The sequence below is a fragment of the Dryobates pubescens genome, chromosome 1 (genome assembly GCF_014839835.1).
Source record: "Dryobates pubescens isolate bDryPub1 chromosome 1, bDryPub1.pri, whole genome shotgun sequence".
In the NCBI taxonomy this organism is placed as follows: Eukaryota; Metazoa; Chordata; class Aves; order Piciformes; family Picidae; genus Dryobates; species Dryobates pubescens.
Genome location: NC_071612.1, coordinates 43,034,294 through 43,178,472, shown reverse-complemented (window position 1 = coordinate 43,178,472; position 144,179 = coordinate 43,034,294). Strand labels below are relative to the sequence as shown.

The 144,179-nt window shown below is 44.8% G+C and overlaps 1 protein-coding gene across 1 annotated transcript; it reads right to left on the bottom strand.

The window, feature by feature from the left end:
* Positions 1-51,973: 51,973 nt before the first annotated feature.
* Positions 51,974-133,577, bottom strand: TECRL (trans-2,3-enoyl-CoA reductase like). Its single transcript, XM_009901443.2, has 12 exons — positions 133,344-133,577; positions 111,053-111,104; positions 84,391-84,435; positions 81,229-81,332; positions 69,143-69,258; positions 66,350-66,455; positions 63,802-63,874; positions 62,761-62,804; positions 56,825-56,882; positions 55,451-55,536; positions 54,295-54,340; positions 51,974-52,188 (listed from the first exon to the last, which is right to left on the bottom strand). Exons 1-12 carry the CDS (start codon positions 133,575-133,577, stop codon positions 52,061-52,063), a joined length of 1,092 nt encoding a protein of 363 aa, XP_009899745.1. The 3' UTR covers positions 51,974-52,060.
* Positions 133,578-144,179: the final 10,602 nt, after the last annotated feature.

Here is a 144,179-nt window from a genome sequence, read left to right as displayed (position 1 = left end):
GTGAGCAAAGATTCCATAAGTCATGAGATTGCCTTGAATCCTGAGACTCCAGGATGTGTGCCTGCATATTTCTCTGGAGTATTTCTCCAGGGTTTACATTTCCAAGCTTTCCTCTGCCAGTTGAAAGGCAAGTCACTTATGAATAAAAGAAAAGCCGAGAATTTCCTTCGCTTTGGAGGGCTTCAGGAGCCACAACTTGAGCGTGAAATGTCACTGTATTTGTAATGAAATCATAGGAGCTGGCAGGACTGCCAACTTAGTGTCCTTTGCTTCCTCCTTAAAAACCAAACCCTTTAAAATTGTGCCAGTGTTCCTGGAAAACTAGATACTGCTGTCCTTGTATCCATGCCTTCTGTTCTGTGGACTCTGGTTTAATTATTTGGTATTGAACACAGAGTTAGAGGCAGAGCAGAGGTGTTTAGCAACAACAAACAGCTGACTGTTTAGTGCGTTTCATAGCCCTGATGACACGAGTTCACATCTTTTTTTGTTGTTATTGTCTTTTAACTGTGATAAAACTTTCACATTATTCCTTTCCCACAAGTTTTGGTTGTTGTTTTGTTTGGGTTTTTTCCCGCATTCCAAATTTGGGTAATTTCAACCCAAACATATGCGCTGTCCGCACATTTATAGAGGCAGCACAATTAAAACCTTTTGGATGAGGTTTTAATGATTGCCTGTGTTCTCTCACTGACTCAGTTCAGGGAGTAAATTTTTAATGAATCATTAACAAAGTTAATAGTTTTGAAAATCATTACAGTACAATTCCATTATTTTGTTTCTTTTTGCCGTGCAGCTAATGCTCCATGCATCATAGTAATGTTTTTCTTTTGGCATTCCAGTAGAAGTTGTTTTGACTCAGAGCTTCCTCCTGGAAATGTGTTATGAAAATGACAATTTAGGAATGCTCTATGATGCTGAGGAGTCCATAATGGATTTAGAAGCACTACAGAGCTACTCAAGAGCCAGACACCACAGCCCATATGAATCCCTTGAGAAGCAGGTATATACTTCGTATAGATATCAAAAGTGTTTTAGTAGCCTAACATCTTTATTTCATTAGGAATTAGGGCCCAAGACTCCATAGGAACTCTGTACTGGTTTCAGTTTTGGGGCTCTCCCTACAAGACATTGAGGTACTGGATTGTGTCCAGAGAAGGGCAGCAAAGCCGATGAAGGGTTTGGAGAACAGGTCTGGTGAGGAGCAGCTGAGGGAACTGGGGGTCTTTATTCTGGAGAAAAGGAGGCTGAGGGGAGACCTTAGTGCTCTCTTCAACTCCCTGAAAGGAGCTTGAATGAGGTGTGGGGCACTGTCTTCTCCAAGTAACTAGCAATCGGACAAGAGAAGTCATAGAATTGGCTTAATTTGAAAGGGATCTTAAAGAATATCTAGTTCCAGCCCCGCTGCCATGAGCAGGGACACCTCCCACCACACCAGACTGCTCACAGCCTCATCCAACCTAGTCTTAAACACTTCCAGAGATGGGATGTTCGCAACTGTTCTGGGCAACCTGTTCAAGTGCCTCACCATTCTCAGAGTAAAGAAACTCTTTCTAATGTCACCAACAAAGACGTTAAACAGCACTGAGGGCCTCCACTTGTCACAGGAAAAAATTCTTTGCTGCAAGAGTGGTCAGGCATATGAACAGGCTGCCCAGGGAGGGAGTGGCGTCACCATCCCTGAAGGTGCTCAACAAACCTGTGGATATGGCACTTGGGGGGACATGGTTTAGTGGCCGTGGTGATGTTAGGCTAATGATTGGGCTCGATGATTAGAGCCAATTTTCCAGCTGAAACCATTCCAAGGCTCTATGATTCTCTAGATAGCTTAATTTCCTTCTTCACAGAATCAGAGAATCACAGAAATATTCAGGTTGGGAAAGACCCTCTTTCACTGCTTGAAATTTTTTGAATGGTCCTAGATCTTCATTCATACAGAGGCTAACCAGCAGTCATTTTCCTGATCCAGACAGAGCTTTATACAATACCATGCACTCCTTTCTGTCTACAGGCAGCACTTTCTATTAACTACTTTTTATTATGTACAGACATATCTTTTATAGGAGCCTTTTTGGCCACAGCTGTCTCCACGAAGATCATTCTGTTGCATTCGATTCAGATCGACTGCTTCTAGTGGCAAAGAAAAAAAAAACACACCAAAAAACAACCCCAGACCTAAAATTATTTGCTGCAATTTATCATCTAGTCAAATATCTGTAATCATCCATTGCCTGCTGAGTGAAGAGTATTTATAATAAATGTTAGCTAACAAGCCTCTTCCTTGCTAACTAGAGCATTAAATTCATTGACAAATGTTGTTGTGAGTTGGTTGGCGAGCAAATAAATGGAGTTCAGAGGTAAGGAGAAGAAATATGAGGCCATGGAAAGGGGCCTGGAGAAATCTGAAAGCTTAGCAGTTGTAAGTCCTAGAGAAGACTTTCACCCTGACAAGAGCATACAGGACAAGATTTTATAAAGTGAGGAGCAACTGCGTTTCCCTCTTCCCTATCTGCTCCCTGCCAAGTATTGTGTCATTCTGTCTCTTTAGATTACAAGATCTTTGGTGTTGCAGAACCTCCCTACCTGTAGTGCATACCTCTGCTGAGGCCCTGAGATGCTGCTGTCATGGCCTTGTATTTCTGTCAGAAGTATAATTATCATTTCACAGTATCACAGAATGCTAGGGGCTAGAAAGGACCTTGAATGATCATCCAGTCCAACCCCCCCAGCCACAGCAGGATCATATAGGGCTGGTCACACAGGAAGGTGTCTAGAGAAGGAGACTCCATAACCTCTCTGGGCAGCCCATTTCTGTGTTTTGTCACCCTCATAGTGAAAAAGTTTCTCCTTCTCTTCCCGTGGAACCTCCTTTGCTCCAGCTTGCACCCATTGTCCCTTGTCCTATCATTGGGCATCACTGAGCAGAGCCTGGCTCCATCCTCGTGATGCTGCCCTTCACATCTGTATAAATGTGAATGAGGTCACCCCTCAGGCTCTTCTTTTCCAAGCTAAAGAGCCCCAGCTCTCTCAGACTTTCCTCAGCAGGGAGTTATTCCTATCCCTTCATCATCTTCATGGCTCCACGTCACAGCATCTTGTCTCTCATTTCCTGATGTTTCTAACAGTCTTACTGCAGTGTTCCTCTCTGACCTGCATCATCATCTTTCTGTGCATCTGTCACAATGCTCACTGTCATCTACCAGATCTTTGTGGATGAGATTTTCCTTTGTCTGCAGGAGAAAGACCCACAATGTCTTGCTGTTTGCAGGAACTAAAGCCTGCTGTCATCACAGTGAATAGGGTTACTAGCAGAAATGAATTTGAAGTGCTTTCATGGGCAGGACTAGAGGGAATCAGGGTTTTATGAGATGTGTAAATAGGAATTTGAAAGAAACCCTGCATCACTTGCTTTTTCCTGCTGATAATAAAAGGGTGTTTCCTTGGCTGCAGGCATGTTATCTTGTTTGTCAGTGACACTCTGTTAACCACTCTATTTAGGGATGCCATTCATTCACTACTTTTGTTGCCCTTTCAATGAAGGTATGAGGGCAGAGTGTCTTCTCAGCATGAATGTGTTTACCAAGCTCTTTGGTGCTAACTGAAGATCCACAGGGCTGCATTCATGGAACAAAAAAGAAGCCAGCACCTGATGCTTTTTCATCTCTCTCACAGAATATATCTGGTTATAAGAGACCTCAAAGATCATCCAGTCCAACCCTCAACCCAGCACTGAAGGGTCAGCACTAAGCTGTGTCCCTAAGTCCCAGGTCCTAATGTTGCTTAAACGCTTTCAGGGACAGAGGTCTTTCCTCCCTGCAAGAACAGACCTCATTTATTTACCAAGGTGACTCCAATTAGGATATTTGCTTATAAAATGGAAGGAAGTGGGGGCTGGAGAGAGAGTCTTGCAGCCTATTGCTGAGCCTGGTGTCAAGCCTGAGCTGAACTGAAAACTTAACTGTTCTCTGGGTAGAAGTTGTGCTTGCCCTGTCTTGCCACTGTGCTGCCTCTCACCCTAGGACCCTCAATGTGGTGGGTAGCTGCATAGGCAGTATTCCCCCACAGCCTTGCCTTTGGTGATGCTGTCCACTGTTCATGCTTTGGAGAGGAGGAGTGAAAGACGTACAAAATCAGAGAGTTGTTTAGAAGGCAGCTTTCAATGTGCCAGGCTCTCAGCAGAGGAGTTAGATGTAGACTGCGCAAAGGCCAGGTAGCTTTCTCCAGACCTTCCTGAGCAGGGTCTGAGCAAAGTCCACCAGCAAACAGATGAACACTTTCAGTCAAGAAGTTTCATCTCATAGCTAACCTAAACCTCCACTGGGGCAACGTGAGGTCTTTTCCTCTCCTCCTATCACTTGTTACTAGGAAGAAGAAACCAACAGCCACCTCATTCCAACTTTCTTTCAGAGGTCATAGAGAGCAATGAGGTCTCTCTTCAGTCTCCTTTTCTCCAGACTAAACCACCTCAGTTCTCTAAGCTGCTCCTCACCAGACCTGTTCTCCAGACCCATCACCAGCTTCCTTGTCCGTTTTTAGTACCCACTCCAGCAGGTCAGTGTTTAAGTCAACTTAAATGGAGAGTGAGCATTGTTTGGAATGGAATCTAGTTAATATGTGCTGCCTGTTAGTGAACATTTAATTCAAGGGGAAATCCAGTGTGCTTTCTCCTGATAAGAAATCAGTGAACTGTGTTGTATACTAAAATTTCTCTGTTGAGCTCTTGGAAATGGAAGGATCTGGAAAATAAAATGTGCTGTATTGATGCATTCCCCACTGCAGTATTCACAGGAGTACTTCTTGCTGTTATATAGATTCTGATTGGTAATTCCCACTTTTCATTTTCATATTGGCAATTCCCACTTTCAACTTTCACACATTTCTACACATTTCTACAAATGGTCCCCTTGTTCTTTAAGCATGGATAAATTTGTGTGAGCCTAGGTTTGATGGCTTCTTTCATATTTGCCTTTCCAGCAACACTGGACTTTGTTCTACTACAGCTAAGTGCCTGTGAAATGAAATGTCTGAGGATGTTGCTGGGTCATGTAGGAAAAAAAATAGAGAGGCAAAAGCCCACTTAGAGCTTAGACTGGCCTCTACTGTGAAGGACAACAAAAAATGCTTTTATAAATATATTAATGGCAAAAGGAGGGGCAAGGACAACCTTCACTCCTTAGTGGACATGGAGGGGAATATTTTAACAAGAGATGAGGAAAAAGTAGAGGTACTTAACACCTTCTTTGCCTTAATTTTTTATAGCAAGATAGGTTGTCTTCCAGACAACTGGCCTCCTGAGCTGGCAGATGGAGTCAGGGAGCAGTATGGTTCCCCTGTGATCCAGAAGGGTTCTACACATTGGCTACAACAACCCCATGCAGTGCTACAGGCTGGGGTCAGAATGGCTGGAGAGTGTCCAGGCAGAAAGGGACCTGGGGGTACTGGTTGATAGTAAGCTGAACAGGAGCCAGCAGTGTGCCCAGGTGGCCAAGAAGGCCAATGGCATCCTGGCCTGTATCAGGAACAGTGTGGCCAGCAGGAGCAGGGAGGTCATTGTGCCCCTGTACTCAGCACTGATTAGGCCACACCTTGAATCTGTGTCCAGTTCTGAGCTCCTCAGTTTAGGAAAGATGTTGAGTTGCTGGAACGTGTCCAGAGAAACAACAAAGCTGGGGAGGGCTTTGGAACATAAGCCCTATGAGGAGAGGCTGAGGGAGCTGGGGTTGCTTAGCCTGGAGAAGAGGAGGCTCAGAGGAGACCTTATTGCTCTCAACAACTCCCTGAAGGGAGGTTGTAGCCAGGTGGGGGTTGGTCTCTTCTCCCAGGCAACCACCAACAGAACAAGAGGACACAGTCTCAAGCTGCACCAGGGGAGGTTTAGGCTGGATATTAGGAAGAAGTTCTTCACAGAAAGAGTGATTGGCCATTGGAATGTGCTGCCCAGGGAGGTGGTGGAGTCACCATCACTGGAAGTGTTTAAAAGCAGACTGGATGGGGTACTTGGTGCCATGGTTTAGTTGATTAGATGGTGTTGGATGATAGGTTGGACTCCATGATCTCAGAGGTCTTTTCCAACCTGGTTAATTCTATTCTATTCTGTATTCTGTTCTCTATTTTGTGGCTGTTTGCTTACCCATCCTTCTTCTGGAAGTATCACACTCGTGATAAATGGATTGACACCAGTTTGGAACGAGGGTGATTAATGTGAAAGATATTTCTGAACCATTTGTTTGTTGCACGTGGCATTTAATCTTTGTTTACAGGAAAAAAATATGTATAAAGTGCAGGTGTTACCCAGAGATTAAGCAAACTTGATTTATTTTTGGGTGTAATAAACCATGGAGAGAGGAGTGCCCTCAAAGGTAACACCCTCACTCTGTAGTGCTTGATGTTTCCTATGTGGAAAAAGCCACATGAGGAAAGGCTGAGAGAGGTTTGGGTTGGAAGGGACCTGGATATATTTAAAAAGCTGTCTAGATGTGTTGCTCAGAGATATGGGGTAGTAGTGGCCCTGGGAGAGTTAAAAGATGATCTTAAAGGTCCTTTCCAACCATAATGATTCTGTGAGTGATGTTTATGGGACAACCAATGCCCTGGTTTGTAATAGCAGAAGGTATTCCAGCTTCTATCTTGAAGTCTCTCTTTATTTTTGTTTTCCTTCCATACTGCATCTACAAATTCTCTTGAAATGTCTCTCTGTGGGGATTAATGCAGCCTGATTCTTGTAGGTGTTCATCTCTTAGCAGTAGCCAGGGACATGGAAGAAGTGTGCCACAGAGCTGAAGACATATTACTAGCACTGTCAAGCACAATTCCCCAAGGACAAACATCTTTAAAAGTCCCAATTTCTAGGAATCCTGATGGAGATCATAGAACCACAGAATTGTTTCAGTTGTAAAAGACACTTGAGATCTCTTTTAAATGGTCTCCCTTTCAGCTTTAAGTATAAATGTTTGCCAAAAAAAGTCTTTAAGTCATGCCTGGGAAATGTCTCTGTTCAGCTGAATTTGAAGAGCTACAGCATGTTTGATGGGACCAGATGCAACTCTGGTGTGCTGACAGGTTTAGTAACAGCAATCCTAGTAAATATCACTACAAGTCCATATTAGCTTATGACCTTCCCAAACTCAAAATATAGAATCATTTTGGTTGGAAAAGACTCTTAAGATCATCAATTCCAACCATTCTCTAAATCTACTAAGGCTGGTGCTCTCAGCACCACATCTCAGCCTCTTTGAAACACCTCCAGGAATGGGGATTCAACCACCTCCCTCAGAACCTGTTCCAGTATTTTGAGAACCCTGTCAAGGAAGTAGTTTCCTCTGATATCCAACTTAAACCTTCCCTGGTACAACCTTAGCTGATTTCCTCTCCTCCCTATCACTCATTACCAGGGAGAAGAGACCAACACCCTTCTTTCTGGCACAGAGCTATGAGGTCACCCCTCAGCTTCATTTTCTTCAGGCTAAACAACCCCAGCTCCCTCAGCTGCTCCTCACCTGACCTCTTCTGCAGACTCTTCACCAGTTTTATTGTCCTTCTCTGGACACTCTCCAGCACCTCAGTGACTTTCTTGGATCTTTCTACCCTGAGATCAACTTGCATATCCCTAACATCTTTGCAAACCAGACTGTATATGTTGTCAGTGAATGAGAGCATTGATCAATAATTTTGCAAAGTAAGAGCTAGTGAGAAAGAAAATTTAACAAAGGGTGATAGAAAGCAGTATGATAAAATTAATAGATTCATTTGCTCATCTATTACTCTTTGAAGTTTATGTTCTTCTCTTTTGATTTGTAACAGAGCCTTAGCATTACTTCCAGGAATAGTCATCAGCTTTGTGTTCCTTTTGCTTCCTTTCCTTCCTCAGATTAATAATCAATGTCTATAAATTTCTTCAATTTTATTGTCTCGATGAAAAACCTTCTTAAAAAAATACTTTTAGCTAAGACTTAAGACACAAAGGTTTCTTTTATTTATTTTTTTTTCATAATGACTGTTTGAAGGTATGTTGTTCATCATTCCTGCTCAACACTTATGGTGAAAACTTCATCTGATAAGACAGAAAGAGGGATCAGTAACTAAGGCACACTTTACTTTATCCCTCTGCACATGAGCCTTTTTATTCCTGGGTAGGAAATGTAGGAGGTTTGTAAACCACAGAGATCTAGTACCCTGAACATACAACAGGCATTCATATTTTGGCTCTGCCAAGAACTTCTGCACCAGTGTAGGCAGGGAGGCTTTTCCTCTTCTTGTGTTCAGGTAGTGGAGTGACATGGGATGGGATGGGATGGGATGGGATGGGATGGGATGGGATGGGATGGGATGGGATGGGATGGGATGGAATGGGATGGAATAGAATGGGATGGAATAGAATGGGATGGAATAGAATGGGATGAAATGGAATGGAATATTAAAGAGCATGGGGCCCAGCACTGATCCCTGGGGCACACCACTGGTGACTGGCTGCCAGCTGGATGTGGCACCATTCACCACCCCTCTCTGGGCTCGGCCCTCCAGCCAGTTCCTAACCCATCGCAGTGTGCTCCCGTCCAAGCCATGGTCTGACAGCTTGGGCAGGAGTTTGCTGTGGGGGACGGTATCAAAGGCCTTGCTGAGGTCCAGGTAGACTACATCCACAGCCTGCCCCGCATCCACCAGGCGGGTCACCTGATCATAGAAGGAGATCAGGTTGGTCAGACAGGACCTGCCCTTCCTGAATCCATGCTGGCTGGGCCTGATCCCCTGGCCATCCTTTAAGTGCTGTGTGATTGCACTCAAGATGACCTGTTCCATAATCTTGCCTGGCACTGAGGTCAGGCTGACAGGCCTGTAATTCCCTGGTTCATCCAACCGGCCTTTCTTGTGGATGGGCACCACGTTGGTAGTTTTCCCATTCTCCCAGAGCATAACTTTCTTTTCCTGAAGAACTATACATCTTACACATCTGGGACCACCCTCATGCTGCTTTTGATTATATTAGCTAATCCTTGGAGACTTGCAAGTGGTTGCAAATAGATGGAGAAAATCTTACTAGTTTTGACTCTATTGCAGAAACACCAAGACTGTCCCTCTGATCCTCCCAGTGTTAAAATGTCCTTGGGTTAATATGTGTGAGGGAAATGATTGAGGTGAGCAGAGAAGGGGCATGATGATGTGCATTGTGTATTCTAGGTCCTAGTGCAGAGTTCTGACCCTGGGGAGGAATGACCCTATGCAGAAATATAGGTGAGGATCTGACCTGCTGGAAAGCAGCTTTGTGGAGAAGGACCTGTCCTTCACTCCCACTCCTGGTGGACATGTTTGGCATGAGCCAGCAATATGCCTTTGTGGCCAAAGACAACAGTATTCTGGGGTTCTTTAAGAAGAGCGTGGCCAGCAGGATGAGGGAGGTTCTCCTCCCCCTCTACCAAGCCTGGAGTATTGTGTCTAATTCTGAGCTCCCCAGGTCATGAGAGTCAGGGAACCACTGGTGGGAGTGTACAAAAATCTGAAAATAGTGATCATGTTTGTCTGCTTTCAGCCCTTTTGTCTCCTGGAGTTAGTCCAAGGTATTCCTTCTTTCCTATCTCTTCTCCATAAAATGTCAGGAGATGTAGAAGCAACTTTCTGCAGTTCAGGTCGGAAGTGCATGTTGGCTGTTTCTGCTACTCAGAAAGAGCAGCTGCCAGGGCTGCTGAGTCAAGTTCCCAGCATCTTGAAGTTGAGTCATCTTTGCCAAGCCTGTGGCATCAAGTGCCCTCCATGCCGTTTTTTCTCTTCTGTGAATGGAGATCTATGCTATTTGCCATCTCCTGGGTGGATGGTGGTATACTCAAGTAGTGCATCATGCAGGTGCCAAGTACCTTCACCCATTTGCTTGGCTATAAATATTAATAGGCCAGGATACTTGACTCAGTGACCTAATATAGGCATTAACTCAACAAATTCACTACTAATAATATTAAAACGTGCACTCCTTTAAAAGCTTGACCTTTTAATCACACATTTTGCAGGTTAAATAATAAACTTGTGATGGGTGGGAGAGGCTTAGGATGCAAGTGGAGTCTTCATTTACAACTTTTCTCTTCATTCAGCTTAGCAGATCCTCACCTGCTCTAGCTGACAAAGTAGTCCCTTTGCCAAATGAAAGGATGCTCTCTGTGTGCCAAAGTGGCCAGAAGCTCTGCAGCAAAAAGCAGCCTAAGAACGTCAGTGGAATATTTGGATTTGTCAGTAGGGTGTCAGTGGATTGCTATGAAAAGCTTCACCTGAGCTGACAAGTTGGAAAAGGAAAGAGAGGGTTGTAGAAGAGCATTATGGTAGGGTGTGTTGTGCTTAATGATTCTGTATCTGGAGAACATATTTTCAATGTGTTCAGTTTTGGGGCCCACACTACCAGGTGATGGAGCAGGTCAAGAGAAGGGCAACAAAGCTGATGAAGGGTATGCAGGAACAGGTTTGGGGAGGAGCAGCTAAGGGAACTGGAATTGTTCTGCCTGGAGAAAAGGAAGCTGAGAGGAGACCTTCTCACTCTCTACAACTCCCTGAAAGGAGGTTGGAGCCAGGTGGATTTTGGTTACTTCTCTCTCCAAGAACAAGTGATAGAACAAGAGGAAATGGCCTCAAGTTGCACCAGGGAATGTTTAGATTGAATATGAGAAGAAACTTCTTGACTGAAAGGGTTCTCAAAGACTGGAAGAGGCTCCTGAGGGAGGTGGTTGAATCCCCATCCCTGGAAGTCTTGAAAAGAGGCAGAGATGTGGTGCTGAGGAACATGGTTTAGCACCAACCTTGGTAGAGTTAGTTAATGGTTAGAGCTGATGATCTCAAAGGTCTTTTCCAACCAAAATTATTCTATATTTTGAATTTGAGAAGGTCACAGACTTGTAGTGATACTTACTAGGATGGTTGCTACTAAATCCCTGCCATCACACCAGAGTTGCATCTGGTCCCATCAAACACTCTGCAGCTCTCTAAATTCAGCTGAACAGAGAAATTTCCCATTTATACTTAGACACCATTTTTAAATGGTCTCACAACCTATTAACTTCCACTGCTCATAAGCAATCAAAAGCTGCTCTCACTGTCACAGCCACTTTGCTTACCCATGAGCAGGGTAATGGAGCCTTCTTCTGCAGCAGACTCCATACTCTATATGTAGAAATTACAAAGAAAACTGGCAAAAGGAGGTTGTTCCACTGAAGCAGTCCAGCTGCAGCAAAGCAGAAATTTTCTGAACACATTTAGATTTCGATTCTGGTTTTCAATGGGAAGGGGTGGAAGCAAATAACTTGCTCACATTGTTTAAGTAATGCTGAATTGCTTGTCTCACTGACTTAAAATATTTAACTCACTTTCTATTTCATTTCATTCTGGTGGGGCTTTTGCACGATAACATTTTTTTTTTAATGCTAAAATGCTCTTTGTTTTCTTTTACAATGCTCCTGTGTTGATTTAAGATACAGCCTACTCTGTTTAAACAAAGAGATTTGACATTATCAAAGTAGAGCCTTCTGGTATGTCTCAGTTTTTAAGTCTCACAAGAAATCTCAACTTTTTGTGCTATTTTACCATCCCTGGAGGTGTTCAAAAACCCATGTAGGTGTGACACTTCAGGACATGGATTACTTGTTATGGTGGTGTTGACCTGATGGCTGGTTTTGATGACCTTAGAGGTCTTATCCAACCTTAATGGTTGTCTCATTTTGTGATTCAAATGCATTTAAAAATATCCTAAGATCCCATTGAGCAGAAGTGTGATAAATGACTGCCACAGGTACTGAGAGGATGTATTGGTACTTCTGCTGGCTGGTATTTCTTCATCCTGTCTTCAGTCTGAGCTCTGTCTAGAATGTGTTCAATAGTCATATTGGTCTTGTATCACAGACCTTATCATTACATTTAGCTGGGAGAAGAGGAGGCTCAGGGGACACCTTATTGCTCTCTACAACTATGTGAAAGGAGATGTTAAACAGATGGGGGTTGGTCTCTTTTCCCAGGCAACCACCAACAGAACAAGAGGACACAGTCTCAAGCTGCACCAGGGGAGGTTTAGGCTTGAGGTGAGGACAAAGCTCTTCACCAAAAGTTATTTGCCATTGGAATGTGCTGCCTAGGGAGGTGGTGGAGTCACTGCCCCTGGAGGTGTTCAAAAAAGGATTGGATGTGGCACTTGGAGTCATGGTTTATTTAGTCATGAGGTGTTAGGTGATAGGTAATAGGTTGGATCCATGAGGTCATTTCCAACCTGGTTGTTCTATGATTCTGTGACCTTACATCATGTTTCAGGGAGGTGGTTACTGACTTCCCAAAAAGGCTTTTTCTGCATTGTGAGATTGTCCTAGCTTAGCTCTCATTTGCTTTTTGAATTTTGCTGCTTGTGTAGTTGCTTTTGTTATTTGCTTTGTTGATTTTCTTTTTTTCCCCTCTGGATTTATTTATAATCACAAACCAAGCTACTGTGCCCATTAATCAACCAGCTGGGCTTTCTGTTTGTTTCTTATTGCTCAAGTGAGTTCCTTTCCTGGGAAAGGGCTTGTTTTTGTCATTCATCTTAGGATACCTGGGGTAGATAAAATGAATGAGCTAGTTTAAAGCAAATTTAGGCAGCGCAGCCAATCTCTATGGAGTTCAGTATGGGCTAACATCCAGATCATCTGGATGTGTGATTTTTTGGGTGGTGTGCACTCATTGAGGGTCTTCTGCAGCCTATGGTCAGCTCAAAGTCTTAACAGACATGCTGTTAGCAGCAACACAAGTAGCTTCTCTAGTGAGCTTGATAAGATTTATCCACAAAATGATATGTCATTCTAATATCAGAATGGACTGTTGTGATGGTGTGTCCATCACAAATAAAGACAAACTACTGTGTCCAGTTTTGGTCTCCCCAATCCAGGAGAGGCAGGGATCTGCTGGAGAGAGTCCAACAGAGTGCTTTGAGGGTGACTGAGGGACTCGAACATCTCCTCTGTGAAGGATGGATGAGAGACCTGGGGCTGTTTAGTCTTGAGAAGCCTGAGAGTGGATCTTACCAACATCTATAAATATCTGATAGGTGGGTGCCAGGATGAAGGTGCCAGGCTCTTTTTGGTGGTGCCCAGCGATGGGACAAGGAACAGGTACAAGCTGGAACACAGTAAGTTCCACCTCAACATGAGGAGACACTTCTTTACAGTGAGGATGACAGAGCACTGGAACAGGCTGCCCAGAGAGATTGTGGAGTCTCCTTTTCTGGAGACTTTCAAAACCTGCTTGGACATGTTCCTGTGTGACCTGCCCTAGGTGATGGTGCTTTGGCAGGGGGGGTTGGCCTTGATTCCTGGAAGTCCTATCCAAGCCCTAACATTCTGTGATTGTGTGACTGTGATTTTATTGTTTCTGGTTTGTAAATTGCCTTGTGCAGTATTGTTTGGAGTGGCACATGCCCTTCTTTTGCAGGTTACGTTTGCCCTATCCCTGAGGACATGAATCTTAATTCCAGTTTGCTGCCACTGCAAATTTCTTGCCTTTGTGAACCACACTTTTGTCCCAGATAAACCTAATCAAATGTCATTAGTTTCTCACTTTGGGACAGGTGACCTACATCCTGACCAGTTTTAGTAACTTTGCAGTTTCTTGGCTCAAAGGTAATCAGAAAGCCCCCGAGACAGAATGGAGATGCAGTGCTGTAAGGACTGGCTTGACCAAGGATAGAGCCATAAAAATAAAATCCATTGGGATTGCTCATGCATTTTGAGGGTGAGGATTATGGATTAACATCCTCAGAACAGCTTGATGTTAGTGTTGCATTTTGATGTTTAATCTTCGTGCAGTATTTCTGACTGAAGATTTCTGTCTTCAGATTTGTGGTAAACAAGAGCATAGCTTTTCCTCTTTCCCCCAACCCCAGTGGTCAGAGGGAAGCAAACCTATAAACCTTCCAGCCCAATGGTCTGGGTTGGAAGGGACCTCCAAAGGTCATCCAGTCCAACCCCCTCTGCAGTAAGCAGGGACATCCTTAACTAGATCAGGTTGCCCAAAGCCCTGTCCCGACTCACCTTGATTATGTGCAGGAATGGGGCCTCAACTACCTCCCTGGGCAACCTGTTCCAGTGTTCCACCACCCTCATGGTGCAGAACTTGTTCTTAACATCCAATCTTAATCTCCTCCTTTGAAATCATTTCACCTCATCCTATTTTGGTGACGACGGAGATTGGAATCAATACAGCTGATCAGTATGATCTAGTATTGTTCCTTTATTGCTTCAGTGTTGTTCGATTATAATGCAAGCATGGTACAGAGCAGACAGCAGAGCTGACAGGCTAGTAAGAAGTGCATAGAAGAAGTGCACAGTAAGAAAACCTTTACAACTTATATAAACTCGGAGGGCATTGCTGGCATGGCTTCATTGGCCCCTCATGAGTGACCACACACTATCACTATTGATTATTGGTTAAACTAGTAATAACAGGCGAGGTTGCTGATGCAGGTGTGCGTCCTGTGATTCCCAGATAACTCTCTGTGTTTATAGCTACCGGCGTCCTGCTTTGGTTACACGGTGCAGGCATAGCACTACTCTGCTATACTGCTAGCCACTCCTGCACCCATGCTGGACACGGCCTACCACCGTGTCAGGCTCTAGGCCTACACTGCCACATTGCTCACACTGCTTATTGCAACCATGACCACATCCTATCACTGCAGGCCTTTGTAAAAAGTCGCTCTCCTTCTTGTGGCCTTTTATGGCCTTTGCATCCCATAAACACGTTTTGACTTTGGGTGAGGTCTATTTTGATAGTACCACAATTATCAGGAAAGGATGGATCTGCCCATTCTGATTCACAGAACGGGATTACAGACTTGCTTTCTCTAAGACTCCCTCAGAGCACTACAACCAACCAGACTTCAGTACAATGTCAAGCTAAATATCCAAGCTTCTTTAGATAGCCCTTTCCCTGTAAAGCTGTTGTAAACTTCTCTCTGAGTCTGCATTGTTGAATGGTAGGAGAGAGAAGAGGGAAGAAGTGTGACAGCCAATGTAACTGTTATCCCTTCTGCAACCTCTCTCTGCTGTCTCCAGTCCCAGTTATGGTACACTACATGGTTTGGGGGAAATTGCTTTCCCATTGATTTGATGCACTAAGAGCTTGTAGGAGTGTGTCAGTCCTGCATTAGAGAGGAAGACGAAAGAGAGTTTTTCTTTTACCTGGAATGATAAAAGAAGCATTTCTAACAGTTGTATGCTGGCACAATAACATTCCATCACCAGCTCTGAAAAAGGTAAAGGATGACTTGGCCGTGCTGGTCCTGATCTTTCATGGCACTTTTTTCTATTGCAGATGACAGAAACACAGAATCATTCAGGTTGGAAAAGATCCTTGGGATCATCAAGTCGTTGGACTTGATGATGGACATTAACCTTACTCTGCAACATTCACCCCTAAGCCATATCCTCTAGCATCATATCTAAATGACCTTAAAACACATCCAGGGTTGGTGACTCAACACATCAGGGTTGGCCATGTCAGAGCTGGGGAAAACCAGAACAAAGAACCAAAAAAAAAAAAGGTGCTACCACCTCAAGTTAACATTTCCAAGGCTAGAAAACTGAGAAAGAAAATCCGAGGCATGAGTGCCATTTGGTGACACTGGAGATGTTTGCTAAGTGTTCCAGTAAAGATGATACAGTAATGGTGTCACATTGTGCATTTATGTGTCACAATGCATTTTACAGTAGCAGTAGACTTGCAGATGCACTCCTTGATAATCCTGTAATTTTATCATCAGGGAGTGATAAGCTCTTAGATACAAAAGCTGATGTCAGCATCTTGTGCCACTTTGATCTACGTGAGCTGATGCCTTGAAAATTAATGAGAATGCTACAAGTGAAATCAAAATCAATCTGCTGTGGATTTTTTCCTCTCTCTGCCTGTCCAGGAGAGCTGGGAGGGGGCGAGTGGGAGCTGTGCGTTATCAAACCTGAAGCGTGGCACAGTATAAAGGCTGTAATCTCATCTCAAGATTCTTATGGCTTTAATAAACTCTTCATGCTTCATTCGTGCAGTTTACTGCATCACAGGGACCCCTCTGCAAAAATTGCAGCCATAAATTTCCCCTTCTGCAGGACAGATTTTACTCCCCTGCTTTGGTAGATATGCCATCCTGCTTTCAGCAGAGGCAAGACATGACAAAATGGATTAAATATTTGTATTTCCTTTTCAAAATACAGGGAGAAATACAATTGCTCAGGTAAAAGGAAAGAAGGCCAAAGCGTTATTGAGTAGGGTTCACAGGGACTTCTTGGTGCTTACACACACACAAAGGAAAGTGAAACCCAACCCCTGTCAGCTCTTGGGATGAAAATTCCTTGTCGCTTATCTAAGATGGGCAAAATGTTTTCATTACCTCTGGCATTTGGCAAAAGATACCAGTCAATCATCCAAAAAAAGCATTATTGTTCTGCCATCTGCTCCCACATCTGCCTAAATCCTGATGGCCCCCAAGAAACTGTCTGCCATTAGCAGTGATCCCTAAAAATAAAGTCCTTTTTACTATAGCTAAGCAAGCTAAGTAGACCACATTCTCCCACAACATGGTCTTGGCTGTGAATGAACATTAATTATGTTTGAGGCTGGCAGATGTAAATTGCAGGAATTGTTTGCTGGTTTCTGCTGGTGGAATTTGTGGGGTGGAGCCTTTTCCAGTTCTCTTTTTTTTCTCCAAAGCCCAGGCACAGTCCTAGCTCAATCTGCTTCAAGCCAAGCTTTCTCCTCCACTGTGTGTAAAACGCCCTGAGGCCAGCTTGTGTGGCATAAGGCTCATGGTAGCAATGGCCATTGAAATGAGCACAGCAATGGAACTACTTGCTAGGTGTGTCACCTTTGTATCCCTGCTGCTGTCACCCAGACTAAGCCATTGGTCTTATCACTCCCTGTAGGGCCTGTAATGTAGGGTCTTGCACCTGAGGAGGAATAAACTCTTGCACCAGTATAGGTGAGGTGCTGAGCTCTTGGAAAGCAGTTCTGTAGAGAAGGCTCTGGGAGTGCTGCTGGACAAGTTCACTATAAGCCAGCAATGTGCCCTCATGGCCAAGAAAATGGACCATATTCTGTAGTCCATTAAGAGGAGCGTGACCAGCAGGTCAGGAGCGGTAAGCACCAAGGACAGCAGTTTCCACAGCCAGCACTACCAGAGCAGAGATGGTTTCTATTTTCTGCAGGGATGGGGTATCTGTGCTGAGGAGACAACTGTTTTCCAGGAGGAAAGGAATCCCTGGAGCTTCCAAGAGAGGTAAAAGGCAAAATGCAATTAGAGTCAGTCAACACAGCTGGCATATGTATCTAGGCTCATGACAGCATTTGGTACTCACAAGTGAACTAGTATCAAATTCATAGTCAAAACATGAGCCAACATGAAGCCAAGAATGCAAACAGCTTCCTGGCCTGGATCAGCAACAGTGACCTGCAGGACCAGGAAAATGATTGTGTCCCTCTACTCAATACTGGTGAAGCCACACCTTGAGTCCTAGGTTCAGTTTTGGGGCCTCACTTCAAGAAAGATGGAGCATGAATGACAATGAAACTGGTGAAGGGTCTGGAGAATAGGTCTGGTGAGGAGCATCTAAGAGACTTGATAAAGGGGGCTGAGGGAAGACCTTGTCATTCTCTAAAATTCCCTGAAAGGAGGCTGTAGCAAGGAGGGTGTTGGTTTCATCTCCCAAGTAACAAGTGAGAGGTGGAGGGAAAATGGCCTCAGGTTGTGCCAGAGGAAGTTTACGTTGGAGATTAGGAAAATTTTCTTTCCTTCAAGAGTGGTCAGGCATTGGAATAGGCTGCCCAGGGAGGTGGTGGAGACACCATCCATGGAGTTGTTAAAAAAATGTGTGCATATGGCACTCTGTGACGCGATTCAGTGGGCATGGTGGGTTTGGGTTTACTTTTGGACTTCAGGCTCTTGGAGGTCTTTTCTATCCTGAATAATTCGATGATCCTAGCTGGCAGAAGGCATCCCTAGGTGCTCTGTGCATGCATTTAGATTGTGGTCTGCACCGCATGGAAAGAGTGCTTACAGCCAGGAGGAAAGTTTTAAGTGGTCTTCATTGTGAAGAGTTTTGAGGGAAGTGTTATATCAGCCTTGAAATGAGGTGAACTGTGCCAGTAGCCAAACCTTTCCTTTATAACATTTTGGCAACTAGGAGGTAACTACTCGGAACTTAGACTTATGGGAGTTGAGATGGTCAGAGAAGCTTTTAAATAGACAAAGTGACTAAGAGCTTCATCTCCATCTCCCTAAAATTCTCAAATAAGCTCTATAGAGGGCAGGATATTTTCCTGCCTAGCACAAAACCATGAGAGTAGGAAGCACTCTCCTTGCTTTTCTTTTGTTTCAAGGACTTGTATTCAAATTAATTGTGACATAATATATTGAGGGATCTTCTGCTGATAATGAAAAATAAATCCAAATAACCCTGCTGCCTCGGTATAAATGTCACCATGCCTGGAAATGCAAGTCTAGAGTATCAAAACTCAAAGGTTTTCAAATTAAGAAGCAATTTTAACTTTGCAGCTATCATGCTGGTTTCAGCAGGGAGCAACTCTACAAGGATGCAGTGCATGAATGGAAAGAGCAGCTAAGATTTATGTGTCTGCATTGCCAGTGCCAGAAGATCCTTTTCCTGCAAGTTCTCTAAAATGCTGATATTAATTCTGTAGATTCCTCAGGAAGGGAAGAAAAGATAAAACATGGAGACAAGCATGAGACAGAAACAATTCATAGATAAGGAAGATTATGAGATGGATGTGAAGGAAGATGGAGAGACAATTACTGGAATTATTTCCAGATTTCCTACAAATCTGAGAACTAATTGTGATCATGGTGGGCCCCAGTGGTGTGTGGCAGTGTTCCTGGGAGATTCCTAATGGGGTCCACTTGTATTTGTTCATGGGCATGCCTAGAGAATTAATGCCTTCTCTGCACTAAATGAAACCCCTTCTGTTTTAGCTGTGTTTAACCCACACTGGAATGGGCAGCTCAAGAGCTAGCTCTGTGTATGCATATGTAGTCACAATGTTCTTAGAACCTATGTCCTTCCATTGATCTGCTTGAGGCTAGAAAGGCTCTACAGAGGGACCTGGACGAGCTGGATTGATTGTCTGAGGGTAGTTGGATGAGATTTAACAAGGCCAAGTGTTGGGTCCTGCATTTGGGTCACATCAACCCCATGATCATTCCGATATTGGCACAGAGTGGCTGGAAAAATGCCCAGTAAAGAAAGAACTGGGGGGTGTTGATTGACATCCATCTGAACATAAGCCAGTATGTGCCTAGGTGGCCAAGAAGGTCAACAGCATCCTGGCCTGGATCAGCAATAGTGTGACCAGCAGGACCAGGGAAGGGATTGTCCCCTTGTCCATGGCACTGAGGAGCCCACACCTTGAGTCCTGGGTTCAGCTTTGGGACCTTCACTACAAGAAAGACAGTGAGGTGCTGGAGCAGGTCCAGAGAAAGACTGGTCAAGCTGGTCAAGGCTCTGGAGAACAGGTCTGGTGAGGCGTAGCTGAGGGAACTGGGAGTGTAGAGCTGGAGAAAAGGAGGCTGAAGGGAGACATTCTGGCTCTTCACAACTCCCTGAAAGGAGGTTGGAGCCAGGTAGGGGTTGGTCTCTTCTCCCTAGTAACAAGTGATGTGAGAAGAAATGGCCTCAAGTTGCACCAGAAATTGCTTAAATTAGATACTGGAAGCAATTTCTTGACTGAAAGGGTTTTCAAAGAGTGGGACAGGCTCCCCAGGGATGTGACTGAACCCCCATCCCTGGAGAGGTTTCAAAGAGGCAGAGGTGTGGTGCTGAAGGCCACGGTTTAACAGCAGACAGTAGAGTTAGAGAATGGTTGTGCTGAGTGATCAATCAAGAATGTTGTAGCATAGCATATGATTTAAATATAGAGCATCAGATTTCCATTATTGGTGGGTGGGGAAAAAAAAGAAATCAACAAAATGAACCCTTCCAGAATAGTTATGGGAGATAGGTAGGCTGGTTTCTTAGGAATTCATAGAGCCAGCCAGGAAACTGATACTGAGAGGATATCTCAGCAGAAAATATGTATCCTGGTAGATTTTAAAAGGCATTTTATTTGCAGTGGAAAAGTTGAAAAGTCCATTTCAGGTCACTTTCAATATTTAAATTACAGAGATCTACACTTTCATTGCAAGCTAATTTGCTTGGGGTTAAGGCTTCTGGTAACCTGCATTTCTAGCATTTCCCTCTCATCTGCATGGGGTCTCCTGAAGTTCTGGTGTTTACAAAGAGGCACTATGCTAAAATATATGGATCTAAACTGTACAGAGCAGCCTGCTGCCAATGTAGTTCAGACAATCACAGATTCAGACGATGTTTGTGTTGAAAGGGACCTTAAAGATCATCTAGTTCAAGCTCCCCCACCATAGGCAGGGACACCTCCCACTAGCCCAGGTTGCTCAATGCCCTGTCCAACCTGGCCATGAACACCTCCTGGGCTTCCACAACCTTCCCGGACAACCTGTTCCAATGTCAAGAATTTCATCCTAATCTCCAATCTCATCCCATTGCCCCTCATCCCGTCACTACAAGCCCTTGTCAAAAGTCCCTCCCCAGCTCTTCTGCAGCCCCCTTCTTGTATTGGAAAGCTGCCCTAAGGTCTCCCCAGAGCCTTCTCTTCTCCAGGCTGAACAATTTCCCCATCCTGTCCCCTTAGGGGAGGTGCTCCAGCCCTCTGATCATCTTCATGGCCTCCTCTGGACCTGCTCCAACAGCTCAATGGGCTTCTTGTGTTGAGGGCAACAGCTGTACTTGTAGTGCTTTAAAGGATTTCTTTTCTAAAGTCCTTTTTGACTGGGCTGCAGCAGTCTGATTAACTTGCAGAATCACTTTAGAGAAGCTGAAGTTCATAGTAGGAGCATGAGCCTCACACAGGGTGAAGGACTACAGCTTCCATGAGCCACTTTGGAGATCTCAGAGGAAGAAGCAGCTACTGAAACATTTTTCTGCCAGTTTTAGCCAGAAAAGGACTGCACTCATTAACCTTCACATCACACTGCAAGGTCTGTTTGCTCAGGATTTTCCACGAAGGAGAGAGGTTATATGCTGAGATGATTTGACAATAAAAGCATCAATGTCAGTTCTGCATTCCTGTATGAACTCATCATGGTTTAAATTGGAATGCATTTGTTCAGAGGCTGCCATGGGCATACATCCATCAGAGGGGAAAATAAATATCATGCTATTTCTGATTCAGCAGAAGCTCTACAGAGCATCAGAGGCTGCTGTTCTATGTCAAATATGCTACTTAATCAGGTGGAACAGGAGGAACAGAAGTTTTCACAGCCACATACTCCTGCCATTGTCCTGCTGTGTTGCTTGCTGCATTTCCAAGGCACTGGGTTCTCTGCCAAAAACACTGGAAATTTTCAAAGACATCTAGGGTAGTTCATTGCCTAGCTCCAGCATCAAACCCTGTGCTGTATAGGTTCTAGACACCAGTCTACCTAGTCAGATGACTCGTGGTGACTCCGCCACTTCCCCGAGTATCCTCTTCCAGTGTTTGACCACTTAGTAAAGACATTTCTCCTAATAGCCAATAAACCTCCATGGAATGGAATGGAATGGAATGGAATGGAATGGAATGGAATGGAATGGAATGGAATGGAATGGAATGGACCAGACCAGATTGGAAAAGACTTTGAGATCGAGTCCAACCTATCAGCCAACACTAACTAATCAACTAAACCATGGCACCAAGCACCCCATCCAGTCTATTCTTAAACACCTCCAGTGATGGTGACCACCACCTCCCTGGGCAGCCCATAGCAATGGCAAATCTCTCTTTCTGTGAAGAACTTCTTCCTAACATCAGCCTAAACCTCCCCTGGTGCAGCTTGAGACTGTGTCCTCCTGTTCTGGTGCTGGTTGCCTGGGAGAAGAGACCAACCCTTACCTGGTTACTTCAGGCCATTTCCTCTTGTCCTATCACTTGTTACTAGGGAGAAGAGACCGACCCCCAGTTAATCCCCAGTACTCTTCTCAGACCTGTTTTAGTGAGATTTGTGGTAGAGCCGCGGAAGATTCAGTCAGTCTGAAGCAATGTCTTGCTCACAGGAAACACTGCACCAGGGTTGTAACCTGCCTGCTTTTGAGCTGGCTGTCTGAGGAGCCAAAGGACTGGTAGCTGTGTTTGGATTGTCTTCTCCCATTGTCATACATTATCCCTGTCACTTGGCATTTGCTGGTTTTCTGCCCATGAAACCTTCTCTGCTACTTAATCTGTTCTCATAACAAAGCTACAAGAACCAGGTTAAGCTACATATTAATGTTTCAGTGCAAGGCTGCAATTTGATAACAATAAACACAAGCTTTTATGAGGCTGTAAATGTCTCTTCCATTTATAAATATTGTGCAGTAACTGCAGGCTCGGGTTATCAGGCAGTCAAACCTTTCATCAAAGCCAAATAGTTCCTAAAGTACCACTCTTAAAATCCTTTTGTAGACATTAATGTTTCAGTAGTTCTCTCAAACAAGTCTCTCTGGGAATCTGTACAGCAAGCAAAATATAGCTCTAGCCCACGGTAAAATTAAATGCATTTTTAATTCATTTCTTCAGAGCTTACTCCATGTGGCTTGTGGTGACACAGGGCTGGTATTCCAAATGCACTCAGTTTTCAAAGGCAGCAGTAAAATGAATAATATTTGCACAAATACACCATGTACAGATAGGCTCTCTGCCTCCAGCCAGGTTTCACAGAATCACAGAATGCCAGGTTGGAATGGACCCCAAGGATCATCTGGCCCAACCTTTCTGAGTGACACTAGAGCTGAAATGAGCTGGCCAAGCATCCTGGCAAGCTGAGTCTTCAAACTGTCCCATAAAGGGGAATCCACTGCTTCCCTTGGGAGACAATTCCAATGTCCAATTGTTCTCAGGGGGAAACATTTTCTTCCGGAGTCCAATGGGAATCTCCCCAGCAGTAACTTGTTCCCATCACCCCTTGTCTTTTCCATGGGACTCATTGTAAAAAGGGAGTCTCCTTCCTCCTGGTAGCCATCCTTTATGCACTGGTCCATGGTAATAAGGTCTCCCCTAAGCCTTCTCTTGTCTGGGCTGACCAAAGTCTCTCAGCCTTTCCTCATATGGCAGGTGGGCCTGTCCTCTGAATGTTCTCCTGGTCCATCTCTGGACACTTTCCAGCCTGTCCACATCTTTTTTGTACAGCAGGGACCAAAACTGTAGGCAACACTCCAGGTATTGTCTGACCAGCACTGAGCAGAGTGGGCTTTAGAGAAAAGTATACTTCTTCATCTTTGCTGGCAATGCCCTTGTTGATTCAACCCAGCATCCTGATGGCCTTCTTTGCATCACACTGTTCACTCATACTGAGTTTGTCGTTCACCAAGACCTCCAGGTCCCTTTCCACAGGGCTGCTCAGCTTCTGCACAGTTTTCAAATGGGAGTAACTGAAAGCTGTTGTTACTGCACATTGGCATGGAACTTTATAACTGAAGTGAAAAAAACCCTGATATGGTCATCAATAATGGCTTTGTCTTTTCCAGCTCATGTGTGATCTTCCAAGCTATGCTTAATTGTGTGTGGCTTCTGTAGTAGACATTTAATATAAGGAGCAACCAGAGTGCAAGTGGCTAAGACAGGATTTGCTGCTTTCATTTCACAAGTGACTGACAGGTGATCCTCTCTGGGCAGGTGTTTCTGAGATAATCAAAGCCTGAGCTGATTAGTATAGAACCACAGAATCGTTTTGGTTGGAAAAGACCTTTAAGATCATGTAGTCCAGATCATTTAGTCCAACCATTCTGTAACTCTGCTAAGTCTGGTGCTAAACCAGGACCCTCAGCATTGAATCTCTGCCTCTTGGAAACACCACCAGGGGATGGGGAGTCAACCACTGCCCTGGGGAGCCTGTGCCAGTCTTTAAGAACCTTTTGAGTCAAGAAGTTTCTTCTAAGATCCAATCTAAACCTCCCCTGGTGCAACTTAAGGCCTTTTCTTCTCCTCATATCACTTGCTATTAGGGAGAATAGAGTAAGCCCCACCTAGCTCCTACTTCCTTTCAGGTAGTTGTAGACATCAGGAAGGTCTCCCTTAGCCTCATTTGCTCCAGGCTAAATAATCCTAGTTCCTTTCACCAGCTTTGTTGCCCTACTCTGGACATGCTCCAGGACCTCAAAGTCTTTTTTAGAGTGAAGGTTCCAAAACTGAACCCAGGACTCAAGATACGGCCTCACTAGTGCTGAGGACAAGGGGACGGTCCCTTCCCTGGTCCTGCTGGTCACTCTATTGCTGATCCAGGCCAGGATGCTGTGGGCCTTCTTGGCCATCTGGGCACATGCTAGCTAGACATCTCTTGATGTGCTCTGTGGGCAACTGTGGTTTTATAAGGCCTCTTAGAGGTAGACATAAAAGGAAAAGGTGCTGGAGCCAGTGTAGAGGAATGTAACAAAGCTGGAGAAGGGCCTGGAAAGTAAGTCTTACTAAGAGAGGAGCTGGGGCTGTTTAGTTTGGAAAAGAGGAGGCTGAGGAGAGACCTCTTTGCTGTCTACAAATATCTGAAAAGACAATGTGGAGAGGCTGGTGCTGGCCTCTTCTCACAGGTAGGTAGTGACAGCACAAGAGGGAATGGTCTCAAGCTACAACCGGGTAGGTTTAGACTAGACATTAGGAAAACATTTTTCGCAGCAAGAGTGGTCAGGGATTGGAATATGCTGTCCAGAGAGGTGGTTGAGTCACCAACCCTGGATGTGTTTAAAGGTCTTTTAGATGTGGTGCTTGAGGATATGGTTTAGGGGTGAACCTTGTAGAGTAGGGTGATCCTGAGCATCTCTTCCAACCTGAATGTTTCTGTGATTCTGTGAAATGTCTGCTTGCAGCCTTTGTTACGGGAGTTGGGATGGAAGTTAGGGGCAGTCAGGAATACATCAGGGAGCTGTATCTCTAGGGTCTGGGGGGCTGCAGGTGTGGAAATAGGCATGAACACGGTTTACACTGTCATTCACACTGTCCATTTGAACATTTGAACATTTGTCGTTCAAAGTACAGTGAGATGAACTGTTCCTTGCTTGGTCACATCCAACTCAGTGTGACCTCACCTCTCCCACTCAGAGAACTTTGGATTTGGAGCTGAAATGAACTTCCAGCCTTGGGAAGAGGTGTGAGTCTGTCCTTGACAGTGAACTTGAACATAATTATACCTGAAGTCAGCAGGTCTATAGTTTCTGCTGACGTTTCTCTCATTTGTCTTTTATGTCTCTGTTAGTGAATTAATTGCCAGTGTGTTTAGTGATAGTCACCCAAAAGCATATGTAAACAAGGAGTCAGCAACATAACAGTCACATATGGAAGGAGGTTGAACTCAGGTGGGTGTTGGTCTCTTCTCCCTAGGAACAAATGATAGGAGGAGAGGAAATGGCCTCAAGTTACACTGGGGGGATGGAGGGCAGTGTTAGGTTGGATATGAGAAGAATGTTGTTGACTGGAAGGGTTCACAAGTATAGGAACACGGTCCCCAGGGAGGTGATTGAATCACTATCCTTGAAGGTGTTTAAAAGACACAGAGATGTGGTGCTGAGGGACATGATTTAGCACCAGTGTTGGTAGAGTTAGATAATAGTTGGACTCTATGACTGAAAGGTCTTTTCCAAACTAAAGAATTTTATGATGCCATGTCTAATGGATCCCTTAGACACCTGTTTGAGCTGATCTATCATCTGTTCCTGTGGTCTGGAAGAAACTGTCCAGCATTTTTCTGGAAAAAAACAAAAACACCTGGAAATGACAGACTTTGTAGAGAGAAACACAGTATAGGGCAAGTGATATTGCATGGTGCTGCTACTTAATTTGAAGTACCTCTTCAGCTTAGTCAATGCAAAAATGTTCTGTTCATTCACTGTAGCTCTTCCTGACTAGTTGGTGTAAAGTACCTTAGAAAATGGTGACTGTGGAGAGGTCTTAAACATCATAGAAGAAGAAGTTAACAGAATGTGAGTTGATGACTTCTGCTAAAAGCTACTTGTGCCAAATCATTACAATAGGCTCAGAGGGATGTGTTCCTGATCCACATGCCGAAAGTATTTGTCCTGCTGTCTCACATGTAGTGACAGAACAAGGGGCAATGGCTTTAAGGTGGAAGAGGGAAGTTTAGAGTGGATATTAGGAAGAAATTCTTGACAGTGAGAGTGGTGAGACACTGTGACAGGTTGTCCAGGTCGGTCCTGGGTGCACCCTTCCTGAAGGTGTTCAAGGCCAGGTTCAATGAGGCCCTGAGCATCCTGGTCTAGTAGGAGGTGTCCGTACCCATGGAAGAGGTGTTGAAGCTAAATGATCTTTAAGGTCGCTTCCAAGCCATTTTATGATCCTGTGATCATTTGCAGTGAGTAGAGAGATTCAATTTGTGAATTCAGTCCCCCAAGTTTTCCCTCTTTCATTCTCTTTTACTTTATAAAGTTGCTGTCTGTGGGAGAGGCAAGGCAAGACACAAACACCTTGCAGAAGATTCATCGGCAATGCAAACACTTTGAAGGCAAACACAAACAGCATTTGGCAGGAAAACACTTTTTAATGAGAATGGCATTAAGAAATCCAGTTTCAAAACTGTGAAGGGATTCATTGCACATGTCTCCAGCTTCTCAGCCTTCCAGTTCTTTTCCTATCCACTAAAGATTTGGGGCGGGGGGGGAAGAAACATTTTCTTTAGGAAAAAAAAAATCAATTTTGGGGTTCACTTTTCTAAATTCCATGCTGCTTTGATTGAACACAATGTCTTTGCCACTCAGATTCTGTGTCCAGTTCTGGGCCCCTCAGTTTTGGAAAGATGCTGAGTTGCTGGAACATGTCCAGAGAAGGGCAACAAAGTTGGTGAGGGGTTTGGAACACAAGCCCTATGAGGAGAGGCTGAGGGAGCTGGGGTTGCTTAGCCTGGAGAAGAGGAGACTCAGGGGAGACCTTATTGCTCTCTACAGCTACCTGAAGGGAGGTCATAGACAGGTGGGGGCTGGTCTCTTCTCCCAGGCAACCAGCACCAGAAGAATAGGACACAGTCTCAAGCTGCACCAGGGTAGGCTCAGACTGGAGGTTAGGAAGAAATTCTACACAGAGAAAGTGATTGCCCATTGGAATGGGCTGCCCAGGGAGGTGGTGGGGTCACCATCATTGGAGGTGTTCAGGAGGAGACTTGATAGGGTACTTGGTTGCATGGTTTAGTTGATTAGGTGGTGTTGGATGATGGGTTGGTCTCGAAGGTCTCTTCCAACCTGGTCTGGTCTATTCTATTCTATTCTGTTCTATTCTATTCTACTCTATTCCATCCTCACAAACTGAAACCACAGAAAGACTTCAGAGTTAGAGCCATGAAGCAGGGATTTTGGATACTAGAAATCTCCAGGGATAAAAAAGCAACATGAAGGGGAAAAAAAAGGCTGGGAAATGAAGCTGGCCAAAATGAGTCTATAAATAGAGGAGAAACATTTTAACAGGGAAAGAACAACTAATCTCAGGCTGTGGTGTGTGATCCATCTCCTCCTGTGACATTTCTAAAGCAACTGCCACTTGCTCAGGCAGGAATTAGGGGGTCGATGCAGAGATTATTTGGTATTGATCTCTGACCTGGCTTTATGCAGAGCATTAAGTCTGTAAAATTACAGCGGTCCCTGCAAATTTATTAAAACGGCATCAAATTAATTAATCACTTTGGAAATGCAGGTCATGGACTCTGACCTGGAATAATAAAGCTTTAAAGGCAGGACCAATTATCGGAGAAGTTTGCTACGTGCAGGTCTCTCAGCCAAACTGCATCTGTCCTTTGCTAAGGAAATGAGGCTGCCAGCGCTCCCCACATCCCCACCATCACCAATTAATTCTCATTAGTGAAGTGTGTCTGTAAATTATTAGGAGGCTATTAAAATCAAATATTAACACCAGAATCAAAACATGGTAAATGGGAGATGCTAGACAAAGCGACGGGTTCGCATCACTATTCAGGGGAGCAGCAGGGGGAGGTTTTGTTATCTGCACAGAAATGATGCCTGTGCTGTCGGATCTCATTGCTCCAAATGAAGGAAGAGGTCATTGTTGAACATATTTTCTGACAGAATGAGGTCGTTGGCGTTATCCCTGATTAGATGAATAATGGCCATGACAGATTCTTCCTTGTCTTATCTCAGAAATGACAGAGTAGTTTCCCTTTTTTTTGTTCTCTTTCTTCTTCTTTTTTTTTTTTTTTTCTCCCCATTTCTTAAAGGGAACTCCACTGGCAAAACAGCAGCAGAAGCTAAGATCAGGGTATGGGGGGATTTTTTCTCTCTCCTCTTGAATGAATAGTGGAAAGAAAAGGAGAAATTTTAGTGGGTACTGCAACAATAATCACTCCTGTTTATCTTCATGAAATCATAGAACTGGTTTTGGTTGTAAAAGACCTTTAGGGTCATTGAGTCCAATCATTATCCAACTCTGCCACATCTGATGCTAAACCATGGCCCTCAGCACCATGCCTTTGAAACATCTCCAGGGGTGGGGATTCAACCATCTCCCTGGAGAGCCTGTTCCAGTGTTTGAGAACATTTTCAGTCAAGGAGTTTCTTCTAATATCCAAGCTAAGCCTCCCCAGTGCAACTTGGGGCTATTTCTTTTTGACACATCTTATGATGCATGTGAAGGTTACAATCTCTGTGGCAGCAGAGCTGGTAGAATGAATTCCTCCACCTCAGGTGGGATAGATTGCTGCCCCTCAGATGAGTCAGGAGAGGTCCTTGCAGGATTATTTAAGGGGGGGGGGGGCGGGAAATAATAGAAGTTGTGTGAGTTAAGGGTAATGCTTTCTGGATGGAGGAGTGGAGGCTGGCAGAAAGGGGATGGCACTTGTGTCATCAGTTCTGCCATCAGATATTGATTTGCCCCCTCCACTCTGCAGAGTCTCACAGGCTTGTGGTGGCGGAGGTGCTGCTGCTCTTACCTCTGCCAGAAATGACGTGCTTGTAGCAAGGATCATCCCATGGGAAGCAGGAAGGTGATGACAAAACCCCAGCGGGCACAGCAGCTGTGACAACTCATAGGACTGCAGTGAGGAGTGCCTAAGCTCATCTGCCAAAATGTTCAGCTGGTTAAACTGGGTCTCATACAGCTGGGGCAGACCCCTGCTGAAGAAACCCTGACCGGCAAAGGGCTACCCTTGCAAGGAAAGACTTAACTGCTTTGTCTGTGTGAGAAGTTTGTCTCAATAAGATACGGTTAAAACACTGCAGAGATTAAGTTTAGCAATATTTCCACACAACTCAATTCAAAGTGAAGAAAGCACTGCTATACCAAAATGAGGGTTTAAGTTCAGCCTTTATTCATTTTCATAAATTTGAGGGCCAGGAGGACACATTAGATCATCTGCTTTGCCCTCCATAGCATCTCAGCCCTATGCCCCGGTACTGAGCGTGAGAACATGACTAAAGCTCCTCTTAACATTTAATGGCACCATTAATTTTCTATTGATGCACCACTCAGACTAAGGGATTTGCACCCTTGACCTTGGGCATCTACCACATAAACTATCAGATTATGGTTTTGCAGCTCTCTTGAACACTTTCAGTCCTTCAGTGCTGGGAGCACAGACGGTTGTAACTAGCTCAGTCAGCCAACATAAATAAAAACCACTTTTCTGGCACAGACAAGGTTGGAGACACAGAAGAAATTCAATGTCCTTGTCTTGCTTAATAAGTTTGCAGGCTTGAAAGTGGTATTAAACATTCAGAAAACAGAATGTGACACACTTAGAGGAAGTTTGTGGGAATTACTTTTGAGGTTTTGCCTTTTTTCCTCTTTTTTTTTTTTTTTTCCTTTTAAATTGTTGTTAAATTCCCCTTGAAAAATGAGGACTGAGAACAGCTTTCTAATTTTAGGTGCCTTACAATAATTTGGATTGAATATGAAGTGCTTTCTTTCCCTCTCCATTCATTTAGCCAGCAAATGGAAAACATATTTTGCTTGAAAAACCTTCAGGGAGTTATTCTAACCAACCACTGCATTAGAGAAGTAATATAAATGAGGTTGAGTTTTTGCTAATGAACTTCTCTTCAATTTGACCTGAAATGCAATGAACTGGGTCGGAGAAACAAGCTTATAGGAAGAGTTAAATTGCAGGGAATCAGAAGGAATGGGAAAGGTAAAGCTAAAGCTGACATATGCCTGCTCTCTGGGTCATCCTCCTTCTCTGCCCACCAGGCTTGAATATATTTGGAGTTTGTAGTGGATGTTGTTCATTATTCACTTAAGCAGTTCATGGGAACTAATAAAGCACTAAGAAGTCATGATGGCTGATTTCCTAGAGAACTCCTTCGCTTCTTACTCTATTTGAAGCAGAGAGAAAGGTGAGAAGTAAATACAGCGTGGCTGTAAATCATGAATAAACTCTCAGATGAAGTATAGTGCTGTATTTCAGAGACTCATACAATGCTTTGGGTTGGAAGGAACCTTAAAGATCCTCCAGTTCCAATCCCCTGGGCAGGGACACCTTCCACTAGACCAGGTTGCTCAAAGCCCCATCCAACCTGCCTTTGGACACTTCCAGGGCGGGAGCCTCTACAACTTCCCTGTGCATCCTGCTCCAGTACCTCACCACCTTCATGGGGAAGGATTTCTTCCTGGTATCTAATCTAAATCCAGCTTGTTCCAGTTTGAAGTCATTAGCCCTTGTCTTGTCACTCCATGCCTTCATCAAAAATCCCTCTCCAGCTCTCGTGGAGGCCACTTCAAATCCTGGAATGCTGCTCTAAGGTGTCCCTGTAGCCTTCTGTTCTCCAGGCTGAACAATCCCAGCTCTCTCAGCCTGAAGCCCCATCCTGGGAAATACTCAAGGTGAGGCTCAGCAGGGCTCTGGGCAACCTGATGTAGTTGAGGATGTCCCTGCTGAGTGCAGAGGGGGTTGAACTAGACAACCTTTGAAGATCCCTTCAACCCAGGTGATTCTATGAGGCAGTCACAGAATGATCCAGAATGATAGGGGTTGGAATGGACCTCTGGAAGTCTTCTAGTTCAGCTACCAGTCTGGGATAGAGAGAAAAATAAACTGACAAACTGAAGATATAACGACCTGGAGAAAGGCAAAATAATATTTTCCAAGGTTGTTATCAGGGAAAGTTAATAGAGCTCTAATGAAGATTTATTTATATCCATGTAGATTGCTAACTTCTGTGCTTTTGCTGGCTCTGTGTGCAATCAGTATTTAAATAGCTGGGATTTCTTTTGATTTGCCATAATTAATATTTCAGGGCATGCAGGTGAGTTTATAACTTAAAAAAATAATAATAATTGGAAGTTGTCAGTCTTGGGTGTGGTTTTTTTTTAAGACCTAAGGGCAAACAGAGCTGTAAAGCCATGACAGATTCAGAATCAGGATGTAAAGATGGGTATAAACATGACGCTAATGACCCTGAGTTGTTGGAGTTTTTTCATCTCCTCGTATTCTGAATGGAAACACAGCTTTAAATGAAAATGCTCATTATACAAATTAAATGGATGTTATTACTGAGCACATTAATCATTTTTTTTTCCTCTCCAAATGTTCACTTTACAAATGTAATTATTTTTAATCACACTGGTTCCACTAAATTAGAGATATGCTCTCCTTTTCATACTCGAATTCAAGGCCTTTGTATTTAAAAGCACATTATTATTTTTTATAGATTAGTTGGTGCCATTTGACTTGAAAAGCACCTAACAGAATTTCAGTAAATGTGATTAAGCAGCAGAGGAAAGTTGCCATGGTATCTTTCCTCCCCCCAGCACTATAAAATATTTGGGTTTTTTCTAGTGGAAGTTTGCAGCTTCACAAGGGTGTGGGTCTGTAATGAATCTGATTCCTTAATGAGTGTATCAAGCCCACATTTTCTTGTGGTTCAGTGACCGACATTGAGTATTTAACCCCGGCCAGAAGATCAGGAGAGGACCTGTCTGGCACTCAAATATTGCCTATAGCTTATTTGGAAGTCTCACTAGATTCTTAGTAGCCCTTGTTGTCACCTCAAAAACAAGCATGAGTTCTATCCCATGCTTAAAATAATCCCAAATCCTCAAACCCGCAGGAGATTTTGCTGCTTGCTTTTCCCCTGGCAGCACACAATGTGTTATCAGCTGCCATCTGGCAAAACTTCTCTGTCTGAGCTTTTCACCTGCTTTATGAGGAGCAACAATTAAGCTCCACACTGAAGGCTGTTCAGCCTCACAACCAGATCCAGCCATTTTTAGTCCTGCCCCTCCGCTGCTGTGTATAATTAATACGGACTTTGAGACATTAAGCAACAAATTCTGTAACTGGAAGATATTTCATGTGCAGATTAGGAAGCAACCATCTGCCACCTTCTTTGTGCATTGCTGTGGTTTATTTTAGCAAGAGGAGAAAAACCCTGAAGTATTCACCATTTTGCAAAGACCAAATGTGGTCCCAGGAGAAGCTGGCTTCGCCTTTCCTGGGACAGTGGTTCAGCTATAAGTTGAAATTTGCATTCTCTGTGCACATTTCATACAGTAATTGTGATAATGTGTTGAACAACAACACTGCTGTGAGATTCCCCTTTAAAAGTTTAGGAAAGTTTTTAAACGGGGGGGGGGGGGGGGGTGAAGAAAGAAGGAGAAAAATCTTCCTTGGATGTGAATGCACAGAGCAATACATGAGCGGATGGCTTGGATGGCTGGGCTCAGAGTGGTGCTGAATGGAGTGAAATCCAGTTGGTGACCTGTCAAAAGTGGTGTTCCCCCAGGGCTCACTACTGGGACAAGTTCTCTTTTCTATCTTTGCATCAGTGATCTAAATGAGGGCATTGAGGGCACCTTCAGTAAGTTTGCAGATAACACTAAGCTGGAAGGGAATGTTGATCTGCTTGAGGGTAGGAAGGCTCTGCAGAGGGACACTGCCCGTGTCCTCCTCTAGGTTCTTCTGCAAGAGCCTTTTCCTGTCCAGCTCAGAGGTAGAATCTCGGTCCTTGGACTCTTGAACTAAACCAATGTTACTGCTGTGTTGCATTCTATCATTTTTACTGAGGTGATCTGGATTTCCATGGGAAGCTCAAGGAGGCAGAAGTGGTGTTTCACAAGGTTGTGCGTCTCTCTGTCCCACTTGGGTTTGGAAGATCTCAGCTCTCTTCCTCTTCTTCACTTCTTTTTAGTTTCCACATCATAGCAGGAACAGTGGACTTATCCCCTCCTTGCAACTATAAACTCCTTCAAGTGAATGACCACAGAAATTCAGTGCCATAGGCAGTCAGGGTAGTAATTATTTGCCAGTGCTGACATGTTGAAGAGCTTGCAGCCCCACCAGCATGGGATGAATTTAGCTTGGTTTCCTGTGAATTTTTGTGCTGGTGTTGGCCTTTTGGAGGCTGTTGCAAGTGACTTATCCCCACCTGTTCCTTCAGTCACAGGCTGCCAATATACAGATATAGTTTTCAAGGGGGCTACTGTCTTTAAGATCACAGAATCATGGAATGCCAGGTTGGAAGGGACCCCAAGGATCATCTGGTCCAATCTTACTAGGTATCCGTCTAGTTGAAATGAGCTGCAGCACCCTGTCAAACTGAGTCTGCAAACTGTCCAGTGGAGGGGAATCCACTGCTTCCCTTGGGAGATGATTCCAATGTCTGACTGTGTGCATGGGGAAACATTTTCTTCTGGAGTCCAGTGGGAATCTCCCCAGCAGTAACCTGTCCTCATCACCCTATGCCTTTCTGATGGGACTCTTGTAAAAACGGAGTCTTCATCTTCCTAGTAGCCAGCCTTTATGTACTGGTCCATGGTAGTAAGATCTCCCATAAGCCTTCCCTTCGCAAGATCTCTGCCTTCTTGTCAAATTTGGTGGAAATCTTTGGGAGGATGGAGGTGTAGATATACAGGTACATACAGTGTGATTACCTAGTCTTTGTCTTCCTAGGCAAGCTAAGTAAAAAGTGTCCACTGCATCCCCAGTGCTCAGCAGAGTGAAGCTGTCTTTCTTAAAAGGCATCTGATTATGGCACAGTTTTAAAAGAGAGTGAGTGATGTGACCCTCTATCTAGTTTCTAGTGAATGGGCTGGGATTTATCTTTTCACCTCTCAGAATCCTTGACATATAACCTTTTGCTTATATAAAACACTTCGTCTGTTCGTTCATAGGTTTAACTACATTGAAGACTATACAGTGGAAAGAAATCTTATTATCTCCAGCTTAATGTTTCATTATCTGGCACAATATGAGGATATGAGACTTTGATTGCTGGTTCTCTTTGGAGATTACATCATTTAAGTTCTTATTCCCATCTTAATTTTAAATGTTGTCCTTTTTTTCCCCCTGTTTTTTCCTCCCCCCCCCCTGCCAACTTGTTACATTTAAATCCTGTTTTCCAAGTTTCCAGGCTAAAAAGTTTAGGTGAGAAATATTCTAATTAGGTTTGCCTTAAATCACTCAGATTGTTCTGCTGGTCACCCACTCATTTCATGTCCTAATAATCTGTAGACAAAATAATGAACAGCAAGCAATTGCAATGGCCATTTGCTCCACACCAGCATCACACAGACAGCTAAAAAAAATCCCTCAAGGAGGATCTGATGACCTGATGTACCTCTGCTTTTCACAAAACCATTAAACTGTGACAATGTCACCCCATGTTACAGTGAGTAAGTTATCCAAGTAGCTTTATGGTTCACAGTAACGTGTCTGTTTGGGATCTGTTGCACTCAGAGAATAGAATAGAAGAGAATAGAGAATAGAATAAACCAGGTTGGAAGAGACCTCCGAGATCATCGTGTCCAACCTAGCATCCGACACCACCTAATCAACTAAACCATGCAACCCAGTGCTCTATCAAGTCTCCTCCTAAACACCTCCAATGATGGTGACTCCACCACCTCCACCTCCTTGTTCTGGTGCTGGTTGCCTGGGAGAAGAGACCAACCCCCACCTGGCTACAACCTCCCTTCAGGTAGTTGTAGAGAGCAATAAGGTCTCCCCTGAGCCTCCTCTTCTCCAGGCTAAGCAGCCCCAGCTCCCTCAGCCTCTCCTCATAGGGCTTGTGTTCCAAACCCCTCCCCAGCTTTGTTGCCCTTCTCTGGACATGTTCCAGCAAGTCAACATCCTTCCTAAACTGAGGGGCCCAGAACTGGACACAGTACTCAAGGTGTGGCCTAATCAGTGCTGAGTACAGGGGCAGAATGACCTCCCTGCTCCTGCTGGCCACACTGTTCCAGAGAGGCACATACCTTTGCTGTAAATGGATCTTCAGTCTCTGAATCATGCTGATTTTTTTTTTACACGCTATAAAATTGCCATTTTTATGGCCATCCTTGATGTATGATATGGCTGAAGAGTTCTATGAGTTAATTAAAGAATAAAGGGCTGTCCCTTCTGCTGTGTATTTCTGTTCACGATATTAGCATCTTTGGACCACCGGTTTCTACCCTGCAGAGACTGAATTGAATCATAAAGGCTGTGGTAGGTGTACTCTGCTGTGCAGGAGCATGATGATTTAGTTCAAAATCCAGAGCCTTTGTGTCCCCAAGGCAAGCATCTTTACATTTCTTTGAAAGCATCAATAACATCCCAGACTGCAAAACAGATCAGTTTCTGTCTATGGTAATCCCACCAAGGAAATGAACATGGAAAAGTAGGGCAGAAGAGGATCACTTAAATTTCATCTGCTGCTATCACAGATGCCCATGCTGTCTCATCATAGTCAGGCATGTGTCAGCCTTTTTGCTTTTCCTACCCCAGCTGGAATGCTGTTCCAGGAAATCACTCCATGAATAGCTGGAAATTATCCTCAGCTTTCCAGCTCAAATGTATTCATGCCAATTAATACTCATTTGTTCTCATGCCAACATTGTTCTTTAGCTTAAAATGCTCTTCTGGCTCCCTTGTGCTTACCCCAACGTCCTTACAGGGCTCAGTCAGATCTGTCCTGGCCCTCCACTTTGCCAATATAGGGAAAGCAAACACACTTAGTTCACTCTTGAAAGAACACGTTGTTTCTTTGATCATCCTGCCCCTGTGCCCTGTTGAGTTTGTATTTTTGTACAAAGCTGGCAAGATTTTTCTCCTGAACATTAGTCAAGGTTTCTCCAGGTTGTCTTAGGTGAGAAATGATACTCTTCTCTCCTGGGAGGAGGGAATGGGGTCACCAAAGTGGTCTATTTTGCATTATCCTTCAGTAGTGAAGCGATGCTCCTGAATACCTGACTTTATACTAGGCATGTATTTCCCAGTCAGTACTTCTCATCTCATACCAGAACAGAAATGAGCACAAGTCATACAGCACCTTCAGCTTCACTATTTTCCCTTTAATCTTGGCTGCTGTGCATTAAATAAGATCCTTTTTTCCTCTGTAACTATATGATGGGAGTTCCCATGAGCATTTCCCTTTTCATCAAGAGAGTATTATTTTGACAGCCCAAAGGAAGGCAAATGTAGCATAGGAAGATCATCAGAAAGATAAAAGAACTCCTCCTTATATTTACGTCTTAGCAAGCATGAAATTCTGTTTAGCTTGCTCATCGTTAGCCAGTAGGAGCTGAGACATTTGCTCAATGTGTGCTCCCCAAATCAATTTTAAAAGATATAATATTCTAATTGTCCTGAAGTATAGAACTTTTTTTTTTCCTCTGTCATTTCAGTCTTAGAGATAAAATAGCACAAAAGTGGCAGGAACTGTAACTCATTGCTGTTTTTTCCACATAACTTAATCATGTGCCTTCATTTCAAAGCCCACATCCAATAATACAAGGCCACTTCTAATGGCATCCTTAATAAATCATCCTTCTTCTGCACAGCCTTTATTATTGCTGGGCCCTTTCTGTCATATTTTTTTTTCTCCATGTAAATGCTATTATATATGCAGGTTTTTAATATCACATGGATACCTTTGTTTTCCCCTGGAGATCATTTTGTTCTAAGAGATACAGTCATTAGTTTCAGTTACAGGCACAATGTCTCATTCCTCTCATCATGGGACACTGGTTTGTTGCAAAGGTCTTTTCCAACCTGGTTAACTCTGTATGCAACTTTGTATCTGTACAAACAGGCTCCAGAAGGTAGAAGTATAGTTAAGAGAAATGAACAGTAGAGATGGGAAAGCTCCACACAAAAGACTTCTGATGGCACACAGGTTCCATGGCTTTAAAAGATCCATGGCTTTGATAGATTCCTTTGTAGAACCCAGTTACGTTCCTCACAGATATGCCATGTGGATCTTTCCTCTCACATACCAGACTTAGCATCTTCTTGCCCTTTACAACCTTCCTCATGTCCTCTGTTAGCTCTAATGAAAGTTAATCCAGAAGAGACAACTTAAAAGACTGAGCTGACCAAGTTCAATTAGTTCTTTCATTAACTTCATAATTGAGCCATAAGCCACAGAGGCAGACTTTCCTCAGCCAAAGAGGATGATACTGGCAGTGGCAAGGCAGAGCCTGCTCAAGGTGCATTTCAGCACAGCTGTATTTGTACCACATGCTTGTATAGCTTTTTCTTATTACATCCTCATCCTTTTTCTTACTTGACTCTTTGTGCATTTTTTCTTTCACAGAAACACGGAATGTTAGGGGTTGGAAGGGACCTCTAGAGATTATTGGGTCAATTCTCCTGCTAAATCAGGGTCACCTAGAGCAGGCCATACAGGAACATGGCCAGGTTGGCTTTGAAGGTCTCCAGAGAAGGAGACTTTCATGACCCATCTGGGTACATTCCTGTGTGACCTGTGCTAGCTTCTGTGGTGCTGCTCTGGCAGGGGGGTTGGACTTGATGATCTTTGGAGGCCCCTTCCAACCCCTAACATCCTGTGAAACTCCACAACCTCTCTGGGCAGCCTGCTCCAGTGCACTGTCACTCTCACAGTTAAGAAGTTTCTCCTCATGTTGAGGTGGAACTCCCAGTGTTCTAGCTTACATCCATTATTCCTTGTCCTATTACTGTGTGCTGCTGAAAAGAGTCCACCCTCATCTTCTTGGCAGCCGCAATGATCAGCACTGAGATCACCTGTCAGTCTTCTCTTCTTCAGGCTAAACTTCCCCAGGTCTCTCAGCCTCTTCAGAGATGCTGCAGTCCCCTTGGCACCTTTCCTCCTGCAGTTGAACATTCCCAAATGTTCTCACAATAACCATATACCTCTCTGTGATACCTCCTAGCAGCTTATTTTAACTTTACGATGCTGGAGCCCGACCCCTAATCTCAAGCAGAAATAGAGGTAATAAAAGGTAATGGGTAATTAATGTAATCAAAAGTTCTTCCCTAATAGCTGGGGATATCAGAATTGGGTTCATATAGCCTTTGGGGACCATGGAAATTAAATTTTATATTTTCTGGCCAAAGAGACTGATCTTTCTATTCTGAGTGTTTTTATCTCAACGCGTCCATGCAGCGCCATCAAACCCACTTCTAGAGCTTGTAACACGCTTATTGGAATTTGATTTCTTCCTTTGCTTGTTAAGGAAAGAAGATCTGAAACATCCTCAAAGTCTAATGAGATGCTAATATGCTTAGAAAGAGCCTTTGAATGAGCATCTTTTAGTCAAAATATTGCAAGTGTGTTAATTCTAAGGCGTTTAACGATACTAAAACCACTCACTGACAAACGCTTCCTTTTCTCTTAATAACACTTGCTGCAAGCAGCGTCAGCTTTGCCTCAGCAGCACAGTCTCAGCAGTGAAAAATCTACCTTCAGTGGTTGGTCGTGTTGCAAATTTCACATTTTCATTTGGTCTCATCCACTTTTGGCAACCCTGGATTGATTTAAACCCAGGTGGTTGCAGAGCATTCAATTAAAGCAGGATCTCCTATCCATTAGGAAGGTGAAGGAGCAGCTGGATGCTAGGTGACACCTGAGCTAATGTCTCTTTTCTAACTGAGTGATAGGCAGTTTGCAGTTTGCAGTGCCAGCAAGTATGGTTAGATCAAATTGACTTTTAGTGTTAGGCCAATGGTGCTAATAGGCTGGGGTCACTTCTGTGAGTGGATATGGAAAGACAAATACATTAAAAGCAAAGGTCATCCTTATCTTTTGTTTCTGGCAGCACAGATTTCACAGTATGAAGCTCCATTTCCCCTCCAAGAAATTATCATTCTTCTAGTTTATCTCAAAAGAGTTTGTTAATGAAAATCAAGAATGATTTTTTTTCTTTCCTCATAATCCTCTATAACTTATCACCCTTATACCTCATTGTGTCTGTTGCCTCCACTCATGCACACGTGGGAGTGAGGATTGTTGTCTTTTCTGGTTTTGGTTACACCACCAAGCTTGACAATGTCTTGATCTTTGCTTCCAGTGCTAATGTAGCACCTAGTGAGCAACAGCAAGTTCAGGCATGGGAAATAGAAGGAAGTTTTGAGCTGTCCAGGGGGGCCAGGGGACATGGTAGGAAATATGGATCATTGCTTCCTTCAGCAGACAATTAATGAAATTTTGATCTTTTCTTGTAACTCAACGCTGCAGGCAGGAAAAAGTGTTAATAGTGCGTTCAGTGTTAAATGTCAGGAACTGAGGGCTGCAAAAGTCTTGGCCCACTGATTTGTGTGGGGCTTGCAGTCTACGTGGGGCCTGGTATGTGCCCATGTCAGACCAGAGTGCCCTGAATGCTGCTACAATGCAGATGAGCAGCAGTGCTGGCAGCAGTTAGTCAGGGTGCAGAGTAACTGCCTTCAGCACAGTGGTAGCAGCCACAGCACAGTCAAAATGCTGAAGGGCTATGTCTGATGATGAAGCAAGATGAAAGCAGTTGCTCTTCAGGAGGGCTTCACCTAAAGACAGCGACATCTTACACTAAGACGTAAGAGAAAGATTTTGTCAGTAAACAGCAGGATCCTCTACCTATTGATCATGTCTGAGCATCCTGCCAGCATTGTGGCAGTGTCTGATTTGTGGTGTTGTTTATCTAGGGCTTCGTACCCCATAATAGACCACTGAGAGCTGGCATTTCCATGCAGAACCATAGAACTGTTGAGGTTGGAAGAGCGATACTCACGTCAAACCACTCAGCTAGAGCTCCCAGTTCCATGGCTGCTGCTAAGCCACTACCACAAACCCAAGCCCCTCAGCACAGCATTCATGCATCTTTTAAATACCTCCAGGGATGATGACTCCACCATCTCCCTGGGCAGCCTGCTGAGTGAAGAATGTTTTCCTAAAGTACAAGCTGAACCTCTCCTGACACAAACTGAGGTCATTGCCTCTTGCCCTGTCACTTGTTGCATATGAGAAGAGACTGACCTCCACTTTACTCCACCCTCCTTTGAGACAGTTTCAGAGGCTGATGAAGTCTGCCTGGAGCCTCCTCTCCTCCAAACTAAACGCCCCCAGTTCCCTCAGCTGCTGCTCACCAGACCTGTTCTCCAGACCCTTCACCAGCTTTGTTGTCTTTCTCTGGACCTACTCCAACACCTCAGTGTTGAATTTCTTGTAATGAAGGCCCCAAAACTGACCACAGAAAATGCCCTCTTGTTGACATCTGGCAATTCTGTAGGAAGATATCCAACAACTGAATTGAGGCAGAGCATTTTATTTTTATAGTTCAATTTTCCCTGTCAATAGCACTGCCTATTTGTATCAGTCTGCATGGTAAGTCACTTTCAAATGCAACTGTCACACTCTGCACTGTGAATTGTGGTGATTCTACCATGTTGCAAGGAACATTGTAGTGATATGATAACTAAACTTTTTAATCAAATGTTTTTGACACCCACAAAGGTAACACTTTGCTGTGGGGATTTTGTGGCTTCACTATAGCACTGGATTCCAAATTCTGTTCCACAATACATTTCGAGTGCATGCAACAAATATTTCTCAACTTGGTTTTAGGATGAGCAGACTAACAACCAACCTGAATGCTAAAAAGCTGGAGCTTCTTGCAAGTGGAAAACTCTCTGGTTTGTTTCCCTCTAATACTAAGAGAGAAAAAGTTCATCTGAGAATCCAGAGAAATTCACATTGACAAAATTTGGTGTCCACAAAGCCATGAAATCCCTAATTTGTTTATTTCTCCCAGAAGAATATAAATCACTGATGCATCCCCCAAATGTTTGTGAGTTTATCAAAAGGAGCATTTATTCAGCATTCATTCCACCCTGTCATTAAATCCTCTGGATTATATAGCTCTTGTTGTCTTTTAAATTCCTGGTAAATATGTTGCTGACAGCCAGCTGTTCTTTTCAGTGCTGCATAACCAAGCATCCTAGAGTTAGATCATCAGTCTGCTTGCATCCATCTCTTTTATTTCTGTCACTCAGGGAGATTACAATGGCCATCTGTAACTATGGGCAGCTTTTGTTTTGGAGGAACCAAACCCTATGGCATCACTGAGGGAAGGGAGACGTGAGGAACTCAGCACTGGTGGGGCCTCAGGTACTGTATTCTGTTCTGGGCCCCTCACTATAGGAAAGACATTGAGGTGCTGGAGTGTGTCCAGAGAAGGGCAGTGAGGCTGGTGAAGAGCCTGGAGCACATGCCTAGGAGGAGCATCTGAGGCAGCTGGGATTGTTCAGTCTGGAGAAGAGGAGGCTGAGGGGAGACCTCATTGCTCTCTACAACTACCTGAAGGGAGGTTGGAGTGAGGTGGGGGCTGATCTCTTAGTAGCAAGTGATTGATAGGATGAGAGGAAATGGCCTCAAGTTGTACCAGGGGATGTTTAGATTGGATATAAGAAGCAGCTTCTTGACTGCAAGTGTTCTCAAAGACTGGAACAGGCTCCCCAGGGAGGTGGTTGAGTCCTGCCTCCATCCTTGGAGGTGTTTCAAAGAGGCAGAGATGTGGTGCTGAGGGCCATGGTTCAGAACTAGACTTGGTGGAGTTAGATTATGGTTGGACTCAATGATCTTAAAGGTCTTCTCCAAACAAAGAGTTTCCATGGTTCTGTGATTTGTTCAAGAAAAGGTCAGAGCTTTCCAGCTCTGTTTCCAATTCCATTGCTTCCCCCCTTGGCAGCATGCTGAATCTTCCTGCTGCTGCTTTTGACTTTTCAGAGGGCTGAAGCATCAGGTTTGGTTCACTCAGTTCAGGCTGTGTCAGACTCCCACATACAGAACGGTCAGAGGATGCTTGTGCAGGGGAAATCAAACCCCATGTTTTCCCATTTGCAGTGTTCAGCCCAGCTGGTTCTTTCTCTGAAAACAAGGGAATGTTGTCACTTGCACTTGTAACTCACAGTAATTAGAACTGAAGTGATGCTTGGTTTGAGGGAAGGAAGCACTGTGAGCAACTCCTTCCTACAAAAGGGGATTTGGAGAGGGGGTCCCCGGTGGCAAGCAGTACATTTTGATTTCTGGTGTCAACATAAATATTCAACACTTCCTGTACATGAGAAATTGAAAGGAAACAAAAGTGCTGGGTTTGGATGGATGGAACTTTTTCTTTCCTAGCTTATGCTGAAATGTTTAGTATTTCAACTGTATGAAATGCAAGCAAGCTGACGGATTAGTTGCATTAATTAGACCAAAAGGGGGAAACAAACAGCCCTAAATAATAATAAAAATAAAAAATCCTATCTGAGGCACTGTGCTTTCAAAGGACAGATGGCTTTCATTTCTTGGGGCTGTAGAATATTTTGCTGTGACATAAAAGCAGAAGGTATCTCCTCTGGGGATGAAGGAAATCGAGACAGAGAGAAAACATGGCAGGGAAATTCACGAGAAGCTGTAGAAGTACCAGATATACCACACATGCTTTTTGGTGCCACGAACCTTCCTTGGCTTCAGCTGGCAAGTCCTGCAGGGCTTTGACTGAGAGCAAGGCACCAGGGCTCCCTGCTCGCCCTGAGTTTTACATCCTTCTCCCCATTAGGGCAGCAGCAGGAGAAGCCTCATCTGGAGACATTTGTTGTCACAGAGGTGTTTTTACGTTTTCTGTGCCAGCCTCCCTGGCTTAACCTTCTGACCACCCTTCAGCCTGCCTCTTAATGGGACCATTTTATTGGCAATTGCAGTTTAACTGGTAGTCAGTTTAGCCAGTCCTGGCTGCAGCCCCTTGAACATTTTTATGTATCGTGACCTTGTTTGTGCCCTTAATTTCTGCTGGAGATGCTCATCTCCTTGCACTGTAACCAATGTATCAATTTTATTTTCCCTGCTGCAACTTTGGTTCCCTCACACATACTCCTTATCTCCAGCAGGAAAACTGCAATTTTTCTCTCTTTCTAACTGATTATTGATTGTAGATGTCAAACTCCCACCCCCCCCCCAACCCCCAGTTTTTGAGCACAGAAGGATTTAATTTTATTGCTGTTTGCTCAATGATACCTGAAAAGTGACTGCTCCAGGAGCTACTGGGAAGCAGGGATCTTGTCAGTGTGTTTTGTAAGGTGTTATTTGCATATAATTACAACAGAACAAGGCAGTTACATCAGGTATTCCTTCTTCCTTGCTTAGATATTCCTTTTGGATGATAGATACAACAGCCCCAAGGCCCTAGAACTGCAGAAGACCAGACTGCCCCATACTGCCTGGTGCACATGCCCAGATCAGTAATCTCATAGATACTGTTTGCCAGTAAATAAAATTAGTCATTCTAATGACTGATGGCAACAGCCACTGTGCTTGCTTCTGTTGGTCTGGGCAGTCCTCTTGCCACAAACAGCAAGGCAGGTGTGTGCCTTAACGTGCTGGGAAGGACCACAAGTTGTCAAAGGGGTGAGAAGCAAACATCGCTGACTTGCTCAAGGATAAAGAACAGCTTGGCAGGGTGCTTATTTAGGAACCTAAGCCCATCTTGCCTCTGGTTTCAGCATCCTGGCCTTGTACCTGCAGAACATCTCTTAGCACAGCTCTGGCTAACCTGTAATACTTCAGCTCTTGAGCACCTAGAAACAAACTTAGGGACTGAAACTGCACCACAGAAGGCAAATGGTATCCTGGGGTGCATTAGTAAAAGTGTGTCCAGGAGGTCTAGGGAGGTTCTCCTCCCCCTCTACTCTACCCTGGTAAAACAACACCTGGAATACTGAATCCAGTTTTGGGCTCCCCAATTCAAGAAGGACAGGGATCTATTGGAGACAGTTCAACAAAGAGCTATGAAGATGATTAAGGGACCTGAACATCTCTCCTGTGAAGAAAGACTGAGACCTGGGGCTGTTCAGTCTGGAGAAGAGAAGGCTGAGAGGGGATTTTATCAGTGTCTATAAATATCTGAGTGGTAGGTGTCAAGAGGAAGGGGACAAGCTCTTCTTGGTGGCACCCAGTAATAGGACAAGGAATAATGGATATAAGCTGGAACACAGGGAGCTCCACCTCAACATGAGGAGAAACTTCTTTACTGTGAGGGTGACAGAGCACTGGAGCAGGCTGTGCAGAGAGGTTGTGGAGTCTCCTTCTTTAGAGACTTTCATAGCCAACCGGGGCATGTTCCTGTGTGGCCTGCCCTAGGTCATCCTGCTTTGGCAGTGGGGTTGGACCTGCTGATCTCTGGAGGTCCCTCCCAATGCCTAACATTCTGTGATTCTATGATTCTTTCTTCCTTTCACCTTTTGGGGCTCTCTGAATAAGAAAACTTGTCAAACATCTAGGTGAGAATGTTGCAGCTTCTGTTGTCATAGATTTATGGTCTAATAGTAAGGTATTGTTGAAAACCTGGAAAAATCACACCTGTTTTTGCAAAGAAAAACTCCTGAATAGCTTTGACCTTGCAAAGGGTTGGAGCAAAGGAATCAAGGAGCATTACTGTGAACTTAGGCTCAGGTAATGCTGAGCCTTCACTGCATCGAGATTTACCTCTGCGCTCTGAGCTGGGCTAAGGTGACATCTTTGGCAAGGCGCTGAACATGGCTTTGTGCTGCTACAAAGGTACCTAAAACTGGCAGCATAACAATCACATTGTGTGCATTTTCTGCAAAGAGATGGCATAAACCAAAGAGAGGGTGGAAGAGCATGGTCTTTGTATATGTGAGGAGGCTCAGGGGAGACCTTATTGCTGTCTACAACTACCTGCAGGGTGGTTGTAGCCAGGAGGGGGTTGGTCTCTTCTTCCAGGCAACCAGCACCAGAACGAGAGGACACATTCTCAAGCTGTGCCAGGGGAAGTTTAGGCTCGAGGTGAGGAGAGTTGTTCTTCACAGAGAGAGTTGTTGACCATTGGAATTTGCTGCCCAGGAAAGTGGTGGAGTCACCATCCCTGGAGGTGTTCAAGAGGGGATTGGACGTGGCACTTGGTGCCATGGTTTAGTCATGAGGTGTTGGGTGACAGGTTGGACTTGATGATCTTTGAGGTCTCTTCCAACCTTGGTGATTCTGTGATTCTGTGAAATGTTCTCTCCTGGTTTAAGAACAGGTGCTTTGTTTTTCACTAGATGCAATATTGGAGATGTCTAATCTTTAATCCATTTTCCTGCCAAGCTCAGTTGTCAGAAAGAGTGAAATTTGCTTCCAAAAAGCCATAGCTGCTAATCCCAACAAGCTGAAACCACTTTTGGGGCCTTCCAGTTCTCTGATCAATGTTTCCTTCTGCAGGGATGTCCTTGAACCTGGGAAATGGTCACGTGTTATTAATAGGAAACAAGAAAAGTAACTTCTTTTTTTTTTTCTTTATTCTTGTCTTGAGGAGAAGGACACCTTTTAAAATATTTGATTGTTCTGTAGCTTACTGTCACAGTATTTTACCAGTCAGCTGAAAAGCTCATTAACTTCTCACTATGAAGAAGTGGGGGGAAAATAGTTTATGTGAGCTCTTTCCTTTGGAGTCTTTTATAGTGCATTAAAAGAGCCCCCAGAGGGTGAAACCTGTAATTTTAACCCAAAAACCTTCCTTGCTGAACATGGCCAGGTGCTCAGAACAATAAAAGGCAATCAAGAAGGGCAAGAAACTACTGGAGAGAGTCATCAGAGAGCCACTAAGATGGTGAGGAGACTGAAACCTCAACCTTAGAAGGAGAGGCTGAGAGAACTGGGGGCTGTTCAGTCTGGCATAGAGCAAACTGTGGGAAGATCTCACTAACAGCAAAAGGGTGAGTGTCAGCAGGATGAAGCCAGACTCTTCTCAGTGGTGCACAGTGACAGGACAAGGGACAGCACACACAAACTGGAACACAGGAGGTTGCATGTAAACATAAGGGACAAAGTCTTCCCTTTGAGAGCGGCAGGGTATTGGACCAGGCTGCCCAGAGAGGTTGTGGAGACTCCAGCTCTGGAGGCATTCCAAACCTTCCTGGACATGTTCCTGTGTTATTTACTCTGGGTGGTCCTGCTTTAGCAAGGGGGTTGGACTAGACAACCTTCAGAGGTTTCCTCCCAACCCCTCCCATTCTGTGGTGCTGTGATCACTGGTAGAGGTTTATTCCATTTTTCATAGGAGTGGTGCCTAGTATGGGGAGGAAGACAGCAAACAATCAGATTTCTTTGACAAAAGATGTGAAGGTTGCTTTTCTAAATGAGGAATTCGTTAGTGTTATTGAATACTCTTATCATGTTTCTTTTAGCTGTTAATTATTTCCTCTTTGGTGGTGTGGTGGGTTGAAATTCCCCGCTCTGCCCCCAACATCAAATTTGCCACAGGTGGCTCCTTGGTCTTCAAAGGCTTTAGAAGGGGACTAAAGGCAGCTATATGTTACAAGCCTGGGTGTTGTGGAGATGTTAAGATGTGGCAGATCTTTTTCCAATCTAAGTGCATGTATTTCACATAATCACAGGATGGTGAGGGTTGGAAGGGACCTCTGGATATCATCTAGTCCAGCCCCCCTGCTAAACCAGGATAACCTAGAGCAAGTTGCACAGAAACGTGCCCCGGCCCCACAGCCTCTCAGGGCAGCCTGCTCCAGTGCTCAATGACCTTCACAGGGAAGAAGCTTCTCCTTAAGTTCCAGTGAAAGCTTCTGTATTTTAGTTTGTCCTAAACAGGATCCATTAACTTGATTTTTCTTCTGGTAAAGAGCTTTTAGACTGTTACCTTGTAAGGAAATTCAGAGTGGATTATTTCAGTCACACAGCAAGTGACACTCCTCACCTGGAACACTGCTTGTCCTGTCAGACACACTGGACAAGGAAATGTTTTCTCAGAGGTCCTCACAGGGCAGATTTGGGTGACAGCCAGTCTCTAGTCTGCTAGACAAATCAATCATCAAACACTGGGACTATGGTAAAAGCCCAGGACAGCTAGTCTCTTAGATTCTGATACTTAGGTGTTTAAATCATGTATGGCTGAAGATGTGCAGGGACCACCAAAACGATCATTTTTCCTTGATGCTAATCATAGGTGATGTGAAAATTGCCTTTAGTTGTAGCCTTTATACACCTCACATCTGACAATCCAGGCTTTTCAGGAGAAAATGTTACTCCTGCAGATCCCAATCTATGTCCAGTGACTGCACAGCACTTCATTCCTGTTCATCTGTGGAATGCTGGACAGGCACACACTGCCTTCCTCTGAAAGCTCTCAGGAGTGTTACTGACAAGGAACATGGCTGGAGGACAAAACTTGTGCCTAGGAAAACACAGAGAAGGGAAGCCAGTAAAGGATCGGGTTGAAAAAATTAGCTTGCTGGAAAACTCTTTGTGGTATGAATTAATTTTCAGTTCAGCAGAATTTGTTATAACTTATAAACAGACAAATAGTCTCTGGCTTTCCTATTTCATCCTATAGTGTGCTTCAGAAATCTTACATTCAGTGATTTTTATTTTATTATATTTATCTATCACTGCAGGCTCTCTTTCAGAGGACTACTTTGATATCAGGCTGCTTTATGTCAGTTCTTAGTGTGATAAAAGCCAATTTAGAGTCACTTTCTTTGTACAAAACAATGGGATATTTTGATGAGAATAGCACCTCTTAAAAAGGATGACCATCTGCATTAATTCATTTCTGCTTTCAGTGTCCTTTCAAGCTCTGTGTTCCCTATGGAAAGATGCAATCACTGAGATCACTTTCTGTCCTGTCAGTTGTGAAGATGTGTTAACCATCTTGTAAGACAAACATATGGCTGGGTCTTAAGGGCTTTTTCAAGCTGGGGATCCAAATATAGGCTGTTAAGTTGTGTTCAGGAGCATCTGCCACTTTGGTTCTTCATCACAACGCCTCCTTCCACCACCAGGAAGCCTGAGCTGGTGCCTGCTCTTTTCCACGTTGGCATTTCATGGAAAGAGCAGGCTGCAGAAATGCAGCGCTGCATATCTGAAGCCTTAACTTTAGGCTTCTGCTTTTGAAAACCTTGAGACTTCAGGCTAAGTTCTGGGTCTTGAACTTTGGCCACAAGCCCCTACCATGCTCCAGGTTTGGGGGAGAGCATCTGAATAGCTGCCCAGCAGAAAAAGACCTTAGGGGTATGGATTGTCAGCCAGCTGAACATGAGTCAGCATGTGTCCAGGTGGCCAAGAGGGCAAACAGCATCACAGCCTGGATCAGCAATAGTGTGTCCAGCAGAACCAGGGCCATGACTGCCCCCTTGTACTCAGAACTGGGGAGGCCACACCTTGAGTCCTGGGTTCAGTTTTGAGCCCCTCACTACAAGAAAGACGCTGAGGTGCTGGAGTGGATCCAGAGAAGGGCAGCATAGCTGATGATGGGTCTGGAGAACAAGGCTGGGGAGGAGCAGCTGAGGGAACTGGAATTGTTCTGCCTGGAGAAAAGGAGGCTGAGAGGAGAACTGAGGGCATTGAGTCCATCATCAGGAAATTTGCTGACGACACCAAGCTGGGGGCAGGAGTTGATCTGCTGGAGGGTAGAGAGGCTCTGCAGAGGGACCTCGACAGGCTGGACAGATGGGCAGAGTCCAAGGGCATGAGATTCAACACATCCAAGTGCTGGGTTCTGCACATTGGCCACAACAACCCCATGCAGTGCTGCAGGCTGGGGTCAGAGTGGCTGGAGAGCAGCCAGGCAGAGAGGGACCTGGGGGTGCTGGTTGATGGTAGGCTGAACATGAGCCTGCAGTGTACCCAGGCAGCCAAGAGGGCCAATGGCATCCTGGCCTGCATCAGGAACAGTGTGGCCAGCAGGAGCAGGGAGGTCATTCTGCCCCTGTACGCTGCACTGGTTAGGCCACACCTTGAGTGTCCAGTTCTGGGCCCCTCAGTTTAGGAAGGATGTTGACTTGCTGGAACGAGTCCAGAGAAGGGCAACAAAGTTGGTGAGGGGTTGGGAACATAAGCCTTACGAGGAGAGGCTGAGGGAGCTGGGGTTGCTTAGCCTGGAGAAGAGGAGACTCAGGGGTGACCTTATTACTCTCTACAGCTACCTGAAGGGAGGTTGTAGACAGGCAGAGGTTGGTCTCTTCTCCCAGGCAGCCAGTACCAGAACAAGAGGACACAGTCTCAAGCTGCACCAGGGGAGGTTTAGGCTGGAGGTTAGGAAGAAGTTCTATACAGAGAGAGTGATTGCCCATTGGAATGGGCTGCCTGGGGAGGTGGTGGAGTTGCCATCATTGGAGGCATTCAGGAGGAGACTTGATGGGGTGCTTGGTGCCATGGGTTAGTTGTTTAGGTGGGTTGATTGGTTGATGGGTTGGACGCAATGATCTTGAAGGTCTCTTCCAACCTGGTCTGGTCTATTCTATTCTATTCTATTCTAAACTTCTGGCTTTCTACAACTCTCTGAAAGGAGGTTGGAGCCACGTGAGTGTTGGTCTCTTCTTCCTAGTAACAAGTGACAAGACAAGAGGAAATGGCCTCAAGTTGAACCAGGGGAAATTTAAGTTGGCTATGAGAAGAAACTTCTTGTTAGGAAGGGTTCTCAAAGACTGGCACAGGCTGCCCAGGGAGGTGGATGAATCCCCATCCCTGGAGGTGTTTTAAAGAGGCAGAGATGTTGTGTTGAGGGCCATGGTTTAGCACCAGACTTGATAGATTTAGAGAATGGTTGGACTCAATGATCTTTAAAGTCTTTTTTAACCAAAATTATTCTATGAGAGTACTTTGGGAAAGCTTCACCCGTTTGGAGGATCACAACAGAAACCCAATTGCAAGCTGTATGAGCATTGATGCTGAACAATCTCTCTAGGTGGACAAAAAGACAATGATTTTGCGATGCATTTTGAGTCCACAGACCAAGCAATGCTGTTTACACTGTGCTTGTTGGGCAGACCAGGAAAGACCCATTAGTCCTCCATCTGATGTATTTTTACACAGTCTTTGCTAAAACTGCTATGTAGTAAGCCCAGTGTCTCTGTCTGGGTTTATTTGTGGTCTCTTGGTTTAGACTGCTTAGCTTCTGAGAAGCATTGAACAGGAGAATTGTCCTTATAGATGGGGTCCTAAGTATGCCAGCAATTTCCCTGGCTTTTCATATCTAACCAGAACGTGTCTCTAACATCATTTTACTTTTCTGTTCTGTCCTGCTCCTGCCTTCTGCCTTTGGTGACAAACACATAATTTCCCTCTACAAGCTCTTTTGGGGGTGATAGAAGCCACAGGGCAACTTAGGCTGGCCCTGGAAGCAAAGGCAAGGGCAAGGGCAGTGCACCACAGGGTGTCACCATTCCAGATGCTAAAAGCTAAGGAAAGGGCTTTAGCTCAAAGGGACAAAATGGAGTTTTGTTGCAAGCAGTGGATTTCATGGCCCTCATGGATTGCAAAATGTAAGTCACACTGTTCTGATAATTTGCCCTTTTCCGTGGCCATTCCAGTGCAGCCAACACGCTGGAATGGTGCCAACCTTAGCAGTGCTTGTGAAGCAGCTCCACATTAAGAGCAGGCAAAGTGAAGAGCAATTACCTGACCTGCATCCGATGGCTCATATTGGAGTTTGACTCCTTCCTTCTGACCTTCAAAAAAGATGACCTTACCTGTGCCTTCCTTTTACTGCTGCTTCTGAAAAAGTTAAGTCTGTGCTTAAGGGAACATATTGCCAAAGGAATTTGCAGTCAACCATTAACTTCCTCATTCAGCCCTTAACGCTAAAATTATCATGTATTCAGAGCTCAACAAGATGTTTTTTCCCCTCAGGAAATCAGCACAGCCATGACAAACTTGCCTGTGACAATGTTTGCGTGGAGGCAGTTGCTTGCAGTCAACAGTTTCATGATGCTTGTGGCTGAAATCACTGCAAACCGTGGCTTTGGTACTTTTTGCCTGGTTATTTTTTGTTTGGCTGGAGGGATTTTGTGGTTTGTCTTCTTTTCAAAAGTAAGTCCCCCTAAATGTTGATCAGAACAAAGGCTGACTATTTTTACAGATTTTTTTTATAAAGCAAAACCTGCTCCTCACGCAAGGAAGCTAACTTAGCATAGAAGCAGTCACTAGTGGTGTGCCCCAGGGATCAGTGCTGGGCCCCATGCTCTTTAACATCTTCATTGATGATCTGGATGAGGGCATTGAGTCCATCATCAGTAAATTTAACCACTGGCCAAGAGGGCCAATGGCATCCTGGCCTGCATCAGGAACAGTGTGGCCAGCAGGAGCAGGGAGGTCATTCTGCCCCTGTACACTGCACTGGTTAGGCTGCACCTCGAGTACTGTGTCCAGTTCTGGGCTCCTCAGTTTAAGAAGGATGTTGACTTGCTGGAACGAGTCCAGGGAAGGGCAACAAAGTTGGTGAGGGGTTTGGAACACAAGCCCTGTGGGGAGAGGCTGGACACGATGATCTTGAAAGTGTCTTCCAACCTGGTTTATTCTATTCTATTCTATTCTATTCTACTCTGCTCTACTCTACTCTATTCTATTCGGTGATGCTGTCAAGGAGCTGAGGCAGAACGTGCTCTTTCTGGGCAGTTTAATAAAAAACAAGGCTGTGAAGCATCTTCCAATGCAAAGTTCCAAGACTCTCATGAACATCTAACACTGAGCCTTAATAACACCAGAGCTGAATGCATGCAGATAGCTGTATTTGTGAATTTTAACAGCATCTGTGTCCATTTACACAGGCTAAATATCTAGTCTAACATTCAAGACAAGCAATTTTCTTGTCCCTTCCCAATTAGCTGCATTGTAGAGAATCTAATTAAATCATATCTTTTAGCAGGAACTAAGAATTCAAGAGCTACATTATTTTTTCCCCCCCACTTAATTAAAAGCTCTTCATCTTGAACTGTTAATTTTCTGAAAAAGATATCCAGCAGTTCTTCCTCTGATGCACTTTGGTTACTGAATGAAGTGGCTCATTTACTCTTGAGTTAGCTCTTGAACTGTCTGCTTAAGCTCCAGCTCTTGCGAAGACCTTAGAAGATGATGGGAATTATAGCTGCTTTTCTTCTCACTTCTGGGTAAAATCTCTTCAGGTACACCCTGTGTTTCTTTTGGGCCCAGAGAGACATCTGGATGATCATCAGGAAAGCAAAAATGCCAACTATGAAGGAAAAAAAAAAAAAAGGATCATGTGTCTTGTTTCACAGAATCACAGTGGTGTAGGGGTTTGCAAGGCGCCTCTCCCTGCCAAACCAGGGGCACCCAGAGCAGGTTGCACAGGAATGTGTTCAGGCACTCAGAAACTTTTGAATGTCTCTAGAGCAGTAGATTCCACAGCCTCTCTGGGCAGCCTGGTCCAGAGCTCCAACACCCTCAAAGAAGTTTCTCCTTAAGTTCGGCTGAAACATCCTGTGTTCTAGTTTGTGCCCATTGCCCCTTGTCCTATCACTGGGCATGACGGAAAAGAACCATCCCCACCCCTTAGCTATTGATTGGCATTGATCAGATCCCCTCCCAGGCTGCTCTTCTCCAGGCTAAAGAGCCCCAGGTCTCTCAGCCTCTGCTTGCAAGAGAGATGCTCCAGTCTCCTCAGCATCTTTGTGCCTTCCATTGGACTCTCTCCAGTAGTTCCTTGTCCCTCTTGAACTGGGCACTCCAGAACTGAATACAACTTCCCCCTCTCTCCCCTACTAAATAAGTAAAGGTTGTCCCAGGGGAATTGTCCCATCCCAGTCATAACCAGGACCACCCCTGCTTAACTTCCCCAGTGGGACACCTACTGAAGCAGTGTAGCTCCACAACAGCTCTCATTGTGGGTTTCTGTGAATACAGGGGGGACATGGAAAAGTCTGCAGTCTCTTCTCTGGGCAAAGACAAGTTAACTCTGCCCTTAATCTCTGCCATTTACTGATATACTATAGCCTGAGGCTCAGCTTCTAGACTAGGATTCATACAGGTGCTGTTCACATCTGTTAGACATGCTCTGTATCTCCCATCACTCATAAGACCTCTTTGAACATAGTGTCATCTCAACACAGTTTTACCTATGGCCTTTCTCAACTATTTCTGTTTTTCTTTTGGTCTACAACACTTCTTTGTTTTTACTTATGTCTCCCAGAAGTGCTGTAACCTCCTGTGGCATCAAGGCATCCCTCATTCCTGGAGCAAGTGGGTAGTAGTGCAGGAGTAGATTAAGTTGCCTGGGAGCAAGGTCTCACAAAGCCTAACAAGGATCAATACCCAGACTACTGATGTGGTGGTTGTCTCTTGGGTACCTTTTCTTTCATGCTGAGTAGTACTGAATGGGGAATACTTTCACAGGTGCTGTTTGGATATTCATTGTCCTTTTTTCCTTAAAATGAGCTGGTGGATGAGGAACATTCATTTGTGTTCTGGTCAAGTTCTGCTTGTGACAACTACTGCAAGGATGAGCATGCTGCATATGTTGCTGCTCCCTGTTCTTGTAAACACAGTCATACAGTGTCCCCAGTGTTTCAGGTCATTTCTATACCAGAGCCTAAACACAAAATTGCTATATCTCTTCAAACATAATGAAGTTTAACTTTTGCATGACACAGCTGAGCCTACTTCTGAAATTCCTTTCTTTTCATTTGTGAGCCACATGGGTCTCCTTTTTTTGCAAGCAGCTTTCTATAGGTTTCTCTTTTGAAACTGAAAGGTAATTAAAAAGTGACTGTTTTTGAAAGCTGAGTCCCAGGGATCATATTTGTGTGGGTATTTAGGTCTCTGAGGATGCAGGAAAGCACTGAGCAAGAGTTGCAAATGATAGTGAGCAGGCTGCTGTTAGAAGCTGGCTGCCTGACACAAGCAAACAGGGAAATGCCACCAGGAACACAAGTGTCATTCCTCTTTTGACATACTAAGCACATCTGTTTTCCTCTGCCTGTTAGGGTTTACAGTGCAAAGAAGTTTTCCTACATCAAAATGATTGACTGTAGATGAAGAATACTGCCTCTTCCCCCCCCCCCCCTAAAATTTCAAAATCTGTTTTCCTGTGGAAATAGAAGAAAGAGCAATATTTCACAAGAAGCAGAGAGCCAGTTTTGATCAAAAGAAGGTGTTGCGGTAGCGTTTGCACTCTCCCCGGCTTCCTGAAGGCAGCACTTTGAAGGTTTATAGTCATGTTGCAGGAGGGATTTGATGGCGGTATCTCACATCTAGACATTTTTTGGCAAATTTAATATATCCATAATTCAATTCCTCAAATGACAGTTTAGAGGCTATCTCCATTCTGCTGCAATCTTACCTGGCAGGGTTTGTGTCATCACAGTGAAACTAATCCAAGACCCAACCTGTTGCAAAGAAAAAGGCTCTATTAATTATAAATGCCATGCAAAGCAAAAGGGAATGTGTTCAAAAGCTGCCCCTGAAAGAAGGGAGTGATGTTTCTACTGGAAATGGAGGAGGAAAAATAGCTAGAAGATATCCCCCACACACCGTGAGGAATGGGGTGAAGAGATAAATGCTACATCCTTGGGTTGCTGTACTGGAGGGAACATGCACAGAGTCATGATAGTGATGTGAGAGGAAAGAAGGTCTGGTGGGGAAACATTTGTGGCAGCAAGGAGACTCTGATGTACAGAATGTAATATGCAGATTAGGGGTTGACCTGTGGGAAAGCAGTTCCATGGAGAAGTACCTTGGAGTCCTGCTGGTCATTAAGTTATTTGTGGGACAGCAATGTGCCCTCGTGGCCAATAAGGCCAATGGTCTACTTGGAGTGCATTAAGAATAATGTGGCCAGCAGGTCAAGGGAGGTTCTTTTCCCCAGCTACTCTGCCCTGGTGAGACCACATCTGGAGTCTTGGGTCCAGTTCTGGGCTCCCCAGTTAAAGAGGGACAGAGATATACTGGGGAGAGTCCAATGGAGGCTATGAGAATGATGAAGGGACTGTAACATCTGTCTGAAGAGGAAAGGCTGAGAGACCTGGGGCTGGTTAGTCTGCAGAAGGGAAGACTGAGAAGGGAGTGAATCAGTGTTTACAAGTATCTGAAGGGTGGGTGTCAAGAAGGGGCTGGCTCTTTTTGGTGGTGTCCTGTGGTAGGACAAGGGGCAATGGACACAAACTGGAACATGGGAGGCTCCACCTCAACATGAGGGAAAACTTTCCTGTAAGGGTGACAGAGCCCTGGAGCAGGCTACCCAGAGAGGTTGTGGAGTCTCCTTTTCTAGACACTTTCAAAACCTGCAGGGATGTGTTCTTGTGTGACTTGCCCTGGGTGATCCTGCTCTGGCAGGGGCTTTGGACTAGATGATCTCTAGAGGTCCCTTCCTACTTCTACCATTTGGTGATTCTGTGTGCAGAGTCAACTGTGTGGAGGTGAGGCAGAGTTTCTGCAGGCAGAGGGTGAAAGACAGTAGCCACCTACCCTATCCAAATAAGCAGAGGAAAGTCATGTACCTCATATGTGTAGTTGGGGCAGGATACAAGCAAGAAGAGCCATGTGAAGGGGTTGTAGGTTGGACTTGGAAAACAGGCTTGGCTTCCTGTATAAAAAAAAGAAAGAAAATATTAAACCAAACAAAATCAGTTTCAACACAGGGAAGGGGACTGAGCCTAATCACAACTTGCCTATGAAACAGCCACCCCCTTGGCCAATGCTCCCAGTGTACAACATGTCAGAAGTATTTCTGTTCAGTGCTTTGGGACAACAGAAGCTGTATTTATCCAGGTGAGAGTGCTGCTTAGTGAGCCATGGATCACTTTTTACAGCAAGGTTTGGCATGGCCAAAGGATGAAACGTTTGTTCTGAGAAAGACAAGCAGCTCAATGCAGAGTAGCCAGCAGGTGTGGAATAAAGACTTTTCTGTGATATAAAGGATGCAGCTGCATCTTATTCAGCCTGACTCAAGGATGTGAACCTGTCCCCTCTTGCACCCTCATCCTTCATCCCAGGGTAGAACAGGAAAACAACTCCAAACCGAACAGGATGGCTTGCTACAGCCACTGGTAATGCTCACACAAAATGCCAAGTGTGCAAGGATTCATTTTGAAGCTGTGGCAGCAGTGTTGTCTTTAATGCTTGTAGGCACTGAGAATGTAGATGAATTATTTGGGTCCTGCAGCTTTTCAAGTGAATTAGGCCCCTTGCAGCAAAAAGTGGAAAACAAACACAAAGTAAGTTATCTGTCTAACCACAGCACATCAAAAGCTTTCTGGAATAGAAGCTGCTTTCAGTGTGTGAAGTTGTGGTGAAGTGTTTTCTTAACAGAGCATTATTGCAGGAGATTAAACTCCTGTTATCTGAAAATATATTTTGCTTTCTAATGTATATATAGCATAACTTTTCTTGCCAAGGCACAAAAGACCCTGAAAGCCCACGCTTGGAGCAGTCTTTCAAGAGCCTGCATATATATCGATGCCTCTGTCGGCATTCAGGAGGCTGCCTTTGTGTGCTCACATCTGTGCATATATTGCTGTGTGAAGTGCACACATCTAAGAACTCTGCAGTCCAGCTGAAAACTTTTGGAGACTTATTTGAAATAGAATTCTCTGTTGTCAGTCTGGATGAGAACTTCCATGTTCAAATCCGTATTTAAATTGCAGTTGTGCCTAACGAAGATAAATTTGCTCTAAGCTTTGGAACAACAATAGTGTTGATAATGTTTCCTTGTCATCACATTTCATGTTAAGGTGTTATATCAGTGGCATGATACCTGCTTCATCTTCCTTTATTCTGTGGATGTAGATACACAAATTCCTGTACACCAGCAGAAGATGGATGGGTAAAGCACACTTCAGTCTTAAACAGATAAACAGGAAACAAAGACAGACCTGAGTGATTTTGGTGAGCTAAAGCTACATTGATAAAGTGATTTCCAGCCTCACACATCTGCAAGACATTAAAAACATATTTTCAGTTGCATGCCTAAAATGCTGCAGTAAGTCTGTTGCAATGCATAACCAGAATCCCCCCCCCCCCCCCCATTAAAACTTAGTCTTTATACCCAGAAAATATGTATCCTCAAATAACTCTCCCATGGGAAATGCACTCTGTGACCCTTACCCAACACAAAAGTGTCTGCTGTGCACCACAAGCACAGTCTGGGGTGAAAGCCTGTCTTTCAGATCCACAGAGCCCCAGACTGAAGGCAGACATGCCTTCAGTGTGGTTCCCATGCCCATTATATGCAACATGTTTTGGTCTGGGGAAATAGGAAAGGCACCCTGGGATCTAAAGAATTCAGAACCATACAATCATAGACTCCTTTCAGTTGGAAAAGACCTTTAAGATCACCAAGTCCAACTGTTACCTAGTTCTACCAAGTCTGGTGCTCAACCATGCCCCTTAGCAAGATACTTCTCTGAACTGAAAATCATTGTCAGGATTGGGATGCAGTCTAGGCTGCAAAAGAGCAGGTGAAAAGTTGACCACTGGTTTTGTAGAGATGTCTTAAGTTAACAGTGTCCACCCTCTCCCTACACACATTTTCAAAGATGTGACACCTTTGGTACACCAGTTCTCCAGGTCTGGAGAATAGGTCTTGTAAGGAGTGGCTGAAGGAACTGGGGTTGAACTGGAGAAAAAGAGGCTGAGGGGAGACCTTCTGGCTCCCTACAACTCGATGAAAGGAGGTTGTAACCAGGTGGGGACTGGTATCTTCTTCCTAGAAACAAGGGACAGGACAAGAGGAAATGTCCTCAAGTTGCACCAGGGGAAGTTTAGGTTGACTGTGAGAAGAAATTTCTTGACTGAAAAGTTTCTCAATCACTGAAACAGGCTCCCCAGGGATGTGGGGTTTAGGCTGATAGGATGTTAGGAAATATTTCTTCACTGAAAGGGTTCTCAAGCATTGGAAAGGTCTGCCCAGGGCAGTGATGAAGTCACCATCCAGTGATGAAGTCTCCCTATGAGGAGAGGCTGAGAGAGCTGGGATTGTTTAGCCTGGAAAAGAGGAGGCTCAGGGGTCACCTCATTGCTCTCTACAACTACCTGAAAGGTGGTTGTAGCCACAAAGGGGTTGGTCTCGTCTCTCTAGCAACCAGCACCAGAACAAGGGGACACAGTCTCAAGCTGCACCAGGGGAAGTTTAGGCTCAAGGTGAGGAGAAAGTTCTTCACCGAGAGAGTCATTCGTCATTGGAATGTGCTGCCCAGGGAAGTGGTGGAGTCACCGTCCCTGGAGGTGTTCAAGAGGGGATTGGACGTGGCACTTGGTGCCATGGTCTAGTCATGAGGTCTGTGGTGACAGGTTGGACTCGATGATCTTTGAGGTCTCTTCCAACCTTGGTGATACTGTGATACTGTGATCCCTGGAGGTGTTTAAGCAGCTGAGGGGACCTGGCCCTTAGGGACATGGTTTAGTGTTGACCCTTCAGTGCTGGGTTGAGGGTTGGATTGGGTGACCTTTGAGGTCTATTCCAAATGGATGTTTTCTGTGATTCTGTGTTTGAATCCACATCCCTGGAGGTGTTTCAAAAGAGGCAGAGATGTGATGCTGATGGACATGTTTTAGCCCCACATGTGGTAGAGTTAGAGAATGGTTGAGATGGAAGACATTAAAGGTCTTTTTCAACCAAAGTAAAATAGAGTGAATGAAAAGGTAGTGGTTCTCTGAACCACTGGACAGAAGTTAGGAACTGATAAATGAAAGGGAGCCAGTATTGTTCCTGGTTGTGCTACTCTCTGGTTATGCCAGTTCCAGCCCTAACTAACCTCTCAAACTTGGTCTGTGGAAGAGGCACCATGGGAAAGGGGAGATTTAGACTGGAGATTAGGAAGAAATTCTTTAGAGTGAGGATGGTGAGACACTGGAACAGGTTGCCCATGGAAGCTGTGGATGCCCTCTACCTGGAGGTTTCGAAGGTCAGGTGGGCTGAGGCATTGAGCAACCTAGTCTAGTGGAAGGTGTCTCTGCCCATGGCAGGAGGGTTGGAACTAGATGATCTTTAAGGTCCCTTCCAACCAAAACTATGTTTTGAATGAATGAATGAATGAATGAAATGTATGAACGAATGAACAAATGTCTGTCTCCCCACTTGATTATACAGTATGTAGTGTAAGTTGATTTCAGATTTGCTTGTGGCTTTCAGTTCTTCATCAGTTGCAAGTGTAGAATCACACCTAATTATTACTTATGTTTAAAGTAGGAACTGGTAGGGGGAAAAAAACAGTTCAAATTCTTGAAGAATAAAGCCTGTCAGTACAAAAATCTAACTTTATGGTTTTCATTTTTCCCTGCTTCATGAAGAAAACCAAATTGCTGTATAGATTTCAATCTCAGGCTGAATTGAACTTCTTTATCTATTTCCAGGTTTGAAGACTGATTTCTCCTCTGAAATTCCAAAAATGCAGTGTTAAAAAAACTCTGTGTTTTATTATATCACCCATCAGTCTACATTTTGCAAAACTGGATACAACTGAGAAATTAAAATCAAAAGCAAGAGAGCTAAAATCTGGAGACAAAACCAGTGTAAAGGCACAAAATTAATAGAGAAATAAAGAAAGAGGATGGTAAATTTTGAAAAGCCAGTTCTGAAAGCCATCCATAACTAACTTCAATTAAAGATAATTGAAAGGAATATGAAACTTCATTTTCTATTGCCATGTGCTGTTATCTCAAAGAACATCGTGGAGAGCATTGCTGAAGAATTCAGCCTTTTTTTTTTTTGGCAGAGAGATGTCTGGCGTTTGTTAGGAAATATTAAATTGCTTCTATTAGCAAAGCTGTTATTCTGCATGGATTATGTAGTCATGGGTCAGACCCTGCAGTCCTTTTATGGTTTTTAATTACAGCTAACTGGCTGGTTTTGATCATAAACACCAGATGTAAAACACTAAATAGCCAGGAAAGGAAATTTTATTATAAAATACTATACCAGAAGCTATAATTCCAGCCATAGCCATAGAAGTAATCTCAATTTATGTACTTCCAATTATGAGCTAGGAACACAGAATCACAGAATGGTTTAGGTTGAAAGGGACCTTAAAGATCAGCTAGTTCCAATCCCCTTCCCATGGGCAGGGATACCTCCCACTAGATGAGGTTGCTTAAGGCCCCATCCAACCTGACTTTGAACACTGTCAGGGTTGGAGCCTTCACTGAGCAACCTGTTCCAGTGCCCCACCACCCTCATGGGGAAGAATTTTGTCTGATTTAAATCCAGCTTCTTCCAGTTTGAAGCCATTACCCCTTGTCCTGTCACTTCATGCCCTTGTGAAAAGCCACTCTCCACCTCTCCTGGAGGCCCCTTCAAATACTTGAAGGCTGCTCTAAATTGTCCCCGGAGCATTCTGTTCTCCAGGCTGAACAATCCCAACTCCCTCAGCTGGAGAGATTTTTTTCTGATTATTACATGTTGGGTGTTTTTCTGATTACTGTTACTTTAGAGACAAAGTTTCAAAGTGGGAAGTGCTGTTACGGAACACTGTGCATGCTGAAATGTGCAGTGCCCAGGCTGCTGCAGAGGAAGAGAGATCCACATACTACACTGGATTCCTACTAATTCTGTAATCAGTTCCAAGTAAAATAAATACAGGGAATTTCTGTAGGGGTTTTTCCTGGCTTACCTTTGACCCTGCAGCTGCATTCTGCTCTCATTAGCTCCTCTGTCTCTCTTTAGAAATGTGACTGCTAGCGCTCTGTATCAAGAAGTGCTGCTAAATGTGAGCTAGTTCTGAGCCAGTCTCTCAGACAGAAAATATGGGGCAGCAGGGAACAGAAAAAAAATGGCCCTCTGTATTTATGATGATAAAATATTGAAGCCTGCATATTCTTTCCTTCTCTTTATATTCCACGTGTAGTCTGTAAGAAAAACATCCCTGCAGAGCTTTGAGTAATGTCTCTAAATGCAGGAATCTTTCAGAAGGACCTGCTGACACTCTTCAAATTGCTTACTACTGTTGTTTACAACATCTGTATACACTTAAATCAAGATATGTAATAAAGGCAAACCTTAAGGGGGGGGGGGGAGAAATCTTCCAAATATTTTATTAATGTTTTAGCAGCTTGTGAAAACAGCTTAAAAATTATTTTATTCAGTGTTGCTGGTTTATGTTCATTATTTGGGAACCTGACAGAGCAAGGTCTGAAAGGGAAGGGCTTTGACTTGCCATGGGTAGGAATTTCTGAGAAGTCAGACCACAGAGTGGGTGCTGATGCAGATCTAAAGGGGATGAGCCATATTTTACTGCAGCTAGCCCCAAGAGGGCTCATCTCTTTGCCTGATGGCAGCATTTTCCATAAAAGCTATAGCAGGGTGTGTTACATTGGAGCAGGGAAGGATGTTTCATTAGAGAAAAAGGCTTTTTCTCTTGCAGAGATTTTGATGAGGAGGACTTTTACTGGTAGCACTGAGTACTCAGGCAGGCAGTTTCCTTGGTTTCAAGCAACCTTGAGCTTAGGAAGGGAGCAGACAGGGAGGCTCTGGGTGTATCACTGCCTACTGCTCCCACTGTCTTCACAGTACATGAACATTACTTTCAGCTGTAGAGTCTCACTGAGGTCATGAACTTCTTCATAAGAGTATTTTGCTTGTCTTTGCTGTACCTTATTTGAGCAGGAAAAGCTGAGAACTGCATGACCAATCTCAGAGACAAACATTCCCCAAACTGTGAACTTTAAGGGTTACAATGTATGGAAGCGTTTAAATATTGCTAAGGAGCTGTTTGAGTGCTTTTGTCAATAGTATCTGCCTGGAGGTGCCTGGACACATTACTATCCCATCCTTCTGTTGTATTTCTGGAAACTGATCTGTTTCTGTTATAAAGAGGTTTGGCTGCTGATGTCAATACTCAACATTTCCAAGGGCAGTCTCCCAGAGGACAGAAGAGAATACACATCTCTGTAAGAGAATTCTTGCTGAGCCTCTGTCTCACTGTATAGTTATATTCAGTCAAACACCAGGTTCAGTGGCTTCAGCCATCCTTTGTCACCTGAACTTCCCCTTGGCTTTGACCCACTTTGGCAGGGACTGGTTTTGCTGTTTTTAATAGCTGTTGAGATTAAGTTACTCAAGGTCCACAGTACTATTGCAAAATCTATTTAGCAATTCTTCAGTGTTTATAAAATGGTAAGTTCCCATCTGTCTAAATATCAGTGTTTTACCCAATTATGAGTAGTAACCATAGAACTGCTTCGGATGAAAAAGCCCTTTAAGCCCAGTCCAACCATTTGCTAACTCCACCAAGTCTGATGCTAAACCACAGCCCTCAGCACCACATCTCTGCCTCTTTAAAACACCTCCAGGGACCTCCTTGGGGAGTTTGTTCCAGTCTTTGAAAACCCATTCAGTCAACAAGCTGCTTCTGATAACCAATTTAAACCTCTGCTGGCACAATGCTGCTGATGTCAGAGGGTTTGAAGTACTCCTTATTAAGCTCTGTATAGGTAGGTAGTACTAGGAAACTTTCTGGCCTAGAAACCTGAATAGATTACCACTAAATCCAGTCAGAGCACCTAGAGCTGTAAGTATAGAGTGATAGATAGGTAGGTAGGTAGGTAGGTAGGTAGGTAGGTAGGTAAATAGGTAGGTAGGTAGGTAGGTAAATAGGTAGGTAGGTAGGTAGGTAGGTAGGTAGGTAAATAGGTAGGTAGGTAGGTAAATAGGTAGGTAGGTAGATAGATAGGTGGGTAGGTAGGTAGGTAGGTAAATAGGTAGGTAGGTAGATAGATAGATAGATAGATAGATGGAAATAGACAAATGCATTTTGCTAAACCACAGGTTACTCCTACCCCACACTCATTAATAACACTTTATTTTTATACATACCATAAAAGTAAGGGCAGATAAAGAAACTTGTCTGTGGCCGAGCGCTAGAAAACAGAGTGAAATGATAGGTCGCATTTTAGGGTTAGATTATTATGGATGAAATGAAAGTGATGCTGAGGAGCAGAACTGCTTCTTCACTGCCAGGCTCTGCAGAAAGAATGCACATTGCCACACATAATTTGAAGGCAATGCAAATGGTGACAGCAGTCTAGAAATGCTGGTCTCTTCACCACTGATTTCAAGGCAGTTTTCGCCTGATCCCTATTATCTGTGAACTTCAAATATGCAAGTGGTTTGTCAGAACAGCTGGTGGTGTTCTATTCCTTGGAAAGGCAAGGAGAGGGATGAAGCAAAGGGCAGTGGCAGAACCAGGGTGGGAATCACAGCCTTATCCATCGAGCCTCCTATTTCCATGAGTAGAAAACTCAAGGCAAAAGCTATTCATTACTTTTGTTTTGAACAGTGGTGCCCATCTACAGGAAAAGCCATAAGGAGGACCCAGGGAGCTACAGACCTATCAGTCTGAACTTGGTGCCAGGGAAGATCATGTGATGACCATTGTGATTCTATGACCAGCTTCCTTGAGGCAGCATCCAACTTGCCTCTGAACCATTCCAGAATGACAGCCTCCACAACTTCTCTGGGCAAACTTTCCCAGTGCCTCACCACCCTTGTGGGGAAGAATTTCCTCCTAATGTCAAATCTAAATCTAACTTCTTTCAGTGTGAAGACATTACCCCTCCCCTCCTGTCACTCCATGCCTTTGTCAAGAGTCCCTCTCCAGCTTCCCTAAAGCCCACTTCAAATACTGGAATGATGCTCTAAGGTGTCCATAGAGCCTTTTGCTCACCAGGCTGAACAACCCCAGCTCTCTCAGGCTGCCTTCATAGGAGTGGTTCTCCAGCCCTTGGAGAGGGAGTAAGCTGACCTCTGACATGTTCTCACCTGGGGGCCATCTATTGATGTTGGAGGATTTAAGGTTGCATACTGAAAAGGTTTCACAGCAAGATGAGTTCTGTGTCCTGCTTACACAATACGTACATGGTGGCGTGTAGCGGGGGTGGTTGATGTAGTATGCGATCCAGGAAGTGAAGCCCCAGTAAAAGGCACAGCCCTGGCATGGAGAAAAGACACTTTTTGTTAGAAAGAGAGATGAGCAAGTCCACACTGCAACATAATAGAAATTCTGGTAGGTGCTTCTTCTGGCCTGAGCTAGAGCAGAACTGATTCTGATAAGTGCTTTGGCTTCCTAGCTCAGTCTCTGCTCAGTGCCTTTCTGCAGCTCAGGGAATGTTCTCACAGACAGTGACTGCTCCTAGCAGTGAGAACCCTGATGGGTAGTTAGCACCAAGGGCTGGAGTGCAGACCAAGGGCACTGCTACATCTTGTGTGTCGTGGGGGGGTGCAGAGTAAAAGGCCACACGTGGAGAGAGAAGTGGACAGTTCAAGTGACCCTAAACTGACCAGCGATGCCCATTCTATGGATGTCATATTCACTGTATAGCTGACAGATCATGAGGGTTAACTTCTTCCTCTTCTTCTTCAGTGGCCAGCATCCAAAGAGGAAATTGTTTATTCTGACTTTAATCTTGATCCATAAGTACCTGAATCTCCAGTTAGAACAACCAGTTCCTGAATCTGGTTCCTATCTGCTGCCAAGTCCAGCCTGGGACTTCTGCCGCAGCATCACTGGTGACAGTGACCAGTTGCCATGAGGGGGTTGGGTTCCATATTGGTTTGTATCTATTTCATTTTATTGTCATTGTTTTTGCTAAAGCAGGTTTAGTTTCTTTCCCAACCCATCAGTCTCTCTCCCTTGCTCCCTTTCTTTTACCTCTGGGAAGGGAGAGGGGCTGGGAGAAAGCTTCTGGCAACTGTCTTAGTGTCCAGCCCAGCCCTACCCCTTCATAGAGCAAAAGTCAGCTGACCACTAAAAGAGTTTGCAGTGGCTCCTTGAATCATGGGATACAGATCTTTTTAAGATGCTATGAGGCCACAAAAAACCCTAAAAGTATACAGCATGTAGAATGCATTTTACAGGAGTTGTGAGAAGTGATGCTGTTTTCTCTTTACTTGATTCTGCTGCTGAAGGATACATTTCTTCCTGTTGTCCTATTAGAAGTCAAGGGCTGGCTAACACAGCTGAGCTGTTACTCTAAACTCAGCATTTCCAACCAAGATAGAGCTCTCCAAATAAAGCACATCACCAGCTGAGACAATAGAGAGGAAAACTGACTAGATCTGGTTTGACATGAAAAAACCAAACCAAAACCAAAAACCCCAAGGTTAACAGTTCCTATGAAGATACTGCATCTATCCCCATGGATTCAGCCCCACTTCATCCTTTTGCTAAAAAGCATTACTCCAACTGTCTTTGATTGGCGATTGAAGCTGTGGCCCAAACAGAGATAATGTGGTAATTTTCTTGTCCTGTGGAGCACTCACTGCTTCCATCCTTTGTACAAGAGAAAAACAAAACCCATCAGCCAAAGAAGCAAAACCACCCTGGGGACTGGAGAAAGCCTTTTTATGTGTCTCATACTCTGTAGTAGCTGCTCAGGAAGAGCAATGTGCTGGAAGTGGCTGCAGCTTATGAGGCTGCCTTACAAGGAGAGGCTAAGACAGCTGAGGCTGTTGAGCCTGGAGAAAAGAAGCCTGAGCGGGGATCTCATTAGTGCTGCTCAACAGCTGAAAGACTCTTCTCAGTGGTGTGCAGTGACAGGACAAGAAGTAATGGTCACAAACTGGAACACAGGAGGTTACATGTAAACATAAGGAAAAATTTCTTCCTTTTGAGGTTGGCAGAGCATTGGGACAGGTTGTCCATAGAGGTTTTGGAAGTCTCCAACTCTGGAGGCATTCAAAAAACACCTGGGCATATTCCTGTGTGATCTACCCTGGGTGATCCTGCTCCAGCAGCAGGGTTGAACTAGGTGGTCTTTAGAGGTCACTTCCAATCCCCACCATTCAGTGGTTCTGTGATTCACTAAGATCTTAAATGTATTGAGAAACCTTCCAAGGGAAGCACCACGGTGGATGGGATGGGAAGTGATGCAAACTGACCTATACTGAGTACGTGAAATAAAAGAAAGGAGAGCCTATGAGTAATGACACAGATGAAATTTGGGAAGCTTTAGGAGACAGAAGGCTTTAGGCCAGTTCATTATCTTCCTTCCTGAGGCTTTCACCTAGGGAAGGAGAATTATTTCCTCCCCACCTTAATGCAAGGGCTGTCTCTCTATATTGATATTGCTCTAAGGAAGTAGTGTTATTTCTGTCAGCATTGCTAGATGTTGCAGCAGCGTATCTCCTAATAAAAACAGTGTTCAGTCTGAAAAATATTCTGGACATGACAGTCAGCCCCTTGGGTGGATGAGTCAAAGTGGACATTGACGTGCAGGAGCTAAAATGGACAGTGATTTCAGTTCATATCCTTGGGGACATGGCCCTGAAATTCATCCTGTGTTTGTATTTGGAGTAATCATAATTCCTGGAGCTAGAAAATAAATTAAATTTCCTATCCTCTTCCAAGGGTTGCTCTGATGTGAGGATAATTCTGTCTTGCATAATATGATAAACATATTGTCACCTTTATCATGTTTTTCAGAGGAGTGTGCCCTCCCGAAAGCTTGTGAACGAATAAGGTCTCCAGAAGATGCCTGGTGTAGTGTAAACAATGGCAGAAGCAGGCCAAGCTGGAAGAAAAGAAGAGGGAAGAAAAGAAGAAGGAAGAGAAAAAGAAGGGGGAAAAAAAAGGAAATTAAGGTAAGCGAAAAATTACTTTTTATTACTCCACAGTTTAATGTCACAAAAGGAAAAAGGACTGATATTCCAAAACTGCAGAGTCGCACCAAAGTCCCGGGCTTTAAGATAGTCTCTTAATTGAAGCATCTGGAGGATTAATGAAATGATTTTCAGTGTCATGCAAAGTTGCTTCTATTTTGCAGGGAAGCAACTTCCTTTTACTAGCCTTGAATTAAGAAGAGCTCCTTGAGCTCTGAATGTGCTGCACAGCCCTGGCAAGGCATTAAAACAGGACAGCTGTGTGTACAAGCAGGCGTCTGCTCTGCTTTGCCAGAAGACATCTCCCATGTTTTAATGCCACCTTAATGCTCATGGAGGATGTGTCTGACATTTAAAAACGTTCTGAATATCTTCTGAATGGTTTCCTTGTCCTTTGCCAGCTCGAGGAGCTGCGTGGAGGTAGTTTGCATTTCATTTCCTTGCGGGACACAAAAATGAGGCTTTGTCGCAAAGTCAATCCGTTCTGATGGCTTTTTTGTTGCCTCTTACAAAGAAATGAGGTAATTGCTCTCAGAATTATTGTGCTGGTTCTCTGTTGAGGAAGATTATGAAACAATAACAGGCCTTGCTGATTTGCTTCCAAGAATGGGCTGCATCTCATAGATGCTGAGTTTCAAAAACAAATACCCGAGTGATTCCTGGTGGCGTTTTCTCTTGCTTACATTTGCTGGGCTACCTGAGCCCATCTCACTTGCACACCGATTACAGTACATGAATCAAAAGAGGTTTTCAGCATGTGCAATCTCAAATACTTCTATCATGCATCTTGTATGGTAGCCAGAGTCAAAAATAAAACCACTTTAAAGTAATTAAACCAGAGAGAGTTGAGGTAAGAGAATTTTAAACAATTAGTGACTTAATCTGAAGCAAACTTCCAGCTTTGGGAATTTTAAAACTAATTTGGCTTAGGATGGGGACCTCAGGTGAACCCATTAAGGAGTGGTCACTACAAGGATTCTACACACCCCTTGCTCACTTAGAAGAAGGTTAAAGATATTTCTGGCTGTTCTGTGCTACTAGAGAGTCTCTCCTTTTAAGTGTACAAGCAAAAGATAGAAGGCAAGCATCTTGCAACCCTGGATTTGAATTCAGCTGTTCTGTTCTCATTCCCAGCTCCACTAACTCCCTTAACATCTCTCCAAGTCTCTGCTCCTTCATCTGTAAATGGGTTTAGTATTCACTGCGTTTCCCTGCTGCATACCAGCTTCTTTGACTCTACAGTCATAGTGTGGCTCCTAGTTTGCTTTGTGCCCTTCCACTTCCAGTGCTCAAATTCACGCAGCCAGCAAGCTTTCCTTGGTCTTGTGTCACCCCTCTGCCAGAAATTAATTCCCCAGAATGGGGACAGTCACACTGAAGAGAAGTAAATTCCTTAAATGTGCCTGACTCACATGCCCAGGAGGTTTGGTCTGTGTATTGCTTAGCTGGTATCTGCTCATGTTTGGTAGTAAGGCATTGGAAGCTGCAAAAGAGGGACTTTTTACAAAAACATGTAGTGACAAGATGGGGGGGAAATGGCTTCAAACTGGAAGAAGCTCAATTTAGATTAGACATTAGGATAACAATCTTCCCCATGAGGGTGGCAAGGCACTGGAACAGGTTGTCCAGAGGAGTGGTGGAGGCTCCAGTCACGGAGGTGTTCAAAGCCAGGTTGGATGGGGCCTTGAGTAACCTGCTTTTTGATGTGCTCTTGAGTTCTACTAGACTAAGCAGGTTGCATTTCCTTGCAGTCACCTCCTGCTGTGTTATATTGGAGCTGGTTAATTTTCCTTGCTAGCATTACTGTTTCAGTGATGGAGAGAAGCATAGCTATCTGGTTTATGCTCTTGTATGAGCCCCTCTGGTTTATTTATGTACAAGCAGACGAAACCTGTGCTCTTTGCTGTTCTAGAACAGTGGCTGAGCTCTTATATTTGTTTATCACTAAGGGATTTGCTTCTTAGAAGTCTTTCAGAACTCACGCATGTTGTGTATAGCACTGGGGAACAACCACAGTTTGACAAGGTTCGTTTGGAAAATCCAGGTTACTAGTTCTACATTTCTGTGGTGCCTCTTTTGGGTTTCTCAGTTGTTCATGTCCTGGCTCATGATAAGCAGACCTTGCAAAATTCCTCCTGCTTCTGCCTAGGTGAAAGCTGGAGTAGGGGTAGTTATCTTCTGTGCTGAATGCTGATGCTACTCATCTTTTGAGTGGGAATGTGCTCTAAAGAGATGAGGACTGGGACACCTGAAGTCTTGTCCTTTCTCCACTGCCAGCTGTGCCTTTGGGTTACTACCCACTGCATTTATTATTTCGCCCTCAGCTCAAGCTGCTAGCCTAAAATGCATACTGCATCTCCCATTGTGACCAGATGTAGCAACCATTGTAACTGGGATCCCATTTTTCATCAGTCTTATGAGTGCTGCTAAAATGCCAAACACCGGTAAGGACAACCCAGAACTCCCAGTGACTCTGAAACCACAGATTATCTCAGAAGCAGCCTCACACCTTCTGTGACCTCCTCAGCCCTGGAAATGAAGCCTCCATCCCCCTGGCTCCCTGGCTCCCGGGTAAATAGTTGACACAAGTGTCACTTACTGGACCACTGGATGGCGGAGGTTCTTCCTGCTTTCCCGTTGATCATAAATACTCGAGAGACGAATGTAAAAGAGCAGGTATATTACAAGTGGCCCAGTGTATTCTGTTAGGAAAAACTAGAAATGAAAAAGACAATGACTGTGTCAGAGTAGGAAGCTGGACCACTAAGAGCATGAGAAAAATAATACCCCTTCTTTGGAGACTTTCAAAACCCACCGAGATATCACATAGAATAGGCCGGGCTGAAAGGGACCTCCGAAGGTCATCCAGTCCAATCTCCCCATGGTCAGCAGGGATGTCCCCAACTAGATCAGGTTGCCCAAGGCCTTGGCAAGCCTCACCTTGAATATCTCCAGGGAAGGGGTCGAAACCACCTCCCTGGGCAACCTTTTCCAGTGTTCCACCACCCTCATAGTAAAGAACTTGTTCCCAACATCCAGTCTAAATCTACTCTTCTCTGTTTTGAAACCATTGCTCCTCATTCTGTCAGTGCAGGCCTTTGTAAACAGTCCCTCTCCGTCCCTGTTGCAGGCCCCCTTCAGGTGCTGGAAGGTTGCTATTAGGTCTCCCCAGAGCCTCCTATTCTCCAGGCTGAACAATCCCAACTCTCTCAGTCTGTCCTCATTGCAGAGGTGCTCCAACCCCCTGATCATTCTCATGGCCCTCCTCTGGACCTGCTCTGTCAATTCCATCTTGCCATGTTCATGTACAGGGGTCCAGACATGTACACAGACCAGGTGAGGTCTCACCAGAACACATTGGCAGAATCACCTCTCTGGGTCTGCTGGCAATACATCATTTAATGCAGCCCAGGATGTAATTTGCCTTTTGGGCTCTAGGCTCACACTGCCTGCTCATGTCCAGCTTCTCATCCATCAGCACCCCCAAGTCCTTTTCCTCAGGGCTGCTTTCTAACACTCATCCCCCAGTCTGTATTGTAGAAAGGATTGTTCCGGCCCAGGTGTAGAACCCTGCACTTGCTCTTTTTTAACCTATGTTCATGTGAGACCTATTGTGTTTGACCCTGCTTTAGGAAGGGCATTGGACTCCATGATCTCTATCCCCCACCAGCCCCCACTATTTTGTGACTGTTTCTGTTTCATCCTCAGAGCATTTGTATGAGTCTCCTCCTGACCGGGGCCCCACTCTGTAAAGCACTCTGAAAACACTGCAGAAGGCATCCTCCACTATTGAAACCCAATAGACTAAATGTAGACAGTGGTGGTATAGAAGGCAGAGGCAGGTCAGTGTAAGAGCTTGGAAGGAGCTGCTTTATTCAGTGTAGCTTTTCTTCTCAGCCATGAGTTGCACCACAAAATACACCCGTAACTGCCAGCTTTTATCATCTGTTTGGCATGAGCACTTTACAAAGCTGCCAGGAAAAGGCTGGCAGGGCTTGGCACCAAGTTGTGGTTGCTACACCAAATGTTCCCCCACTTCCTTCCCCAAGTGATAAAGCAGCCCACAAGAAAAGTTGCTATGCTGGACCTTGTGTTCCGCAACAAAGAGGAGCTGAGGAGTGGTGTGAAACTCAAGGGCAGCCTTGGCTGCAGTGACCATAGTTTAAGATCCTTGAGCTTGCAAGATCCTGAGCAAGCTCATTGCTCTAGATTTCAAGAGAGCAGACTTCACCCTCTTCAGGAACACGCTTGGCAGAGTGTCATGGGATAAAGCCCAGGAGGGAAGAGGGGCCACATGGAAGGACTAAAAAGAATTTGTCTGAGATGCCAATGATCAGGTTAGGAGAGCAAAAGAGCAGACAGAGTTAAACTTGGTCAGGGACATAAAGGGGAACAAGACAAATGGAGATTGGAGTGAGGTGGAGGTTGTGTCTTCTCTATAGTAGCAAGTGATAGGAGGAGAGGAAATGGCCTCAAGTTGCACCAGTGGAGGGTTAGGTTGGGTATGAGAAGAAGCTTCTTGACTGAAATGACTGAAATGATTTTCAAAGTCTGGCACAGGCTGCCCAGGGAGGTGGCTGAATCTTCATGCCTGGAGGTGTTTCAAAGAGGCAGAGATGTGGTGCTGAGGGCCATGGTTTAGCACCAGACTTGGTAGAGTTACATCTTCTAACCAGAAGGACTCTGATTCTGTAGCAAAAGACAAGCCACTTTGTAAAAACAAAAAAGTGATCATTTAAAAAACAGAGCACTTTTCTTCTGTAAGAATATCCAATATTTAGAAGAACATTACTTTTTTTTACCATTCTGTAGGTCTGCCTAGATTATGTAGTGGTGCAGCCAGATATGGTGGTCCATAGTAACTACAAAGATTTTTTTCCTTGGAGGAGTGTTCTGTCTCTATTACAACCTGCATAGCTCAACAGAGTTTAACTCTTGAGCTCATCATTAACTCCCTGAAGAAAGCATGAGATTGCCCTTGTTCCCCATATCCAAGCAGTCTGCACAAGATCCTGCTCCCTTCCCTTCCATCTCTCCTCTGCAGTGTCTGTCACTATATACTTGATCTACCTCTTATTCTCAGCAGCACAGTGCCATCTGTGAATCAAACCTCTCCCAGGTATGAGCTCCATGCAGGCTTCTAAACTCAAGCTTCTTTAACTGTCTCAATTATCAGGTCCCTGGGGATCCGCTTCGATGATACCCAAACATGGAAATATCTCCTACATAAATAACAAAACAAAACAGCTTAAAAGAGAGCTGAGATGAGAGTCTCCATCATTCAAGAGATGATGGGACAAATGGGAAGATAGTACACGACAGCTAATTTGCAGACCAGCAAGGCATCTCATCTGGTGTGAGCCAGATTGTAGCTGCTGCTTTTATCTCTGTTCAGATGATCATGTCACTAACACCTTGCTGAACTGAGCACTAACCAGATTAGGAACTGTAATCCCAGACTTTACATGGCAGAGGATATATTTAGGGAGCTATGAATGTAGCAGGGGTGAAAGGAGCTCTTTGAAGTCATTTGGAGGAATGTGAGGTAAACTATCTGGCTGGTAGGGGTAGCTGGGCATAGTGCCTGACACCACCCCAAGAGGTCTGTTACAGGGAATGGAAAGGTTTTTGATATGAGTTAAGAGTACCATGTGTACTGGCTTGGAAAAGGCAGGAAAAAAGGACAAAAGGAAACTACGGAGGGGGTGGAGTGGGGGGAGTCTGAAAACAATCCAACAGAATCTATATAAATAAGCAGCCAACAGATTAGCAATCTTCACATGAGAGCACCAGCTAATTTCTCTCTGTAATGTTTATGAGATGCCCTTTCTGTAATATCACACAACACATCCCATCTTGTATCACGTTGCCTTTTGGCATAGTCTTCCATTATCTCATTTATGACAAGCTGCAGAGCAGAACTGAGGAAAGGCCATACAGCTTTTTTTCCATACTGCTCCCCTTCCTGCAGCTCTTTCCATGCCATTTAGGGGCAGTTTCCCAGTTCATCAGTGCTGGTGGTGATGTTTTCTCTTCCACTGCCAATGTGACATCTGGGTTCAAGCAGGGGAAGCGGAGGGTGTGGTATGAGGGTAATACCTGCAGCCAGGACAATGACTCTGGGTCATTGCCTGAAGCTCTCAGCACAGCAAGAGCTACAAAATAGCCCAAGCATGTCCTGGGTAACTTTGATGGAGAAGCAGCTGCAGTATATAAATTATCTAAAAGGCAGAGCTTAGTTTCTCTGATAAATGTGAGCCAAAGGCACTAGCTGCAGCTCTGAGCCAGGGTCAGGCTGACACAGTACATAATGCAGAAAGAAGAGGATCAACTGGTATCAGACAGGCAGACCATTACCATGTGCAAGTATGCAGGATTCTGCTGGGATTTCTGATAAAAACAAGAAAAGAAGCACTTGAACCACCCCAGGGCCCCCAAAGTACATTAAACTTATCCTCTAGGACTCATTTTACAATCCCAGCCCTAAGTACTCTTGGGCTAATGATCATGAAAAAACATTATTAATTTCTGGACTAATTTGTACTTCGTATGCTTTGCCACCTCATTAAAGACCACATAGTTACCTGGGGATGATAATGGCATTGTTTTAGCAACATCTCTACATTTTCACCCTTTTCTAAGATGTTTATGTTTTCATGGTTGCAAAAATCCACAGCAGCAGCTTTGCATCAGGCACTGTAATTCTTAAAGGGCTGCTTCAGTACTCAGTGAGTTTTATTTTGGTTCTCATGGAAATGGTTCATCCATTCTACAAAATGTGCCTGCAGAGGCACCTGAACATCCCTTGTCAGGGCAGACTTTGCAGTGACACAGTGTCTAAGAGTATTTCAGGGTGCAGCTCAGTAATTGCTGCAAATTCCAGGAATAGGGATGGATTTGCTGAAGGATTTTGTAGGCAAATTGCAGCCGACTCAGGCCAGTTTCAGAAGCTGGGAGCTGAACAGCTACAGATGCTGCTTGTCCCTGAGCCATGCCTGTGCTCCCTCTCAAAAAGGGAAGTGAAATCCCAGCTTCCTTCTGCATCTTCATCTAAAACTGAGCTGTCTGAAGCCACATCAGACCACTTCATACTCTGGACAAGACCCTTCCCTGAGAGAACGAGCCTTTGCATGCTTCTTACTCAAAAGGAGAAATTGCTGCAAATTAACAAATGCTCTTTTAATGTACACCGGTACATGCAAGATGGCTGTGAGTTTAGCTGTACATATTCAGCCATGAATTAGAGCTCCTTTTATAATCAAACACCAGCATGAGTTCAGATTTGCTGCCAGTTATCTTTTCAGGGCTTGATAAGCATTCTGAAATCAGCCATTTGGGACCAGAAGGACCAGGGGAAGGATTGTCCCCTTGTACTCAGCACTTGGGAGGCCACAGTTTGAGTACTGGGTTCAGGTTTGGGGCCTTCATTGAGGTTTTGAAGTGGGACCTGAGAAGAGTAGCAAAGTTGGTGAAGGGTATGGGGAACAGGGCTTGAGAGGCACAGCTGAGGGAACTGGAGTTGTTCAGTGTGGAGAAAAGGGGGCTGAGGGAGAGCTTCTGGTTCTCTACAACTCCGCAAAAGCAGGTTGGAGCCACGTGGGTGTCAGTCTCTTCTCCATAGTAACAAGTGATAGGAGAAGAAATGGCCTCAAGTTGCACCAGGCGAGGCTTAGGTTGGATATGAGAAGAAGCTTCTTGACTGAAAGAGTTCTCAAAGACTGGAACAAGCTCCCCAGGGAGGTAGTTGAATCCCCATCCCTGAATGTGTTTCAAAGAGGCAGAGATGTGGTGCTGAGTGCCATGGTTTAGCACCAGACATAGTAAAGTTAGGTAAGAACTTGATGATTTTACAGGTCTTTTCCAACCAAAACAATTCTGTGATTCTGTTTACTATATATCACTTTAAAATGTGCCCTCTGCCATGTAGACCCTTAAAAGAACTAGTGCTGTTTAACATCTATTGCTGATAATAATATCAACTAACCCTTCCACAGTGCTTTGCATCTAGAAACCTCTTCACAAGGAGGTTATACTCTCATATTCTTGCCACAGATCTGGAAACCGAGATCCAGAAAAAATCAGTGATTTGTCCTTTGATAAGTTGGACAAAGAATGACAAAAAAGTATCTGGACCTCTCAAACAGAAGTTCTCTTTCTGGTTCACTCTCATAATCACTAGTTCACTTGCTGTTTTGTGCTCTCTTTATCCCCTGTACAGGGTTAGTCAAAACTATTTTCGCCCGGCTTACACATTCTAGCAGGACTAAAACTTCTCAGTTTTCATAGACTGATGTATTATCAGCCTCCCTCTCAATGCAAACAGGGAAGGGTCTACACTTAACACCACCATACATCAAGAAGTTCTTTGTTCCTTAAGTAGCAGGAAGGGTTTGAGCACAACTGAAAGAAACATCTTGCTCTGTGTATGTTTAATTCCCCTTGCTTTCATTTTGCACGTGAATTGATAAAACCTTAAGGGTATTACTGGAAACCCTTGCACAGAGGTTCCTCAGCCTGTACTGTGCTCAACAGCAACTAAAATGTTCATCTCTCAGAATGCATTTTCCCAGTAGCTCCCTAACTGCCTTTGGCACCTGAAAAATTGACAAGCTGGCACGGTTCGTTGTGAGCTTGTGGCATTTGTTGCTGAGACCAAGAGAAACTATTGCAACACTCTTTGCCCTATTAGAAGCAGCATCCGAAGAATCCAAATCAGCCAGCTGGGCAGTTTCAGAGGTCTCTTCTTCCTTATCAGTTGACTTCATGCTGCTATTGGGCAGTAACAAAAAGCCAGAAGTCTACGTGGCCCAAAGAAAGGCAGAAACAATATAAAACCATGGCAAGAAGTCAAGCAAAAGCAAGCTGTTCCCTCCTGATAACCCTGGGTGTTGGAAATTATTAGACTTAATTAAATGAAAAATAAAACCGATTTTATGTGTGGAGCTTGCCTTTGTGAAAGGTTACAGTGTTTTGAAACTTCATAGCACTTGATTGGGACAAGATTAAGACTTGGCCAGCTGCAGTGAGGTAGAGCAACACTTACCTGTGTGTTCAAGCAGAAGCCTCTGCCAAGTGCAAACTGGAGGTGCCTTGCATTACAAATAATTGCAGCTGGGAAAAGTGCTTCAGTGGAAATAGTGACTGCTTTTTTTTTCTCTTCCCTAGAGATCATCTTCTATCATCAAACTAGCTATTGATCCAAGAAGTTTAGCAATGAAAACCTGATTGGGCATTTCTCTCTGTGGCACTTTGTTGTAGTTGCTCTTAAGCCACTCACAGATTTATAGAGAATCCCACGTTCTGTTCGGTCGGCACCGCTGCCAAGTTTTCCAGGCACACCCACAAATCCCTGGCAGTGATACTCAATTTGTAGAGTCCTAGTCCACAACTAACTGTTTGAACTAGCCACAAAACAGACAAGCTCTGATACGTGTTTGCTGAGAGCCATATTCAGTAACATTCTCCAGTCACTGACACATCCTCTCTCTCTCTCCTCAGCTCTCTCTTACCTTGATCTCCAACTCTTTCCCAAGCAGTGTTCATATGAATTTTCTTACATTTGTCTTCTTCACAGTCACTCACTAGTTCGCTGGGACTGCCAGCCCCTTCCACTCCTTCAGATTCCTCAGATCCTGTCTTTTTTTTTCTTCAGTTCTAGTTGTCTGTAGTTCCACATCCCATCAAAAGGTTATAAACCTTTATTGCAGTCTCTTCTTCCATTCCCAAATTAGGGAAAATATAGAATCAGAGAATGGTCTGCATTGGAAGGGACCTCCAAAGGTCATCTAGTCCAACCCCCTCTGCAGTAAGCAGGGCCATCCTCAACTAGATCAGGTTGCCCAGATCCCTGTCTAGCCTAACCTTCAATATCTGCAGGGATGGGGCCTCAACTACCTCCCTGCGCAACCTGTTCCAGTGTTCCACTACCCTCATGGTTCCCCAAGCTCAGCTCAGTGAGCAATGCAGCAGTTTGCCTCTTTTTCAAACCCATCAATACTCTAAAACTGCTTCATGTCACACTCATTCCACAGACTTCATGGGATTGTTGCATATTTACAAGACCAACTGAGTGACCTCTGCCAGCTGCAGTCAGAGCAAACTGCTGTTCCCTTGTTCACCACCCATTCACACCCAGAGCACAAAATAGACTTTGGCACTTCCCTGCTGTGGACACCTGCTCTACATAACCACAATGCTTCCAACAGAGATGTCTTGGCTTCTTGTTCGTTTTCCACAGTGATAATTTTGTTTGCCAGCCAGAAGGGAGGAGATCAGTCAGTGAAAGCATGGGGTTTCGGATTCTAGGGATGTTCCCAGGTTTACATAAGTATTAGTCCCTATATCTCTCAACTGGACAGAATCTTTTTATCACTGGAAAACGCGAAATGGAGCAGTCCTGCTGCCAGCCTCAGTAGTTTTTGTAGACATGGCTGTGGGATGTGGCTTAATGGCCATGGTGGCGTTGGGGTGATGGTTGGACTCAACGATTGTTAAGGTCTTTTCCAACAAAAACCTTTCTATGCTTCTATGACTTTAAGGCTCTCAGAACTATTTACATAATCTCTAATTTTAAATCACAATTACAGAAATTACTTACTGAAGTTACTGGGTTGAAATGCACAGACCTGGAGGTAAAATACATTTTCCACAGTTCTAGGCTTTTTTCTCAGTTCTATTTTGAACCTTCTAGTAGCCTGCCTGGGTAGCAACTGGACAACAGAAGCAGGTAAATCAGAAACTGCAATCAAATGAGGAAAGCTTTAACAGAAGACTAAATTTGGGCAGGAAGAATGTGTTTCATTTTCCTCTTGACCACCAGAGCAGCATGAATTCTTAATGTGAAATGCCATCCATGTTTCAAAACGTCACTGCCACACTGCAGTATGTAAAAAGAAGTCTCTGCCAAATGTGTTTAGGCCCCAAATTGGACAGAGATTAAAAAGAAAACCCATCACTGCAGTGGTGGGAATTTCAAACACCCTTGGGAGTACAATCTTTGCAGGAAGCTTATAGAAAATATCTCACAACTCGGCTTCCATCATTATCTCACAGCATCACCCAGCAAACCTCAACTATCTCCTCCAGGCAGGGTGGAAGAATTGGTAAATCCTGTGCAGAAATAAACTGTCTCTTTCAGATAATATTTGTTTTATAAAAAAATGAAGGCAGAGGAGAGAGAGAGAGAGCTCTAACAAAATCTATGATACTAAAAAACAGATTTTGATTTCCCCATGAATTGGTTTCTAAAGATGAGCCTTGAGGCCTTCTCTCTTCTAAACTAGCCAGCTGGGATTGGGTTGCTACCCACAGTATCTCAGGGAAGGGCTTCATTCTCAGAAGAGATTGAGAAGTAATTGTTCCAGTGGAGAATACCAATCTCTGATGCCAGTTTGTCCTCCCTTCTTCCTGAGAGCTTCTACAATTGCTGAAATCTGGTCAGCCAACCTCAGAGCAGTGGGGTAACCTGAGCCCCTGGGGTATCTGACCTTTCACAACACAAAACACCAAAAGTATTTCAGCCACTGTGTAACCATGTTTTAGGAAGGCTGAGAATGAGAAGGAAAACATCCTTTATACAAAGTGGCAGCCTCTGACAGAAGGACCAACTAGACAACAGGAAAAGACAAACCCTTTAGCCACCATGGTGAAGTGTGACAAAGCCTATAAATCAGAGACTATGCATAGTCCAGAAAGGAAGCTGAAATTTCTTGATTGAGAAATATGCTTCTAGACTTAGACAGCCACACTGTTTATCTGGGAACAGAAAACAGCATCATCTCTTATTTTACAGTACCCCTGGAGAGGGTACTCCTCCTGGGAGGTGGAAGTGTGTACCACTTTCCCCTTTAAAAACCACAGCTCTGTCCTGCTGTAAATCCCCAACACTGGGGGTCTTGGTGTTCTTGATCCTTGAGTGAACAACTCAGGTGTGATCGCCACTGAGGTGACGAAATCCCAGAGACCTACCTCTCTTCTTATTTTTCCCCTAGACAGATTCCTGCCCAACACACTGATCTCTGGAGAGCCAACATATCTCAGAGTGCTTCTGTGTCTATTTTTGGAGTCCAGACCTGAATGTGTCCCTTTGTACCTCAGCTGTCACTTTGCTGATGAGATAAGAATGTTTTCACTCTGTGCCTTGTTTATTTAAATGTCAGCTCTTTAGATCAAAAGCATCCCTTACCCTGTGCATAAAACTGATAGAGCAGAGAGAGGGATGGGAGCTCTAAGGACAGTAGAAATGGCATTAAAATGACACACCCTGTGCCGAAACATTTTCTTAATTGCTCTTGTTGGAATACAAATGTCCATGAACTTCTTTCCACTGCTATAGACTAGCTGCAATAAAAAGCTCTTGACTGTTTAAACAGAATCATAGAAGCATTTTGGTTTGAAAAGACCATAAAGATCATCAAACCCAACCATAATTGAAGTCTGCCAAGTCTGGTGCTAAACTGTGGCCCTTGGCACCACATCTCTGCAGCTTTTAAACACCTCCAGGGATGGGGATTCAAACCCCTCCCTGGGGACTCTATTCCAGACTTTGAGAACCCTTTCAGTAAAGAAGTTTCTTCTTGTATCATCCTAAACCTCCCCTGGTGCAAATTGACATGGCTAGGAAGAAGGTGTCTCCCACTGAGAACTGAGACAGTTTAGAATATGGTAACAGAGTGGGATGAGTGCTCAGGAACTCAGAGAGTCAGCTTTCTGCCCATGCAGATTAAATCATTTAAAAAATGCCACTGCTGGCAACATCAAGGCCTCATCATAACTGCAGCTGTTTATAATGGGATATTAAGCTTTAGTTATGGTACTGTCTCAGGCTGCATAAACCACCAGTAATGGACACAATAAATAAGATTCTTGCAGATTACTTGCTTGTAGCAAACAGGAGGCTGCTCCCAATTTTGCTTTGCAAGGCAATTCCACAGTTGAGAGGCGGTGGGATGGGTTGAAAGGGAAACAGGACTCCAACTAGCACTAATGAGTGTGGCTCCAGTAGGTGTTAATTAGTAGGGGAAGCAGTGGGATAAAGCTTCAGCTTTGGCAAACTAGCAGACCTCTGCCAAAACAGTAAGGTGACAACTATGAACTGCTTTAACTCCACAGCAGTAAGTCTCTCAGCACTGCTGAGAGATTTGGGTCCTGTTAGTAGAACTGGGAAAGATAAATGGAGATCACATTCTTATTTGTAGGGACTGAAACCTGTCCAAGTTTGTGCTACTAGGGTCTATCTGCTCCCTGGAGAAAGAGAAATGCACATGAGTGTGAGCAGGTGAAATGGACATGTGACCTTACAGTGCTGATCCCAAAGGTGACTACCTCCAGAGTCAAGGGCATTTCTGGATGTAGCCATCCACCTTGACTATACTGGTTAACAGATAAGGAGCTGTAAAAGAGCAGTGTCTTGCAGTTATGCTTCTTAGACCACAGTGACCCAGTGGAGAGAGGGCCCGGCACTGTCCTCTGCCATCTGCTTAAAGACCCAACACTCACAAGCTCCATGTGTACAGTCACAGCCAAGGAAGGACAGTGGCTGGTCAGTGGGTTATGTGGTCACCTCACATGAGCAGAGTGGGATCTGTGAGCTGCCTAGGGCAAGAATGTAATAATTTGATCTACAGCCAGGAAGTCACTTAGCAAAACCTCACCTGATTAAAGCAAGCAAATGGCCCTTTTTTTCTTTCCCATCATGGCTTTTGTGGCTTTCAGAAAGTGTAGTTCTTGTCTTACTTGTGTTTCTCACTCTAGAAATTGAGAGATTCATGACCCAATAGGCAGAGGTGGGGCGTGTGTCACTCCAGATAATGCCCACTGCAGTAAATCTAGGTTGGTCTAGTCCTGAGACTGCTTTCAGCTCTGCCACTTATGCCTGTTGCAGGACATTGGGAAGGTCTCTTCATGTCCCATTCCTTCACTGTTCCTTTCAAAGCATGCCATCTTCTGTCTCTGGGCCATGAAAGAACTGAATCTTTCACTTCTTGCTTGCACAGATGAGCCTGTAAGGTTAGAGTATTCCACAGCCCCGTTTGGGTGGAACATGTTGCCTCTCTTCCACCACCTTGACCTTCCAACAAGTGCTTACAGGAAAATAACTGCTCAAACTGAGGCCAGAAGTAAAACCACATCATGGTTTGCGCTACAGCACAAAACAGATACTGCTGCTCATGGCAAATGCTGATGTTTCACAAAGAAGTTTAGAAGGTCTGTGACTCCTTAGCCTTGCTGGACAATTTCTGCTTGGAATCCTTGACCTCACTGCTCCCTCAGAACTGTTTGTTGGGTGAACAGAGAGTAAAGCATTCCTATCCAATCATTTTCCTTCATTACCAGAAACCCAGTTTTTCTTTTTAATATCCTTCCACTTTCCAAGCTGAGGAATCTTGCAGGCAAATGCATTTGGCTACAACTGCTGCACAGGCATACAAACCCTAGATAAGCTAAAATTGTTTTTAAACATTGATTTATTCCCCCCCCCCCCATGCAATATTGTTATGTCCACTTTCTAATCTTTAATTGGATGTTAGTTAGTAAGCACATTGCTCACTATCCATTTAATTCTGGCTTGACTGCTGATAATTACACCATCTGACATAGGATAGCTGAGGAACTTGGAGCAACAGGATGCTGAGACACATTGTCCATTCAGATCCATCATATTGAGTGTTACAAGGACATACTTACCGTGGTCCAACCAACTTGTTGACCCAGGTCTGTAAAATACAGTGTAATGATGGAGGAAACAGCAAGGCTTTGAATGTTAATGGCATCCTTCAAATAGGGCCCATCTGTAATGAAAAAAAAATAAAAACAAGAGGGAAAAGGCATATTGGGTCACAACTACCCCATGAATACTCCAGCTGCCCAGCAGAGAATGACCTGGGAGTATTAGAATCATAGAATTGTTAGGGTTGGAAGGGACCTCAAGGATCATCTAGTTCCAAACCCCCTGCCATGGGCAGGAACATCTCACACTAGGTCAGGTTGCTCAGAGCCACATCCAGCCTGGCCATCCAGGGATGGGGCTTCTACCACCAACCTGGGCAACCTGTTCCAGTGTCTCACCACCCTCATGGTGGTGTTGATTGACAGCTGGCTGGAGGTGAGCCAGGATGTGGTTCAGGTGGCCAAGAAGGCCAAGAGCATCCTGACCTGGATCATCCACACCTGATCAGTGTGACCAGAAGAACCAGGGAAGTAATTGTTCCCCTGGATTCAGCACTGGGGAGGCCACACCTCAACTCCTATGCTCAGTTTTGGGAGCCTCACCACAAGAAAGACACTGAGGTGTTGGAGTGGGTCCAGAAAAGGGCAACAAAGCTGGGGAAGGGCCTGGAGAGTAGGTCTGCTGAGGAGCTGCTGAGGGAACTGTCATTGTTTAGTGTGGAGAAAAGGAGGCTGAGGGGAGACCTTCTAGCTCCCTACAACTCCCTGAAAGGAGGTTAATGCCAGGTGGAGGTTGGTCTCTTCTCTCTAGTAACAACTGATAGAATGAGAGGAAATTGCCTCAGGTTGCACCAGGGAAGGTTTAGGTTGGCTATGAGAAGAAACTTGTTGGCTGAAAGCATTCTCACAGATGACAACAGGCTCCCCAGGGAGGTGGTTGAATCCCCACCCCTGGATGTGTTTCAAAGTGGCAGAGATGTGTTTCTGAGGGCCATGGTTTAGCCCCAGACTAATGGTTTGGCTTGAAGATCTCAAAGGTCTTTTCCAACCAAAATACTTCTATGATTCTATGAGATGAGTAAGGCATCCTCTGGAAGGCTCAGCAGGAAGTGTGGGCTGCCCTGCTAATGGTCAAGGTGTAGGCCAAACTTGTATTCTGATGTATTTAGAACTCTTGGGACTTATTGTCCATGTTAGCAACTTAGAGTATTTCTCTGAGAATTATTCTCCTTGGATTTTCACAAAAGCATGAGTCTGGCACTACCCTGGGCAGCAGTGCATACCAACAGCTACACTGCAGCCTCTGCTAATCTAATTAGAGATGTGCCATGCAGTCACACTGATGATTTCATAGACCACTTTTTATTCTGCCTTGCAAGACTAATGGGAAAGCTGACGCCACACAGCATCCCTCTCACTGCTAGCTTTTGCTGAAGCCTTTGCATTCTCAGGCTCTTTTACAATAGATGGCACCACCATGATGAATGCAACTTCTTGGGCAAAGGGCCACAGCTCCTTTGTAGGCTGTTGGACACCAGCAGACCAGGTCTGACTGAGCATTTTCACAGTAATCTGAGGCATCTGCTTCCAGCCCTGATGTCTTTACAGGCAGAGACATAAAATGGCAGAATATGTTTCTCTTTTATTTACAGAGGCAATGATCTGGATAGTAGAAAACCCCAACAGCCACTGGCATAGTGTGTTGTCATGGATGCAGCACTTCTTTTCTCTTTTACATTTTATTTATTATCATAGAATGCTTTGGGTTGGGAGGAACCTTAAAGATCATCTAGCTGTAAACCCCCCACCGTGGGCAGGAACACTTTCCACTAGACCAGTTTGCTCAAGGCTTTGTCCAGCCTGGCCTTGTCCCTTTCAATATATGCTCTTGACTCTCTAAGTCAGTCCAGATGCTAAATTCCAGCAGGTGGTGAGCCCTTATTTTCTAGACCTCTGGAATGCTGTGAGTCTACAAATAAACTGCTGGACAGCCTGTGGCAGCTTCATCTCCCACTGCTGCATCCACCAAGATCTGTTGTACTGGCACAGATAAAGAGGCTGCCTCCTGTAACCAGTTGTAGCTCCTGATGAGGCTGTGAGCAAGTCTTAAAATGGATCATGCAGTGAATGAAGGAAATGAGTGAATGGTTTTCAAACTGCCTTGTCTTCACTGTTGGATCATATAGTATGTTCTGAATTATTTTATTCATTGGACATGAAAAACAGTAGATTTCAATTTGATGGGCCAACACCAACCTCATGAAGCTCAACAAAACCAAGCACAAGGTCCTGCATGTGGGTCAGGGCAACTCCAAGCACATATACAGGCTGGGCAGAGAATGGATAGAGAGCAGTCTCAAAGAGAAGGACTTAGGGGTGCTGGGTGATGAGAAGGTCAATGTGAGCCAGCAACATGCACTTGCAGCCTAGACACCAGCCATGTCCTGGGCTGCATCAAAAGCAGCATGGGCAATAGGTCAAGGGAAGGGATTCTGCCCTTCTGCTTTGCTGAGACCCCACCTGGAGTAGAGTATCAAGCTCTGGAACCCCCAACACAAGAAGGACATGAACCTGCTAAAGAGCAGGTTCAGAGGAGGCCACAAAGATGATGAGAGTGATGGAGCTATGAAAACAGGCTGAGAGAGTTGGTGGTGTTCAGCCTGGAGAAGAGAAAGCTCCAGGGACACCTTAGAGAAGCCTTCCAGTCCTCCAGGAAAGCTGGAGAGGGACTTCTGACAAAGGCACGGAGTGACAGGATGAAAGACTTCAAACTGTAAGAAGCTGTATTTAGATTAGGCATTAGGATATTCTTCCCTACGAGGTTGGTGAGGCACTGGCACAGGTTGCCCAGAGAAATTGTGAGGCTCAAATCTTGGAAGTGTTGAAAGACAGGATGGATGAGACTTCAGCAACCTGGTGTAGCAGAAGGTATCCCTGCCCATAGCAGGGGTTTGGAACTAAAAGATCTTTAAGGTCCCTTCCAACCCAAACCATTCTATGATTATTTGTTAATGAGAAAGCTAATAAGATAATAATTGATACCAGTTAATGAAAAAGTGTTACCAGTTCACCCAGTAACATGAATGGAGAGGGCAGTACTGGTAGGAGAAGAACTTGCTGGAGGATTAAGCAGGATTAGTAATACATTAGGTGGCTTTATTCAACCATGGTGATACTTACTGCGTTCCAGTTGCAGGCCAACACGAGAGGGATACCACTGGGGACCTGTTAAAATCACAAAGCATGGCTGTTTATTTCCTGGTGGAGCACCTGAATTGCTCTTTCTGTAAGCAGTCATTTTAGCTGGTAGCTATAAATGTGAGATTAAGAAAAAAAAATTCTTTTGGTCTCAGGTATACAAGAAGAAACACCTCACACCCACCTCAGAGCAGAAATCCTTTCTCCCCACTTGAGTATTGGAAGGGCCAATCTCAGTGCTGAATGTTTCATCAGTGCCCCCAAAATGAGCATGTGCATACCACTGGGAAGTATAAAAATGAATCTGTTTATTGCTGTATTTGCCCAAACTCCATTTTGAATGTGTCAGTCTTGCCCCTCCCTTCAATATGACACTTGTTCTATATTCTGGTCCAAACAGGTTGCTCTTTTCTCATTTAGGAGAATGAGATGTGCAGCTGGCACTAGTTCTTAATCATGGGTTAATAAGGCAAATAGACACACAAATAGGAGAGGCTCTAAGGGAGCTAATACTGTGTTATATAGGAATTTGTGATACCTATCAACTTAAGCATCTTCCCTAGAAGCAGATTGTTGAGTGCTCTAGTTTAAAGGTTGCTCCTAAATGAACAGTAGCAGTTGGCTATTGTTATTAGATGCCCCTTGATGATTTTGGACTGTGACCTTGTCAGGTTGTTAACACAGTTCCAGATTTCCAGCTGGATTTGTTTCTCTCAGTGTCAGGGCAAGTGGGCAATGGCCCCAGAAAGACAGCAGAAGGGATTGTGGCTGTTCAGATAGTTCACTTGCCCAGCTCATTGTGGGGCCTGTATGAAGAGCTGGTGCCTCTACAGCTGTGCTGGCTGAATGGACAATGTCATAAAAGCCTAGAATGGCTTGGAAGGGATGTTAAAGATCATCTACTTCCAACTCCCCTCCTCTGCCATGGGCAGAGACTTGTTCCACTAGACCAGGTTGCTCAAGGCTCCATCCAACCTGGCTTCCAACACTTCCTGAGTTGCAGCCTCCACAACTCATCTGGGCAACCTGTTCCAGTGCCTCATCACCCTCATGGGGAAGAATTGCCTCCTAATGTCTAATCTCAATCCAGCTTCTTCCACTTTGAAGCCATTCTGCCCCTGTACACTGCACTGGTTAGGCTGCACCTCGAGTACTGTGTCCAGTTCTGGGCCCCTCAGTTTAGGAAGGATGTTGACTTGCTGGAACGAGTCCAGAGAAGAGCAACAAAGTTGGTGAGGGGTTTGGAACATAAGCCCTACGAGGAGAGGCTGAGGGAGCTGGGGTTGCTTAGCCTGGAGAAGAGGAGACTCAGGGGTGACCTTATTACTCTCTACAACTACCTGAAGGGAGGTTGTAGACAGGCGGATGTTGGTCTCTTCTCCCAGGCAAGCAGTACCAGAACAAGAGGACACAGTCTCAGGCTGCGCCAGGGGAGATTCAGGCTGGATGTTAGAAAAAAGTTCTATACAGAAAGAGTGATTGCACATTGGAATGGGCTGCCTGGGGAGGTGGTGGAGTCGCCATCACTGGAGGTTTTTAGGAGAAGACTTGACGGGGTACTTGGTGCTGTGGGTTAGTTGCTTGGGCGGTGTTGGATTGGTTGATGGGTTGGACGCGATGATCTTGAAGGTCTCTTCCAACCTGGTTTATTCTATGTATTCTATGTATTCATTACCCCTCATCCTGTCACTCCATGCCTTTGTCCCTCATCAAGAACAGTGTGGCCAGCAGGAGCAGGGAGGTCATTCTGCCCCTGTACACTGCACTGGTTAGGCTGCACCTTGAGTCCTGTGTCCAGTTCTGGGCCCCTCAGTTTAGGAAGGATGCTGACTTGCTGGAACGAGTCCAGAGAAGAGCAACAAAGTTGGTGAGGGGTTTGGAACACAAGCCCTATGAGGAGAGGCTGAGGGAGCTGGGGTTGCTTAGCCTGGAGAGGAGGAGACTCAGGGGTGACCTTATCGCTCTCTACAACTACCTGAAGGGAGGTTGTAGCCAGGCAGAGGTTGGTCTCTTCTCCCAGGCAGCCAGTACCAGAACAAGAGGACACAGTCTCAAGCTGCGCCAGGGGAGGTTTAGGCTGGATGTTAGGAAGAAGTTCTATACAGAGAGATTGCCCATTGGAATGGGCTGCCTGGAGAGGTGGTGGAGTCACCATCATTGGAAGTGTTCAGGAGACTTGATGGGGTGCTTGGTGCCATGGGTTAATTGTTTAGGTGGGTTGGATTGGTTGATGGGTTGGATGCGATGATCTTGAAGGTCTCTTCCAACCTGGTCTATTCTATTCTATTCTATTCTATTCTATTCACAATACACATTGTACAGTTCTGGGCGCCTCAGTTTAGGAAAGATGTTGCATGGCTGAAATGTGCCCAGAGAAGGGCAACAAAGCTGAGGAGAGGTCTGGAGCACAAGCTCTATGAGAAGAAGCTGCAGGAACTGGGGTTGATTAGCCTGGAGAAGAGGAGGCTCAGGGACCATCTACAGCTACCAGAAGGAAGGTTGTAGCCAGGTGGGGGTTGGTCTCTTCTCCCAGGCAACCTGTGACAGAACAAGAGGACACAGTCCCAAGCTGCACCAAGGGAGGTTTAGGCTGGATGTTAGGAAGAAGTTCTTCACAGAAAGAGTGATTGGCCATTGGAATGGGCTGCTCAGGGATGTGGTGGAGTCACCATCAGTGGAGGTGTTTAAAAAGAGACTGGATGAGGCACTTGGTTTAGTTGATTAGATAGTGTTGGGTGATAGGTTGGACTCAATGATCTCAAAGGTCTTTTCCAACCTGCTTAATTCTGTATTCTGTATAAGCACTCCTTTGCACCACAAAGACCTGGTATTTTGCTTAACTCATGCACACACCAATTTGCTGATGAAGGTTTTTAGAGCTGACCTGCAGCAGCTTGGGGAGACCTTACGCAGCCCGTGGTATTAACTGGGATGTAGAGTTAGGAACATCTGGCAAAGTGAGGGTAAAGGGTGCACCATCACCACCCCCAGACTTTTCCACCACAATTGTCATTATTTCCTTTGTCACACCTCAGGGTAGTTGATAGCCTGAGACCATTGACCTAACATCACCATGGACATTAAACCATGTCCCAGAGTATCCAGGGATGGTGACACCACCACCTTCCTGGGCAGCTTTTTCCAATGCCTGACCACTCTTGCAGCAAAGAAATTTTTCCTGATATCCAATCTAATCCTCCCCTGCTGCAACTTGAGACCATTTCCTCTCATTCTTTCACTTGAAACTAGGGAGAATCTTACAGGACTTGAAAGTTAGCCCTGCTCTGAGCAGGAGCCTGGCCCAGATGGTTGCTTCTACCTGAACTGTATTTCATGATGATGATGAGAGCTTATTCACCGACCAGCTGCCAGCTAGAGGGGAAGGGGAACTGTGCACAGAGTGCACTGCACTCACTGTGCAGTGGCACCCAGCAGACTCTCATTTCAAAAGCACTTGGTCTGAGCTTTGTTGGCAAGAACAGACATTAGATGAACCCCGTGAACCAAGGCTAATAGCAGGAGGTGAGACATCCATCAAGCAAGTTGCAAACATGTTTTTCAAGGTACCACAACAATCTGTGGCTATTAAAGCTAACAGAAAGGAAGACTGGGAAAGAGCAGCTGTTAGACTTGTCAAGGCAGAGATGATTTGCTCCAGGACAGCAGATATCAATAGTTATTTGGAACCCAATAAGCAATGTACTTGTGTTAAATTGGAATCTTCCCCCGGCACCTCCCCCCTCATATTCCAGTATGTTTCAATAAAAGCCAATTTACCTGATCCTCTGGCAATGCTTTTTAGGTATGGCTCATCATCTTCACAAGGGCAAGCAGAGGTTGTACGTTTGAGCACATCATCCCCATTGCCAGTCCTTCAGCCTCAGTGCACCATCACGCTCAAAGATTTAGACTGATGGGAATGAGCCTTTGCCACTACTTCACTGAAGTGACCTTCTTATCACACTACTGGGCCTTTCTGGTTTCCAGACCATGCTTAGGATGTTGCATGTATTTTCCTGGAGGGGCCTGTACCTCTGTTAGGATGTTCCTTCTCAGGATCAAGGGGACAGACATGGGCCATGCACACTAGCTGATGTCAATTGGAAATGCTACGCAAATAGAGTGGGGGACAAAGTCTAAGCACATCTGTAAGCACATTGGTTGGGAAGTCAGAGCATGAGAGTTTCCTACTTGAAATCTTTACTTGTAGCAGAATTTAGCAAGGCTGTTCCCAAGTCTTAGGTGAAGGGGCCCTGCAAGAAGGATGGAGAGAAACTGCTTATGAAGGCCTGTAGGAATAGGACAAGGGGCATTGGCTTCAAACTAGGGAAGAGCAGATTTAGATTAGTAGATTAAGTTTTTTACCATGAGGGTGGAGAAACATTGGAACAGGTTGCCCAGGGAGGTGGTCAAGGCCTCACTCCTGGAGGCTCGACATGGCTATATGCAGCCTGATCCAGTTGAGGATGCTTCTTACTGCAGGGGGTGTTGGGTGTTGGCCTTTGGAGGTCCCTTCCAACCCCCCAAAAAAAGAGGTCCTGCAACCCCCAACCTCTCTGTATTCCTCTGAAGGTCTGACTGGTCTGCTCTCCCAGCCTGATGAGACTCATTTCAGAGACAGGAAGCCCTACCTATTCCTGGGCATCGGAGATTTGCCAGCTCACCACTTGTGCCTTCTTCCTCACTGAGTATTTTCCACAGGGATCTTCAGGAGCTGACACTAGGGCAGCTCTAGTTTTTTTTACCTGGCAATTCAGGAAGCCATTCCAGTCCAGCCTGGCTCTGGCAAACACACATTCATGTCATTCTCTGGGAGGAGAGCTCTTCTTTCTTCTCAATAGTGAAAAGAAGCCAAACACAGTGACTATTTATCAACTCTGTTAGCTCTTGCTACTGCCTGTCAGAATAAAGGGCTTGAAGACTCTCCTGGATGCTTAGAGACAAATCATCTTCATCTGCCATCAGCAGGAGTTCAGAGCTGCATGTGGAGAGTGCATGCTCCCAGAGTAAGACAGAAACACAGCTCCAGCTGTGTGCAGCACTCCAAGGCTTCTCTGCACTGCCACACCTGGCAAAGCTCCCCTTGAAGGGCTTCTCTTTTCCAGGGCAGTTTTTTCAGTAAGGTTTACTTCCCAGTTTATTCTTATTAGCACTTCCCACTGGTGCCTCCTGAGGAGATTTATGGCAATCCAAGAATACGAATGAATGAAGTTTATCTTCTCACTCCTGTTGCATCTGAGATCAGGAATGTAGTATTAATAGTGTTGTTATTATTGTTATTATTACTTTTATTATTGTTGTTATCATTGTTGTTATTGCTGTTATTGATGTTATCCTTATTATTATTATTATTTACTTTCTGACACTGTGGTGCATCAGAGCTCAGCCATGTGGCACATGGTAGGTTATAGTCCCTGTGCATTCCTTGTGATCAGCTCCCTCATGCAGGGTTTTGGGCTTGGTTATGCACTTCACTCATGGAGCAAAGTTGTAAAAATAACATATCCAACAGATTTTGATTTGAAAAAGTAGATAGCAGAAAAGAAGTCTGGCCATCGTGGTTCAAACCACAGGTTTATTTAGCCAATAGTATACCTTCTGATACTGGTTCCTCCATCACATTTATTGGATTTTTAGTATTTCTGCACAACAGCCTTGGTTCTTCTTTGCAGCTTGTTTGGATAGCTACTGGTCCAAACTGTCTTCTTGGTTTTCTATATTTTATTTGATTGTTTCTACCCTCCCAACTTCTTTTCTTCTCTTGAAGGTCGTTTGTCTCAATCTTTAATACGTTACCCAACTGCATGCACATAGACACCTGCAACCTTTGCCCCTTCCTCAGCTGAAAGGTCATTCACAAACTCCTTGATTTTGAGTGGCATCCTCACTCTTCTCTGAGCAATCCGATGAAAGATGTCCCTGTCCGTGGCAGGGGGGCTGGGCTACACAATCTGTCACCATTCCTTCCAACCCAAGCTGTTCTACAATTCCACAATTCTCTCTGTTGTGATTCAAACAATATCCCTCCTGTGTGCACAAGCTTCCTGTAGTCTGGAAATGTAAGTGATTCCTGATGAGTCTTAAGCCTTTTACCTTCATCTCTTTTCTCTGTCAGGAATCTGTTCCAACTTTGTGGGGAAAAAATCCATCCATTTATTCAAAGACAAAACATTTTGGTGCTATTACAGAATCACCGAATCACCAAGGTTGGAAGAGACCTCAAACCTTTAAAGCATTGGTGTTTTTTTATGGCATTTTCTTGGAAAATGACTCAATGTTTATTTTTAATAACCTATTTTTATAAAGTACACATGAGGAAGAAAATCTTTCATCTGGGGGGCGAGTTACTTGTTGCACCTAGCAGTACTTAAAAACTAAGATCAAAACATGCCGCGATTAAGAGACGGGACGCAGCCTGATGCAGGCCACCGTATTCCCATAATTCACAAGCCATCAAGGCCAACACTGTCTCCTTCTTATCAGTCCAGCAGTGCTTGGAGCTCAGCTCTCCAAGGTTTAACCCTTCAAAAACATAAGCAAACTGGCTGGGTATATAAAAACTGACAGGCCCCTTTAATCTGACTATACCCAACTATGAAACCACACATTAACACTGCATATAAAAATGAAATGCAATGCTACTAAGCCACCAACAAATAATGCCACTAAACCACCATACAAATGCTTGCTAAAGTGACAGTCTTGGTGCTCTGTCCAGCTGCCAGCACCTCTATGCAAAGATGCACAGAAAACCAAGTTCTACTGGCCCTGTTGCTCACACAGTTCACTGCATTTCAACAATTCTAGTAAATTAATTGACTGCCAGGCACAGGAAGTAAGGACAGTTTTAAAAGTTCATGTGCAGTTTTAAAACTGTCTCTGACCACACAATTCAAACTGACCTTAAAAGTGTGCTTCACAACTTCACAGAATCAGAGGTTCACAAAATGGTAGGAGTTGGATAGGACCTCTGGAGATCCTCTAGTCCAGTCCCCCTGCTAAAGAAGGGTCAGCTAAATCAGATTGCACAGGTTCACATCCAGATGAGTTTTGAAACTCTCAAGGAGACTCCACAACTTCTCTGGGCAGCCTCTTCCAGTGATCTGTCACTCTCAAAGTAACGAAGTTTCTTCTTAAGTTCAAGTGAAACCTCCTGTGTTGTAGTTTGTGTCCACTGACCTTCATCCTATCACTGGGCACCAATGAAAAGAGTCCAGCCCCATGTTTCTGACCTCCACCCTTTAGATACTGACCACCATTGTTAAGATCACCTCTTCAGTATTCTCTTGTCCAGGCCACAGGTCTCTCAGGCTCTTCATGTAAAAAAGATGCTCCAGTCCCCTCATCACCTTCACGGCCCTCCTTTGGCCCCTCTCCAGTAGTTTCCTGTCCCTTGTGAACTGGGAAGCCCAGAAATACACACAGTACTCCAGAGACAGCCTCACCAGGGCAGAGTAGAAGGGGAGAAGAACTTCCCTTGAGCTGCTGGCCACACTTAATGCCCTTAAATATCACAAGTGTTTTGAAAAATGTAACAAATGAGAACCCTACGTACTAGGTACTTGCCAGTAGTTATGAAATTCAAGGGGTCAGTCTGGTTTATACTAAATGTCATAAAGAACCTTCCAGAGAGGTTCTGTAGTAAGTTAGACAATCAAACAGCTGTTTCCCACGAAGTATTTATGAAGTTATGCCAACCTGCATGAGAGCAAAGGTAGAACATGATGAAGACTTCCCTTGCTGGGAAATTCATTGTGTTCCTTTGAGCACAGCCCTGCAGCAGCTAATTCCACTGGGGAGTGAGCAGGGTAAGAAATGCAAATCAGAGCTGACAGACACAGTTTGGAGATAATTAGCAGACTGACTTTCCATGATCAGCTAATTTTATTATCAGTTAAATTGTTTGCTTCACATTGTATTTCACCAGCCATGCATCTCTAATAACAAATAGCCTTAATAATTACAAGCCGTACCTGCTGTGATACAAAGAGCATGATAGGAACAACAAAATTACTATAATCAATCAGCAGCACCATCTTGGTGAAATTTGCAGCAATACAGAGAATTCTGCAGACCACTGCGGCACAAATATCCCTCAGATGGTCACAAAAGGTTGCGTGTTAGCTGAGATAGCCAACAGAACCCACTCCTGTGAATGGAGCAGGGCTGAAGTGCATTCCACCACCCTAACCAGAGGGTACCACTAGTATCTATGGAGCAATAGGAAGAGATTGCTAAGAAGGAGTCACAGATCAATGATGCGAGGGAATGGTAGGTCTGTGCATAATGTCATAGAGTCATAGGATAGCTTTGGTTGGAAAAGACTTTGAAGATCATTGAATCCAACCATTATCTAGCTCTACCAAGGCTGATGCTAAGTCATGGCCCTCAGCACCACATCTCTGTGTCTTTGAAACACCTCCAGGGATGGGGATTCTACCACCTCCATGGGCATCCTGTGCCCATGTATTTGAGAATCCTTTCAGTCAACAAGTTTCTTCTAATGTCCAACCCAAGCCTCACCTAATGCAACTTGAGGGCCATTTCCTCGCCTTCTATGTGGAGAAGAGACCAACACCCACCTGGCTCAAACCTCCTTTCAGGGAGTTGTAGATAGCAGGACAACCTCCCCTCAGCCTGCTTTTCTCCAGATTAAACAACCCCAGTTCTCTCAGCTGCTCCTCACAAGACCTGTTCCTCACAAGACCTGTTCTCCAGACCCTTCACCAGCTTTTTGCCCTTCTCTAGGACCCACTTCAGCACCTCAATGTCCTTCTTGGAGTGAGGGTTCCAGCACACTGATTATCTGAAAACTTGCTGAGGTCTTTCCTTGACAAGTAAATGCTGAACAGATACAGATGTTCCATGACCACAACCTTAAACATCAGTGGTCATAAATGTTTCTCTTGGTCACAGCAGGCATGTTTAAGCATTCTCAGGCATACTTCTGAGAAAACAGGAATAAATAGAGTCATCACCACGCTGACAGTTACAGCCTTTGCTGGAGCGAAGTTTGGACACTCTTGCTTCAGTGAGCTGACAACAGTAAAGCAGAATGCTGAAATGACTCGAAGCTGTTGCTTTCTGCTTTTATTTGGAAGGAAAGACTGTGGAATTTATTGTGCCAACATTGCACCTGAGTGATTTCTGAGCATGATAGCAGGAAGCAAAGCATGCCTAAGGAACACAGTGAAACTAAGCTGGGCCACAAGACTGAGAAAGTGTTTGAAGCTGTTACTTACTGTGCTTGCCTTCACTGTATTAAATGACAGTCACCAACTACTGTAATCTGAAAGACCAAGCTTTGGGCAAGCAAGGTCCCAATGTCTTATTACACACATGGCCCCACACAAGAGGCCCTCTTTGGCTGCAGACCAAAAGACATTTGCTGCTTTGATCCACTAAATGCCAGCACAATCACCTGGGTCTTTTCAGCACTAGTGCAAGGGAATAGCCTTGGCCAGGTCCAGCTGTACTGACCTGGCACCATACTGAGCTCCTGAGCCCAGCTGGCTTTCCAGGAGCCAGGCCACCAACTGCACACTGCTTCCACCTCTGCCTAAATCTGTAGGGCACAGGGCTGGCCTTGTGAAGAGTGGGTCTGGGATCATTCAAGTAGGCCACGTCTTCATTGTACCAAAACCTTTGATATGGTTTTATCACAGTATTTAAAGAGGAGGAGCAAGGTTTTGTACTAGAGTCATGTTTTTATGGGAAGTCACTGAAAAGAGCAGAATCAATGCTTTCTGGTCGGTAAAATCTCAGCAGATGTTGAAATAGATTTTGTTTTTAATGGTTCCATACATCCCTTTTATTTTGTAGCTTTTATCTCTGAATATTTTCTATGATCTATTTAATTTGTAGGCTTTCCAAAGATGATCTCTGACCATGAGTTTAATAGAAGCACCTTGACCTCTAGTTGTGACAGGGACACAAATAGCCACTTTCTTAGTGATGTGGAATTTGGAAAGAAACAAAAGTGCTATTTGATCATAAGCATCCATTTCTTTCTCCTGGTTTTTATTTTACATGACAGGATCTAGCTGCAGTCATACTGGTTGCCCAGGGAAAGCAAGCAGTGAGCTGGCTGAATTTTTGTCTCCAGTCATGGGCTAAGACAAGGTTTGGCCAAGGTGCAGAACAGGATCACAGGATGTTAGGGGTTGGCAGAGACCTTCAAAGATCATCAAGTCCAACCCCCCTGCCAGGGCAGGACCACAGAATCTAGCACAGGTCACACAGGAACACATCCAGATGGGTCTTGAAAGTCTCCAGAGAAGGAGACTCCACAACCTCTCTGGGCAGCCTGTTCCAGTTCTCCATGACCCTCACAGTGAAGAAGTTCCTCCTCATGTTGAGGTGGAACCTCCTGTGTTATAGTTTATATCCATTACCCCTTGTCCTGTTACAGGGTTCAACAGAGCAGAGCCTGTCCCCTCCCTCTTGATACCCAGACCTCAGATATTTGTAGACATTTATTAAACCCCCTCTCAGTCTTCTCTTCTCCAGACTAAACAGCATGCACCTCCCACAAGCTACTAAACAAATAAGGCCCAGCCCGGAAAAGTGTCTGGATAAATGTTTTCTTTTCACAATGATAGGATCACAGAATTGTTTTGGTTGGAAAAGACCTTGAAAATTATCTGGTCCCACCATTGTCTAACCATACCAAATCTGCAGCTAAAGCATGTTCCTCGGCACTACATCTCTGCCTCTTTGAAACACCTCCAGGGATGGAGATTCAACCACCTCCCTGGGGAGCCTGTGCTAGAGAACACTTTGAGAATACTTTCAGCCAAGAGGTTTCTTCTCATAGCCAAACTAAACCTCCCCTGGTGCAACTTGAGGCCATTTCCCCTCCTCCTATCACTTGTTACTTGGGAGATGAGACCAACACCCACCTTGCTCCAACCTCCTTTGGGGAGTTGTAGAGGGTGAGAAGATCTCCCCTTAGTTGGCCATTTAGTTGTTCCCATTGGCCTTAACTCTTTAACCTCTGTAAGCATCCATTCTTCCTACATAAAGCCATGTAGCTGTCACCCTACAACCTCTACTGAAGTGCCACAGAGCCTGATCCAGAAGGTTATTCAGATCATACTTAATGTCTCTATGCCTCCAGCCATTCAGGGTCAAAATCATGCTTTTCTTGCCTAGGATCTGTCAACCAGCATAGTCCTGTCCATACTTTGGTTCCTGGGAGCAGTTAATCTTCTGTGACTGTGTCCAGATGTGGAATTCCAACCTAAGAGGCTCTTAGAATAGAATAGATTTAACCAGGTTGGAAAAGACCTCTGAGATCATAGAGTCCAACCTACCACCCAACACCACCTAATCAACTAAACCATGGCACCAAGTGCCTTATCCAGTCTCTTTTTAAACACCTCCAGTGATGGTGACTCCACCACCTCCCTGGGCAGCACATTCCAATGGCAAATCACTCTTTCTGTGAAGAATTCCTTCCTAATTTCCAGCCTAAACCTCCCCTGGTGCAGCTTGAGACTGTGTGCTCTTGTTCTGTCACAGGTTGCCTGGAGTATCTTGGGATACAAATTCATCTGACTGTATTTTCATTGCAAAAATAAAACCCCAACAAAAACCCTTGATACAAATGCCTGAACTCCTTGAGGAACAGAAAGCTCCTCTCCCTTCCACCTCTATGTTCCCTGGGAAAACAAAATAAAAATCAGGCTTTAGCTCTGTTCTGATCAGGCAATAATGGACAAATTTCTTAAGAGTCAGCATAGTTTTCTTAATGAAGATCGATAGTTATTAGTGGTAAACAGAATATTCTTTGTCATTTAGGGGTCAATTTATGTCACTGGCAGATGAAGGTTTCAATTTTCGTTCTGAGCAAGCAGCTCTGTAAATTCAGACAAGCAAATGAAAAAGCGCCAGAAACTAAAAGCAAAGACGTGTCCAAGATTTAGGTTGTGTGTTTTAATGGTTTGCTATATTGTTCCTACTTTCCACCTCCAAAAGAATAATAAATAAATAAATAAATAAATAAGGAAAAGGAAAAGCCAGCCCTGTGCATTTCAATTCACCATGTAGCCTGCTGCAGAAAGTATAATTAATTTTGATCTTTCTGGGTGGATTTGCATTTAAATGAATGTGCGTGGGGAAGGGGAAGGGAATGAGGCTCACCACTTATTTGATTAATACCAACCACAGAGCAGAATATAGAGAAACAGGAAAACAGATGCTCTGACAAGTCTGGAGCTTGAAGCACTGTTCCCATAAGGGACTGCCCTTAACTCAAGGAGGTGAGGAGGTGCTGAACACAGGGTGCTGCAGCAGTGTGACACACAGGGCTGCAGGGCTGGCTCCTCTTGAGCGAGCTTCGTGCTGCCTTCACTGCCTGTGTGTCTGATGCACATTGCAGCAGGGTGGTGGTGGGCAGGCTGCTCAGCAAAGCTGGAAGTGATCATGACCTGGTATTCAGCACTGGGGAGGCCACACCTTGAGCAGTGGGTTCAGGTTTGGGGCCTGCACTGCAAGAAAGACACTGAGGTGCTGGAGTGTGTCCAGAGAAGGGCAACAAATCTGTTGAAGGGTCTGGAGAACAGGTCTGGGGAGGAGAGGCTGAGGGAACTGGGGCTGTTTAGTCTGGAGAAAAGGAGGCTGAGGGGAGACCTCACTGCTCTCTACAGACTCCTGAAAGGAGGTTGGAGCCAGGTGGGGGTTGTCTCTTCCCCACATAGGAGGAGAGGAAATGGCCTCAAGTGGCACCAGGGGAGGTTTAAATTGGATATAAGGAAAAATTTCTTTCCTGCAAGAGTGATGAAGCATCAGAACAGGATGCCCAGGGAGGTGGTGGAGTCACCATTCCTGGAGGTGTGGGCATGGCACTTTGGGACATAATTTAGTGGTGGTCTTGCACTGACTGTTGGACTTGATGATCTTAGAGGTATTTTCCAACCTTCCTAATTATTCTATAATTCTATGACACCACGATAGTGTGTTAGGGGTATCTTTTGACTAGGGACAGCAAGGGAGGACTGCATCCTGTGATCCACCAATATAGCCCTGAGTTTGCTTTGTGTTTGCAGGCAGTCACGTTCTGGCTTTGAAATGCCAACACCAATTAGAGAGAGATGAGTAATGAATGCCAACTGAGGATCTGTATTCTGGCAGTGATCTTTTTCTTCGATTCTCCTGTCTCTTCAAGTTCAGGAAGGGTAACAAAGATAATTGTTGTCATACCAGGGGGATGTGAGAACTCCAGCAGGATGCTCTTCCTAAATGCAAACTCTATCAGTGAAGTCTTCATTCGAAGGGTAACCTGAACTTGAGAAACAGCACATTAAGAAACATGTATCTTCCAAACTAAATCTGTGTTTCAGGGACCCTTCCTGCTGGGTCTGCCTGTCCATACCTTAAAATGAGATTTTTTAAAAAACACAGCTTCATGTTTGGTGGGTTATAGAATCAACTGCTGTCTGCCCTAGTCCTTAACTGGTGTGCCAGTAGCCAATCCAGCCAAAGGTTTCATAGGCAGCAAAGCAGAGCATTTCAGCACAGGCATCTGGCCATCCTAGTGATGTCAGAAAACACAAGCAGTAAGATATAAAGGCCTGCTTTAAGATGTTGTTTCTTTTAAACCCTTTGCTCATGTCAGCCTCTGCCAGGTTCTGAGAGAACAAACAGTGCTGTGCCTCACAGTGTCACGGATATGCTGTGTTTTAGGACACCAGATAACACAGGTCATGATCTCCTTGCTTCAGAAACAGTTTGAGTACTGCCACAATCACCATGACTGCCAAGGACACTTAGGGAGCAGCTTTTCAGAGGGGCACAGAGCTGGTGAGGGGGCTGGTTTACTGACCTTTACTACACTAGGGCAGGTTTGGAACCCTCTTGATTCATGTTCCAGCACCACACTGCAACCAGTTCTGGTGTTCTCACCATAAGAAAGACATGGAACTTTTGGAGCAAGTCCAGAGGAGGGCCACAAGGATGATCCAAGGGCTGGAGCACCTCTGCTATGAGGATAGGCTGAGGGAGCTTGGGATTTTCTGCCTTGGAGAAGGGAAGACTCTCGAGTGGACTTTAGAGATGCCTCCCAATACCTGAAGGTACCTTACAAGAAGGCAGGAGAGGGACTTTCCATAAAGGTGTCTAGAGACAGGACAAGGGGGAATGGTTTAAAGCTGAGGGAGAGCAGAGTTAGAATGGATCTGAGGAATAAGTTCTTCAGCATGACTGTGGTGAGACACTGAAATGGACTGCCCTGAGTGTCTGAGGATGCCCCCTCGATGGAGGTGTTTAAAGCCAGATTGGATGAGGCCTTGGGCATCCCTACCCATGGCAGAGGGTTTGGAGTAGATGAGCATAAGGGGGACATGGAACTAACTGAAGCAGGTCCAGAGCAGGGTCAAAAAGATGATCAGAAGGCTGAAGCACCTCATCTATGGAGACAGGCTGAGAGATCTGGGGCTGCAGCTTGGAGGAAAGAAAGCTCCAGGAGACTTTATAGTGGCCTTCCAGTACCTGAAGGGAACCTACAAGAAAGCCAGAAAGGGACTTTTTACAAGGGTTTGTAGTGATAGAGCAAGATGAAATGGATTGAAGCTTGAGAAGAGGAGATTTAGACTGGAGATTAAGAAGAAATTCTTTCCAGTGAGAGCAGTGAGACACTGGAACAGGTTGTCTAGAAAGGTTGTGGATATCCCCTCCCTGGAGGTGTTCAAGACCAGGTTGGATGAGGCCTTGAGCAAGCTGGTCTAGTGGAAGGCATCCCTGCCCATGGTGGAGAGTTGGAACTTGAAGGTCCCTTCCAACCCAAACCATTCTATGAATCAATGAATCTTGGGTCCCTTCCAACCTAAGCTATTTTGTGATCAGAAAGCACCTGGTGGTCCAACATCCACAGCTGATCCAGCAAAGATGGCTCAACAGCTCATTTGTCCCTCCACTTCAGACAGTTTAGAGAAGAGTCTTGCTCCAGGCTCTGTTTCTTTAAAAGCATTCCTTCATCAATTAGCTAATAAGGGATGCTAATGAAGTACAATTTTCTTTCAATATTTGGCTGTCCAGGGGATAGTGCTCTCTTCAGCCTCTAATCTAATCAGGAAGCATTCCCTTGCTAACCCCCTAATGGCAGTGTGGGACTTGTATCTAATGGCCATGCCAAGGCCATCCACAATGAACCAAACACATCTGAACGGACTGATTTCTTTCTTAGTGCAAATTAACTTCCCATAAATTTACTGGTAAATTCACTGAGAATTAATCCCTGCTAATAAAGGAGCTAAACTGTAGTTTCTGCACTAATGATGAGGAAAAGGCAGCAGAGATCTGCCCTGCTTTGGCAGCAGATCAGACACTGGTGTGTGAGCCAGAGGCTCGGGCATGTTCCCATGTACTTCCTGGGGGAAGTTTATTTGGGCTGGCTTAATTCCCCCATCCTACCACCTTAATTAGGTTGAGCAGAGGCTTCAGTGCCTCAAAAGCACTGACACAGGACTTGGGAAACTGCTCTTCCCATCTCAGCTATGAATCAGAGGACAAATAATAGTCCTTCTGCCCTGCTGTGAAACCAGACTCTAGTACCTGAGTGAAAAAGAGCAAACATGGTTGATTCCAGGTCACCTCCAGTGCATGCTGTAGTCCACCTGTACAGCACAAGCCCTGTCATCCTAAGCTCTCCCAGCAGGAAATGAGACTAGTCTGTCTGCACACCTACCATAAGGCAGTCATGTAGGAGGAAGTGTAAGATACTTTTCCACAGTTATGCAGACACAACCCATGAGGTACTTGAAGATGGTGGTGCTGCTCAATGAGCGTGTTCATTATTGTACCTGAGGGACGATGTTTCACCCCAATCTACACAGCAAGCCCTTAAAAGACTTCGAATACTTCTACCGATTTTCTGCTGCATATAGCAGTTGAATCCCCATCCCTGGAAGTGTTTCCAAGAGGCAGAGATATGGTGCTGAGGTCCATGGTTTAGCACATCTTGGTAGAGTTACAGAATGGTCAGGATCAATGATATTGAAGGTCTTTTCCAACTAAAACAGCTTTATGATTCTATGACCAGCTCAGTAGGCTTTAATTCTCCATTTCACCTGAGACTAGATATTCCCTGAAGCCTAGATTACTCTACAGGGCCTTGCACTGTGCTTTTCTCAACTGAGCCATAGGCACTCATAAAAACCCCACTGTAGCTAATAATAGGCAATTCTGGTAAACAAATGTTGCTGTTTCTCATCTAGATCTGTCAATGAAATCTACTGCAAAGGCAAGAAAAGCAACAAATTCAGCTATGAAATCGCCTCTTTTTTAATGAGGCATTTAAATAACATCTCACATTTGTCCTCCAATTGTTTACATAGGATGTCATTTGTGATGCATTGTTAGAGCCCTGGAAATCTCAGCTGGGAACAATATCCCAGAGAGCAGAGAGGGCCAGTTCTGCTTCAAGCTACGTCTCAATAGATTTCACTGCCTTTCCTTTTATTGTATCTGAAATGATATCTGTAATCCTACTAATGAAATGCAATAGCATCAGATGCAGCAGCTGCCAACAAACAAACAAACCAAAAAGAAGTGAAATACTGTGATTTTCCATTAAAGTTTTTGAGTCTATCTTCACTTTGTTTTTTCCTTTTCCTTTGCTGGTTTAAATATTGCTGGGGTTATTTTTTTCTGAAGGTCATCTTCTTTCTATGAGAATGTAATGGATAGCCTGGCTTTTATGTTTTAGACACCTTTACTCTCTCTGGTTCAATAGGTCATTAGGCATATATTTAAGTCCTTCTTTGTCCCAAATGTTTCTTATGGGATCACAGCCAAAACAGACAAAAGATCCCAAGGTGGATGAAAGGCAGGTTAATTGTTCTTACTTTATAGATGAGAAAATGAAGCTTGAAAGGGAAAAAGTACCTAGCACACAACTCACCCCAGTCAGTAGTGTGGCTCCCCAATTGGTTTTCAGTCAAGTCTTAAAGATCTAAGTCCTAAACATCACATTCATCTAAGTATGAATCAGGAGACTTCAAAAATCCTATCTGGCCCTCTGTCTTTTACTGTTACCTTTAGAAGACCAAAATGCTTTTAAAACATGACCCTAAAAGTCTTTTTTATGGTCCTGTGCTATTAAGTGCACTGCTTCTAAACCAACAGGGTGGTCCAAACCTCAACCATGGTTTCCAGAGTTGGTAGATAATGAAAATACTCTTTGTGACCACATGTACATAGCAGAAAGCAACATTCCAGGGATGTCTGAGCAGGTGGTTTTCAGACTGATTTAATATCTCTTTCTCCACAACTTATAATGAGATTCAAGTGCTCAGCGAAAGTGAACTGCAGGTGCTTAGTCTGGAGCTTACTCTCATTATTAAGTCCAATTAAGCCGGGAGCAAGGAGTCAGACATCAGTGCCCCAGCTAGAAATGTCCAAATGAAAGTTCTGGGCTTTGGCAGTGTCAACAACAGATATGTGAGTCAGGGCTCAAATGGCAGAGTTGGGAGCACACCTCATGCTGCAAAATATTGTCTGTGAAGCACACAGCACCTTCTGGAGGGCTACCTGATGGCTACATGACTGTGATTTCAGCTGGAGCACTCCATGCATTGTGAGCCCCTTTTGGAAACTGGCCAGAATTGGTTTTCTGTAATTCCAGCACAGAAGGGGAAGGGAGGCAGAGAAGAGGGATTTTTGGAGCCTAAGTATAAGGTACATTTTTAGTCACTTTGAGGATGAAAATCGTGAGGTTAACTCAGCTTGGCTTCTTTTTTATCAGCTGTGTTATGTCAATGTGGCCATTCTCATTTCCTGCCTGGCCATTACAAAAGAAGTGGAAAGTATTCCCAGCTTTCCCAGGTGTGCTTCAATTATTTTGACAGCTAACCATAAATTAAAGCTGCACAAGTCTGTACCAGCAGATAGACTCTTGGGGTTTGTATGGAGAGATTTGCATGGATATGCCCCCAATAAGCTGAGAGGGGATCACCTAATGACACTTCTTCCTGCACAGATCAGAAATGAAGCTGATGGGGTGGCCTAGCCTGATGGCCAAAGCAGCATGCCAAGGCAGGAATTTAGGTCTCTTCTGACATGCAGACACTGCAGAGGCAGGAAGCAACTTACTCAGAGGTTAGATCTCTGATTGTGAGCTGGGGAGTTAGATGATGGCGACTGGTTTGAGTTTTGTGGCGGGAGCTGTTGCTTACTTTGTGCTTAGCCTTGCAAAACAACAACAACAACAAAAAAGGTAAATAATTTAAGTGCATACAAAGCTCACTGTGGCAGCAACAAGAAATTCAAGGAGTTTCTAGTAAACCCAACTGGTTTGACAAGCACAGAGAGGCAAACGGAGCTTTAAAATGGTGTCATTTGAGGGATAATGAAATTCATCATAACGTAGTCTTCTACTGCTATCAGCTGTGTGACTAAGACAAAAGAAAAAATAAGACAAAATAAATATCATCACGTTTGCTGCTAATCTAGTCATTTGCAAAGTCAACACAGATGAAGGAGCAGTTTACCCAGATGAAATTACTGCACTTCTTAGTGCCCATCTGCAGTAACTGCTTGTCCCAAGAGATTCACCTTCATTGCTCCTTTCCAATCAACTTGCTATGAAAGCAGAGAGATGGAATTTCTTGAAGACAATAGCTGGCTGTGACTGCCACCACAGTGTGCTCAGAGAATCTGCACTAGGGACAGTCTGTGAGTCTGTGAGCTCTGCAGTCACACAGCCTGCACAGCAGGGTATTGCCTATCCCTTTGGAAACTCATTCATATATGGATTCGAGCTGTTCCTCTGGGCTAACATCAACTACTTAGGATAAAATAGGGAGGAAGGAGCTTGAGATTTGCTAAAACCCACAGACTTTAGCAGCCTTTCTTCCAGGGAGTGCATCCAGCTCAAGGCAACTCATGGCAGGATCAGACTGCGGCCCTCTTTCGAATGTTTTGTCTTATTCAAAGCCTGATCTCCTAATATAGGGCTAATATAAAGAAAGATCCCTTGGGATTGCTCTGTGCCCCAGATATGACTTATTTGTCTCTCTTCAGTTTGTGAGACATGTGAAGGGATCCCAGCTGACTGACAGGCCAAGACTATGAAGTCAGCTTGGGAGAGCCATAAATAGCATCATTTAGCTTCTCTGAGTCCCCAGCAGGTGTATTCATCAGGTACATGAGTCTTGCCAGGCATCAGAATTGACAGATTTCATTAACTTTCTTCAACCTGCAAATCCAGCAGTAGCAGACAGTGTGGAGAAATCAGAGGAACTGCAGGTTCCCAGCAAGCCTGTGTTATCAGACAGCTCTGATTACACACAGGCAGTAGGCAGGGCACCAGCTAAGCAGTCACTGTTCTCCCTGCTACTGCTCCTAATGAGTAATCCCCACAGCAGCCTTCCTCACCTCTCTGAGCCTGGCAGTTTAACATCACAGCCAGCCTCCAGAAGGGATTTACGTGATACCATACAGTCATCCTTCCCAGCATCAGCTCTGCATTCAGCTCTTGCATTTCAACACAGACCTGGTAAAATACAAAGTCATTCCTCAGGCTCTTTCCCTTGGAATCATTTTCTCAGCGGTCATTGCAAACAGGATAGCTGCAGATGCATGAAGACCCTTAGCAGACTTTTTGGAAAGAAGAACTTCCTTTGCTAGAGGGCTAATTTTAACTCATAGATTGCACTGGGTTGGAAGGAACCTTGAAGGGTCATCCAGTCCAATCTCCCTGCAGTAAGTAGGCACATCTCAAGCTAGATCAGGTTGTTCAGAGCCCAATCAAGCCTGATCTTGAATGTCTTTAGGAATGGGGTCTCCACCACCTCCCTGGGCAACCTGCTCCAGTGCTCCCCTACCCTCATAGTAAAGAACTTGCTCCTAATATCTAGTCTAAATCTGCCCTGCTCAAGTTTAAAATCATTGCCTCTTTGTCTATCACTACAAATCCTTGTAAAACATCCCTCCCAAGCTTTTCTGTAGCTTTCCATGTACTGGAAGGCTGCTCTAAGTTCTCTGCAGAGCCTTCTGCTCTCCAGGCTGAACAGCACCAACTCTCTCATCCTGTCTCCATAGGGGAGGAGCTCTAGCCTTCTGAACATCCTTGTGGCCCTCCTCTGGACCCACTGTAACAGTGCCATGTCCTTCTTGTGTTGAGGGCCCCAGAGCTGGACACAATACTCCAGAGGTGAGGTCTCTCCAGAGCAGAATAGAGTGGCAGAACCATCATGTGCCTTAAGCTGAGGAGCTTGGTTTGTGGTTTCTAAGTAATGAAAGATTCTTCTCCTTGCTCTTTACCAGGCCAGCCTGGCTTCTGCTGTTCTGTGTTTTGAACATCTGCTTCAGGGTTTAGGGCAAACAAGAACCTGTTGGTTCAAAAATGCTGCTCTCCTTCCAGCTGCTCAACACCAGCTGAGCTAAGCTCTACTGACAGGCAGCTACAGGGAGAAGTGAGCTGGAGGCACTAACAAGTCAGTTTGAAAAGGGATGGAGGGAGAACATGCATCTGGAAAAGAATTGCATGGTGTGGTATTTCTGATTATGTTTGTCCTCTGAGATGGCAAGGTATCTCCTTGAATTGGCAATAAGGATTTTATTTAAGGCACTTGGAAGTCAGTCTGGATTGTTTAGTAGACAGATGGAAATGTGCGTTGGAAGAGCCTGCAGAGAGCATTTAATCTTGCCTTTGTGCAGGGAATCAGACAAGGTACACCAGTTAGTTTGGAGGATGATATCTAAGGACCTGCCAGTTCTCCTGTGGCTTCTGGGGAACATGCAAACCAAAAGTATTAGGTAAAATTTGGCAAAGGTCCCTGGCAGGATCAGGGAACTGACTGTCCCCCATACTCAGCACTGGGGAGGCCACATCTTGAGTAGTGGGTTCAGTTTTGGGGCCCTCACTACAAGAAAGACATTGAGGTGCTGGAGCAGGACCAGAGAATGGCCAGGTCTTAGGTGAAGCAGCTGAGGGAAATGGGTTTGTTCAGCCTGCAAAAAAGGAGGCTGAGGGCAGACCTGGCTCTCTACAACTGCCTGAAAGGTGGTTGGAGCCAGGTGGGAGTTGGTAACTTCTCCCTAGTAATGAGTAATAGGAGGATGGGAAATGGCCTTAAGTTGCACCAGGGGAGGTTTAGTTTGAATCTTAGAAGAAGATTCTTGACCAAAATGGTTCTCAAAGACTGGGACAGGCTCCCCAGGGAGGTGGTGTTTGAATCCCCATCCCTGGAGGTGGTTAAAAGAGGCAGAGATGTGGTGCTGAATGCTATGCTCTAGCACCAGCCTTGGTATAGTTAGAAAATGGTTGGACTCAATGATCTTAAAGGTCTTTTCCAATCAAAACAATTCTTGTGATTCTATGAGAAATGAATGCATCCTAACACACTCCCTGCAGCAGTTAGGAGGAGGCTTAGAGACTGGACCCCACCATGCAGAAAGAATTGTACTGTCTCCTTCTCCTCTCTCTACAGGAAAGCAACAGAAAACATTTCAGTGGTTTTCCAAAGAACAAAGCTTTTCTAAGGCTGGCTGCGGAAACACCTCTGAGAAGCAGCTGTAGGATGATATTGCAGAATTCTGAAGTTTCATAGTGTCCAGAAACGATGATGTTTATTCTTGAGTGCCATCTACTGACAATTTCCTTCTTAATGATTTCCTCTCCTTGGCATTGCTTATTTCAAATGCCTTGTGTAACATTTATTAGCTTTGATGGAGGGGCCTGCAATTTTGGAGTTGAAGGAGTTAGTGTTTTATTGGGACAGCTGGCAGCTTGAAATGTTCCTTATTCCCTGAGTATCTCATTCCCCGCTGCAAACCAGGATACTCCCCACATCATGTTTCCAGTTCTCTCTTTAAATTCTGGGTTTTGTTCCACCCATTGCCAGGCTCCCACCATCAGCCCTTTCTTCCCTTCCTGCTCCTTCCACCCAGAGGGCAAATTCTGGCTTCTCTAGGCTCACTCTCCTGACTTCAAAGACCAGTTCTGGTTGTGCTACATCTTTATGAAGGGGATTGCACCCCCAAATTTGTCTCAGTATTGCTGAGAACTTATTTCCCTCTCTTCCCTTTCTGTTCTTCCCCTTCTTTCAAGAACTTTTTCAGCAACTTTTCTGCAGTGACCTTGAAAATATTTAATGATCGCTGACTGCACTATCTAGAGGTATTTTATTTTAGTTATGTGATACTTGAATTAGCATTATTATTACAGTTTTCCATTTTCTATCTGTCAGATTTCCTCCCCCAACAATCCAATACATTTTGCAAAGATAAAAATAAATTAAAGGTGAAGAGTTATTGCCAAGGACAAGAGCTTGTGAAGTGTAGCCTCCAAGGTACTTCTTTCTCCACAGAAAACATAATATTTATAGATAAAGCAAACAGCAGCTACCTAACTCACTACAAGCAACTGAGAAAATGGGAGAAGGAGTTTCCTTCTTGCACACTTTGGTTTTGGCTCAGTTTTACCTCTGCCAGCTAGCCAAAGGAATAAAGAAAATGATAGCAGTCACCACCTGCACAGAACCAATTTGACTGACACTTAGAATCACAGAATCATTTCAGTTGGAAAATGCCTCTAACATCAAGTCTATCCATCAACCCAACACCACCATGACCCACTGCACTGTATCCCAAAATGTCCTGCTTACACATTTTTTGAACACCTCCAGGGTTGGTGATTCCACCTCTCTGGGCAGCCTGTTGCAATACCTGACCAGTCTTTCAGGAAAGATATGTTTCCTAATATCCAGCCTAAACCTCCCCTGGCACAATTTAAGGTCATTTTGCCTATTCCCCACCTCACATCAACCTCCTTTCAGGGAGTTATAGAGAGTGAGGGCTCCCCTCTTCTTCAGATCAAACACCCCCAGTTCCCTCAACCACCCCTCACCAGACCTGTTCTCTGGACCCTTCACCAGCCTCATTGCCCTTCTCTGGACTTTGGCCATAGCTTAGATAGCTGTGTGATGGCCAGTAACACCCAAGCACTCAGCAGAAAATATCAAGCAGTGGAAGTGTAGAGATTTGCAACACACACAGATTGTGGAACTCCTTCCCAAAGGATTTTGCTGAGGTCAAAATTGCAAGCAGGTTTAAAAAGGATTAGACAGATTCATGGTGGGCAGGTGTGATGTTTGTTATTAAGTGTGACAGGCTGGATCTAACATCTGTTACAGAAAGCCCCTGTAGAGCTGCTGGCTGGAAGGCTGCAACAGGAGAACTGCTGTTCTGTGCTGATATGGTTGGTGCTGCCAGGCCCTGCCAGGGGCAGTGGCTCCAACAAGCTGGGCCTGATTCAAAACAGCAGCCTTCTGAGTGGAAGAAATGGAGACCCATGGAAATTGCCATGGAAATGGCAGTTTCTCTTGGTTATTCTCCAATAAGAGTTCTTAGATCCTTGAATGTGGCCACCAGGGACAGGGAGGTGCTCATCCACTTGTACTCAACACTGATGAGACAAAACCTTGAGTACTGTGTTCAGTTCTGGGCCCCTCACTACAGGAAGGACATTGAGGCACTGCAGCATGTCCAAAGAAGGGCAATGAGGTTGGTGAAGGGCCTGGAGCACATGGCCTGGGAGGAGCATCTGAGGGAGCTGGGATTGTTCAATCTGGAGAAGAGGAGGCTGAGGGGAGACCTCATTGCTCTCTACAGCCACCTGAAAGGAGGTTGGAGCAAGGAGAGGCCAGCCTCTTCTCCTTGGTGACAAGGGACAGGACCAGAGGAAATGGTTTCAAGCTGCACCAGAGGAGGTTCAGGATGGATGTCAGGAAATATTTCTTCACTAAAAGGATTCTCAAACTACCCAGGGCAGTGGTGGAGTCACCATTCTTGGAAGCGTTTAAGCAGTGTGTGGACCTGGGGCCTAGGGACATGGCTTAGTGTTGACCCTTCAGTGCTCGGTCAAGGGTTGGACTGGATGATCTTTGAGGTCTCATTCATCTCCTTCCAACTGGATGGAGTCTGTGATTCCATGAATCTCTAGGGATAAAACTGAGATTGTTTCCCCCCCCCAAAAAAAAAAAAAAATCAGAGCCACAGGCTTTGTAGGAGTTATCTCAGCAGACAGTTTTGCTTAAGTGAGGGCTGAGGAGTATTTCAGTATTTGTTCCTTGCCTTCTAAGTCCATATTCTGCCTTTCATATAACCACAGATCAAAATTAATGTTTGACTGACTTTAGAAACTGCTTAGCAGTAATATGTTATCTGTCACTTGCATCCCATTTCTTTCATTTTTGTGGTTAACAGCCTTCTGTGCTGCAATTCATAATTCAGTCTTTTTCCTCCTTTCTTGAATCAGGCAGCAACAACTGATCAGTGACAGAGATGATGCTTGTGAAATTGCTACATAGGGGTTCCTCTCACTGAAGGGCTGACAAGATCCCGGCTGAGGAGAAAGCTTAATTGCCTGAGTGATCAAAGGAAAATGCATGAAGACGGGGAGGGGGGGTGTAGGAGTGTGTTTTAGCAAGAGATTATAGAGGAGCATGTGAGTCTGGCACCCACGGAATGACAGAAATGAATGCATGAGCAGGATCAGCTTCAGCCCCTTCTCAGCTCTTGCCTGAAAGAACTGTTTTCTATTAGCTGTCATCCGCCAAACTCTCTGAAGAGGAAAAAAAAAGTGAAGGTTTGTTCTTCTTGCAAGTGGGAGAGGAGGAGGGAATCTCAGGAGACAACAACATCTCAGCTGAACTGGAAAAGTGAGATCAAAGCAAGGAGCTGGCATGGGAAGAAAAGATGCAGGACAGCAATATGGTGTACTCCCAGGAATGGGAGGAACTGATGTAAAAACCAGGACTGGGAAAGCCCTGAAGATGCATGCCAGTGATCTGTGTTGTACTCTCACAGTTGCAGCTCATGTTTTGTGGTTTTGCTCACTGTCTACCACCATGCTGGGCTTCACTTACCTCACTAGGAGTATTTGAGGAGTAAGATACCTCTCAATATGAAAACAGGTGCCATTAAAGTGGTTTATACACAGACTTCAGCCATTTTAGCCCAAATCCATTAAAAACCTCATTAAGGTTAAATTGGCAAAAAAACTCTGTGCCAGTGATCTTCAATTGATTTAAGCTGAATCGATATAAATACCATTTCAATTGATTTAAGAGAGCCCAGGCAGACCTTTGCTGCATTTCACAGACTGGTGGGAGGATATACTCTTACTGAAATATTAAAACTTGGGCACTTGTTTGTTTTTTCTCTGTTCAGCTTCAGGGTTTTTTCAACTTCTACCATTCTGCATTTTATACGTCCTTACAGGGAGTGAAAACAAGTAGTTGAAGAACAGCCAGGTCAGCAGCCTTTTGCTTCATCAGCTGAAGCTTTGTGCAACCACAGAAGCCTTCAGCTTCTGCATAATATTTCTTCTGCTTACATTACTCTGAATTCAGAATGTAAGTGTTTTACTAAACCTTTTTCCTGATTTTGCAAGAGGCATCTAGCCTGTAGTTGAATAGTAGTAAAAATAATGAAAGCCCATCACCTAAGATGCTTACTCCAACAGTAAACCCTCCTGGCTCTTAGAACCAAATACCTCATTCCTAATTTGAGTTTCTCTAGTCTTAGCTGACAACCCCCAGCTCCTGATGCACCTTTTTCTGCTCAGCTAAACACCTCTGCACTTCCAAGCAGTCTACTTCAAGTTCAAAGGCCGTGACCTGCACATCTCAGATGTGGCTGACAATCAAGGCTATCATCTCAAGTAGCACCATACTTTCCACATGAAGAATTAGGAGAAACAATTCTTCAGCCTAGGAGCAAGAGTGTCATAGTTAGGATCTCCACAAACACAGATACAGCAGGATTTTAGCATTTCAGAACACACCACACACACATAAAGAATCTGGAGGTTTCAGGCCCATTTGGCCCCACTCCCCCCTAACCAGCAATTCACTGGATAAAAGGAAATGCCATCAAACTCTGGTGCTCAGTTGCTTTCATTGCTCTTTCTCCCACCTTTCCAACCATCTTCCTCTACAAAAGGAATGGAGGAATGTGGCTCAGAGGAGGCAGAAATGAAGCATCCAGCAAACATTTCCTCTGTTGTCTGGCAGGAAGAAGAGAGGAATTTTCATGTGTGATTGCTCCTGTACAAGGTCCATATCTGCAGTTTGTATGTGCAAAAATTACCCTAGCTCCTGCTAATCTCGCTGCCCCTCATGGATATGAAAAGCAATACAAGAGCTATTAGAAGAAAAGGAGGTTGCTCTGACCATTAAGGGCTTGGACATGGCTAAGGCAGTTGAGAAGCTTGTCAAATTGCCTTCTTGACCCCAGTTAGTCACTCTAGCTCCCCACTTCAGTAGTGGTTTGGTCTACATGGTCTGTTTGTGGGCAGTTTGAAGTGGTCCAGTGTTATCCAAGCTTGCCTAATGGAACACTGTGAGGGCAAATGCAGTTGTGGTCTTCAACTGAGGCTGTGCAATGTTAAAATGAGTATAGAAAGCATTGCCCTCCTCATGAGTTGGCAGTGATAAATTATGCAGTCCTCTCCTTCCAGGCTCTCACATCTATGATAGCTAGAGTAGAACCTTAGTCCAAACTGCTGCTCTTATTTAGCGCTGGAGCTGTCAAGCCACCCTCAGCTTCCGTGCAAAATTTCATGAAAAATAAATCTGACAGTTTCTCCAAGCTGAAAGGCCTCTAACCATGCCTCCAGCCTGCTATCCAGAGTACTTACATTCTTTGTGAAATTTCTGTTTCACATCAAGCAGGGTAGACGTTGGCGATACCTGGAAAATAAGCCAAAATGCGTGCAGTTTATTTTTCCTGTCTCCTTCACTCTGGGATCCCTTTTGCCCTCCTCTAATGAAGAGCTGATTCAATTTGCCTGCAGGTTCCTTAGGCAATAATGAAGCAAACCAGCAAATTTGCTCTCACATGTTGGTCTGTTATTGAGAATTGTCCACATTTGATTTACACATTACCTGGACCACCTAGGCTTGGCTAATGGAAAGGCAAAATCCCAAGGGTCAGGAGGGAAATCTGCTGGCCATGCTTGCGGCAGTAACTTCCCTCAAGGTCAAACCCATGGGAGAAATTGAAAGGTTAGCTTAAAGTCAGGTTCAAGCATGCTGGGGCATGTCTCTTAGAGACAAGAAAGGATTTTCCTGAGGGCCCAGGAGCAAAGGTGGCACTTTCTGTCCTTTCTGAGTGAAATGAGTTTGTTTCTGCATGATGCTGTTCCTGTGCACTGAAGCAATTCGGGTGTCACAGTGTTAGATGGCAGTCTGGAGGCCTTTTAGGCTCTGTTTTATTACGTGTATTGATTTCTTAATACACTTTGTACAAAGTATCTGAGAAACACAGTTAGAATTTACTGGAGAGAAACACTTAGAAGTACCTTACAGTGGAATACTTAAGGTAGTATGTTGAGCTTGAGATCAAGGTGGTAAGATCTGGTCTTAACAAGATCATCCCTTCGCAGATGACACCGATTTAATATTCTATATTGTTCATTTAATCACAGAGACTGAGAAGTAAATTGAACTGTCCAAAACTAAGGGGATCTGCTTTGCCTCTAGCAGGAGACCTCATAGAAAAGAATCATTTTGGTTGGAAAAAGCCTTCAAGATCATCAAATCCGACCATTATTTAACTCTGCCAAGGTTGGTGTTTACCCACGGCCCTTGAAACCACATCCCTGCATCCAGAGATGGGGATTCAGCCACCTCCCTGGGGAGCCTGTGCCACTCTTTGAGAATCCTTTCAGCCAAGAAGTTTCTTCTCCTGATACACAGGAACCCAACAGTTGTGCCCTGCAGAAGCTTGTCCATCTCTTCCCAGATAAAGACTCCAGATAAAGAATTTGCTGGGCAATGGAATTCTTGTTTCATTGCATTAATTAGAACTCATGCACTTCAGCAATAACCAAGCTACCAAGCCTTGTCTGGATCTTGGCACCATCTTTAGCTCATAGCCTTAATTCTTCCAGATATGATTAGTGATATTTATCCATCAATCTAGTTTACTTATCAGTGATATTAGAATCATAGAATTGTCAGAGTTGGAAGGGACCTCAAGAATCATCTAGTTCCAACCCCCCTGCCATGGGCAGGGACACCTCACACTAGATCAGGTTGCCCAGAGCCTCATCCAGCCCGGCCTTAAAAACCTCCAGGGATTAGACTTCCTCCACCTTTCTAGGCAACCTGTTCCAGTGTCTCACCAGCCTCATGGGGAAGAACTTCTTCCTAACATATAATCTATATCTCCCCTTCTGGTCCTATCATTACCTGACATACTAAAAAGTCCTTCACCTTTGTAGCCCACTTTGGATATTGGAAAGCCACAATTAGGTCTCCTCAGAGCCTCCTCTTCTCCAGACTGAACAACCCCAAATCCCTCAGCCTGTCCTCATATGAGACATGCTCCAGCCCTCTGATCATCCTTATGGCCATTCTCTGGACATGTTCCAGCACCTCCAGATCCTTCCTGTAATAGGGGCTCCAGAACTGGATGCAGTGCTCCAGGTGGGGTCTCACCAGAGCAGAGTAGAGGGGGAGAATCACCTCCCTGGGCCTGCTGGCTCTGCTTCTCTTGATGCAGCCCGGGATCTGATTGGCTTTCTGGGCTGCAAGTGCGCACTAGTGGCTCATGTTGAGCTTCTCATCCCCCAGCACCCCCAAGTGCTTTTCTTCAGAGCTGCTCTCAAGCCATTTGCTGCCCAGCCTGTATCAGTGCTTAGGATTGCTCCAACTCAGATGGAGGATCTTGCACTTCATCTTTTGAAACTCATGATGTTAGTGAATTGTGACCATAACCACACCAAAAAATAGAGAACATAAGAAATTCTGCTAGTGGAGACCAGTCAGCACACTATCAGAAGTTGCTTTGCAGAAAAGACTGAGTTTGGAGAAATAACAATGTAAGAAAATAAAATTGCTGACTCAAAAGCAACAAACTGGTACAGAAAGGAAAGGTTTGCTCTTGTATAATAGGACACCCATACAAACATGCAACACACTTGCCATTAGTGCTGAGGAGCAAGCCAACAGGTTTCCTGTAAGAACATGAACAGGCAGGGAGCTCAATACACATTTCAATGATCTAAAGCTGTAAAGTAATCCTTGTGCTAAAAGATCTGCAGAGTTAAGGTTTTCCCTAGCTTTTTCTTTGGGTTTAGAGAAGAATGTTTTCTTTTCCACAGCCACACAGGGTTTTACTGGATAGAGGAAAGGTCCCTGTTTGCAGCAAGGGCTGTAAGTGATCCTCTGCTTAAACCCTGGCTTGTCCCTCTGATGCACCTGCTAAGTGATACCAGCTCTGCTCACCCAGACCTAGGACTGGGCTCCTTGAAACCAAGGACATACTCTGTTCCCCTTCCCAATATCACCAAGGTCTGTCTTGCACAGATACCTTGTCCTCTTCTCCAGCAGAGGGATATTGCTCAGAATTGATTAAACCCATCTTATCTTTCTCAGTTCAAAAAAGAAAGCAAGCATTTGACCTGTGTTCATGGCACTTAAGCCACTTCATGCAACATCCAGTTGAAAAGCAAATCTCCTTTCCTTGTTGCAGTGTGGGCTTGAACACAGGAGACAGAGGGCTTTTCTGTATTCAAAACCTCTAAAAATATCTGAAATTGCTTTCTCACACCTTGAAATCTCACACCTGTGAGGTCCGGAGCCCAGAATCTGTCAGGTATGGATGCAGGTGTTGTTAGCTGGCTACAACTACCCAGCACACAGAACTGGAGACCAAAATCTGTCATGTGTGCTAGCCCAGGGCAGGTGTGCAGGTTTTCAGAGCTGGCATTGCCAGCTCAAGGATGAGATGTGATGATGATCTGGCTTTCTAAATACAGTATGAGCTGCCTTACTGCAGGGCCTGCATCCCAACAGGAGATCAGTATCTCACCATACCAGCTTCTAGGAAAGAGTAGGCAGGGCCAGCCCGTGCTCTAGGGAGTCGATAATCTGATTAAGTCAAGGGAAGCTGTTATGGTTAGCATGCTCACAGAACAGTGCTAGCTCCAAACGGAGCCCATGGTCCCCAACTCCTGCAAAATGTCTAGTCCCATCTTTCATTCTGAGATCCTGCTATAACAGCCTGCTATGGCATTTATATCACCTGAGTTTAGCCATGGTAAAAATTATTCTAAGCTTTTGGTTTAAGTCCACCTATAGAACCATTCAGATGCTGGTATTTGAAAGTTACAAAGCGTCTGCCAGCATCTGTGTTAACTGTCTGTCTGCTACAGCAGAGGAACCAGTGACCGTAGAATCATAGAATTGGTTTGGCTGGAAAAGACCTTTAAGACCATTGACTCCAAGTCTGTTGTACTATCAAGTCTGGTGCTAAGCCACATTGCTCAGCACCACATCTCTGCCTCTTTTAGATGCCTTCAGGGATGGGGATTAAACCACCTCCCTGAGGAGCTTGTTCCAGTCTTTGAGAACCCTTTCAGTAAAGAGGTTGCTTCTAATATCCAACTCAAACCTCCCCTGGTGCATCTTGAGGCCATTTTCACTTGTCCTAGATGATGCAATGTGAACCATCACACACCACCTTCCTTACCTCCAAAGGTGAAGCTTGAACCACATCACTACAGCTGAGGGGGACTGCTCTGTTACAACTCCTGTGCACGACTCAGTGCTCACGAGCAAGGGCACTGCTGTGCCCAAGAACATCCAGGCTGCTTCAGGCTGGAGATGGGTTGAATCCGGCCAGCTGAGGCCCAGGCAGGCATGTACTTGGTCAGTTAGTCACAGCCTGGCAGCAGCGAGTGGCATCATACTGTATGAGCCACCTGTGCCCAGGGACAGCCTGGAGCACACATCCAGCCAAGACAGCAGAAATATATTTGTGGTTCATGGGCTAGATAGCTTAGCAAAGGACCCTTCCACTTACCATGGAAACATAGAAACATTTTGGGTTGAAAAGACCTCTGAGGTCATTGGGTCCAACTGGCAACCCAACGCCCCTATGCCAAATAGACTATGTCCTCAAGTGCCATGTCTACATGTTTTTGAAACAACTCCAGGAATGTGTGAAGCAGCTCCACCACCTCCCTGGGCAGCCTGACCACTCTTTCAAGAAATACATTTTTCCTATAATCCAAACAAACCCCTGATGCACCTGGAGGCCATCTCCTCTTGTTCAATCACCTGATACTAGGAAGAAGCCTCCTCTCAGGGATCTGTAGAGAGCAAGAAAGGCACCCCTCAGCCTCCTCTTCTCCAGACTAGGCAACCTCAGTTCCCTCAGCTGCTCCTTATCAGACCTGCTCTCCAGACCCTTCACCAGTTTCATTGCCCTTTTCTGGACCTGCTCCAGCACCTCAATATCTTTCTTGTGGTGAGGTGCCCCAAACTGAACATAGCATGCAAGATGCAGCCTCACCAGGGTCACCTGAGACAGACTACACGGATCACAAGCTGAAAAATAACACCAATACCTCCTTCTCCAGAATGGGCCATGGCTTAGAGGAATCACAATGTCCTTTTGCAGGCTGAATAATGAAGCTGCAGCCACAAAAGAATGAAATACATTTTTTTATGATCTTGATAATTCTGTGTCCTTTTTTTTAAAGGCCTCATAAAACAACCAGTGAAGTTATAGTTTCTAATATTGATCAGTGTGAAGATGGATGCCGAGACATCAGCTTCCTACTGAGACTGTCCCCTCTGTGGACTATTAATTATCTTTTGTTCTTTTCATTGTACATCAATAGGAGCTAAAGTATTGTAAGGAGTGGAACAGGAGCTGCTCTTATTACCCTTTGTGCTAACTGAAGAAACCACCCAGGAACATTTCACTGTAATTATTAATCTTGCTCTCCTTTTCTTCTTCTAAATTAATTCTGAAAGTGTTACAACTTTCCTTTGCCTCTGTTTCAGCACTTTTCAAACATGCAGAGGAAGGACCAACCTTAGCTTACTTAACACAAGATGGATTGCACTGTACAGCCACCTTTTCCTTGGCACCTATCTGGTGTCTGGTGGTCAAGCCAGTTTTCCCTCCAACTTCTTAACTTGTAGTCTAACACTAGAATTTAAAAGTAGCAAACTTTCTTTCAAGTTCATGCGTAAGGTTCAAGGCTACTTTTTCTTCACCAGAAAATGCCATGAAGAAATGCAGATTTGACAGGTGTGGGCTGCATTCATCACACTTTGCAGTCAGGAAAGGAGGATTTTAAAACCTCAAATGCTGTTTTCCCTCTCCAGAGCCAAAATGCTTTTTTGCTTTTCATTCGAGGCAATTTCTTTTTGTAATTTTTTAGGAATCCAAGAATGAAAGGGACCTTCTGGGTCATCTGCTCCAGTTCTGTCCTTCCTTTATGCTGCAGTGAACAAAGCCTCACATTTAAGATTTAAAATACTGTATTAGGAACTTGGCTTATGACTCAAGGAAGAGCACTAAGTGGATGATATTATGGGAACTTCATCCTGCCTTTTGTGAGTGCAAGCTAATCAGAGAGTTATCCACTTTCATACCTCTTTCACTTCTATAAGGCAAGGAATTAGAACAAATCTGGGGATCTCTATGTAATTGCATCACACAGTTCTTGCACTAAAGAATTCTTTTTTGGAGGCTAGAGGTTAGCAGAATATCAATATGAATTTGAATAATACAATTTTAGCAAAGAAGTGATTTTCCCTTGGAAATTCCCCTCTGAGTGTTTCCTCTCTTTGTGACAGGTCAGTACCACTGCAGTGCTGAGTCACCTGCTTTCCAGCAGGCCCTCATCTCTCATAATTGCAGGAATTCAGAAATTCTGCCACTCCAGCTGCTCATTAAGCACAGATGTCCCCATCTTCAGCCAGGGTGAATGTGTTCAAAAGGGTGGCATCAGCTTATTGCAGCTGAGGATTTGACCCTGAAAGCGATACCCAGCTAACAGGGCAGCCTACCAAATTCAGGTACTTATCAAATTCAGCACTCAGCAAATATTTCAGCATAGCAATCAATGTGTGCTTCACCATTACAATAGTGTGGCCAGCAGGACCAGGGAAGGGACTGTCCCCCTGCACCCCTGGTAAGGCCACACCTTGAGTACTGGATTTCATTTTGGGGCCCCTCACTACATGAAGCACATAGAGGGACTGGAGCAGGTCTAGAGATGGGGTAACAAAGCTGGTGAAGCACCAGGAGAACAGGTCTGGTGAGGAGCAGCTGAGGGAACTAGGTTTATTTACTCTGGAGAATCGGAGTCTGAGGGGAGACCTTATGGCTCTCTACAACTCCCTGAAAGCAGGTTGGAGCCAGGTAGGTGTTGGTCTCTTCTCCCTAAGAACAAGTGATAGGAGAGGAAATGGCCTTAAGTCAGACCAGGGGATGTTTAGGTTGGATCTTAGAAGAGTTCTGAAAGAGTTCTCAAACACTGGAGCCGGTTCCCTAGAGAGGTAGTCAAATCCCCACCCCTGAAAGTGTTACAGAGACAGAGATGTGATGCTGAGGGCACCAGACTTGGTAGAGTTAGGTAATGGTTGGACTGGATGATCTTAAAGATCTTTTACAAGCAAAACTATTCTATGAGTCCTAGCTTACTGCTTTTCCACCCTGCCCTTGCTTTGGGACCATTCTGTATTACTGGAAGTCAGCAGCATATCACAGATAGCTGATGAATAAAACACCTCTCCTAACCGATCCCTGCGCTCTGTGAGTTTGACTTCCTAATCAAATTATTTTTCCTTCTTGTTAATTTTCAAACACAGTATTGAGAGCTGGATACCTCCTTCAGTGTGTCCTACTCTGCTGTCTTGTTAACCTGGTGATCCAGTGTGCTGGTCATGTCCACAGATATAAATAGATGAGCTCACCATGGAAATAACATAGCAGTAACTACATATAGACAAGTGTTCTCAGTAGCTACAGAGGCTTTATATAGAATTTAATATTTGACTCAGCAGACTACAGTGAACAGCCTACCCAACAGCTATCTCTCATCTCAAGCCACACTTTCCAGAAACTGAAGATTTTCAGAGCTATGGTTTCAGCTCAAGTCAGTTCCAGTAGGCATGGGCAGAGAGGGCTGTATTGCTGAGCAATCTCCTAGGTCATTGTGTGGTCAGATGCACTTTGGCGGATAGGATAGGATAGGATAGGATAGGATAGGATAGGATAGGATAGGATAGGATAGGATAGGATAGGAGGGCAGGGCAGGATAGAATAGAATAGAATAGAATAGAATAGAATAGAATAGAATAGAATAGAATAGAATAGAATAGAATAGAATAGAATAGAATAGAATAGAATAGAATAGGAATTAACCAGGTTGGAAAAGACCTTGAGACAATCCAACTCCCTAATATTTCCCATGACTATGGGTCAAATTATCCAAGAACACACATAACCACAGGCATGCTGAGTGCAGTCACATCAATTTACACTAGCCAAGCTTGTCTCTAAAAATGTCATACTGGTTTTACACTGCCAGCTGGGTGCTGCTAGGTGAGAGTGGAAGTCAAAATTAATGCAATCCATTAGCAGACAGAAGGTGTGCAGGCTATCCCTTGGTATGCAGAACTTGCCACTGTTTCTGAATGTCCTGTTCTGAGCTAGAGCAGAACTGATTCTGGTCAGTGCTGTGACTTTCCAGCTGAGTCTCTGCTTGGTGCCTTTCTGCAGCTCAAGGAATGTTCTCACAGACAGAGGCTGCTCCTAACATTAAGAACACTGATGGGCAGAGTCAACACGAAGGGTTGGGGTGCAGGCTAAGGGCACATCTTGTGTGCTATGTGGGGGGTGCAGAGCAAAGGCCACACCTGCAGAGAGGAGTGGACAGTTCAGGTGACCCTAAACTGACCAATCAGGAATTCCATCCCATGGATGTCATATCTGGTATAAAGGTGAGGAATAGCAATGGTCAGCAACTTCTTCCTCTTCCTCAACAGCCAGCATCACATTCAATACAGAGATGAGTAATCATGAGGGCCAAGTTCTTTTTCCTCCATTTCAAGGAGGAGGAGGAGGAGGACTCAGTAAATTCTGCCCTTGGTCTTGATCCATGAGTTCCTGAATGCAGTTACAGAGTCCAGCTCTTGAATCTGGTTGCCATCTGGTGCTGAGTCCAGCCTGGGACTTCTGCCACAGCACCAGTGGTGACAGTGACCAATTGCCAAACCATATTGGTTTGTTTCTATTTCATTTTATTTTCATTCTTTTCATTAAACCAGGTTAGGTTTTTTTCCCCAACCCATCAGTCTCTCTCCCTTAATCTCTTTCTCTTCCATTTGGGAATGGAGCAGGGCTGGTAGAGAGCCTCTGGCACTCGGTTAGTGGTATTTGGTTAGTAGCCCTGACCCTTGACATTGAGCAAATCTAACTGGAATTGATACCCCTCTGGGTTTTCTGGCCTATTCATTAAAGGGAACTGACTAAGCTTGCTGTATTCACCTTGAGAACCTAACAGCAGAACCAGTCAAAAAGCCTCTGTAACAGCACTTTTGTACCAGGGAAGTTAAATTGCTCTGACAAAACTCTGGACATGCAAATTCATATCAACTTCAAATTTTAAAAATGAAGTAGAGAATGTTGTTGGCTTCTTTCTGTTTGCCTTTTTATGCCCTACTTGAGGAACATGCTGAAAATCCTTAGCATTTTGTTATCTTCATTTTGGTTTATTTCTCCTTGGCATGGAGCTTTCATTACTTTTGCATTATTTCATGACCCATCAATCATGACAGTGTGAAATAATGTAACACATGGGTTCTCATGCCATAGAAAATAGCCCAACAGGAAACAATATTCAAGTAATTGCATTATTAAATTGTAAAAGAAACTGCACCCAAAATGAAATATTTATTGTGTCATAACAGATTGAAATCTTCCCAAATCAGTTTCTGATACAATCTTTCCCAAATTCTACCTTATCCCAAATTTAAGACTCCAGAAGTTAACACATTATTCCAGGTGTGGCCTCACCAGGAAGAGTAGAGGGGGAGAAGAACCTCCCTCAGCTTGCTTACCACACACTTCTTGATGCACCCCAGGACACCATTGACCTTCTTGGCCACAAGGGCACACTGCTGGCTCATGGTCAGCCTGTTGTCCGCCAGGACTGCCAGGTCCTTTTTCCCAGAGCTCCTCTCCAACAGATCAGCCCCCAGCATAGAATCATAGAATCAGTAAGGTTGGAAAAGACCTCAGTGATCATCAAGTCCAACCAATTACCTAATACCTGACACCTCATGACAACTAAACCATGGCTTCAAGTGCCACAGGGACAGTGACTCCACCACCTCCCTGGGCAGCACATTCCAATGGCCAATTACTCTCTCTGTGAAGAACTTTCTCCTCACCTCAAGCCTATACTTCACCTTGCACAGCCTGAGACTCTGTCCTCTTGTTCTGTTGCTGCATGTGCTGATCTGTGGGGCTGCTCTTCCCCAGATGCAGGACTTTTCACTTTCCCTTGTGGAATTTCATTGGATTTCTCTCTGCCCAACTCTCCAGCCTGTCCAGGTCACACTGAATGGCAGCACAGCCTGCTGGTGTGTCAGCCACTCCTCCCAGTCTCCCATCAGCAAACTGGCTGAGGGTACACTGTGTCCCTTCAAAAAGTGTGCATCTCTGAAGAGGATGAGACCTTTTTCAATGCCTACAAACACAGCATGTCTTTACAAAGCTGCTTCTGAGCCCTGCAGAAAGAGAATCCTTGAGCAGGTTTGGGCTGGATGGCTGAGAAACAGTCTCTGCCTTTCCTGCAGAAGCAGACTTAAGGAGACAATATGATAGCATGGAACAGACAGTTCCTTAAATAACATCCTTGGTGATTTTTAGGCTTCTAAAACTTTCATGATGAAAGCACATTTTTCTAACACAACAACATCTAAACTGAACATTTGGGAGGGGGCTCAGAGGGATGGTGAAATCTTTCACGTGCTGGCTTTCCTACCCCGCTTGCCTGCACTGAACAGGAGGGAGGCATTTTTCATCTCTTTAAAGGTTTGAGAGGTGAGTGTGTTCATTCTTTAATGGACATTGACTTAAGGCATCCCTTTATGCTCAGCTGTTGCTCACTTTTATCCTCAAACTTTGCTTCGACTGAATACTTCTCTACTAACTTCTTACAATGGTCTATGTATGCAAAACAATCTTCTGTCTGAAGGTAGTTTAAAGGCAAACTGCCTGCAAGTACAACACCCTGGAAGTATGTAAAATGGTGTCTGCTGTACACATTGCTGTGGGTATCTTCTTCCAGAAATACTAAAGGGGATTATACATTTATTTCCTGAATTCTGCTTGGTGAGACTAGAAGACAGAGACGATACACTTTAGAACATCAGTGGTGCAGAGGGAATAGCTCTAAAATCTCTGTGGAGTTTTCTGGAGCTTACCTTATTCATCAATAGCTAAAGGGTAGGGGGCAAGAGATGGAGCCAGTCTCTTTTCAGTGGTGCCCAGCAACAAGACAAGAGGCAGTGGGCACAAACTGGAATCCAGAAAGTTCCACCTGAACATGAGGAGAAACTAGAGCAGGTTGCCTAGAGAGGTTGTGGTCTCTGTAGAGATTCCAAACCCACTTGGACATTGTGATCCTGCCCAACCTGCTGACGGTGACCCTGCTGTAGCAAGGCAGTTGGACTGGATATGACGTCCCAGAGGTCCCCTCCAGCCCCCAGCATGCTGAGATTCTGAGATTCTCTATTATTACTCTTGTTATTACCATTCTCTCAGTGTCTGTGACTCTTTCTAGCTCAGGGCTGCAGAGTTAATGAGAATCCATTTCCCTGGCACAAAATTCTTGAATGTCACGGTGTCAAATCTTACTTTGATCAAATAATAAGATGCACAGTTAAGAACTTATGGCAATCCTTGAGTGTCCCCAGTTCTTTGATCACAAAGCATAATTTAATTTGAAAACCCATGGCTGTGCTGATGCCTGGGCCAACCAGTCCAGACTTCAGCAATGGGTGTGGGCCAGATGCTGAGTTTGGCTGCTGCTGTCCTCACTGAAGTCACCACCCTCCTTTTAAAATTCTTGAAGTGCTGGAAATATGGCCTGGGGGTGTTTTGGTTTCGTTGATTTGTTTTAAAGTGAAGACAGCAGCCAGCTTACCTCTGATCATGGGACTCAATCAGCCATTGCCTGCCCTATAGGGCAGGAAAAGATAAGCTCTGAAAAAAACAAGATTCTGCTTCCCAAAAGCAATGACATTTCAAAGCAAGCAATGTGTGGCATTAGGTGCTCCTGGAAGCTGAAACCTCAGACATTTGCCCCTCTGATGTGATCACTTGGCATTGCAGAGCCTCTGTCCAGCTCACTGCACTTCAGGATGTGTTGGGAGCATGTGACGGCTGGCTCAAGAAAACCCCTATACATACTCACAGCTACCCTGACCTGCCATAATGCCAGCCCCACAGGCCTATACTTCCTGTGTTAAACCACAGGGCAGGGGCAGGAAGGGTGAAGCTGTCTTCTTCCTGTAAGTAAGCTGCTTAGTTTGGCTGCCAGCCTCCGAGAGTCAACCACAGCATTCTGCCCAGGTGACAGTTTGTGTCTTGGCAAGAGGCACCAGGCTTTCTGAGGACCACTGGTGTTCAGAGTCTATCTTCACTGTAACAATTAGTGATGCAGAGAGCAGCACTAATTCTCTGGAGCGTCCTTATCTGAGCAATTTTAAGGAAAACACTCTCTACAAGGCTTATAAATATGTAAAGGCTGAGTGCCAAGAGGATGGAGCCAGGCTCTGCTGGGTGATGCCCAGTGACAGCCAATGGGTGGAAGTTGAGGCATAGGAAGATCCATGGAAACATGAGGAAAAACTTTTTCATTCTGAGGGTGACAGAACACTGGAACAGGCTGCCCAAGGGAGTTGTGGAGTCTCCCTCTCTGGAGATATTCAAAACCCACCTGGATGTGTTCCTGTGTGACCTGCTCTAGGTGATCCTGCTCTGGCAGGTGGGGGGGTTGGACTGGATGATCTTTCAAGGTCTCTTCCAGTCCCTAACCTTCTGTGATTCTGTGAACTACCTGAAGGGAGGCTGGAGTGAGGCGAGGACCAGCCTCTTCTTGATGACAAGCAATAGGACCAGAGGAAATGGTTCTGAGCTGTGCCAGGGGAGGTTTAAGCTGGATATTAGGAGAGAGAACCCAAAGCATGTTCTGAGGGACTAATAAATCATCATCAGGAGTATTTTAGCGCTACAATAATGCCTATATGAGATGCCATTATACACCTACATTTCCATCATGGGTTGGACTAACAAAACACCTACAGCTCCCTGTGGTCTTATATTGCTCCACTACCTTGATAATGTGCAATAAACAGTGAATTATCTTCAATGCAACATGGCAAATGTGCAGCTGGGGTAAAATAGATTCACTTTGTTGGGAAATAGGGCATTTTCACACTGACCTGGGATCTGTCTCTACAGATACACTTTTGGCAATGCTCACTGCTCTGCTAGCATAGCTGGCTTTTATTGTTGGCCAGAATGGCTTATGGTGATGAAGAGCTGGAGCAACAGTAGTGTCTCAAGGATTCATTCTTATGTTTTCACTGAATTTTGAATCATCCTTTAATTTTTTGGATCATTTATTAGCTTTCTCAATGATCTAGATGAGAGGATTGAGTGCACCCTCAGTCAGCTTGCAGATGACACCAAACTGGGTGGCTGTGTTGATCTGCTAGAGGGCAGGGAAGCTTTATAGTGGGATCTGGACAGGTTAGACCCATGGTCCAAGGTTAATTGCATGGGGTTCAGCAAGGCCAAGTGCCAGGTCCTCCACCTGGGTCAACTCCATGGTCAGCTACAGACCTGGGGTATGTGGTTCAAAAGCTGCAACTTGGAGAGGGACCTGGGGATATTGGTTGACTCTTGTCTGAACATGAGTCAGCAGTGCCCAGGTGGCCAAGAAAGCAAATGGTATCCTGGCTTGTACTAGAAACATGGTGACCAGCAGGAACAGGGAGGTGATCACCCCCTTGTACTCAGCACTGGAGAGGCCACACCCCAAGTATTATGTCAACTTTTGGGCCCCTCACTACAAGAAGGACATTGAGGCACTGCAGCATGTCCAAAGAAGGGCAATGAGGCTGGTGAAGGGCCTGGAGCACATGGCCTGGGAGGAGTGCCTGAGGCAGCTGGGGGTGGTCAGCCTGGAGAAGAGGAGGCTGAGGGGAGACCTCATTGCTCTCTACAACTCCCTGGATGGAAGCTGGAGTAAGGAGTGGGCAGCCTCTTCTCCTTGGTGACACGGGACAGGACCAGAGGAAATGGTTTCAAGCTGCACCAGGAGAGGTTCAGGGTGGATGTTAGGGAATACTTCTTCACTGAAAGGATTCTCAAACATTGGAATGGTCTGCCCAGGGCAGTGGTGGAGTCACCATCCCTGGAGGTGTTTAAGCAGTGTGTGGACCTGGGGCCTAAGGGACATGGCTTAGTGTTGACCCTTCAGTGCTGGGTCAAGGGTTGGACTGGATGATCTCTGAGGTCCCTTCCAACTGCATGTATTCTGTGATTCTCTGTGATTCATTCTTTTTTTTTTCCAACCTAGGCTTATCCTTTTCTATCTCAAATAAGAGCTATATAAAGCCTGTCACTTAAATGCCCTTCCAAGCTTTGAAAATTACTATCAGCTGAACGTTAGCCTTCTAGCAGCTTCTCTCATCCTTTAAATTATCCCCTTACAAATGCTAAATGCCCTTAAGTTACCAGCTTTTCCCCTCCCCTCTCCCTCTCTTCTGGATGAATCAAAGGCCATTTCTCCAGGTATTACATTTAAAAAGCCATATTGAAGCAAGATTGGTGACAGCAAAGAGCAAGCAGAAATTAATATGTCTAGCTGCCTCTTTTCATCTGAAACTATTTGTAGCTATACTGACATGCAGATTATGTGAATTTCTAGTAAAGCAGGGAAAAATGATGAGTGTAACACATTGCTTCAACAGAATTTGAACATGTTTACCTGCTTTACCAAGTGTAACTAACAACCAAGGAAGAAAGTACTGGTGTCACCACTTCCAGCACTGGGGGACAGGCATAAAATTCAATTCTTACTAGCAAGGAAATGCATAAACTTTATAATGTGTTTGCAAATATAATGTTGTCTTCTTGCTGTGCCTCCCAGCAAGGAGCAGATCCCTGTTGAGCGAGATGCTGTGCAAACATACATTAAAAGACACAAGATACAACAAAATCCTTCTTCCAAAAAGAAGTTAAAAAAAGGGTGGGTTGGATTTGCACAGCAATGAGCCTACATCCAGCTAGGTTTGCTTTCTTGCTGTGGGAATCTCTAGTTTGTGGGACTCAGCATCAACGTGTGGTCTTCCCATGGAAGCCCTTTCCTTTGACATAGCTGGTTATTCAGTTCCTCATCATTCAATGATATATGTTTGGCATCAAGAGGCAAGACAACTCTGCCGCTTTACTCTGCTCTGGTGAGACCTTACCTGGAGTACTGCATGCAGCTCTGGAGCCCTAAACACGAGAATGGACCTGATAGAGCAGGTCCAGAAGAGGGCCAGGAAGATGATCAGGGGGGTGGAGCACCTCTGCTATGAGGACAGGCTGAGGGAGCTGGGCTTGTTCAGTCTGCAGAAGAGAAGGCTCTGGGGAGACCTAATAGCAGGTACCTGAAGGGAGCCTACAAGAAGGCTGGAGAGAGACTGTTCACAAAGGCCTGCAGTGATAGGACGAGGCGGGGAATGGCTTCAAAACAGAGAAGAGCAGATTTAGATGTTAGGAACAAGTTCTTTGCCATGAGGGTAGTGGAACACTGGAACAGGTTGGCAGGGAGGTGGTTGAGGCCCCATCCCTGGGATATTCAAGATGAGGCTCAACAGGGCTCTGGGCAGCCTGATCTAGTTGCTGACTGCAGAAGGGTTGGACTAGATGACCTTTAGAGGTCCTTTCCAACCCAGACTATTCCATGATTCTGTGATTCTAATTGTATATTGCTTGAATGAGAAAGATGATGATCTTAAAAATCACCAAGAAATGAGGTCACTGTAGAATTGCACAGGTTGTGCCCATTCCCTACAAGGAAGAATATAGAGCTCTGTGAAGGGAAATACAACTGCAAGATTCAGCGGGGAGAAAGGACACCTGTTTTAGGTGAAAAAAAAAATATCCTAACTAAAAACTTGTGAACTCCTTTGTCAAGACAAGCCTTTCACAGTGATCAGAATAAGCCTTAATTCATCTCTGGCAAAAGATGTATTCATACATCTGGTGTGCAATGTTTAACAGCAAGAAGAGCTGTAGACATGATTTGATGGGTTCAGGCTTGGGGCCCTCATTCCAAGAATGACATTGAGGTGCTGGAGCAGGTCCAGGTGAAGGGTGTGGAGAACAGGTCTGGTGAAGAGTAGCTGAGGGAGCTACTGAGGGGGTTGGTCAGCCTGGAGAAGAGGAGGCTGAGAGGAGACCTCATTGCTCTCTACAACTCCCTGAAAAGAGCTTGTGGGTATTGGTCCCTTCTCCCTACTAACAAATGATAGAAGGAGATAAAATGGACTCAAGTTGCACCAGGGGAGATTTAGGTTGGATATTAGAAGAAATTTCTTGACTGAAAGAGTTCTCAAAGACTGGAACAGGCTCCATAGGAACGTGGTTGAATCCCCATCCCTGGAGGTGTTTCAAAGTTGCAGATTGATACTGGCTTAGGACCAGCCTTGGTAGAGCTAAATAATGGTTGGACTTGATGACCTTAAAAGTCTTTTCCAACCCAAATTATTCTGATTCTATGACTTTTTGAAGCACTGCACAGCACATCTCTACTGACAGTTATGTGTTCCTGAAGTGTATACTGTTAACCAAGAACACTGAACTATCAATAAGGAGGTTCTACAAAGGGATTTCAGCAGGAGGGTTCACAGTGTGCCTGGAGGGCTAGCTCACTGGGAAAGTACCTTCCAAGTGCTCAGTGGTGCCCAGTGATAAGACAAGGGGCAAGGCCACAAACTAGAATACAGGAGGTTTCACTTGAACCTAAGGAGAAACTTCTTCATTTAGATGGTGCCAGACAACAGGACCAGGCTGCCCAGAGAGGTTGTTGAGTGTTCTTCACTGGAGAATTTCAAAACCTGTCTGGACTCATTTCTGTGCAACCTGATCTAGGTGACCCTGCTTTAGATCATCTCTGGAGGTCCTTTCCAACCCCTAGCACTCTGTGATTGTGTGATCATCTTCGCAGCACATCAAGAAAAGAGGCTCTTTTCTGCACCCTTTAGGAAGCAAACTCTCTTCTGTAGGCCTTAAGAAGTTTCTTTGGAAAGGAAGGCCCCTGTGTATCAAAACCTGAGTCTGCACCTCTGATTCTAGCTTAACTTGCAAAACCCATATAGCAGGAAACCTCTGAGCTCTGAGACTTCCAGCTGGAAAAAGCTTTCTCTGCTAGTTTTCCCAAAGGTGATTTATTCTGTTAAAAACTATATTGTGTAACACTTTCTGCCTTAAAAGCAGCTCATGCAAAATTAATTACAAGGCACTATGTTTGTGGGGAAAAATGCATTTTGCTACAAGTTAAGTGGAAGAAAAAAAAATATTATATAATGAATGTTATAACAGAAACAGCTATGAGCTGCCATCACAGCCCTTATAAATCAAATCACTCCACATCAATGACTTTAGAACTAACCTACATCAGGCTTTGTGGGATAATGTACGAGTAAAACCATTTTGGAGTAGCTGTGTATTTTTCCTAAGCTGGGGGTTGACAATACAAAACTGGGGATTATTTGTTTTTAAATGGCAAAGTGGAATTTTGGGGGGGTTGTTTGTTTGCTTGCTTGTATTTATGGCTCGGTGAATTTTGCATGTTTTCTCTGGCTTTTTGGAAGTGATGTGGGGGCCAAGACCCCTAGAAATATGGGGACTCTTTTTCACTGAAAATATTGCTAATTACTGGCCTTGTCTTCTTAAACAGTCGGACAGAAATTTCATCTGTAGAAACTGATTATATCTTAATAGGTAAACTCAAGAGCAGTGAGTTAGACAATTGGCCTGTGAGGTGGGTTGGTAACTGGCTCAACAGCAGTGTCCACAGAGCTGTGACCAGCGGTGCAGAGCACAGCTGGAAGCTTGTGGCCAGTGCTGCTCCCCAGGGATCAGTACTGGGTCCAGTTTTGTTGAGTATTCTTCATCAATGACCTGGATGAGGGGATTGAGTGTACCCTCAGCAAGTCCACTGATGTGAAACCAGGGCAGTGGCTGACACCCCATCAGGCTGTGCTGCCATCCAGTGAGATCTGGACAGGCTGAGAGCTGCGTGAAGGAGAACCTCCTGAGGTTCAGTAAGGACAAGTGCAGAGTCCTGCATCTGGGAAGGATAACACCAGGCACCAGTACAGACTAGGGGTTGTCCTGCTGGAAAGCAGCTCCAAGGAGAAGGAGTCCTAGCTGGCAGCAAAATCTCCATGGGACAACAATGTGCCCTTGTGGCCAAGTCGGCCAATGGCATCCTGGGGTGCACAAATCAAAGCGTATCCAGCAGGTCCAGGGAGGGTCTCTTTCCCCTCTACTCTGCCCTAGTGAGACCACACCTGGAATACTGTGTCCAGCTGGGGGCTCCCCAATTCAAGAGAGACAGGGACATGCTGGAGAGATTCCAGGAGAGCGATATGAGGATGATTAAGGGACTTGAACATCTCTCCTGTGAAGACTGAGAGACCTGGGGCTGTTTAGTCCGGAGAAGAGAAGGCTGAGAGGGGATCTTACCAATGTCTATAAATATCTGAAGGGTGAGTGTCAAGATGAAGGTGCCAGGCTTTTTTCAGTGGTGCCCAGTGATAGGACAAGGAACAATCAGTACAGGCGAGAACACAGAAGGTTCCACCTCAACACAAGGAGATATTTCTTTATGGTGAGGGTGACAAAGCTCTGGAACAGGCTGTTAGAGCAGGTCCAGAGGAGACCATGAAGATGATCAGAGGTCTGGAGGCTAAGAGAATTGGGTTGTTCAGCCTGGAGAAGGCTCCATGGAGACCTTATAGCAGCTTTCTAGTATTTGAAGGGGACTACAAGATAGTTGGAGAAAGACTTTTTACAAAGGCATGGAGTGAAAGGGGTAATGGCTTCTAAATGGAAGAAGCTCAATTTAGATTAGACATGAGGAGGAAATTCTTCACTACAAGGGTGATGAGGCACAGGAACAGGTTGCCCAGAGAAGCTGTGGAGGCTTTGACCCTGGAAATGTTCAAAGTGGGACTGGATGGGGCCTTGAGCAACCTTGTCTAGTAGGAGGTGTCCCTGTCCTTGGCAGGAGGTTGGAAGTAGGTGATCTTTAAGGTCCCTTCCAACACAAACCATTTTATGATTCTGACTCTGTGATTCAAACTGGCCTGGACATCTGGACTCAGCCACTCATGGACTGACTATGGGACAAAACATTTGGGGTTTTCCCCTTGTACTACTTTATTTCAACATCTTTTTTCTGCCTTTCCTGCCTGCAGTATGCTGGGAATTCATCTTAAAGGCTTAAAATCCAGCCAAATAGGTTCTCCTCCCTTTAGAGATGACCAAGACCTTATAGTGACCACTTGGTTCACTGATATGTGATTGATCCTCCTCCAAAGTATGAGATGGGTGAGAAAGCCAAAGGAAATCATGGTCTTTTCATTTCACAGAGAGGCAACTCCCTGTCACTTATGCTGGATCCAAAGCCTACTGCTGTCATTTTATTGCTCAAAGATCACACAGCCCAACATACCTCTTCTAAATCCCTGACACTGCATTGAGCAGAGGAAGACAAGAGGACCTTTTTTTTTCCTTTCTAAATATTCAAACTGTTCAGTTCTAATGTCATTTTGCAGTTTTCACAGATTTCCCACAAATTCAAACAGGATACATAAGCAAGAGTCTTACAGAACTAGCCCTCTGGAAGCAAGGACTGGTATTTAACCACAGAGCATCAGTCAGCTCATCACTCTGCCCAAGTTTCTATTACCTGAAGAAAGATGGTACTAGAAGATGGTTTGTCCCTTCAGATTCCTTATTCTGAGAATATTGCAAAGGTGTTTGCTGAATCACAATACCCTGAACTACCAACAACATGCAGTCAGAGTGCACGCACGTACATTTGAGTACAGACACTATCGGCAGCAGTGTGACCAGCAGGACCAGGGAAGGGATTAAGCACTGGGCAGGCCACAGGATGAGTCCTGGTTTCTGGTTTTTTTGGGGTACTCACAACAAGAAGGACATTGATATGCTGCAGCAGGTCTGGAGAAGGGTGATGAGGTCTTGAAAGGTGCAGCTAGGGGAGCTGGAGTTGTTTAGTGTGGAGAAAAGGAGGCTGAGGGGAGACCTCATTGCTCTCTACAATTCCCTCAAAGGAGTTCAGAGCCAGGTGGGTGCTGGTCTTTTCTCCCTAGTTGCAAGAGCAGAAATGGCCTCAAGTTACACTAGGGGAGCTTTATATAGGATATGAGAAGAAAATTCTTCACTGAAAGGCTTCTCAAAGACTGGAACAGGCTGCCCACGGAGGGGGTTGAATCCCCATCCCTAGAGGTGTTTCAGAGCTGCAGAGATGTGGTGCTGAGGGACATGGTTTAGCAGCAGACTTGGTGGAGTTCAAGAATGGTTTCACTCAATGACCTTAAAGATCTTTTCCAACAGAAACAATTCTATGATTCTATAATTTTTTAAATCTATGGTTCCTATGCTCTTCTATCATAAATCCTGGCAAGCAATAATTACATAGAACCCTGAAAAAGTAAGCTAATCATAATTATTATGTAAACAGAACACAGGCATTATAATTGTCATGTTGGGTCTGTATCAATATTATATTTAATTAAGCAGAAGATTATCCAGTAAAATGGTCTCTTGTTTGCTCTATTAACCAGCTGAAATGAAGTTCACCAATACTAACAAGTGTTCACAGGAGCGAGGAACTCAACTTCCCCGTATTTAGGGTTGCCTTAGGAAGGGATCACCCCAGCAAATTAAGGGCCTCAGGCAGCCAGATGAATATGCATTCAAAATCCAGATTGTTTAGGCAGTCCTGGAAATCTCAGCCATGTACTGTACTTGCACCAAATCCCTCAGTACTGTGCCCAAAAACCCCCACAACTTAGAAAAGGTCCATGCTGCTGGCCACATCCCTGGGGATATTCAAAACGGTGCTTGACAGGGCTCTGGGCAGCCTGATCTACTTGAGGATGCCCCTGCTTACTGCAGAGGGGGTTGGACTGGGTGACCTTTGGAGGTCCCTTCCAACCCAGACCATTCGATGAGTCTATGATATTGAACACAGATCCCTCACAGTTTACTGTTGTCATTGCTCTTCTGTTTGTATTTTACCTCTACATAGAGAGTTCCTCACAAACATCATTTGTAAATCTCTTTCCACTGCCTCCACAGGGGCAGAGTTCATGGTTTGGAGAAGGTGCAGAAAACATTCAGCATAACGATTAAAATGCAGGCCTGCCGTTGCCTCAGCAGTCTACAGTTCTTCCATGCATTCATGAAAGGATTCCTGAAATGTGGCTCCTTGCCTAATTCTGCTCCTGTTCATGTGACACTTTGACTGACACTACAGGAAACCTTAAGGTAAGAAACAGCCCTTTGTTGGATTGTTTTCTTTTCCAGAACAGTATTTAGATAACTCTTTTTTAACATCTGCCTAGATTCTATGGTCCTGCTCTGGCAGGGGGGTTGGACTTGATGATCTTTGACGTCTTTTCCAACCTTATTGATTCTATGATCTTCACATGTCCCTTCCAGCCTGGACGTGAGGAAGTTCTTCACTATGAGAGTGGTGAAGCCCTGGAATGGGTTGTCCAGGGAGGTGGTTTGGGCCCCATCCCTGGAGGTGTTTAAGCCCAGGCTGGATGAGGCTCTGGCCAGCCTGATCTAGAGTGGGGTGTCCCTGCCCATGGCAGGGGGGTTGGAACTAGATGATCCTTGTGGTCCCTTCCAACCCTGACTGATACTATGACACTATGAACCCCTAACATCCTGTGATCTGTGAGAGTCAGTTTCATTTATCTGACCCTTTTCCACATTTCCCCTTTGGTTCAATTTAAACTACCACCACCTCCCCTCCCCCAGATATTTTGCCCCATTAAGAAGGAACAAACAGGACATTTCATTTTAACTAGGCGTACAAAATGCCAAACCCACCCTTTAAACAACCAAGAGCAGTCCAAATCTGGTACTATTCCACCCTGCATATTTCAAAGGCATTAAGTTAAACATGTGAAGCAAACTTAGCCACAGGTTCCAGATGCTGACAGCAAGGATAAGGGATTTTTAATGTTAGGGTTTTTTAATTCTAGCACAACAAGAATCCTCAAAATCCTCCTATGTCACTGGAAATCCCCATAGTCTATATAGGTGAAGATTCCCACTTTGGTGGCACACACAAGAGACCAGATCATTGTAGTGTAGGATTAATGGTTGGACTCGATCCCATGGGTCTTTTTCCAAGCAGAATGAATAAATCTGTGATCTGCTGAGGGGCAATGAATCACCAAAGCAGCAATGAAACTATTTATGAAGCGTATTTTCAGCTGGTTTTTACTGTGTTGTAAACTTCCTTCCACCCAGTCCTCTCACCCTGCTTATACAACCTGACTGCAGTTTATGTATTTTTATTCACATTATTAAAAAAACCCCAAAATTGAAAAGGAAAAACAAACAAAACCAACTAAATCCCTGTTTGAAATTGGCAGGTTCCTGCCTGATCTGACAAGTAGGACTCAGCTATGTACCTTTAGACACCAACCAGAACCCACAGCACTGCAGAGAAACTCAGCTTTATATATGTGTTAAAACTCAATATCCATTCTGAAGCAGATGATTAAGCATCATGCTCTGAATTAAAGACTGTAACCTGTCAAAGAGACAGCCCAAGGACATATCTGGAGTCCACAGAGCAGCCAGGAGGTCTAAAAGAAACCAGTGTAAAAATCAGCCATGGATTGTGACTAAGGAGAAGTTCTGAGTATCCTCCAAAGCAAAGAATGGAAGTGTTTCTATTAGACAGTAAGACCACAGCAGAGCGAAAAGGGAGTCCCTGAACTAGCACCCTGTGACCCAGGCACATTCCCACCATGCCAGAACAATGCACTGACCTTGTCCACAATGCAGATCGGCTTCTTGCTTTGCCCATCAAGAATTTCCACTTCAAAGTAAGTAATCTTTGAATGTTTGAGGGCTGGCGTTGCCTTGGGTTTGCCAGCAGACAGCATAAGCTGAGAGAAGCTGAGAGAAGAGCGTGAGTCATTGTGGGACATGGACAAAGCTCCTCCATGAGCTTCGAGATCACTCTTCTGTTCTGGAGAGCTGGGTTTCTGCCTCCTGTCCATGGTGTGACCCAGAGGCAGAAACTGTCATCTCAGCAGGGCACAGTGGCAGGGGAAAGTGTTTCCTCCCTTTGTCAGTTAAATACAATCACAGACTGATGAGACAGGAAAGGTCAAGTGGCATTCCATTTTCAGAGCGCTGTCTTATTTAGCAGGACTGAAAACAATGGCTCTGTAATCCATGGCTATATTTAACCTGCTGCTGGGACCTGCTCTATTGCTCCTGCTGCTTCCCCCACTCCCCACCCCCCTTTTTTTAATTTAAAACAGTGTTTGAAACAATACATCTAGAGATTCCCTCTTACAAGAAGGCAGACCCTAAAATTCCAGAGCCTCAAAGGAATTGGTGACAAATGAAGCAAATTTTACTGTTTTCTACTAAGGCAGAGGTCTAAAAGTGTCCACATAGACACACAGTATCACAGTATAACCAAGGTTGGAAGAGACCCCAAGGATCATCAAGTCCAACCTGTCCCAACAGACCTCACAACTAGACCATGGCACCAAGTGCCACGTCCAATCTCCCCTTGAACACCTCCAGGGATGGTGACTCCACCACCTCCCTGGGCAGCACATTCCAATGACGAATGACTTGCTCAGTGAAGAACTTTTTCCTCACCTCAAGTCTAAACCTCCCCTGGCACAGCTTGAGACTGTGTCCCCTTGTTCTGGTGCTGGTTGCCTGGGAGAAGAGACCAACCCCTTCCTGTCTACAACCACCTTTCAGGTAGTTGTAGAGGGCAATGAGGTCACCTCTGATCCTTCTCTTCTCCAGGCTAAACAATCCCAGCTTCCTTTTGGTTGGAAAAGGTCTTTAAGATCATTGAGTCCAACCATTCTCTAACTCCACCAAGTCTGGTGCTAACACGGCCCTCAGCACCACATCTCTGCCTCTTTGAAACACCTCCAGGGATGAGGATTCAGCCACTTCCTAGGGAGCCTCTTCCTATCTTTGAGAACACTTTCAGCCAAGAAGTTTCTTCCAATATGCAGTCTGAGATGTATAGGTGTGGATGCATGCACCCTTACTATGCATCCACAAAATAATGTCAGATGTCATCTCTCTGGAAATATTTGCTAACTAAATGCCACAACTTCATCAGCAACATTTAAGGTTTGCCTGCAAGTAGAGAGAATCTGGTACCTGGTGGTGTTTAGTTCCAAGGACCTTCTGTCATTCAGTGGGGTAGAGCTTGAAGCTCTGCCATGAAACTCAAGTGACGTAAAGGGAATTACAGCTACAAAGGCTCTAATTCAGGGCTTGGAACATTTCTCTATTTTCTTACTATTGTCTTTCCTGACAATTAATTGTCGCCACGCAAGTCTGATGCAAAACCCAAGTAGCCTCAATTGTAAAAATAAGGCTTAGTTAAACAAAGATATTTGCTCTAAAAGGGCTTCCTCAAGCCTTGTTTAAACTCAATTTTTCCTTGTATAACTGTTTGTTTTAACAGGATTGAGTAGAACTAGCAGCACTTTTCCATTCTTAGAGTGTCCCAAGGATCACACTGTCAGATGGGCACCACAAATTCCTGCAGACAGCTTTTTTTCCAGTGGAAAAACAAAGTTCTGAATACATTCCTACATGGTAAAACCCTGGGCAAACTACAATCACCATGACAAAAGTCATACAGGTTTGTTACACTCACGAAATTTAATTAAGTGGGAAAAAAACCTTCCTGAAGATAGAAGTGGGCACACAATTGAGCCCACAACTAATACCTGCTCTGGAAGGCAGGGTGGGAACAGAAGAGGTCTTTTTTCTTTGACAATGATATAACCTACAGAAAGTTTAGCAACACATGACAAGGAGCTCTGTGAAATAACAGAGAAATTAATTGATAAGTGATTGCAGGAATTAGAAATGAGAGTGAGGGGGACCCCCAAAGGAAGGCAATTTCCAAATCAAAGCTCCTTTCCTGGCAATATTCACAGATAAACTCATCTTCACATGTGGGAGTTATCTAGTTGCTATTGATGGAATAACTCATGCTACATCAAGCTGTCCAAGTGCTCAAGTTCTGAAGAACCATTCCTGCGTGCATGAAATGAGTCCTGCCTGTAGGCATGTGGAAAAGATGTAGGAGAGAAGGAAACAGCACATTAGCAGGAGCTGCATTCATGAATGTCTGAGCTCAGCAGTACCAGGACTGGGCATCTGAAATTACAAAAGTACTTGCAATACCAAGAGCTAGCTCAGTTTATTTATGGCTCTTTAGCTAGCTGTTCTGACTAAAGAGGCCAATCCAAACTCATAACTAATGTGCTTTATGTCTGTACAACACAACAAACATCCATGGTAACTAAGGTCTGGCAGAAAATCCCTGTTACTTGTCAGTGCAGTGAATGCCTTCAGTGACTGTTAGTGGAAAGCCCTGACTGGGAATCCAGTCTTGGTGACATTGGTCACATATTGGCTATACTGAAATCAGTGTCTTGCCATTGATGGACATAAAAGCATATAAAGAAAAAAAAATGGTCAGAATTGAGCAGGATTACACTGTGATCAAAGAAGTCCACCTATGGCTGACTGGAGTCACAAGGTGTGCAAGAAGCCACCACCTTGGTGGAGTCAATATAGCAAGCAGAAGTTTTGGTATAAACTGGTCAGAACATGGAGAGTGATGAATTATTAGCTAACCATAAGGGGCTTGCTATAAGCAGTAAGGTAAAGACCAAAGCTCCTGAGTGCTTATTTAGGCAGACTACTGTAAGCAAACTTTATAAACCACTGCAGAAGAAACGAGACAAAGTGACACAACTTCCCCTGTTTTGCTGTAAAGCCTCAGTCAGTGAGCTCTAATACCATATATTAATAAATATTCTAAATTCAGTTCATTACAAAAGCAATTAAGAATAATGTTGAACATGAACAAGAACCAATGCTGGGTCCTGCACTTGGGTCACAACAACCACATGAATGCTCCAGGCATGGGACAGAGTGGCTGGAAAGCTGCCCAGCAGTAGAAAAAGACCTGGGGATGCTGATCAACAGCTGGCTGAAGATCAGCCAGCAATATGCTCAAGTGACCAAGAAGGCCAACAGCATCCTGACCTGGATGAGGAATAGTGTGACCACCAGGAGCAGAAAAGTGATCTTTCCCCTGGACTCAGCACTGGTGAGGCCATTCCTTGAGCCCTGTTCAGTCTTGAGACCCTTACTCCAAGAAAGACATTGAGGTGCTGCAGAGTATCCATACTAGGGCAACCAAGCTGGTGAAGGATCTAGAGGACAGGTCTGGAGAGGAACAGCTGAGGAGCAACCTTTTTGCTCTCTTCAGCTCTGAAGGGAATTTGGAACCAGGTGGGGGTCAGTCTTTTTCTCACTAGCAACAAGTCATAGGAGGAGAGGAAATGGCCTCAAGTTGCAGCAGGGGAGGTTTAGGTTGGATATGAGAAGAAACTTTGTGACTGAAAGCATTCTCAAAGACTGGCACAGGCTCCCCAGGGAGGTGGAGTTGTTTCAAATAGGCAGATGAGATTCTGAGAGACATGGTTTAGCACCACCCTTGGTGGAGCTAGACAATGGTTGGACCAGATGATCTTAAAGGACATTTCCAACTGAAACAATTTGGTGATTCCATGATCATGGCTAATTCTCCCTTCTGTTGCCAACTTCCTAAACAGAATGACTCAGAAACTGAAGATCAGTGGAGACAAATTCCTCAAGTGACGCTGCTTTGGCAGGGGGGTTGGATCCAACGATCTCTTGAGGTTAGGTTCCTTCCAACCTCTAATGTAGTGTGATACTGTGATTTGTATGTAAGAAACCAGTGTTGCAATCATTACTGTGGGCATATTTGTAATGTTATTTAAAATTGTAACAACTGAGCTGATGCTTCCAAAAAACAAAGCAACAAAAAAACAAAGGGAGAAAAAAAACAAACCACCTTTTCATAGAGTCACTAAGGTTGGAAGAGACCTCAAAGATCATCAAGTCCAACCTGTCACCACAGACCTCATGACTAAACCATGGCACCAAGTGCCACATCCAATCCCCTCTTGAACACCTCTAGGGATGGTAACTCCACCATCTCCCTGGGCAGCTCATTCCAATGGCCAACAAATCTCTGTGAAGAACTTTCTCCTCACCTCGAGCCTAAACCTCCCCTGGCACAGCTTGAGACTATGCCCTCTTGTTCTGATTTACTGCAGACATTTAAACGATCAGAATTTTATTAGTGACCAATGAACACTTGAAAAGCTGAACCAGTTCCAGGAAAATGCTCATTAAAATCTGTTTTCATTTTTTCAATCTGAAGTAATCATCTTCAATGTCAATATTTTGATATACAACAATCTTTACGGAGCTAAATACTTTCTTGACATAAACTAGCAGGACTGCCCTGAAGGTGACAGGCTCTTTCCTCACTATTAAATTATGGGTCTGGCATCTGACTGCAGCTCCATGTCTGCAGCAAACATACTGCATTAAAGGTGGGTGCAAGCTACTCTGCCAAAAATAAGCAGGGATAGAATTGCCATTGATAAGCTAAACTCTAAAAGAGATGCATAAAAGCAGTGGAGATTTTGCCATCAGTGTGACAAGTGCTGCACTTGCTTCAAAGTCATCACCAGCTTTGGATGTTCTGGCTTGATGTGAGGTGATTCAGCCCATTCTGTGAAGAAGTGCACACAGAAACATGAATTGCTAAATGAAAGGCACATGTTCCCTTTCAGTGCCTCATCTCAGTGCCCAGCCCAGGAGACAGGAAATCCTAGCACATGGGGACAAGCTGTCAGTCCTGTGGTGAGATTTATTGATCCACACTCCATGGGTACGAGCTGCTGTTCCCAGAGCTGTGGTAGGGCTAGTAGCCAGCAGCCATTGAGACTCTGACCTCAGCTTCATTCTGGGACTCTGAGATGAGTCAAAGAGCACTCAGCAAGAATTAAATCATCTCTGACAGCTTCAGCTCACACTGAATTTCCTGCCATATAAGGGGCTGATATTTTCGAGGAGGGCCACGAGAATGGGCATAGCTCTTCTCACACTGTGGCTTTCCCTCCTCCCCTCAGCTGGCACTTGGCTGATACAAGCTCTTTTACAGACAGGAAAGCATTTTCCTAGGCCAGCCTTCTGAAAGGCATTTCTTCCAGGGGCAGGAAATACATGCCCCCAAAGCAGGCAGCAGGATCATCACCTCTGCTTAAATGAACCATTGGTATATTCACAAGAAAAGCAGCACCCTTCTGTAATGGACTTTTTGTGCCCTTCTCATACAGTACCTTGAAACAACCATCAGCCTCTGGAGACCAGGACAAAGCAGCTCACAAATTGCAGGGCAGGGACTGAGCTTTAACTTTCCTGTGAGGTGTTAGTGAGCTGCTGTTTTCCTGCTGTTCCCATTCCACAGGTCTTCTCTGCATGAGGCTCTCTTGCGCTGCACATTTTGCAGACAGCCTGGCACAAAGGGATTTCCCAAGATCTCAGCTGGGACCTGCAGGCACTTCTGAAGTCCCTTTTCATCTTTGCTCGTGTCTTGTCCTCTACTTTCCCCAGAGAATGGGTTGTCTTTCAGCCTGCTGAGTATCGACTGTTAAGTCAGCAGCAGAAGGTCATCTGTCAGTCCAGATGCTTGTCAGCAGCCCCTCACATGTCACATTTTTCTCTCACTCACTTTGAATGCTTGATGGAAAGAGAGTTACTACTTTCCCGTGGTCTTTGTGATGCCAAAAAACTGAGCAATGCCCCTAAGACACAAGCCTCCAGAGCACAAAATATGTGGGCTTCAGTACTGCAGGTCATGCAGCCTGAAGTAAAGCAGATTCCCAGAAACTGTTTTGATTGGCAAAGCCCTTTAAGATCATCAAGTCCAACCATGATCTAACTCTACCAAGGCTGGTGCTAAAGCAACCTGTGATCAAACAAGAGGACACAGTCTCAAGATGCACCAGGGGAGTTTTAGACTGACTGTTAGGAAGAAGTCCTTCACAGAAAGAGTGATTGGCCATTGGAATGGGCTGCCCAGGGAAGTGGTGGAGTCACTGGAGGTGTTTAAGAAGGGACTGGATGAGGCACTTGGTGTCATGGTTTAATTGATTAGATGGTGTTGGGCTCGATGATCTCAAAGGTATTTTCCAACCTGGTTGATACTAGTCTAGTCTAGTCTAGTCTAAACTGTGTCCCCCAACACTACATCTCTGCCTTTTTGAAACACCTTCAGGAATGGGAATTCAACCACCTCCCTGGGCATCCTGCTCCAGTCTTTGAGAACCCTTTCAGTCAAGAAGTTTCTTCTCAGAAGAAGAAACTATCTAAACCTTCCCTGGTACAACTTGAGGCCATTTCTTCTCATCCTATCACTTCACAGTATCACCAAGGTTGGAAGAGACCTCGAGGATCATTGAGTCCAACCTGTCACCACAGACCTCATGACTAGACCATGGCACCAAGTGCCACGTCCAATCCCCTCTTGAACACCCCCAGGGATGGTGACTCCACCACCTCCCTGGGCAGCCCATTCCCATGACGAACAACTCTCTCCGTGAAGAACCTTTTCCTCACCTCAATGACTTGTTCCTACAGAGAAGAGACCAACACCCACCTGGCTCCCACCTCCTTCCAGGGAGTCATAGATAGCCAGAAGATCTCCCATCAGCCTCCTTTTCTCCACACTAAACAACCCCAGGTCCTTCAGCTGCCCGTTCTCCAAACCCTTTACCAGCTTCTTTGCCCTAGTCTGGACATGCTTCTGCACCTCAATAGCTTTCTAGTGAGGGCCCCAAAACTGAACACAGTACTCAAGGTGTGACCTCTCCAGTGCTGAGTACAAGGGCATGATCACTTCCCTACTCCTGCTGGCCACACTACTGCTGGTCCAGGCTGGGATGCTGTTTGCCTTCTTGGTTACCTGGGCACACTGCTGACACATCCTCACCCAGCTGTCGACCAAGAGCCCCAGGTCTGTCTCTACTGAGCAGCTTTCCAGACACTCTGCCCCAAGCCTGGAGCATTCATGCGATTGTTGTAACTCAGGTGTAGGACCCAGCACTCGGCCTTGTTGAATCTCATACAACTGACCTCAGCCCATCAATTCAGGCTGTTCAGATCCCTCTGCATAGCCTTCCAACCCTCACGCAGATCAGCACTTGCTCCTGCCTTATTGTCATCTGCAAACTTACTGAGGGAGCACTCAGCCCATTTGTCCAGATCACTTATAAAGATATTAAAGAGAACTGGCCGCAGTACTGAGCCCTGGGGAATGCCACTCATGACGGGCCACCAACTGGATTTAACTCCATTAACCACCTCTCTCTGGGGCCAGCCATCCAGACAGTTTGGTGGACAAGAGTTCTCAAAGCATGGGCAGATAGGGAGCTTCCATGTATTTCATTGTGACTCTCTGCTATCATGCCACTTTGCAGTGTAAACAGAGAGGCCTGAGTGGATTAATGAAGGACAGGTGCTGATACCCTGTACTTTGCAGCAGTAAGCTTACTTTGTGTCCTCACTTAATTTCATCTGAGGATATGTATTACTGACAGCATTTTCTTTTAATCCCCCTCCAAGAACATAACCTGATGAAATAAAGGGTTGTCATTTCACAGGGCAAGATTGAGCAGCCACATTATCAGAAGTTAAGTAAGGATGATGGAAAGAAATACAGGGAGGCAAAGCCTTGCTCATGACTGGCAGCAGTACAGGACTGGCAAACCTGTGCTCTTACTGCTGATATTAATGCATCTTTCTTTTGTGCAGACTTACACAAGCAAGATGAAGTTGGAGCCACTTGCACTACCTTCAAGGAAACAAAATGTTGCTCAAATCTGTGGTTTTCATTGAGGCTGAAGCACTCAAAAGGATTTACTCATTCGGGTGAAAAAGATTTTGAGGTTCAGAGTAATCTTCTCTCTCTTGTATCTTCTGGCCAGTAGGATCATAGAATAGTTTGGGTTGGAAGGAACCTCCAAAGGTCATCTAGTCCAACGCCCTCTGCAGTCAGCAGGGGTATCCTCAACTACATCAGGTTGCCCAGAGCCCTGTTGAGCCTCACCATGAATATCTCCAAGGATGAGGCCTCAACTACCACCCTGGGCAACCTGTTCCAGTGTTCCACCACCCTCATGGTGCAGAACTTGTTCCTAACATCCAATCTAAATCTGCCCTTCTCTAATTTCAAACCATTCCCCCTCATCCCATCACTGCAGGCCTTTGTAAACAGTCTCTCTCCATCCTTTTTGTAGGCCTCTTCAGGTACTGGATGGCCGTTATTAGGTCTTCTGGGAGCCTTCTCTTCTCCAGGCTGAATATCTCCAGCTCCCTCAGCCTGTCCTCATAGCAGAGCTGCTTCAATGCCCTGATCATTTTCATGGCCCTCCTCTGGACCAGTTCCATCAGGTCCATGTCCTTCTCATGTTTAGGGCACCAGAGCTGGATGCAGTACTCCAGGTGAAGTCTCACCAGAGTACAGTGGCAGAATCACCTCTCTGGGTCTGCTGGCAATGCATCATTTGATGTGATTTGCTTTCTGGACTGCAAGCTCACACTGCTTGCTCATGTCCAGTGTCTTGTTCATCAACACTCCCAAGTCCTTTTCTTCAGGGCTGCTTTCTAACACTTCCTCCCCTACCCAGTCTGCATTGATAGAGAGGGTTTTTCTGGACCAGGTGCAGTACCTTGCACTTGGTCTTGTTGAACCTCATGAGGTTCACCTGGAGCTACCTCTGTAGCTTGTCCAGGTCCTTCTGGATGACATCCTGTCCCTCTAGCATATCAACAGCACCACTCAGATTGGTGTCACCTGCAAACTTGCTAATGGTGCACTCGATCCCACTGTCTATATCATTGATGAAAATATTAAACAGTACAGACCCCTGAGAGACATCACTTGTCACTGCTCTCCATCTGGACTTCAAGCCATTGAGGACCACCCTCTGGATGCAGCCATCCTGCCAATTCCTTATTCACTGAACAGTCCAGACATCAAGCCCATATCTCCCCAACCTGGCAAGTAGGATGTTGTGGGGGACTGTATCAAAGGCAGAAGTCCAGATAGATCACATCCATAGGTCACCCCTTGTCCACTGATCAAAAACACATTCTTGTGAGATTTTTCTCTAAATGCAGAATAATTTGGAATTAGTCAAGTGGAGCAAAGGGAGGATTTCGTTTGTTTCATTAGAACTGCCCTTCAGCACCAGGTGTTTTCAAGCTTAAAATGTCTGGGAAAATGTTTCCATGCAGGAAAATTACAAAACAAAGGCAAGCATACTCATTAGATTTAAATACTCTTATCTTTTTCTAACTCTTTCTCCTGCTTAGCCTCTCCTGCCTATACAGCTACCTCACCTGCCCCAGGAATACTGTCACTCTTCTTAATGACCCCAATGAAGAAGCCACCTTACCCCGGTTTGGGTATTGCCCTGGGCTACTAGTGCATTCTGTTTCATTTTGACCATTACTTATATCTCAGGAGCAGAAAGAAGTTTCACCTGAGGTCTGATCATTTTTCTGATAGGGCTGGGATTTTGTCCAGCATGGGAAGCAGTGCTCAGCCAGGCAGCTCTGCCTGCAGCAGGTTGTGCTGGTTTGGAATAGAGTTAATTTTCTTCCTAGGAGCTGGTACAGTGCTGTGGTTTGGATTTAGGGTGAGAAGAATGTTGATTACCCACTGATGTTTGAATTGTTTCTAAGTAGTGTTTATCCTAAGTTAAGGATTTTTCAGCTTCCCCAGCTCTTGGAGCAGACAGGTGTACAGTGAGCAAGCAGCTGTGTGGTGCTTATTTGCCAGCTGGGGTTAAACCTCAACATGTGTTTAGGTGAAGATGTCACTGACTTGCTACCTCCAATTTAGCAGGATCGTGCACTCAGGATTGCCACCTTATCACACCTGTCATCCTCACAGCACCTGGAGCCATCACATAGCCTGAAGCAAAACCTGTCTTTCATAGATCAGAGAGGCACGAAATTGTTTCTTTTGGCAAAGATCATCCAGCCAAACCATTCTCTGACTCTACCAATGCTGGTGCTAAACCATGGCCCTTAGTACCACATCTCCGCCTCTTTGAAACAACTCCAGGGACGGGGATTCAGCTACCTCCTTGGTGCATCTGTTCCAGTCTTCGGAACCCTTTCAGTCAAGAGGTGTCTTCTCATATCCAGCCTAAATCACCCCTGCTGCAACTTGAGGCCATTTCCTCTACTCCTATCACTTGCTGCTAGGGAGAAGAGACCAACACCCACCTTGCTAGAACCTCAGCCTTTCTTTAGGAAGTCCAGCCAGACTGGAAGGGTACTCACAGAATCAGAGTTAGCAGTAGCTCCAGAGGAAGCCTGGTGCCACATCCACCTGTGTCATGCTAAATAGTGATAGCTGGCTCTCACTATCTGGTTGAACAACTTGGCTCTTTTCTTCATGCCTACACATGATAAGGTTCCAGAAATTAGTTACAGAAAGATGTGACTCCTGAGGACCTCCCTCTTCTCAGAGCAGCCCCAGCAGAACAGGCTCTCAAGTCCCTGCATAGCTTCAATGGACAAGATCCCCATGCTGAGACATCTGCTTCCCCTACACGAGGTACAGGGTACCCTGGTAGCTCAACACTGGACCTCTCCAGAACCCTCAGAGCAGGGTGCTGTAGCACTTGAATGCTTTTTAAGGT

Bases quoted from the DNA above. Each gene is read 5' to 3' on its own strand.
- TECRL (XM_009901443.2), bottom strand. From the start codon at position 133,577: ATGGACAGGAGGCAGAAACCCAGCTCTCCAGAACAGAAGAGTGATCTC. The intron at 54,341-55,450 runs GTACATGACTTT...TCTTTGCAACAG, and splicing joins GCCCCAACTACACATATGAG to GTTGGGTCTTGGATTAGTTT. The intron at 52,189-54,294 runs GTAAGATTGCAG...TTTCCTTCATAG, and splicing joins GATGACACAAACCCTGCCAG to TTGGCATTTTTGCTTTCCTG.